The 144,179-nt window shown below is 43.0% G+C and overlaps 1 protein-coding gene across 1 annotated transcript; it reads left to right on the top strand.

Moving 5' to 3' along the window:
* The first annotated feature begins 29,780 nt into the window (after positions 1-29,780).
* Positions 29,781-137,605, top strand: MCUB (mitochondrial calcium uniporter dominant negative subunit beta). Its single transcript, XM_073655510.1, has 8 exons — positions 29,781-30,005; positions 127,257-127,326; positions 128,125-128,295; positions 130,660-130,764; positions 132,245-132,405; positions 134,448-134,651; positions 135,957-136,073; positions 137,418-137,605. The coding sequence occupies exons 1-8, from the start codon at positions 29,952-29,954 to the stop codon at positions 137,493-137,495; spliced, it is 960 nt and encodes a 319-aa protein (XP_073511611.1). The 5' UTR covers positions 29,781-29,951; the 3' UTR covers positions 137,496-137,605.
* Positions 137,606-144,179: the final 6,574 nt, after the last annotated feature.

The following is a 144,179-nucleotide window of genomic DNA, read 5'->3' as shown; positions in this document are numbered from 1 at the left end:
TCGGCTGCCCTGAGACCATACCCCTCCCGTTGGGGGTTATACTATCACGCTGCATAATCCTACCATCGGCCTCAGCGGTCTGCCCCGCAGCAGCAGCTCCCTGGCTGCACTCAACGGGTGGCGTAGTCATCAACTATTTACTACTAGTAGACTGCCGTCCAGTTTGACTCCCTGGGCACGGACCGGGTCACCGCCACGAGACTACAACCCTCCACGGATCCGGCTCCGGGTAAGCTCCCGCGTGCGCACCGCAGCGCGACACAGGCCCAGGGGCGCGTCAGAAGCACAGTATAGCATCTGATTTTTATCATAGGAAACTGTAAATGGTCTTGTAAATGATTAATAGCTGCTGCTGTAAACAAAAAAAAAACAGATTGCATATGAACTGCACAAATGAGAAAAAAATCGTCCCACCTCTCTGTATTAAATTCTGAACAATTTTTTTTATATGCTCTTGTGAACCTACCCTTAGAAGGAAACCTATAGCAGGCTAGTGGGTATGAAGAGCACTTCCAAACTATGCAAATAAACAAAAAAAAAGGAAGCAGTAATAGCCCAAATGATGAAAAGATAACAAACTTTAGTTAGAGAAACATAGTAAAAACAATTAAAAATATTTTTTTATAGAATACCCCCAGGTATAAGCTAATGTGAAACACACATTGGGGTCTCTTTCCCTCTCCACAGATCTCATACAGCTATTTTCTATTATACTCAAATTTCTGCTCCTTCCGCCACCATTTCCCTGTTCCCAGTTATTTGGGACGCCATCATACTATTAGGAAGGCTATTTATGGGGCCATCTTAATATTTGGAGGGCTATTTGTGCGGCCATCCTGCTATTTGGAGGGCTATTTATGGGGCCATCATGCTATTTGGAGGTCTATTTGTGGGGTCATCATACTATTTGAAGGGCTATGTGAGGGGCCCTCATACTATTTGGAGGACTATCATATTATTTGGAGTACTATTTAGTGGCCATCATGCTACCTGGGGGGGGCATCATACCATTTGGAGGGCTATTTTGGGGCCATCATACTATTTGGATAACTATTTGTGGAGGTATCATACTATTTGGAAAGCTATCATACACTTTGGAGTGCTAAGTGGGGACCATCATGCTACTTAGGGGGCCATCAAACTATTTGGAGGGTTATTTGGGAAGCCATCATACTACCAGAAGGCTATTTATGGGGCAATCTTAATATTTGGAGGGCTACTTGTGGGGCCATCATACTACTTGGAGGGCTATGTGGGGGCTATCATACTATGTGGGGCTATCATACTACCGTGTTTCTCTGAAAATAAGACTTGGTCTTATAATATTTTTTGCTCTGAAAGATGGATAAGGGCTTATTTTCAAAGGATGACTTATTTTTTTTTCCAATGAACAACAATCCACATTTATTATTGAACAAAAAATAAATAAACATTTATTCAAATATTATGTAATCAAAATCTGGAACATCAACATAACTCCACAAACCCTGAATTCCATCATGAATGTCTTTAGATCCTATTTCCTTTTTTCATGTACAACAATCTACTCTTTACACAGGCTGACGAAGAACGATGGGGTTAGAATGATCACTAGTAGATCATTCTGTCCTAGGGCTGCCACCAGGAATTTCGGGGCTCCATACTGGCAACATTTTTGGGCCCCCTTGAGACTCTGCCCAGGCTCCATCCAAGCTCCGCCTCCATCCCTCAAACCTTCCACAGTCCCACTGCCCACTATTGGAAAAACTCTACTTTCTGCACCTTGTCCTCACCAATCACACATTAACAGTTCCCATCTAACATTATATCACACACATAGCCAGCAGCTTTTGTTTTGGCCAAGAGAATTTTTAAGCCACCACGACAAGGTAGACTCTTCTGGCAGATCCCTACTCTACTCTAACCTATTAAACATTTCTTATAAAACCCAATATTCTTTTTATAGTGACCAAATAATACCACATACAAGGGAAAAATACTGCCACACCATAACCGGACCACATATTACCACCACATAGTGACTGAATAATACCACATACAGGGACAAATACCACCACACTGTGACCAGACCACATAGTGACCGAATAATACCACATGCAAGGGACAAATACCGTCACACCATGCATGACCAGACCACATATTACCGAATAGTACAATACTGAACATTAATAAAAAAACAATACTAATATTACCATAAGTACCATTATACACAGGAACCCTGTTTATAGTATGTAGTGCATAGTGTCAGTGTACAGGCTACACACTGACTCACCGGTGACATCTCTAGTTGAAGTCCTTCATCTTCGCTTTTCCTCTTCATCCAGCACAGACCGTCATCACTTCTTCTAGCCAGGACTCATCTCTGCATAAAATAACACAGTTATCTAGAGCATCGCTTCCAGAGCACATTCCCCAACTTTTACACTACATCAGATGAAGAAAAAAAAGTGACAGTGTCACCCTGCACACTAATAGGACCCCCCTCACTGAAAACAGTATCCTCAAAAATAAAATACACCACAGCAGTAGTAATATCCTTGAATTAGTCTGTTATAAAAAATATCCTAATCTCTGATGATCTCTCGGAGCACGATCAAATCCATTATCATCAAATGGAAAGAACATGGTACCACAACAAACCTGCCAAGAGAGGGCCGCCCACCAAAACTTTAAGTCTTGGCAAGGAGGGCATTAATCAGAGAGGCAGCACAGAGACCAAGGGTGTCCCTGAAGGAGCTGCAGAGTTCCCAAGCAGAGACTGGAGGATCTGTCCATACGACCACAATTAGCCATACACTCCATAGAAGTGGCCTTTATGGAAGAGTGGGCAGAAAAAAGCCTTTACTTACACACAAAAATTGTAAGGCTCGAGGAAGGTGCTGTGGTCAGATGAGACCAAAATGTAACTTTTTGGCCACCAAGGTAAACGCTTTGTCTGGCGTATAAGTTCACTGTGGATTTTTTTCTACATCAATTGAGTGCCAAGTTCTTCATAGGTAATACACTCTTATGTTTGGACCCCATCTTCTTCAAATTATTAAGAATCCCTTGTCACACAGATGTAACAGATGATGAAAAACGTTCCTCTATCGGTATTCCTGAAGAACGATTCCTATTAAACTAGCTGAACTGAGGATGAAACCTGTTACGCTCGCGCCCGGACTGACTGGCGTGAGCGTGATTAGTGATCCCACTGTACCATGAACCGAGGAGTGCCTGGAGGGGCGTAACTAAGTATCAACCCAATCCGACCAAGGTTGCACGGCGGCTTAGTCGACTCCGTGGACCAAGCAGGAACCGAGCAGAGGGACCAGGTGCGACTCCAGGTCAGACCCCGGTCTCAGTTGTTGACCCACACCGGGGAATGCAGGAACAGGCAGGTTAGACTGGCATACAGGCAGGTGGATATTGAGAAGTACGGCTGGTATGCAGACAGGTGGGTACTGGCAAGTACGGCTGGTATGCAGACAGGTGGGCACTGGCAAGCACGGCTGGCATGCAGGCAGGTGGGCACTGGCAAGCACGGCTAGTACACAGACAGGGAGGTACTAGCAGGTTGGAGCGCAGGCTGGATAGGGTCCAGTACAGACTGGGAGACAGGTACAGAGCCGCAGATGCGGTAGACAAGCAGAGTAAAGCGAAACCGCCGGAGCGGAGGGCAAGGCAGAGCAGAGAGAAGCCGCCGGAGCGGTGGGCAAGTCAGAGCAGAGAGAAACCGCTGGTGCGGTGAGCAAGGCAGAGCAGAGCGGAACCGCCGGAGCGGTGGACAAGGTAGAGCAGAGGGAAGCCGCCGGAGAGGTGGGCAAGTCAGAGCAGAGAGAAGCCGCCGGAGCGATGGGCAAGTCAGAGCAGAGAGAAGCCGCCGGAGCGGTGGGCAAGTCAGAGCAGAGAGAAGCTGTCGGAGAGGTGGGTAAGGCAGAGCAGAGGGAAGCCGCCGGAGAGGTGGGCAAGTCAGAGCAGAGAGAAACCGCTGGTGCAGTGAGCAAGGCAGAGCAGAGCGGAACCGCCGGAGCGGTGGACAAGGCAGAGCAGAGAGAAACCGCAGGTGCGGTGGACAAGGCAGAGCAGAGAGAAGCTGCCGGAGCGGTGGGCAAGGCAGAGCAGAGAGAAGCCGCCGGAGCGATGGGCAAGTCAGAGCAGAGAGAAGCCGCCGGAGCGGTGGGTAAGGCAGAGCAGAGGGAAGCCGCCGGAGCGGTGGGTAAGGCAGAGCAGAGGGAAGCCGCCGGAGAGGTGGGCAAGTCAGAGCAGAGAGAAACCGCTGGTGCGGTGAGCAAGGCAGAGCAGAACGGAACCGCCAGAGCGGTGGACAAGGCAGAGCAGAGAGAAACCGCAGGTGTGGTGGACAAGGCAGAGCAGAAAGGAACCGCCGGAGCGATAGGCAAGGCAGAGCAGAGAGAAGCCGCCGGAGCGGTGGGCAAGGCAGAGCAGAGAGAAGCCGCCGGAGCGGTGGGCAAGACAGAGCAGAGAGAAGCCGCCGGAGCGGTGGGCAAGGCAGAGCAGAGAGAAACTGCTGGTGCGGTGAGCAAGGCAGAGCAGAGAGAAGCCGCCGGAGCGGTGGGCAAGTCAGAGCAGAGAGAAGCCACCGGAGCGGTGAGCAAGTCAGAGCAGAGAGAAGCCGCCGGAGCGGTGAGCAAGTCAGAGCAGAGAGAAGCCGCCGGAGCGGTGGGTAAGGCAGAGCAGAGGGAAGCCGCCAGAGCGGTGGGCAAGTCAGAGCAGAGAGAAAATGCCGGAGCGGTGGGTAAGACAGAGCGGAGCGAAACCGCAGGTGCGGTGGACAAGGCAGAGAGGACAGGGCTCTGTTCACATAGAACAGACTGGAAAATACAGGAAGATGGCTAGAACACAGGAGGAAGATAGGGAGGAAGGGAAAAGGGACAAGCAGAACCAGATACACACAAGGTACTTCCTATGAAGTAGCGAGTGGACACAAAACTCACAAACAGAAGTACAGAGACAACGAGTTGGAGTTAGGTGCAGGTTCAGATACTGCAGGAAAAGGGAAGTTACGGACATAGAGACAAACAGGTAACAGGCTAGGATACAGTTCAGACAGGAACTGCTACTTCAATGAGATACAAGAACGAGCCTGGGTATAGAGATAACAGGTCTGGGTATGCAGCCCCCAGAATGGCAAAAACAGACAGAAACAGGACAGGACCTGGCAATTCAGTAGCAAAGACTAACTGAGTGAAGGAGTTGCTCAGGCACCTTCTACTGGGTGGAGGGGGTTTAAATATCCAGTGACTCACAGCAATAGGCTGGAGACGCATTAGGGGTATGCCCACAGCAGCTATAAGAATCAGGAAGTAACCGGGCCGCCGCCCTAAGCAGTTAGTCAAGAGACATGCACACAGCATGAACTGGAGCAAGGATTGCAAACTGGACTGACAGGTAAGATTTCGGTCTTGTATAGTGGGAGGTGGTGCACTATGCAAGCACGCCGCCAGGGATGTTACAAAACCCGTATGCCCTGAAGAATGGGGACTTACCAGTAGACTCATGACAATGGTTTTTGACTGCGAATTGAGCTACGGGTAGGTAAGTAACCCAACCCTCCTGATTCTCAGACACAAAACACCAAAGCTAAGTCTCAAGATTCTGGTTAACACGTTCAATTTGCCAATTAGACTGTGGATGAAAGGCTGAAGAAAATGACAGATGGATCCCCAAATGAACCCAAAATGCTCTACAAAATTAGGAAATAAATTGCACCTCCCGGTCAGAAACAACATTGGTAGGAATCCCATGTAGTTTCACGATTTCTTAGATGAAAATTTGCCTAAAGCTAATAGCGCAATAAATTGAGACATCTTGCTGAATCTGTCCACCACCACCAAAATAACAGTATTACCTGCAGATTTGGGTAGATACGTGATGAAATCTGCTGATAAGTCCAAAGTCTACTGGGTATTGCCAATGGTTGGAGAGACCCAGACGGATGAGTATGAGGGGTCTTACAATGCGCACAAATACTTCAAGCCGCTTCACACTCCCAAACATCCTGGTGTACCCCAGACCACCAAAAACGCTGAGTAAGGAGATCTATGGTGGCTTTACTACCAGAATGTCCATCCAATACTGAATCATGATGTTCACTTAGAACTCTAAGACAGAGATTCACAGGAACAAGCAATTTACCTAATGGACAGGCAGCAGATGCATTCCCCTGAGCCTCCACAACCTCCCTCTCAAGATCAGAACCTATAGTAGCAATAACTACCCATTTCTGCAGTATAGGTACCGCGTTCACAATTATCTCCACCCCCAGGAAAACAACGAGATAAGGCATCCGATTTAATACTCTTAGTCCCCGGCCTATACGTCAGAAAAAAGTTGAATCAGGTTAAGAACAATGACCTTCTTGCCTGTCTGGGCGTCAGATGCTTAGCAGATTCTAAATATAAAAGATTTTTATGATCAGTGATTGCCATGACTGGATGAACTACCCCCTCCAGAAAATGTCGCCACTCCTCAAAAGCCCACTTAATTGCCAAGAGTTCCTTATTGCCAATGTCATAGTTTTTCTCAGCGGATGACAGTTTCTTGGAAAAATATGCACACAAACGCCATTTACTAGGATACTAGGAGATGCACCCTGCATCAATACATCCCCCAACCCCACTTCACACACATCACGTTCTACAATAAATGGCTGAGTGACATGAGGCTGTATAAGAATCGGCGCAGATGCAAAACATTTCTTAAAAGTATCAAAAGCTTCACTGGCTGGACTGGATCATTTGGAAAAGTCTGTCCCTTTCCTGGTCATATCCGTCACAGGTTTGGCCACTACCGAAAAGTTTTTGATGACCTTACAGTAGTAGTTGGTGAAACCCAAAAACCTTTGTCATGCCTTTAAGTCCTCCTCAGGACGATCCCAATCCAGTACCGCCCAGACTTTCACCGGATCCCTACGAAAGCCGGTGGACAATAAGAAATAATCCAGAAAAGGGATCTCCTGAACCGAGAACATACATTTCTCTGGTTTGACAAATAATTTATTGTCACTGAGTATCTGTAAGACCTGCCTGATATGTACTTCAGGTCAGGCGAATAAATCAATATGCTACCAAGATAAATCACAACAAATCTACCTGCCAAGTGACTAAAAATGACATTAACAAAATCCTGGAAGATGGCGGGAGCATTAGTCAACCCAAATGGCATCACAAGGTTTTCATAGTGACCCTCAGGTGTATTGAAGGCTGTCTTCCACCCATCCCCAACCTTAGTGCGAATGATATTATATGCCCCCCTGAGATCCAGTTTAGGAAACCATTTGAAGATCGTAGGAGCCAAAGAGGTCCAGGATGAGAGGGAGAGCATAAGGATCCCGGACTGGATTTTGTTCCTGAAAATCTAGGCAAGGACATAACCCCCGTCTTTTTTATTGAAAAAATTAAACCCCTGCTGCAACAGGAGATGAAAATGGTCTGATATTGCCCGTTGTCAGACTTTCAGCGATATAGAACTTCATGTCCTGCCTTTCTGGACCAGAGATCTTATACAATCTGCTTTTCGGCAACTTGGCCCCAGGAATAAGATTAACGGTGCAATCATAAGGACGATGTGGAGGAAGTTCTTTATACCCTTGTTCTGAAAACACATCCCCAAAGTCAGACAGTTATTCAGGTTGAGACTGGGTACCCATGCTGGATAGCCGAGTGCCCAAACAGTGTCCATGGCAATACTCGTTCCATTTTACCATCTCCCGAGTCTGCAGTCTATCACAGGGTTGTGTAATGTAAGACAAGGTAACCCAAGGACCACAGGAGAGGGCAAGCCCCCCCTGACACATAACAGTCAATAAACTCTGAGTGCACGGCCCCTACCTGAAGATGTAACACACAAATGACCTGAGTAAAATACCCATAGCTCAAGGGCACAGTGTCAATGGCGGTTATGGGTGATGGTCTAGACAGTTTATGCGATTTGAGGCCTGGGATCTGGACAAACTTAGCTTCAATCAAATTAAACCCCACCCACTGTCCAGAAAAGCTGAAATAACCAAATTACTTTTGCCATCTTACTTACCACCTTACTTTTGATATCGGGCCGGTAGAAAAAATTGTGACCTACTCACAGAGGAAATATGTACACCCGGGTTGTACCTCCCTGATACCCGAGCTCCTTAGTTTTCCGGCGGCTGTTTACGGAGTGAAATGGATGGACAAGCACCCACAAAATTACCCTTTTCACCACAGAAGAAACACACTCCTCTTTCACGCCGAATTACAGATGGACCAATAGAGCGAATTGTCCCACCCAACTGCATGGGTTCCTCAGTTGACTCAGACCTAGGTTGCCTTGACCACAGGCACCCCACAAATTGGAGTGTCTCTGGCGAAGACGGTGGTCCACACAGATTGCCAGAGACATGGCTGCCTCAAGGGAAACCGGAGTCTCGTACAAGGCAAAGGCATCCTTCACCATTACAGATAGCCCTTGATGAAACTGGCTACAGAACGCGGGGTCATTCCACTTAGTGTGAGTGGACCACCTCCGAAACTCGGAGCAAATCTCCTCTGGTCGGTCTCCCTGCTGAAGCTGACGTAGTGTAGACTCGGCCAGGGAGACGCGGTTGGGGTTGTTGTATGTGGCCCAGCGCCTGAAAAAATTCCTCAACCGTCCAAAGCGACTGAGAGTCTGCTGGGAGGGAAAATGCCCAGGCTTGGGGGTCACCCTGAAGGAGCAAAATTACAATCCCCACCCGTTGTTCTTCGGTTCCTGAAGGGAATTATATACCCAGACCGCCCGTCAGCGATTCGTCCTGTGCCTCACAGTCCAGGAATATCCCTTCGCCTCCAGAGAAACTTGAAGATACACCTGATTCAGAAGATTCAGAACATGAAGAGTAGGATTCTGAAGAAGACTTTCACGCTAGTCCCAACGATCCACAGATTTTTTCACAGCTTGAATTAAAATGATTTAGTCAGGGATTTGGACCTTCCTCAACATTCTGCAGAACTTTTAGGCTCTGGATTAAAGGAAAAGAAACTGCTAGCTCCTGGTACCTGTTTTTCATGGTACAGAAGCAGAGAAAAGGAATTCCTTCCATAGTTTTCTCAAGACTGTCCTTTAGTGTATTGCACTGATGTTCCTAGACTGATTTAAAACTTTTTACATTGAGTACAATGTGAGCAAGTGGAGACTCTTTATTGATTCATCCCAAAAAAGTTTGAAAGCTGTGCTACTGCACAATGGCAGCAAGTATGCTTCAGTGCCTGTTGGGCATTCTGTGCACTTGAAGGGAAGCTATGAAAATTTAGGCTTTATTTTCAAGAAACTTAACTATGAGGATCAAAGATGGTCAAAATGTGGTGGTCTGAAAGTTCTCCCTTTGCTCTTTGGGCAGCAAGGAGGATACACAAAGTACCCATGCTTTTTGTGCGAATGGGACAGCCGGGATAGGACTCATCACTGGAGCCAAAAAAGTTGGCTAACGAGAACATCTTTGCAACTGTAACTTGCCCAGGGCGGTAGCCTTGGGCAAGCTGCTGCTTCTCCATGCCCTGGCACCCCACAAACAGTGTCCCCGTCCATATACAGGTGCTTCTCACAAATTAGAATATCATCAAAAAGTAAATTTATTTCAGTTCTTCAATACAAAAATTGAAACTAATATATTCTATAGAGTCATTACAAACAGATTGATCTATTTCAAGTGTTTATTTCTGTTAATGTTGATGATTATGACTTACAGCCAATGAAAACACAAAAGTCGTTATCTCAGTAAATTAGATTAATTAACAAAAAACACCTGCAAAAGCTTCCTAAGCATTTAAAAAGGTCCCTTAGTCTGTTTCAGCAGGCTCCACAATCATGGGATAATGACTTTTGTATTTCCATTGGCTGTAAGCCATAATCATCAACATTAACAGAAATAAACATTTGAAATAGATCACTCTGTTTGACTCTATATAATATTTGAGTTTCACTTTTTGTATTGAAGACTGAAATAAATTAACTTTTTGATCATATTCTAATTTTGTGAGAAGCACCTGTATGTTGTGCTGTGAAGTTTGCTTTGCATTTGTAAGCCAGAGGCCTCCGCTGCATCCACGTCCTTGGTTCCAGAATCAGCCGCATACACATCAGGGGACACCCAGTTAGTTTTAACATGTTCAACTTTACTGGACAGTTCAAGTACATCAGTCTTTAACACACACTATCAGGCACAGCACTCTCTGGTTCCAGTTCCAGCAACATAATTCATTTCAAGCTTACATTCAGCTTGGAGTGTCCCTACTTTAACAGCTTGTTAGCCCTATGGACTCCCAACACGGCACCACAACATTCTCGAGATCCGTTAGTTTCCCTCACTCGGTTTCCTGTCTGGCTTCTTCTATATGGAAGGGATTAAGGCACACTACTCAGTGCCATAAAGGCCAGATTTGTTGAGTATACGACTGAGTCTTTGGTTCGTTTTTTGCCTCGGTGTTTGTTGGCCAAAACCAGGAGTGGGTAAAAAATGCAGAAGTAATGTAAGTGCTTCTATTATACTTTTCCCTCTGACTGTTCCACTTCTGATTTTGGCTTGCAGGTGCTGAGGTGGAGGGCTCACCAGGTACTCAATGTGTGCACAGGGATTAATAGTTGTCCGGTGGACAGATTCTCGTACCTGAGCTGTGGATCTCTGCCAGGGTGACTATGAGCATCTCAGCTGCTTCTCTAATTAGTGCTCTCCTTGCTTGGGATGTCAGTTTAGGAGGATGGCCATATCTTGGTAGGTTTGCAGTTGTGCCATAAGCCTTCCAATTTTAGATAATGGATTGACCAGTGCTCCATGAGATGTTCAGAGCTTGGGTATTTTTTTTTAGAACCTAACCCTACTTTACTCTTTTTCACAATTTTATCCCTCACCTGTTTGATGTGTTGCTTGGTTTTCATGTTGCTGTTTGATTACTAATGTTCTCAAACAAACCCTTAAGTCATTCACACAACTGTAGTTTTTACTGAGAATAAATTACACACAAGTGAACTGAATTACTAATTATTTGACTTCTGAAGGCAACTGGTCACTCAGGACTTTATTTTGGGGTAGCAGACTACTGGGGGCTGAGTGCGGATGCACGTCACAATTTTCAGATTTATATTTTTAAAATAATTAGAAAAAAAAAGAATTTCCAATAAAGTTACAGAATGAATGTTCAATACATTTTTATATATAATACTGTGTACATTTTTGGCTACAATAAAGATTTTTCATTTTTCATTGTTCATCTCGCTTGTACGTAATTTCACACTCGTTTTGTGCAAAATCTATAAGTGATGCACAGCATATTGTTGAAATTGGGTTGGAGGGTGTTGCTTTAAAACCAGTCTCCTGTTGCCCCCGACTCTTGGGCCCCATAGAGGCCACATGGTCTGCTGCTATTAGCGGTATACCATAGAGTCTGTTGCCCCATTAAAAATCGTGTCTGTAACTTGTTTTCTCAAATATGTATAGAGGAGAACAGCTGCAGTCACAGGCCCTGCTCCTGCACTCTTCTCATGTGACTGCTATATACAAGAGACTGTGTGTACATTGTGAAGGATCTGCTCCCCCGACACTCATAATTGGGAGATCCATAATCCAAATAGTACGGATCTATGCATTTGATTTAGCCCGCTTAGCACCTATTTTCACTATGATGGCAGCAAAATAGCGTAATTACCCATAGTACATAATGTTTTCAAAAAATTCTAGCTTAAAAATAAAAGTAAAAGTTTAGTAAAGGTCAATTTACACTACATGATCATTGTGCACGGCACTCCTAAGCATGCTTGTCTCCCAATAATCTTGTAATGTAAACAGACTGCAGATCGTCCTCTGTAAACAGGACCTGTGCTACCGAGAATAGTGGCAGCCTATGTGCATTTAGCGATCTAGTACTGATGTATTACAGATCATTCAGTGCACGTATAGTGGTGGCCAAAAGTATTGGCACCCCTGCAATTCTGTCAGATAATACTCAGTTTCTTCCTGAAAATGATTGCAATCACAAATTTTTGGTATTATTATCTTCATTTAATTTGCTTGCAAGGAAAAAACACAAAAGAGAATGAAGCAAAAATCAAATCATTGATCATTTCACACAAAACTCCAAAAATGGGCCAGACAAAAGTATTGGCACCCTCAGCCTAATACTTGGTTGCACAACCTTTAGCTAAAATAACTGCGAACAACCGCTTCCGGTAACCATCAATGAGTTTCTTACAATGCTCTGCTGGAATTGTAGACCATTCTTCTTTGGCAAACTGCTCCAGGTCCCTGATATTTGAAGGGTGCCTTCTCCAAACTGCCATTTTGAGATCTCTCCACAGGTGTTCTATGGGATTCAGGTCTGGACTCATTGCTGGCCACCTTAGAAGTCTCCAGTGCTTTCTCTCAAACCATTTTATAGTGCTTTTGGAAGTGTGTTTTGGGTCATTGTCCTGCTGGAAGACCCATGACTAGTGTTGAGCGATACCTTCCGATATCAGGAAATATCGTATCGGATTGGATCGGGCCGATACCCAAAAAGTATCGGATATCGCCGATTCCGATACCGGAAACCAATGCAAATCAATGGGACACAAATATCGGAATGAAAATAAACCCTTTCTTTCCTTGTAGGTTAATTAATGTAGAATGACATGAAAAGCCGGCAATTCATCAGCGCATACACCGGTACCCGACAATTTACAACAGAAAGAATAGAGCTTCACACATAGATTAGATAGATAGAAACATGTCAGTCACATATATATGAAGTACAGTGACAGTGTTGCTTACTGTACTTGTCATTTAGTGTAAAGGATTTATTTTAAAAAATATTAGTGTTTTCATGCACCGTCTCTTTAAAAAAGCCGGCCGGCAATTCAGCATCTGTACCCGACAATTTAGAATAGAAAGAATAGAGAATCATACATAGATTAGATAGATAGAAACATGTCAGTCACATATATATGAAGTACAGTGACAGTGTTGATTACTGTACTTGTCATTTAGTGTTAAAATAAAGGATTCATTTAAAAAAAAAAAATTGGCGTGGGGTTCCCCTTAATTTTAGGCTCTAGCGGAGGTTAAGCAGACAGCTGGGGCAAATGTTTGAAGCCTGGGAAGGGGGTAATACCCACGGAGCTTCCCAGGCTACTAATATCAGCCCCCAGCTGAATACCTAGCCTTTACTAGCTATTAAAATGGGGGAACCCCCCCAAAAAAATAACGTGGGGTCGCCCCTAATTTAATAGCTAGCAAAGGCTAGGCAGACAGCTGGGGGCTGATTTTAATAGCCCAGGAAGGGTTCCACGAATATTGGCCCCCTCCCAGGCTAGAAACACCAGCCGTCAGCCGCCCCAGAAATGGCGCATCCATAGGATGCGCCAATTCTGGCACTTAGCCTCGCTCTTCCCACTGCCCTGTAGCGGTGGCAGTGGGGTAATAGGGTTGGGGTTGATGTCAGCTTATAATGCCAGCTGACATCAAGCCCAGGTTAGTAATGGAGAGGCGTCTATAAGACACCCCCATTACTAACCCCATAGTCAAAGTTAAAAAAAAAAACACAAACACCCAGAATAAAGTCCTTTAATTGAAATAAAGACACAATTCTTTATTGTTCTAAATTAAACCATACTTACCATCACGCCCATTCCAGCTGAAGCCAACGATCTCCTGCAATAAAAGAAAAATAATAAAGCAACCTCATCCTTACCTTTCCATGGTTCCCACGACAGCTTCAGCTCTGCTACATCGAGATGACAGGCTGGACCGCAGCAGAACGCTGCCATCCAGCCTGTCATCCCGCAGACACTGAGAAGCGCAGGCATGCTTGCGCTCCTCAGTGTCTCTCTGTGACGTCATCCAGATGAGCCGAGTACATGTCCAATGAACTCAGCTCACCTCATGCACGTCACTGACAGCGTGGGAAAATTCTCACGCTGAAGTGCTGAGTGCAGGAGAATTTTCCCACGCTGTCAGTGACGTGCATGAGGTGAGCTGAGTTCATTGGACATGACCTCGGCTCATCTGGATGCCGTCACAGCGAGACACTGAGGAGCACAAGCATGCCTGCGCTTCTCAGTGTCTGCGGGATGACAGGCTGGATGGCAGCGTTCTCCTGCGGTCCAGCCTGTCATCTCGATGTAGCAGAGCTGAAGCTGTCGTGGGAGCCATGGAAAGGTAAGGATGAGGTTGCTTTATTATTTTACTTTTATTGCAGGAGATCGTTGGCTTCAGCTGGAATGGGCGTGATGGTAAGTATGGTTTAATTTAGAACAATAAAGAATTGTGTGTTTATTTCAATTAAAGGACTTTATTCTGGGTGTTTGTGTTTTTTTAAATACTTTAATAGAAATTCATGGTGGTCATGTCTAATATTGGCGTGACCCCATGAATTTCGGGCTTAGGGCCAGCTGATAATGCCAAGCTGGCCTTAACCCCTTTATTACCCAGTGAGCCACCGCACCAGGGCCCTGGATGAGTTGGGTACAGCGCCAGAAGATGGCGCTTCTATGAACGCGCCATTTTCTGGGGCGGCTGCGGACTGCAATTTGCAGCGGGGGTGGCCCAGAAAGCTTGGGTCTCCCTGCGCTGCGGATTCCAGCCCCCAGCTGCCTAGTTGTACCTGGCTGGACACAAAAATAGGGCGAAGCCCCCCGCATTTTTTTTTTTAATTATTTCATGAAATTCATGGAATAATTAAGAAAAAAAGGGCTTCCCTATATTGTTGTGTCCAACCAGGTACAAAGAGGCAGCTGGTGGTTGGGGGCAGCCCGTTCCTGCCTGCTGTACCTGGCTGGACACAAATATAGTGCGAAGCCCCACGTCAATTTTTTTTTAATTATTTCATGAAATAATTTTTTTAAAAAAGGGCTTCCCTATATTGTTGTGTCCGGCCAGGTACAAATAGGCAGCTGGTGGTTGGGGGCAGCCTGTTCCTGCCTGCTGTACCTGGCTGGACACAAATATAGGGCGAAGCCCCACATCAATTTTTTTTAAAATAAATCCTTTATTTTAACACTAAATGACATTTGAGGAGTTAATAAAGATGCAGTCCCTAAATTATTATTTATTTTTTAATTAATTTTTCCCAAAACTTTTGACGTGGGCTTCGCCATATTTTTGTATGCCAGCCAGGTACAGCATCCAGCTTCTATGAACGCGCCATTTTCCGGGGTGGCTGCGGACTGCAATTTTCAGCGGGGGGGGGGGGGGGGGCAGAAAGCTTGGGCCTCCCTGCGCTGCAGATTCCATCCCCCAGCTGCCTAGTTGTACCTGGCTGGACACAAAAATAGAGAGAAGCTTCACGTATTTTTTTTTTTTAATTATTTCATGAAATTCATGAAATAATTAAGAAAAAAGGGCTTCCCTATATTGTTGTGTCCAACCAGGTACAAATAGGCAGCTGGTGGTTGGGGGCAGCCCGTTCCTGCCTGCTGTACCTGGCTGGACACAAATATAGGGCGAAGCCCCACGTCAATTTTTTTTAAATCATTTCAGGAAATTCATGAAATAATTAAAAAAAATTGATGTGGGGCTTCGCCCTATATTTGTGTCCAGTCAGGTACAGCAGGCAGGAACGGGCTGCCCCCAACCACCAGCTGCCTATTTGTACCTAGCCGGACACAACAATATAGGGAAGCCCTTTTTTAAAAAAATTATTTCATGAAATAATTAAAAAAAAATTGACGTGGGGCTTCGCTCTGTTTTTGTGTCCAGCCAGGTACAACTAGGCAGCTGGGGGCTGGAATCTGCAGCGCAGGGAGGCCCAAGCTTTCTGGGCCCCACCCGCTGCAAATTGCAGTCCGCAGCCGCCCCGGAAAATGGCGCGTTCATAGAAGCGCCATCTTCTGGCGCTGTACCCAACTCATCCAGGGCCCTGGTGCGGTGGCTCACTGGGTAATAAAGGGGTTAAGGCCAGCTTGGCATTATCAGCTGGCCCTAAGCCCGAAATTCATGGGGTCACGCCAATATTAGACATGACCACCATGAATTTCTAGTAAAGTATTTAAAAAAAACACAAACACCCAGAAAAAAGTCCTTTAATTGAAATAAACACACAATCCTTTATTGTTCTAAATTAAACCATACTTACAGTCACGCCCATTCCAGCTGAAGCCAACGATCTCCTGCAATAAAAGTAAAATAATAAAGCAACATCATCCTTACCTTTCCATGGCTCCCACGACGGCTCCAGCTCTGCTACATCGAGATGACTGGCTGGACCGCAGCAGAACGCTGCCATCCAGCCTATCATCCCGCAGACACTGATAAGCGCAGGCATGCTTGAGCTCCTCAGTGTCTGGCTGTGACGGCATCCAGATGAGCCGAGGTCATGTCCAATGAACTCGGCGCACCTCATGCACGTCACTGACAGCGTGGGAAAATTCTCACGCTGAAGCGCTGAGTGCAGGAGAATTTTCCCACGCTGTCAGTGACGTGCATGAGGTGAGCTGAGTTCATTGGACATGACCTCGGCTCATCTGGATGTCGTCACAGAGAGACAATGTGGAGCGCAAGAATGCCTGCGCTTCTCAGTGTCTGCGGGATGACAGGCTGGATGGCAGCGTTCTGCTACGGTCCAGCCTGTCATCTCGATGTAGCAGAGCTGAAGCTGTCGTGGGAACCATGGAAAGGTAAGGATGAGGTTGGTTTATTATTTTACTTTTATTGCAGGAGATCGTTGGCTTCAGCTGGAATGGGTGTGATGGTAAGTATGGTTTAATTTAGAACAATAAAGAATTGTGTGTTTATTTCAATTAAAGGACTTTTTTCTGGGTGTTTGTGTTTTTTTTAAATACTTTACTAGAAATTCATGGCGGTCATGTCTAATATTGGCGTGACCCCATGAATTTCGGGCTTAGGGCCAGCTGATAATGCCAAGCTGGCCTTAACCCCTTTATTACCCAGTGAGCCACCGCACCAGGGCCCTGGATGAGTTGGGTACAGCGCCAGAAGATGGCGCTTCTATGAACGCGCCATTTTCCGGGGCGGCTGCGGACTGCAATTTGCAGCGGGTGGGGCCCAGAAAGCTTGGGCCTCCCTGCGCTGCAGATTCCAGCCCCCAGCTGCCTAGTTGTACCTGGCTGGACACAAAAATAGGGCGAAGCGCCACACATTTTTTTTTTAATTATTTCATGAAATTCATGGAATAATTAAGAAAAAAAGGGCTTCCCTATATTGTTGTGTCCGGCTAGGTACAAATAGGCAGCTGGTGGTTGGGGGCAGCCCGTTCCTGCCTGCTGTACCTGGCTGGACACAAATATAGTGCGAAGCCCCACGTCAATTTTTTTTTAATTATTTCATGAAATAATTAAAAAAAAAAGGGCTTCCCTATATTGTTGTGTCCGGCCAGGTACAAATAGGCAGCTGGTGGTTGGGGGCAGCCCGTTCCTGCCTGCTGTACCTGACTGGACACAAATATAGGGCGAAGCCCCACATAATTTTTTTTTAATTATTTCATGAATTTCCTGAAATAATTAAAAAAAAATTGACGTGGGGCTTCACACTATATTTGTGTCCAGCCAGGTACAGCAGGCAGGAACGGGCTGCCCCCAACCACCAGCTGCCTATTTGTACCTGGCCAGACACAACAATATAGGGAAGCCCTTTTTTTTTAAATTATTTCATGAAATAATTAAAAAAAAATTGACGTGGAGCTTCTCCCTATTTTTGTGTCCAGCCAGGTACAACTAGGCAGCTGGGGGCTGGAATCTGCAGCGCAGGGAGGCCCAAGCTTTCTGCCCCCCCCCCCCCCCGCTGAAAATTGCAGTCCGCGGCCGCCCCGGAAAATGGCGCGTTCATAGAAGCTGGATGCTGTACCTGGTTGGCATACAAAAATATGGCGAAGCCCATGTCAAAAGTTTTGGGAAAAATTAATTAAAAAATAAATAATAATTTAGGGACTGCATCTTTATTAACTCCTCAAATGTCATTTAGTGTTAAAATAAAGGATTTATTTAAAAAAAAAATTGGCGTGGGATCCCCCATAATTTTAGTCTCTAGCGGAGGTTAAGCAGACGGCTGGGGCAGATGTTTGAAGCCTGGGAAGGGGGTAAAACCCACGGAGCTTCCCAGGCTACTAATATCAGCCCCCAGCTGAATACCTAGCCTTTACTAGCTATTAAAATGGGGGACCCCCCCAAAAAAAATGACGTGGGGTCCCCCCTATTTTAATAGCTAGCAAAGGCTAGGCAGACAGCTGGGGGCTGATATTAATAGCTCAGGAAGGGTGCCATGAATATTGGCCCCCTCCCAGGCTAGAAACACCAGCCGTCAGCCGCCCCAGAAATGGCGCATCCATAGGATGCGCCAATTCTGGCACTTAGCCTCGCTCTTCCACGCTGCCCTGGTGCGGTGGCAGGGGGTAATAGTGGTGGGGTTCATGTCAGCGCCAGCTGCCATGAAGCCCAGGTTAGTAATGATGGCCGTCTATATGACACCCCCATTTCTAACCTACAAAGTGTTAAAAAGAAAAAACACACTACACCCAGAAAAAAATAATTTATTTGAAATAAAACACACCATTTTATTTAATTCTTAGTTTACTAAAAAAAAATAGTTACCTGTCCACGTTCCTGCGCTGATCTCCCATGCACAGCTGTCACATCTGGAGATGGTGACAGCTGTGCATGGCTGCTGTAAGCTCACGCTGCCGGGAACACGTCCGCTCCCGGCAGCAGGAGCCACTGACTGAGGTCACCGGAGTGCATTCAGGCAGCGCAGCTCCGGAGACCTCCTTTACGGCACTGCTGTACCGTGGGAATTTCTCACGATACAGCAGTGCCGTAAAGGAGCTAACCGGAGCAGCGCTGCCTGAACTCCGGTGAACCCTTACGGCCCCGTCATTCTAGCGGCGGCAGCGGTTCAGAGCGGTCACATTCTGTGTGGCTGCTCTAAACTGGAGATCTTCGTGGGACACTCGCGGACTACTACGGAGGGGTAAGGATAAGGTTGTGGTTTATTATTTTATATTTTATTACAGGGGATCGATGGCTTCGGGGAATTAGGTGTCTAGGTGAGTATAGGTGTAGTTTTTTATTTTTTACTTTATTTTAGGTGGCGATCGGCGGGGACAGGTAATGTATGAACTAATTTCTTTTAGGTAACCACTGGCCACCAATGACATGTATCTAACATTTATTGGGGACACAGTAGGGCAATTTAAATAGCAGGATCAGGCTGATGGGAACTACTGCTCCCATCAAGCTGATCCTGCTGGCACGAGTGGACGGGGGACAGACATAGGCCGATGGGAGTAGTAGTGTCACATCGGCCTATGTCTGCCTGCACGCACAGACACATCGCACAGACACCCCGCACAGACACCCCGCACACAGACACCCCGCACACAGACACCCCGCACACACACACCCCGCACACACACACCCCGCACACACACACCCCGCACACACACCCCGCACACACACTAATCATGACGGGTCCGGGAGGTGAGGCTGACCTGTGCGGCCGTGGGAAAGTTCATGTGAGTTCATGCAATGCAGTCAAGCATGAACTCACATGAACCCTCTGAGGGCACCGCGGCGACTTCAAATGAACAGCTGATCGGCATCACCTGATACCTCAGCTGTTCATTTGAAATAACCGGCGGGAAAGCGCAGCACAGAACGGGAAAGCCGGCGGTGAAGTCTTTTCACTGCCGGCTTCCCCGCCCGGGTCCTTCACTCCTTGGTGCTGCGCTCCCCGCCCGGTCCTAATTTACGATTGGGATTGGAGGTGGTGAGGGGAGCGGAGGATCGGGGTGGGAGGTTGCGGGGAAGCGAGTATGGGGCTGAGTGATTGTTTAAAAGCCGGCGGCTTTTTACCGCCCGCCGGCTTTTAAACAATCAGGAGAATTCTCCCACGCTGGGATGGCATTCTGATGACAGGCTGGATCTCAGCTGAGCGCTGCCACCCAGCTTGTCATCCTTCAGAGACACTGCAGAGCGCAGGCATTATGGGAACTTCCGATTCCGGTATTCGATATTATAAAAGTATCGGAATTAAGTATCGGAATTTCGATACAGTGAATATCGGCCGATACCCGATATTTCAGTATCGGAATGCTCAACACTACCCATGACCTCTGACGGAGACCCAGCTTTCTCACACTGGGCCCTACATTATGCTGCAAAATTTGTTGGTAGTCTTCAGACTTCATAATGCCATGCACACGGTCAAGCAGTCCAGTGCCAGAGGCAGCAAAGCAACCCCAAAACATCAGGGAACCTCCGCCATGTTTGACTGTAGGGACCGTGTTCTTTTCTTTGAATGCCTCTTTTTTTTCCTGTACACTCTATGTTGATGCTTTTTCCCAAAAAGCTCTACTTTTGTCTCATCTGACCAGAGAACATTCTTCCAAAACGTTTTAGGCTTTCTCAGGTAAGTTTTGGCAAATTCCAGCCTGGCTTTTTTATGTATTGGGGTAAGAAGTGGGGTCTTCCTGGGTATCCTACCATACAGTCCCTTTTCATTGAGACGCCGACGGATAGTACGGGTTGACACTGTTGTACCCTCGGACTGCAGGGCAGCTTGAACTTGTTTGGATGTTAGTCGAGGTTCTTTATCCACCATCCGCACAATCCTGCGTTGAAATCTCTGGTCAATTTTTCTTTTCCGTCCACATCTAGGGAGGTTAGCCACAGTGCCATGGGCTTTAAACTTCTTGATGACACTGCGCACGGAAGACACAGGAACATTCAGGTCTTTGGAGATGGACTTGTAGCCTTGAAATTGGTCATGCTTCCTCACAATTTGGTTTCTCAAGTCCTCAGACAGTTCTTTGGTCTTCTTTCTTTTCTCCATGCTCAATGTGGTACACACAAGGACACAGGACAGAGGTTGAGTCAACTTTAATCCATGTTAACTGGCTGCAAGTGTGATTTACTTATTGCCAACACCTGTTAGGTGCCACAGGTAAGTTACAGGTGCTGTTAATTACACGAATTAGAGAAGCATCACATGATTTTTCAAACAGTGCCAATACTTTTGTCCACCCCCTTTTTTAAGTTTGGTGTGGAATTATATCCAATTTGGCTTTAGGACAATTCTTTTTGTGTTTTTTCATTGAAGACAAATTAAATGAAGATAAAATTGTGATTGCAATCATTTTCAGGAAGAAACTGAGTATTATCTGACAGAATTGCAGGGGTGCCAATACTTTTGGCCACCACTGTATGCCTGTGTAATCAGGTGCTAAAGAGGAGCTGCCACCTAGCAGTTTTGCCCAAATTTTATTCCTGCTCCTCCTGAGTAAGCCAGTTTTTGGTTTTCGATTTGCCATACAGTTCCACAGATATGGGCCCTTTTATTTAGTGTTAATTTTTATGGTTTTTACCAAGGAGGTGTTTCTCACAGCATAATAATACAGAGCAGTATAAAGCCACGCCCCAGGGAACCCAGAGAGCCCACCCCCAGGGAACCCAGAGCCACATGCCCCCCTGCAGAGGGGGCAGTGGCCCCAGGCCTAAAGCTCTGAGGGGGCCCACCCAGAGCTACACTAGTGTAACTATATTACGCTCCGGGACGGAGCAGGGTGACTATGTCCCTGCACTGCCCGGCGGCCACTATATGGCCCTTGAACAGGAGGGGGGGCCCCCCGGTGCCAGCATCTGTCCCCCCCCCGCGTCCATCACCGCATGTTCACTGATGAGAGAGGGAGCGTGACGCTCCTTCTCCCATCAGCCCCCCCTCTGCGTCTGACGTCAGTGATGTTCTGAAGATGTGCGGGCTGGGCGCGGCACTCAGAGCAGTGAGGGAACGAGGAGGAGAGGGGAGTATTGTGCTTATTCATTTTTTTGCCGAGGGCGGGGAGGGGTGACATTATATTACATACTCTGCCTATGGGGGGAGGGAACATTATACTACAGACTCTGCCTATGAGGGGGGAGGGACATTATACTACAGACTCTGCCTATGAGGGGGAGGGACATTATACTACATACTCTGCCTATGGGGGGGGACATTATACTTCAGACTCTGCCTATGAGGGGGGGTGCATTATACTACATAATCTGCCTATGGGGGGGACATTATACTACAGACTCTGCCAGGGGCGGACACAGACTGTAGTGGGCCCCTGTGCAAGAAATTTTTGGGGGCCCTCCCCCTGCGCTTCATAAGGCAACAAAGTTATATAAACATAACCCCCCCATGTGCATCTCTCGCCCCCCCATGTGCAGCTCTCATCCCCCCCATGTGCAGCTCACCCCCCGATGCATCTCTCACCCCCCCGATGCATCTCTCACCCCCCCCATGTGCATCTCTCACCCCCCCATGTGCATCTCTCACCCCCCCATGTGCATCTCTCACCCCCCATGTGCATCTCTCACCCCCCCATGTGCATCTCTCACCCCCCCTATGTGCATCTCTCATCCCCCCATGTGCATCTCTCATCCCCCCATGTGCATCTCTTATCCCCCCATGTGCATCTCTCATCCCCCCATGTGCATCTCTCATCCCCCCCATGTGCATCTCTCATCCCCCCCATGTGCATCTCTCATCCCCCCATGTGCATCTCTCATCCCCCCCATGTGCATCTCTCATCCCCCCCCATGTGCATCTCTCATCCCCCCCACTGCTAGTTAATTAATTGTATTTAAGAAAAATAAAACTTGTTATACTTACCCCCATGCGATCCCTGCAGAATCCTGGCGCTCGTCCACGTCGCTGCCACCAGGCTCTCCTGACGTTCGGCCATGTGACGGTGCCACATACATAGCCAACAGCTTTTGTTTTGGCCAAAAGATTTTTAAAGCCGCCACCACGATAAGGTAGACTCTTCTGGCCGGGCCCTACTCTAACCTATTAAAATTTTCTTAAAATATCCAATACTCTTTTTAGATATATGTTTATTTAGTTTTCTTTAAGGGAATGTGTCATATACATTTTTTTTTAAAATGACCAATAATACCACATACAGGGAATACCGCCACACCATCACCAGACCACATATTACCACAACATAGTGACCGAATAATACCACACAGAAGGGAGAAAAACTGCCACACCATGACCAGACCACATATTACCACCACATTACTAATATTACCACCACATTACTAATATTACCATAAGTGTCATTATACACGGGAGCTCTATACATGGTATGTATAATGTAAGTGTCCAGGTAATCTAGTGATCACCAGTGACATTATACACAGGAGCTCTGTATATAGTGTCAGTGTACAGGTAATACAGTGATCACCAGTGACATTATACACAGGAGCTCTGTATATAGTGTACAGGTAATACAGGGATCACCAGTGACATTATACACAGGAGCTCTGTATATAGTGTACAGGTAATACAGGGATCACCAGTGACATTATACACAGGAGCTCTGTATATATTGTCAGTGTACAGGTAATACAGTGATCACCAGTGACATTATACACAGGAGCTCTGTATATAGTGTCAGTGTACAGGTAATACAGTGATCACCAGTGACATTATACACAGGAGCTCTGTATATAGTGTACAGGTAATACAGTGATCACCAGTGACATTATACACAGGAGCCCGGTACATAGTATATAGTGTAAGTGTACATGTAATGCACTGACTCACTGGTGACGTCTCTAGGTGAAGTCCTTCAGCTACGCTTTTCTCCTTCATCCAGCACAGACCGCCATCACGTCTTCCAGCCAGGACTCGTCTCTGCATAAAATAACACAGTTATCTAGAGCACATTCCCCAACTTCTACATTACGCAGCTGAATACAGACGTGCATCCACCATCAATATATGGTTAGTTATTATGCAACCTACCATTCCAAATATAAATTGTAATCCACCACGGTGCCCCCATTAACTGTAAATAGGCACTTAATATATAATTTAATTATAACCTCTACTCTATACTTCCTGCTCCCCGCATTCATTATTTACATGCACCCCCTGCCCCAATTCATTATATCATGTCCGTGCTCTCCCCACCCCATCGTCATTTATCATTTACTCTCCCCCACCCCACATTCATTATGTGCAGCTCATTATCCCCCTACTCCTAATTCCCCCATGTGCAGCTCATTTTCTCCCAATTCCCCCATGTGCAGCTCTCACCCCCCCATGAGCAGCTCTCACCACCCCCCCATGTGCACATCTCTCATCCCCCTCCCCCACATGTGCCCCTCCCCCCCCCACATGTGCCCCTCTCTCATCCCCCTCCCCCACATGTGCCCCTCTCTCATCCCCCCCATGTGCACCTCTCTCACCCCCCCACATGTGCACCTCTCTCACCCCCCCACATGTGCACCTCTCTCACCCCCCCACATGTGCACATCTCTCATCCCCCTCCCCCACATGTGCCCCTCTCTCATCCCCCTCCCCCCCATGTGCATCTCTCATCCCCCCACATGTGCAGCTCTCACCACCCCCTCCATGTGCACCTCTCTCATCCCCCCCACATGTGCACATCTCTCATCCCCCTCCCCCACATGTGCACCTCTCTCACCCCCCCATGTGCATCTCTTATCCCCCTCCCCCATGTGCATCTCTTATCCCCCTCCCCCATGTGCATCTCTTATCCCCCTCCCCCATGTGCATCTCTTATCCCCCTCCCCCATGTGCATCTCTTATCTCCCCCCCATGTGCATCTCTTATCTCCCCCCCATGTGCATCTCTTATCTCCCCCCCACATGTGCACCTCTCTCATCCCCCTCCCCCCACATGTGCACCTCTCTCATCCCCCTCCCCCCACATGTGCACCTCTCTCATCCCCCCCACCCCATGTGCACCTCTCTCATCCCCCCCACCCCATGTGCATCTTTTATCATCTCCCCCCCCATGTGCATCTCTTATCTCCCCCCCATGTGCATCTCTTATCTCCCCCCCCACACACACACACACACACACATGTGCATCTCCCATTCCCCCCACTCCTAGTAAATTGTATTTTGAAAAAAACAAAACTTGTTATACTTACCCCCATGCGATCCCTGCAGAATCCTGGCGCTCGTCCAAATCGCTGACACCAGGTTCTCCTGACTTCCGGCCATGTGACGGCGCCGTCACATGACCGGAAGTCAGGGGAATCATGAAGGCGCTGCCACAGCAGCGCAGCGCAGCGCTGAGATGTCCCGGACCCGGCGCTTAGCATGGGGCCGGGGGCCCCATGAGGAGAGAGACTCACAAGAGGAGGGCCCCTACCGGCTGGGCCCCATACTGAAGTCAGGGCAGACATGCCCTGATGGCGGCCCTGCTTGAGGCTGGAGGGGTCCCCTCTCCCTCGGGGCCCCCGTTCAATGAACCGGCTGCACGGGCGGTAGTTCTGCCCCTGGACTCTGCCTATGGGGGGGACAACGACATTATACTACAGACTTTTCCTTTGAGGGGGGAGCATTATACTACATACTCTGCCTATGGGGGGAAACATTATACTAAAGACTCTGCCTGTGGGGGGGGTGCATTATACTACAGACTCTGGCTATGGGGGGGGGAGCATTATACTACAGACTCTGCCAATGGGGGGGATAATTATACTACAGACTCTGCCAATGGGGGGGATAATTATACTACAGACTTTGCCGATGGGAAGGGGGGTAGCATTATACTACAGACTCTGCCTATGGGAAGGGGGGGGAGCATTATACTACAGACTCTGCCTATGGGAAGGGGGGGAGCATTATACTACAGACCCTGCCTATGGGAAGGGGGGAGCATTATACTACAGACTCTGCCTATGGGGGGGCATTATACCACATACTTTGCCTATGGGGGGGACAACGACATTATACTACAGACTCTGCCTTTGAGGGGGGAGCATTATACTACATACTCTGCCTATGGGGGGGAACATTATACTAAAGACTCTGCCTGTGGGGTGGATGCATTATACTACAGACTCTGCCTATGGGGGGGATAATTATACTACAGACTCTGCCAATGGGGGGGATAATTATACTACAGACTTTGCCGATGGGAAGGGGGGAAGCATTATACTACAGACTCTGCCTATGGGAAGGGGGGGAGCATTATACTACAGACTCTGCCTATGGGGGGGCATTATACCACAGACTTTGCCTATGAGGGGGACGACAACATTATACTACAGACTCTGCCTATGAGGGGGACGACGACATTATACTACAGACTCTGCCTATGGGGGGGTGCATTATACTACAGACTCTGCCTATGGGGGGTGCATTATACTCCATACTCTGTGTGATGAAAGCCGGCCGGTGGGTGCAGCTCTCTGGCGCCCCCTTACCTCTCAGGTCAGTCAAGGTACTGCACCTAGAGAAAGTAGTGCCAGGTAGCTGCAACCAGCGCAGGGAACACGGTAGTGTGTTATCCCTTCAACGTCACTAAACCGTAACGTCACTACACAGCACAACTCGCTAGCGCCCTCTTAGCCTCAGGTCAGTCAAGGAACTGCACCTAGGATAAGCGGTCGCCAGGGAGGCTGTCCTGTAACCTACTGGGTATCGGGGCCCTCTGTAGTGAGGGCGGTATATATATCTTCCTTGGCCGCGCCAGGAATATATATATCTGAACCTCCGACCGTCACTACCAGCCTTCCCCAATCCCCAGTTGGTATGCTGCCACCAGTCCCTATTTTAGATATACGCCCAGTCCGTGAATGGGCCTATATCGGGTCAGGAACCAACCCTGGGTAGCGTTTTGGCTTGAGCCGAGCTCACACGGACGTGCGTTCGTTATGCAGAATAAAAGGCAGGCCCACAATTACTTGAGGTAATTGATTATAATAATACACTAGATACACGATATACAACTAAATATACACAGGTATAAGGTCAGGCTAAACTATACAACAATGGAATACAACACACAGAATCACCACAGCATATCAGTTACCGGTTTCTTGATTTTCTTGTGACGCAGGGAGAGGATTCTGCGGTCGCAGGCACGGTTCTTTGTTACAGGCTGAGGCCTACCACCGCATGGTCAAACTGCTCCTCCCCTTGGTGGCCTCAGCTGGTGCTCAGATGTTCAGCACACCACTCTTGGGTCAAGACTGACTTGTCTCTTGTCTGTCCTGCTATCTTACCTGCCCCGTCCCGCCCACTGCTGGTGAGGTCAGCTGGCTCAGTCTCCACCCTCAGGTCTAACTTCGATCAGAAGCCCAAATTCTATGGAACCCAATAACTTCTTCTGGGATGGTCTCATGATACCCCCAGGGGTTCCCATGGATTCGGGCCGCCGTAACCGACCTTTTGATATCAATTATGATACCATACGGTCCTCAGGAATGGCTCCGCGCTATATCTTGGCTTCCAGAGCACGTACAAACGTCTACCGCGGAGGCTTGTGTGCGCAATGGCTCCGGGACGCCGTGATATTTTTTTATTGGCCCATCCCACGCAACATGCGTGTACTATTCATGTTTCTATATCTTATGCCTCCATGCTTGTGACAGACAAAGAAACTAGTCCTATGGGACAAATGGTCAGGTACAGATAGACGAAGCACCCCCCCCTGCTGGCTGTGTTTCCTCTCGAAGTCTTTGAAGCTCCTAGCATTCAAGTGTTAAGTAGGCTTCTTATCTTACAGGAGCCTGGATGGGGGGAAACTATCTAGTTGACGTTTTAACAGAAGGTCCCAAGGGTGGGGGCTGCTGAAGTGTGGCCATCCCTGGATATGATTTATCATTACCAAGATGGCGGCTACAGGTTCATCACACTCTGCCTATGGGGGGGGACATTATACTACATACTCTGCCTATGGGGGGGACATTATACTACATACTCTGCCTATGGGGGGGACATTATACTACATACTCCGCCTATGGGGGGGGAGCATTATACTACAGACTCTGCCTATGGGGGGGACATTATACTACAGACTCTGCCTATGAGGGGGGTGCATTATACTACATACTCTGCCTATGGGGGGGACATTATACTACAGACTCTGCCTATGGGGGGGACATTATACTACAGACTCTGCCTATGGGGGGGCATTATACTACAGATTCTGCCTATGGGGGGAGGTAATTATACTACAGACTGCGCCTATGGCGGGGATAATTATACTACAGACTCTGCCTATGGGGGGGAACATTATACTATATACTCTGACTATGGGGGGGGGCATTATACTACAGACTTTGCCTATGGGGTGAAGCATTATACTACAGACTCTGCCTATGGGGGGGAGCATTATACTACAGACTCTGCCTATGGTGGTAGGGGAGCATTATACTACAGACTCTGCCTATGGGGGGCATTATACTACAGACTCTGCCTATGGTGGGGCATTATACTATATGTAGGCTATTTGTACAGTGTGGGGATTACAGTTAGGGTCATACAGTGTGGAAGATAATGTGGGGTCTTTGTATAGTGTGGGGGCCATCATACAGTGTGGGAGATAATGTGGGGTCTTTGTACAGTGTGGGGGCCATCATACAGTGTTGGAGACATCAGTTTTGAGGCTACTAAGGGGTCAGTATACTGCGTGTGGGGGGTACTATACAGTGAGGGGGCATTATACTGTGTATAGGAAAGCATCATACTGTGTAGAGAAGGGCAGTACATGGGGGGAGACTCAGGACATTATTAAATCTTAAGTGGGCACTTATCATTATAGGGGAACTCAGGTTATTGTGACTGTCAAAGGGGCACACAGAGGGCACTATTACTTTCTAGGGGGCACAATGTGGGCACTGTTTTCTAGGGCACTTGCACACTGCATTACCATATTCTAGAGGTTTGTTTTACCATCTAGAGGGCACACAGCAGGTGCAGTAATAGGGACACGTCAGCAGCGACTCAGTATTGGATTATCAGCAGGATGACGGGTTTGTGCAGGTTGGGAATAGATGGGGACGGTGCCTGAAATGTAAGGAGTCAAATGTGTCTTTGTTGTGATCTTTGCAGACCTGAGACTCTGAGTCCTGGATGGAGTTGTCGTGTCGGTCTGGGCCATATGGAAAAGACGGGAAAAGTGAACAATTTAATCAGAAAGAACGTCAGCTGTAAGTTACAATATATAACCGTGCTGTGATCTCTTATATGTTCTGCAGGACTGGCATCTACCAATATATGTTGCCATATGGCGGTAGTATCAGTGCTGGTCATTGTATAGAGATTATTTTCAGTAACAGCGCGGTCATCTGCTGAGGTTCTCCTACATCCACTATCTGGGTGCACAACCATAGGTGTAATCAGAGTTCCCGCTCAGAAGTTTAGCCCCCCCCTCCGAACCAAAACCCTAGCTATGCCTCTGGCCCCCAGGGATTCCTGAGAGCCACATTCCCAGGGAACCCAGAGTGCCACGCCCCCAGTGAGCCACGCCCCAGTGACCCCGAGAGCCACACCCCCAGGGAATACTGAGAGCCATGCCCCCTGGCTAGAGACCATAAAAACTAACACAGAAAAAGCCCAAATGTCTGGAACTTTATGGTGGATTTTTACAAAAAAAAAATATAGCAAAAACTGGGCTCTTGATCTGGTGACAGCTCCTCGTTAAGTGACAGATGTCTGGCAAACGAGCAGCTGACTGGCGATCATGTAACACTGCAAGTTGCCTTTTAATACTAGTTCACCAGACAAATGAGTGTTTGTTCGATCGTTAGGTGATTGGGAAACGCGCTTTGTAAACAGGAGCCAATCAGAGTATGTAATTCTGGAAGAGGGGACATGTTGCAGAAGGGTCGCATTCTGATTTTTGCTCTGGGGCTCTTCTTCTCTATGTGCGCCCCCTGGTGATTCCGTTGTCATTTTTGCATATGCAACCCTTCCTCGGGGTGTCCCAGGAAGGCGCCCTCCACATCGCCGGCAGACACTCAGCACGGAGCCCTGCGCTCACAGCACAGCCCTGATGTCACGTCCACAATATCCGCGCGGCTCCCCCTGGTGGCGGCGGAGGACGGTGCAGCTGTGAGGAGTGGAGGGAGGCGGCTCCGAGAAGTGGCAGGAGGAAGTGCAGCGCCTCGTACCCGCGGTCACGGCGGCGAGTTGGAGCTGGGAACTTGTGCTATGAGCGGCAGAGGACTGCTATGAGCCCGGTGCCCCCTGTCTGAACAATGCCATTACTCGCGGAGCTGTGCAGGAGACTTCCCCTGGCTGCTGGTTACCAGGTGAGACAGAAGTCCACTATGGCTGCGCTCACTTACTTTCCTTCTGCTCCATGACTACTTTGTGCATTCTCTGTATTCCTGCTGCCCTGTGGGCACAGTGCTTGCTCCCTGCCCGTATCCCTGGTGCCAGTCCAGGCTGGCATCCCTGTACACTGAGCTGTTTCCTCCCTGCAGCCCCATTACATGACTCATGCAGGAATTGCAGCATTACTACTGGGCTGTCACTGGGCTTTACTTCTGCTCATGGGCAGTCTGGTACATCCCGTAGTGTATAGTGTATACTGCTCCCCCAGCAGCCACCATCATGGACCTCAGCCTCTACAGGATGCACTTGGGAAAGGATGTAAAGGGTCAGGTCTGGAGCTGATGTGGGCATGACATAAATCACCCTCTCCCAGTGTTTGTGGGAGCCATCCAGTTATTTCTGAATTCCTTGTTATTACCCCCCTGTGCCGTATTTGTCAGGATCTGTCTGTTACCTCTGACATCTGCTCATCAGCAGATTGCCGGTATTCTGGGGGACATTCCTGTAATGGTTGGGGAGCAGTGGTAACAATAGATGGGAATTGCTATTTAATCATCAAAGGTGTTCTCCAGTGACAACACGTTATCACCCATCCACAGCACAGGTGATAAGTTACTGATCGGTGGGGGTCCAACCATTGGGACCTGCACCAGTCGGCAGAGCAGGACACTTATCCCAGTTACAGAATGGAGTGGTAGTGCACATGCTTGACCTGCGGTCCATTCATTGCCTATGGAGCTGCCGAGTGCTGTGCTCTGCTTTCTCCAGCAGCCCCATAGGCAATGGGCATCAGACATGCTGCTCAGTCTTGTAACTGGAATAAAAATTCCCCATTCTGCCGATCGTGCGGGTCCCAGCGGTCAGACCTCTCCCTCCCCCGACCAATAAGTTGTCACCTGTGCTAACCTGTTTTCACTGGACAACATCCCCTTTTTAAGGTTCCTTTTTATTTCCCCCCCCCTCTACTAAATAGACTTATCCACAGTAGCTGGAGGTCTGTCTTCTGGAACACTTACTTAAAACAAGATATTATAGTCTTCTTTATGAATGAAGTGGTAATATGCATGCATGACCATTGCTACATTAAAGGGGTTCTCCACTTCGGTCAACCCTTTATTAATAGTGCCACTGTGCAGCATAAAAAAATAAAAACTATTTACCTCCAGGACTGGCACTGTTTCTCCGTTCTCCGTACAGTTCTCTCTGGCGGACTTATAGGACGTAAATATACATTTTATTTTTTTATTTTACGCTGCACAGTGGAATTATTAAGAAGTTCAATAAAAACTTTTATTCTACACCCTACGTAATGATTTTAAAGTGCATTAAAATATTTACCGATCACCACTTTTCCAATTTCAAACACTGTTCTGGTCCCACGTGAGCGCTCCTCTTCTTTGCAGGCTCGTACAGTGACCGTTGTCTGGGGCAGAGCTACTTTCTTCAGTGTAAGCCTGTGGAGCCTCCAAACGAGGCTCCATAGACTTTAATAAAGTGACTTCCGGTTCACTCATAAACTCCTGTGTGATCCGGTTAGTCTGTTTGCTGGTCATTTGGTCCAGAAGCGGACTGAAGTGGCACTGGAAACCAGAGAAGATGGCTATCAAGAAGATTAAGTATTTTAATGCACTCACACATCATTTCGTAGGTAATTAGGATGAATTATTGAATACAAATGTTAATGGCACATCTTCTTAAGAAATTGTCAAGCAAAGGTGGACAAACCTTTTAAGTTCTATGGAGCTGACAGACAATGCAAAACCTTCAGGTCCGCAGATCTGAGCGGAAGTGGCACATACGTACTACTGCTCTATTCACATAAAAGGCTTTGGGGCTCCCTTCATGATTTTCGAGGGGCATAGTGATACTTTTATCACTTCTGACAAACTTGTTTAGTGGAAAAAAACTAATCAAGAAAGTTGAGAAATAAAAAGCAGTGCTTGTCTGATCAGTCCCCCATAGCCATTTTTGTAAAATCTAGGACAACTACTTTAAAATCGCCTAAAGGTTGAGCTTCACGATGACATTCTTCATATAGATGATGACATCAGTACTTTGTAACTGCAAGTAGGTAAAAAGTGTTCAATTGCACATGGATGAGAGAAAAAATATAGTTTTGTAACAATATATATTTGTAGTTTCTTCAGATTATGTACAATATGAACATCTGAAATTCAAGATATTCTGGCAGGGATTCTGACAATGCCATTATATTAAGTGGCTCTAAAATCTCTACTGCTATTATAGATAATGAAATATTTCATTATAGTGCCATTAAAGCACGCCAGTTTCACACGAGATGTAACAAAAGTATTGGGACACTGACACATTACACCTGTAGGAGCTTTTGATATCCCATTCTAAATCCATAGCCAATAATATGGGGTTAGCCTCCACTTTGCAGATAAAACAACTTCCACTATTCTTGGAAGGTTTTCTACAAGTATTTGGAGGGTGTCTGGAAATTTTTGCCCATTCATCCAGAAGAACATTTGTGTGGTCAGACATGATATTGGATGAGATGACCCAGCTCGCAATGTCTGTTCTAGTTCATCCCGGTGGTGTTTGATGGGGTTTCAGATCTGTCAAGTTCTTCCGCACCAGACTTGCCCACCATGCCTTTATGGACCTTACTTTATACAATTGGATACAGTTATGCTGGAACAGAAAAGGGCCTTTGCCAAACTGTTCCCACAAATTTGGAAGCATATAATTGTCCAAAATGTCTTGGTATGCTGAAAGGATCCTAGGACAACTCCTGAAAAACAACCACATAGCATTATCCCGACTCCACCAAACCTAAAGCGAGTCTGTCAGTGTATATTGACTGTTCAAACCAGAATAGGCGTTCGGTGCACCCTTGGTGTGGCCAAACTTTAAGTGCACTTTCCCATCTACTTGTCCATCTCCACCCCCTCTTCTTTGATTGACAGCTCTTTCTTTAGAGAGTCAGAAAAGGTTGGAGATAGTTGGAAAACCATTACGTCGGAAGGGGCACTGAACTGTTTGACCTTGCCAAGGGTACTCTGAGCACCTGTACATGGCTTGAACAGTCATTTTGTGCAGACTGATTCCCTTTTACAGTTTATATAATGCATTCAGGCAGGTAACCTTCTCCAAACATTCACCAAATATATATTATTTTTATATCATCTCTGTATGTTACATACAACTCTTTCGATATTGGGTACATTTGTGTCATACTTCCATACTTCTTTCTCCTTTGGACCCCTTCTATGAGCCAAAGCAAGTACATGCCCCCCCATGTATAACATAGATGGCGGCCCTGTAATACTGCGGTGACCACTGGAAAGTGTCAGACTGTCTATGGGGACACAGTCCCTTTAAACTGATTCTGTCACTACTTTCAGGACAATATAAGATAGTGACCGATGCGCTGATTACATGTTCCTGTGGTGCTGTCCTTGTTAATTTACCCTATTGATTTTTTATCAGACTACTGTCAAATGAAAGACGGCCCAAATGCCACTAGCCACAAACTGGCCTAACTGGATAAGTAATTCTCCTCCAGTGTACATGAATTTTGCTCGTATAGGTGTGACCATACTTCTGTTAATCCACAGACCAACACATACCCATCTTGTGCCTTTCTGTGTACATTGCCGATGTATTGCTTGAGCATATTCCATTTATTTGCTCTTATTATGTGTATATATTATGTTATGGGGTGCGGCAGCTTTTTCTAGCCGGCATTTGTATTCAGCACAGTCCAGACCACAGTGAGCTGCTGACAATCACTGAAGCTGAATAGAGGGAATTATGTGTGCAGTATTTCTTTTCAAGGCACTGTCGCCTGTGAGAGAACCATGCAAATCCAGTTTTATTCCCCGATCATCTTTTATATCTGTTACTCTAAACATTAAAGAGCATTTCCTCTAAAATCCAAAAAGAACCCAAAAATACACAGTACTGGAGCCTGCACCCCGTTATTTGTTAGAACGCTGCATTTCACTGGCGTTATTTCTGGTGTTCTGTGTTTGCTAAAAAAACACCCAGATCTTTGCTGAAAGTTAAAAGGGAAATACTAACTGTAAGACACACTGCTTTGGCTTTACTTGCGTTTGACATTGTGACGTTTTTCATTGCAGTATACTCAAGATATGTGGGTTTATTTGGCCATTTTGTGGTGGTTTTCTCCAATAAGCCACCATTGTGATTTTTCCACCACACCCCCTTCCCCATCTCACATATTTGTTTTTTTTTACCAAGGATATCGAAACAGATTCTGATCCAGAATCCAAATTAAACACAAATACAACATATTCCTTTCCATAAGCGTCCTATTGATTTCAATGAGAAATGCTAAAAAAAAAAAACAGCATGGGATAAAAAAGCACCATGTGCACTATGGTATATTTCCCCATTAAAAATGACAGAAAACATTAATATTTTCCGTCTGTTTATTTTAGAAGGGCAAATGTCAGTGGAATGTTATGTTAGCAAAATGGAAGAGATGAGATTTTTCAGATTTCATCCACACTTTGCTTTTGTTTTCAAGCAGAAAAGTAACTTGTTCTGCAAATTTTCCAAGTCACAGCATACTGTATCAATTTCTCCTTACTGACTGCATTTTTATTCTGTCCATATGCATGAATGAGGTGGCTTAGTTCAGCGATAATTACCATCTAATGCTAGACTGATGCACTGACTCTTAAAGGGAACATGTCACCAGAAATAATGCAGGTTAACAGCGTTATTATGCTGCCCGGTGCCAGCAAGCAGCCGAATGCAGCGAGGAGAAAATGAACTTTCTTCTCCCCACCAGCATTTGGTTTCAGTCATGGAAGGTTGAACTTGATGGACCTAGGTCTTTATTCAACCTACGTAACTATATACACACACATGTGGTCAAAATTGTTGGTACCCCTCATTTAATGAAATAAAAACCCGCAATGGTCACAGAAATAACTTGAATCTGACAAAAGTAATAATAAATTAAAAATCTTTGAAAATGAACAAATGAAAGTCAGACATTGCTTTTGAACCCTGCTTCCACAGAATTTAAAAAAAAATTAAACTCATGAAATAGGCCTGGACAGAAATGATGGTACCCTTAACTTAATATTTTGTTGAACAACCTTTTGAGGCAATCACTGCAATGAAACGATTCCTGTAACTGTCAGGGTCCGTGCCCACTATGCGTTTTTCAAGCATTTTTGCCGCGGAATTTCCGCAGCGAAAAGGCTTAAAAAACGCTTGGTAATATTTGGCCCATGCGGAAAAATACGCAGCATGTGCATTAATTTTGCGGACGCAGCATAATTGCCGCCATTGACTTGCATTGAAACGCTTGATATCCGCATCACTACATGTGCACACGTGGATATGAAGCGATTCAATGTGCAGATGGTACCCGGGTCTGGAGAAGAGGAGACTCTCATCCAGACCTGGGTACCATAGAACCTGTAAAAAAAAGAATTTAAAGTAAAAATTATACTTACCTTCTGATGTCCCCCGGCCTCCTCAGTGATGCGTGCGGTGTGTTGGGCGGCTCGTGGTGGTGTGAGGACCTAACATGATGTCATTGAGTCATGTGACGGGTCACGCGACTGCTGACGTCGGCGGTCCCGTGACCTGTCACATGACTCAATGACGTCATCGCAGGTCCTTCACACCACCGGGAAGACCGGACGCATCGGAGAAGGAGACCGCGGGCCATCGGAAGGTAAGTATAATCTTTATTTTTCACCATTCTAATTCTTTTTTTTTTTTAACTATTACTTAGTCACACTATATAAATCCATGCCGGTTGCATTCCTTGTTCAGGTGTTTATTTATATAGTGTGACCAAGTTGTCAAGCACTTCCCAAGTGATGCTAAAATCGCTTGGAAAAGCGCTTGATAACCCGCATGCAGAAATGCATGCAAAAACGCTTGACAAACGCTTCTTCCTGACTGGAAAAACGCATGTAAAATCCGCATGCGTTTTTCCTGCCAGGGAGAAGCGGAAAAAATATGCAGCATTTCTGCATCGTGGGCACATAGCCTAAACGCTTGTAAAACGCCTGGTAATCCTTCCCCCATAGTCCCCAATGTCAATCCGCACTTTCAATGCCCATGCTGTGGAATTTTTGGCAGCATTTTTGATGTGCGGAAAATTCCGCAGTATGTCCATTATTTGTGCACAGTGAGTATCTGTAGCCCTATACACAGGCCCACAGACTGATCACAAAGATAGAGATAGACACCCTGTGATGCTAATTAGTGGACACAACTTGATTTAACATGTCCCTTTTGTCACATTATTTTCAGGAGTACCACCATTTCTGTCCAGGCCGATTACATGAGTTTATTTATTTTTTTAATTCTGTGGAAGCAGGGTTGAAAAGCAATGTCTGACTTTCATTTGTTCATTTTCAAAGATTTTTAATTTATTACTTTTGTCTGATTCAGATTTCTGTGACCATTGTGGGTTTTTCTTTCATTAAACGAGGGGTACCAACAATTTTGACCACATGTGTATGTATATATGCAAGTAGGGGGGCCATAGCTTCTGTCATCGCTCCGAGCATACAGAATGCTTACAAGGAGAATAAAGTTCATTTTCTCCCCGCTGCATGCAGGTGCCGGGCAGCATAAATAAAGCTGTTAACCTGCAGATTAACTGCGTTACTTCTGGTGACAGGTTCCCTTTAAGCCTTCCTTCAGCTCATATATTTGCTGAATCATTGTAGAGCCCCCAATTCCAGTAAAAGTCCAGATGGATTTGCTAGTTGTGGATTCTTTATTAACAGTGTTTGCGACTCGGTTGTATGTGATCGTATTATTGAAAGCGCCTTGATGGTGTCTCTCTGCAGTTAAGGCTAGGTTTACATGACTATGTTTTAAGTCCGAGCACTGTCAGCGGTTCATTTTTATACAATGTGGCTATTCATTTTTTTTTTTTTTTTTTTCTTTCATAGACTGAATCTCCATGCGAAAAAAAATAAATAAATAAATAAATGGCAGCATGCATGCTCTAATATCTGTAATTTAGATAAGACTCGCCAATTCAAGCCTATGGGTGCAGAAAAAACATTGGATTACATATGGGTCAACAATATAGCATCCAATTTTTACGGATACATTGTAATTGTTAACTTAGGAAACTGTATTTGGTCTTGTAAGTCTTATTTATTGCTGATATATAACAAAAATAGTTTGATTTTCATCTAGAAAATCTGGCCAATATTTCATCTGTATGGTACAGGTGCATCTCACTAAATTAGAATATAATCAAAAGGTTAATTTATTTCAGTTCTTCAATACAAAAAGTGAAACTCATATAGTCATTAGAAACAGAGTGATCTATTTCAAGTGTTTATTTCTGTTAATGTTGATGATTATGGCTAAAGGCCCCGTCACACTTAGCGACGCTACAGCGATCCCGACAACGATACGACCTGTCAGGGATCGTTGCTGCGTCGCTATGTGGTCGCTGGTGAGCTGTCAAACAGGCAGGCTCACCAGCGATCAGGGGAGCAGCAACATCGTGGAAAGAATCTTTCCATGATGTCCTGATCCTGGTTACCAGCCTGCTGAAGCAGGAGCAGGCTGGTAACCATGATAAACATCGGGTTACTAGGGGCACACGTGCACCTAGTAACCCGCTGTTTATCATGGTTACCACTCTGCTACGGTGAGCGGGAGGTTACCGCTCACGTAGCAGAGTGGTAACCATGATAAACAGCGGGTTACTAGGTGCGCGTGTGCCCCTAGTAACCCGCTGTTTATCATGGTTACCAGCCTGATCGCTGCTCCCGCTGATCACACACAGCGATGTGTGCTGACCAGCGGGAGGGCAACGACCAAAAAATGGTCCAGGACACTTTGCAGCGATCAGCGACCTCACAGCAGGGGCCTGATCGCTGCAAAGTGTCACACATAGCGACATCGCTGGTGAGGTCGCTGTTGCGTCACCAAAACCGTGACTCAGCAGCGATCTTGCTAGCGATCTCGCTGTGTGAGACGGGGGCTTTACAGCCAATGAAAACACAAAAGTCATTATCTCAGTAAATTAGAATACTTTATAACAACAGCTTGAAAAATGTTTTTAAAATCCGAAATGTGGCCTACTGAAATGTATGTTCAGTAAATGCACTCAATACTTGGTCGGGGCTCCTTTTTCATCAATTACTGCATCAATGCGGCGTGGCATAGAGGCGATCAGCCTGTGACACTGCTGAGGTGTTATGGAAGCCCAGGTTGCTTTGATAGCACCTGTATGTTTTTATACGCTCTGCCTCACTGCTGAGCATGTACATAAAGTGCAGCACAGATTCATCTCCACTAAAAGCTGAGATCCTTAGATCAGGAAGAGAACAGACATTTATAGGACATTTCATAACTTTCCCAAATTCTTATGAAAACATTTACAGCACATCCTGCATTGTACTACTGAACCCAATTATATACATTATACCGACTCCACAGCCCTGGTGTCATCAGTATTTTTGATCAGTGTGTCTTCCATGTATGGTTATTGTGTCCGTTTTTACCATCAGATGGATAAATACATAAATTACAAAGTTGCTCCTATCCTTTGCCATGTTAAAGAAGCACTCCCGTTAAGTTTTTGTTTATTTTAGTTAAACGTGTGTGTATATGTGCATGTAATGTAGTGTCAGTGTATTAATATACTCCCTACTGCTGCTGTCTCTGATGTCCAGCGCTGTTCTTCTCTACTGAGTGACTAGCCAGCTCTACCTGTGATCCGGAGGTCTCTTTTACAATGTAAATCTATGAAGTTTTGTTCGGACTCTCCATAGGCTTACATTGTAAAAGCTGGTCAGTCTGCAGAGCGGTGAGGTCACTGAGAAGAACGGCGCTGTACACCAGAGACCGCATAATAATACACTCACACTACGTTACATACATACATACATACATACATACATACATTTAATGAATAAAAAACATAATGGGAGTTCTTCTTTAAATACGGACAACACATGGATGCCATCCATGCAGGGTTTCCAACTTGAATTATTTTTTTTCTGAACTGCTTATCAAAAAATCTGACAATATTTTTTAGGGACACCTTAATAAACCATTATGATAAGTTGTACATGTCTACTGCCCATAATTCTGATATGAAGACATCAGCTGCTTTCACTGTAATTTGTAAAGATATGATAATTACAGTAAATTATCTGTATAAGCTTGTTCAGCCTCATTAAAAAAAAAAAATTACGGATGCCTCCTTTTTTTTTTTTTTATGGACAGGACAAAAAAGTGCCCTATTATTATGGACTGTCCAGGAATTTCTGGACCTTTGGCAACCCAGAATGGGTGTACTGTACCTTGCATTTGGAAAGCAGTTTTGTTTTGTCAGAGATAACTACAACGTGCAGCAATTAGTACCTCTATGTTCACCAGGCAGCTTTCTATTGACCCTCATTGGTATATGAATCTTCTTAGTTACATTGTAAAGCCCAACTACCTTCCACTAATACTCGGCCTGCGTGATTGGCAGTCCCCACTGCTCATAAACAAGGAGGATTAATGGGGCCATTGTTTTTGCTTTCTCTCCTAAGGTTTTCTTATGTAGTGTTCTGGAGACCATAACAGTCTGGAGTTGAGGAGCACGGAAGGATGTGAACTGGGGCAACGGGGGTGGGAAGGGGGTCTCTCAAAGTGACAGGGTTGAAAAACCAATCACTTTTGGGAAATCTTGTTGACTTTTTTTTTCTAGGCTAAATTTGCTATGGTCTTTCAGTATGTTGTTCATGTGTGACAGCTTTTAACAGTGATAATAGGCTACTGCTAAAGGCCAGAGAAGCCAGACCTTCTGGGATCTTCCGACTATCAGGCCAGCTGCTACTTACAAATTGCTTTTCTTGCTGAAAACTTTTTTTTAAAGGGGCCTCTCCTTACACACATTTACACTAGAGTTGAGGAAAATTATCCACAGGATAGTCCATGGTTGCAGAATTAAAGCCCTGCGAACCTCCTCCTACCTGATTAACATGCCGGCGCAGCACCATGCGTGCATCGCACTGCGACAATGACTTCACTCCTGACCAACTAATCAAAAAATGCTAGGGACGCCAGCAGGGCTCTGGCCTGTCTACCACAGATTACCAACATATCCACTGGACCAGGAGTCTGCAAATGTTTTTTGCTCAACTCTATTTGACACTGGTCAGCCATAAGAAAGACACTGGAATGAGGTGTCCAATATTGTAGTGGGGCCTAGAGCGGGGTGCCACACGGCCTCTGAGGCTCTTCTGTGGTATCCACCATTAAGATGTTAGCAACAGATCCATTTAAGTGGGTTATCTCATCACAAACCTCTTCTTTAATTCTGCCTAATACTTTGCCGGACATACACTTAGGTCCTAGGACATATTTGGACAGACAACATTTTTCTAATTTTGGTTCTAGACATTATCACAATGAATTTTAATCAAAACAATCCAGATGCAGTTGAAGTTCAGACTTTCAGCTTTCATTTGAGGGTATCCACATTAAAATTGGATGAAGGGTTTAGGAGTTTCAGCTCCTTAACATGTGCCACCCTGTTTTTAAAGGGACCAAAAGTAATTGGACAATTGACTCAAAGGCTATTTCATGGACAGGTGTGGGCAATCCCTTTGTTATGTCATTCTCAATTAAGCAGATAAAAGGCCTGGAGTTGATTTGAGGTGTGGTGCTTGCATTTGGAAGGTTTTGCTGTGAAGTAAACATGCGGTCAAAGGAGCTCTCCATGCAGGTGAAACAAGCCATCCTTAAGCTGCAAAAACAGAAAAAACCCATCCGAGAAATTGCTACAATATTAGGAGTGACAAAATCTACAGTTTGGTACATCCTGAAAAAGAAAGAAAGCACTGGTGAACTCATCAATGCAAAAAGACCTGGGCGCCCACGGAAGACAACAGTGGTGGATGATCGCAGAATAATCTCCATGGTGAAGAGAAACCCCATCACAACAGCCAACCAAGTGAACAGCACTCTGCAGGAGGTAGGCATGTCAATATCCAAATCTACTATAAAGAGAAGACTGCATGAAAGTAAATACAGAGGGTTCACTGCACGAGGCAAGCCACTCATAAGCATCAAGAATAAAAAGGCTAGACTGGGCTTTGCTAAAAAAACATCTAAAAAGCCAGCACAGTTCTGGAAGAACATTCTTTGGACAGATGAAACCAAGATCAACCTCTACCAGAATGATGGAAAGAGAAAAGTATGGCGAAGGCGTGGTACAGCTCATGATCCAAAGCATACCACATCATCTGTAAAACACGGCGGAGGCAGTGTGATGGCTTGGGCATGCATGGCTGCCAGTGGCACTGGGTCACTAGTGTTTATTGATGATGTGACACAGGACAGAAGCAGCCGAATTAATTCTGATGTATTTAGAGCCATACTGTGTGCTCAGATCCAGCCAAATGCAGCCAAACTGATTGGACTTCGTTTCATACTACAGATGGACAATGACCCAAAACATAAAGCCAAAGCAACCCAGGAGTTTATTAAAGCAAAGAAGTGGAATATTCTTGAATGGCCAAGTCAGTCACCAGATCTCAACCCAATTGAGCATGCATTTCTCTTGTTAAAGACTAAACTTCAGACAGAAAGGCCCACAAACAAACAGCAACTGAAAACCACCGCAGTGAAGGCCTGGCAGAGCATCAAAAAGGAGGAAACACAGCATTTTCTTTGCCAACAAAGGGTTTTCAACCAAGTACTAGAAATGAACATTTTATTTACAATTATTTAATCTGTCCAATTACTTTTGGTCCCTTTAAAAACAGGGTGGCACATGTTAAGGAGCTGAAACTCCTAAACCCTTCATCTAATTTTAATGTGGATACCCTCAAATGAAAGCTGAAAGTCTGAACTTCAAATGCATCTGAATTGTTTTGTTTAAAATTCATTGTGGTAATGTCTAGAACCAAAATTAGAAAAATGTTGTCTCTGTCCAAATATATATGGACCTAACTGTACCTATTCACAGAAAAATGCATGTACAAGAGGTTTTGTGGAAAAGACGCATCCATTGGGCACTCACTATTGGATAATGTTGTCATTTTTCCACCGGCTCTCTTGTTCTTAAGAGGATGCGGAGGCCATATACCGCCACATCCTCTCTATAAAAGCCGTGTAGAGTGATTTCCTGGAGTGCGGATCTCAGGCCCGCTTATTCCTGCACCGCCAGGACGGCTCTGGGCAGCCAGGAACCCCCTGCTGTACTAAACAGACACCATGAGCCGCAGGATGCACCAGCATCTCTTATCTAACTCTCAGCAATTACCTTTTCTTTTGAAAACATCTCTACACAAAAGTATATAAAAAAAAATTCTCATCCTTTGTTTCTGGCTATATAGAGAGGAAGAATCTATAGGCTCAGGGCTAAAGTACAAGCTAGTGCTGCAGGACAGCTGCTACAGGTACAGGCAAATGCTGGTGAGATAGTTAAGATCATTCCTAAGCTTATAGATGTTTTCTGGGTTATTTTAAGGCCACGTGCACACGTTCAGTATATCCGTATTTGTAAGCCAAAACCAGGAGAGGAACAATCAGAGGAAAAGTATAATAGAAACATGTACGACTTCTGTATTTATCACCCACTCCTGTACAGTGTCCATTTTAGGACATGATCAGATATCAAAATCAAACATCAGAATGATGTCAGTTTGAGGCTAAATACCCTGTCTGACGAGTGAGTCTGACGAGTGAGTCTGACGAGTGAGTCTGACGAGTGAGTCTGACGACTGTAATAATAATTATAAAAAAAAAAAAAAGTAACTGTTCGCTGATAGGACTTGAACCCAAAATTCTGTGTCCCAAAGCCAGTGCACTAACCACTGAGTGATAAACTCAGGTGTAAAAACCCAGGAGTTCTATTTGGTTATATGATTTTCAGTGCAAACTTGTCTAAAACTCATTGGGACTTATGCACAGACTGCAAGCAAGCCAAATTCAAATGATGTTTGATTTTGATGTGCGAGTCTGATGTGTGACTTTCTTCAAACATCAGAATCAGAATGACTTTTAGTCACCCTGAGTATTTTCATGGTTGATCTCATAAGACAAGAAAAGCTATCAGTTAGTATCACTTGACCTGATAGCGCAATGGTAAGGCATCAGCCTCTGAAACTACAGTGTTAGAGTTAAAATCCTGATAGGAATAAGAATTATTATTTTTTTTTAATTATGTCTATTTAGCACACAAACTACAGGGGTGTTTTACTTTTAATATCTGACTCTGTCATCCTGATGTGTTAAGAGTTTCAATCAGAGTGTCAGATATTAAAAGTAAAACACCCCTGTAGTTTGTGTGCTATATAGGCATAATTAAAAAAAATAAATTCTTATTCCTATCAGGATTTGAACTCTAACACTGTAGTTTCATAGGCTGATGCTTTACCATTAAGCTATCCAGTCAAGTGATACTAACTGATAGCTTTACTTGTCTTATGAGATCAACCATGAAAATACTCAGGGTGACTAAAAGTCATTGTGATTCTGATTCTGATGTTTGAAGAAAGTCACACATCAGACTCACACATCAAACTCAAACATCATTTGAATTTGGCTTGCTTGCAGTCTGTGCATAAGTCCCAATGAGTTATAGACAAGTTTGCACTGAAAATCATGTAACCAAATAGAACTCCTGGGTTTTAACAACTGAGTTTATAGCTTTGTGGTTAGTGCATGGGCTTTGGGACACAGAATTTTGGGTTCAAGTCCCATCAGCGAACCGTTACTTTTTTTTTTATTATTATTATTACAGTTGTCAGAATCAGTTCTCAGACAGGGTATTTAGCCTCAAACTGACATCATTCTGATGTTTGATTTTGATATCTGATCAAGTCCTAAAATGGACACTGTACTCCTGGTTTTGGCATAGAAATACTGATCAAATTCTGAATGTGGCCTAAGGCTGTGCTCATATATAGTGGGCACTTTGTGGCTGAAAACTGCAGTACACCTGTGCCGTCAGAATACTTTTGCTGCTCTCCTGTAGAGAAACATGATGGCCATGGAGTACTGCAGGTGAAACTGATCGTGCTGGGGAGCAGCAAAAATACCCCAGTGTCACAGGGCTGCTGCAGTTTTCCACCACTGCCTGTAAACGCAGCCTATTTAAACTTTAATTCCTGGGATACTGACCCAAACACACTGTGATTTGGATAAAATGTCTACAGGAACCTTTTCTTAAATGGATTGTCTACTATTGAACAACCCCAAGGTGCTGTATAAATAAAAAGCTCTATACTTTCCTCCTGGACCGGTGTGATTTTGCGGACCTCACTACTGTGTCCACTGCTGGTTACAGACAAACAATATCATGTCACCTTGATGGTCTGCCACCGTCTTTACTTCTCCACAATGGAAGTAAACTGCGGAGGTCACAGGAATGGCACCAGTCTGAAAGGGAAGTACAGATTTTTTTATTTTGTACTGTGCCCTGGTGATAATAAGGAGCTGTCCATTTATATCAGATATAACAATATAAGAATTAAAGCCAGTTGAATAAGTCTTTGAAGATCTTTAACTGAATTTACTTGCAGCTCTGGCTGCACCTACTGATTCGGGGACATTACTCACTGATAAGTGTAGTGTCTTCCTGAGACAACGCCTTCAAGCCTTGTAAGCTACAAGATACAACCTTGAATCTTGATTTGTTTAACCTTTGTCTAGTCATTTAGATCCAAACTGAGTCTGTCAAACGTAGTACAGGCACTTAGTGCACCTTTGGTGTAGCCAAGGATTTAAGTGGACTTTCCCACTTCTTTTCTATCTATCTTGCCTATATAAAGCCAAAGAGGGGGGTGAAGATGGTGGGAAGGTGCACTTAAGTGCTTGGCCACACCAAGGGAGCCCTGAGCACCTGTACTTAGTTTGAACAGTCATCTTGTGCTGACAGACTCTGCCCCACCTTTAATTTATACAATTTCTAGAGAAAAGGATTTGGGACACCTCTTAATCATTGAATTTAAGTTTTTCATTCAGTACCAATGCCACAGGTGTATAAAGTCCATCCCCCTAGCCATGTAGTCTGCCTCTAACATTTGTGAAAGAATGTGTCAGTCTACAGAGCGCATTGAATTCTAGTATTGCACTGTGATAGGATGAGACCATTGTAATGAGACAACTTGTGAAATTTTTTCTCTCCTAAATATTCCACAATCAATTCTCAGTGGTTTTATTGAAAAGTGGACGTACGTAAATTACCAATGCTCTGCTGACTCAACTACAACGTTCCAAATATCGCTCGGCATGAACATCAGTACAAAAATTGTGTACCTTGAGCTTCATGGCATGGGTGTCTATGACCAAGCAGCTGCATGCAAGCCCTAGGGTATGTTCACATGGTCCTTTTTTTTTTATAATTTTTTGCTGCTTTTTTATGCAAATTAAAAGCTGCTTTTTACAGTACCAGCAAAAGCTATGAGATTTCAGAAATCTCATCCACACGCTTGTTTTTTTTTTCCCCTGACTGAATTGGAAAACTGCTGCTTTTTTTTGAATCTGCAGCATGTCAATTCTTTCAGTGTTTTTTTCACCCATAGAAAGCAATGAATAAGTGCAAAAACACAGAAAAAAACATCGCCATCAGTTTTTGCAGCGTTTTTAGTGATAAAGAAGCAGGTACAGCAGGGTGTAAAACCCATTTATTTTTGTGATTTATCCCCCCCAAGTTTAAACCAAAATGTCTTGGTGTCCTCACCTGAGAATGGCTGTTAGGATTAGGTAAAGTTTAATTAAATTAGTGATATGTGTGAAGGTAAAAAGTTGTGCTGACACACAGTCCGTTATTCACTATCTGATAAAAACGTATGTAAAAAAAATGCACTCAAAAACGCAATGAACAAAACCACAAGTAACCTAATTTATATAATTTGGGCAGAAAATCTGCAACATTAAAAGCTCCTTGTGGTGTGTGCTCTCTGTTTTTTCAGAGACTGCATTTGGACAGAAAATAGGCTTGTGTAAACCTACCTTAAGGGAGATGAATCTGTGTTGAATTTTGTGTTATCCAGCTCTCAAGGTAATTGGGATGTGTACACAGGAGTGTTTTTTTTCAGTCATCAGCACAAAAATGAATGACATCCGGTGTGAACGGAAATGATGTTCTAAATAAATCCTTCCCATCTCGTGAGCATCATTATAGTAATCAGATCTCAAGCTGAGCCGTTACAGTAACCCAGCATGTGCACCTTAAGCTACACAAACAGGTTGCATATTTGGTGTGGATTTGTCGCTGCAGATTTTCAGATTCAAATCCATAATGTAGCGTTCTAGCAGCATTGTAGATGAGTATTTAAGAAACCCCCAGCTTATTATGCTTCGGATTTCACCATTTACAGTGTAAAATGCTAAAGCAACAGCAAACCTGTAGCATTTCCAGAACATGAGGCCCGATTCATCAAGACTGATGCTTTGTACTCCAGTCTTGCCTCATTGTGCCCTGCAGAAAGCTGCATGTGCCTCTTAATCAATTTAGCGCATTCTTCAACTGCCAAGCGTCACACGCAGAAATGTTACTCCAGTCATGGACTGGAGTACACTTCTACTGTAATTCCCTCCACTTTTTCGTGAATTGCTTTGATGCACTTGGCCCCTTCCCATTCTGCTGGGAGTGATGTAAAAATGGCAAATGTAGAGTTTTCAATGCAGGAAACTTTTTTTTTTAAAACAAACAAAGGAACTACATTAAAAAACAACCTCCAAAAAAGCATTGATTCCAATTTTGAGTCACAAAACGAGGGAATACATCACAATTCACTTCCTTCAACCAGTACTTAGAAACACGTATGACATCAATTCCATTCTTGAGCCTCTGGAGTCTGGTCTCTCAGCATTTATTACATAGATATGAACTGTAGTTTCCTGCTTTCCAATCTGTTCAGATGCTATCAAGTTTCTTAGAGCAAGGGCTCATTCACACGACTGTATTTTTGGTACAAGTGCTGTCCATAAAAAAACAAAAACCTGACCTCTCTTGGACCGATGTTATTCAATGGGGCAGAGCAGACAAGCAGTTTTTTTTCACTACCCCAATTTGTGTATAAAAAAAAAAGGGGGTCTACTCAAGTCTATAGGTGCATAAAAAGGAAAATCAGATCCCACACAACATCCGCGTGGCATCTGAGTTTTATGAATACATATCTCTTATAAACCTGGGAAACTGTATTTGATCATGAAGATTTTGTAATGTAGAAGTATGAAAACAGATTGGACAGGGATGTCACAGGGACATTAAAAACAGACCTACACAGATGAAAAGTGTCCGAGCTTTCTGGAGGAAACTCAGAGGACTTTTTCTTGCGTCTCGCCTGCAGCCGGCCTAAAGTGAAGAGCTGTTTGGATCTCTATCCCCATATTCCTAATCCTAGTCGGGACTCTGGGACGTTAAGCCGGTCTGCCATAACAATATGGTGTCCTGTTTTAGAGCAGCGAATTCTAATGACCCTAGTGCCCGCCCCTATATCAAAAGGCACAAATATATTGTTCTGTTTGGTTAATTGCAACCAAGACTGCAGATGACGGACTCCTAATTATGAGGATCCTGCGGTCCTTGAGAAAGTACAAAGGGTATGTGCGCACTTTGAGGATTTGATGCAGAAGTTTTTGCATCTCTTTGCAGCAAAAATGCAGCTGAAAATCCGCTGCATTTTTGTTGTGTTTTTTTTTCCCAGTGCATTCAATGGCTGAAAAACACGCAAAGAATTGACATGCTGCGAATTTAAAAGCACAGCAATCCTGAAAGGTAAAATACTGATCATGTTCACAGCACTTCAGGATTCTCATTGACTTTGCTGACGTTTTTGGGCCAACTCCACTCAGAAAAGAATGCATCAAAAACGCACCGTGTGCACACAGCTTGCTACTTAGCATCTGGTGGGAGGAGGCCATAATATTATTATTATTATTATTATTATTATTACTCCATTTATTCTATGGCGCTTTACATGTGAAAAAACATAGCAGAAACACTTACAATAATCTTGAACAAAACAAGTCAGCGACTGGTACAGGAGGAGAGAGGACCATGTCCGCCAGGGCTGTGCTTGAGACCATCATTTTATCTTATTTTTTCCCCGTGATGACCTATTGTCAGTGGTTTACTTCCATCTAGGGGAACGTTTTCTGCTTTTCTGACCTGCACATTTTCTAAAGTGAATGGAGCATTGATCTCTATGATCACCTGCTATTAATAAGAAATGCAATTGCTACTTTCAGATCTCACCCATGTAAAGAACAGGCCCATGACCCATCTGGTGAGGCAGTTAAAAATAGAGACCCCCAACACTCTTTTGTCTATTTTTCTATTTATTAATAACATTTAATGCTTGAGTAGATAACTTACGAATTCAGCATGTGACCCAGATCGCTCCGTCTGTCAGAAATGTAAGTGACATTCTGCGTGGTCCTGCAGGCCTAGTTCCAGTCGTCGTAGTGTTGGCTTTGTTTCCACATAAAGCCGACCACAAAGCGTAGCTGGATCTGTCAGTGCCTGGCGGACTTTATTGACTGCACTGCTAGTTTTCCTGTCACATTTGATAGATTCAGTGACAGCAGCTCCAAAACCCTCCACCACGCGAAGCAGAAGTGAACAGAGTGTAAGAAATCAAGTTCACAGGAGATTATTTTTTAGTTCTCTCATGTAATTGAGTTGTGAATTGTTTTTTACCTTTTGTGATGTAAAGCCAATGTACATCATACAGTGGGAAACAATCTTCACTGCACTTTCAGACTATTTGATAGATAATTTTGTCTTTGTCCACCACCCCAAAAATATAACTCAAAAGCACCATCCATTAGTTGTCTTCTTACTGTCTAATTTACTGTCTGCTGCTTGTTGTCAAGTGTAATCGTCTCTAGGAGCAGAAACACCAAGACAGATTACAATAAGTAGAGTTGGGTCTTCTTTATCTCTCTGCTTCCTTTCTTCTGTTTAAATTTCAAATCATTATGACATAAAGGTGGCCTTTCAGGTCAAGCCAGGCATTGGAGGAGCATTGCATGTTGAGAAAGGATGCTCCAGCACTTAATGTGCTGGCAGAATGCTGATATCCTTCATTGGGATAACCCACTGAAAAAAAAGAATCAATGGCAGGTTACAGAGCATGAGAATAGGGACAGTTCCAGGATATAATAAACGGGTATTTACACCAACTTGTAGTGGTGGATGAGGGCAGCAAGACCATGCTTGTGAAAGGACATGGATACCGTATTTGATATTAAATTGAATAGCAGCCTGTGCTTTTTCAATAACTAAAAAACAAAGTGTCTTAACAAACACTTCTCAGTTGTATGTCAACGGCATATGTTTGGCATTATTCGTGTACATTATAGTATAAGCATAAAACATGTCTATGGCTGATGTACGGCATAAACATGGGTGAACATAGCCTAGGTGTGTGTTGAATATTTAGTCCTGAATAAGTCATAGTATAGCAATTTTACAGAGTTGTATAACAAGGTTTGTAAGAATATAAACTCCTTGTGACGACACAGCTTATCTTAATCAACCAGATGATTCGATTTGTTAAGCCAAGAGAAATACACTATTGTGTTTTGTGTTGACTTGTAAATGTATGTGTGTTTCTGTGGCTGGTCAAGAAGGATAGACCAGTATTTGTATAACCTTGAATGTTGTCTTCTATTGGTGTGTGAACAATGATGTTTGTTACTATCCTAATTGCATATTATACTAAGCTAGCTAGTTTATTTACGAGAGCCCCCTTCTATACCAACTATGTAAATTGATTAAATGCACAAACAGTGAGACCTGAGCTCTGTGGAATAATATCATTCCTAACCCTTGACCTGTGGATGTGTACTTAAAAGGACATGTGCCTCTGTAGCAGGCAGACTTTACAAGGAAAATCAAAGATCAGAGACTCTCTCATACCATCAGCTTGGAAGCATGGCTTTAACCAAAGAGACACAGATTTGGATTCTACATGATTCCAGCCTAAGGGTATATGGCCCTGACTGGAAAGAAACGGATCTGCTCCCTTGACCATCAGAGAGCCCATGTATATATTTGAGGAGACCAGGTTGGGACGATGAAGTCACCAGGTCCCATGGATATGTTGTTTGGGGTTGCCAGGTGGGACCCTCCGGTCGCATAGTACCAATGGAGACATTCAGAGAAGCCAGATTGGGACCAGCCAGTCATCTGGCCCCATGGAAACTCTCAGAGAGGCCAGGGTGGGACCCTCGGATCTCCTGGCCTTGTACCTCGATGGACTGCTAGCTTCCTGAGCTTGCCACTATCTTCTCTCTGTGGGGGCCCACCAGGAGCAGGGGGGGGGGTACTGGTTGAGGTAGTTGGTCCTGGAAGTCCCAAAGTTGCAGCTGTTCTGTCCCAGGAGGGCCAGCGGAAGGGTGAGACTGTGTAATGTTGTACCACCTTGGGTATTTGCGGGGACTGTTCTATGTGTTTATTGTTCGCTTTGTGGTTCAATAAAGTATTACCATGCTGTTTTATCCTCACCCTGTGTTGTCTGAGTAGTGTTACGCCCACAGAAGACCCAGTGTCTTCACACTCCTCATTATTGAAATTGCAAAACTAAGAAGGAAAACTCATTGTTCTGAAAATGTTATGTTATGGTAGATGGTGGCATGTTTAGGCCACGTGGCCTAGTGTTATTGTGTTCAGGTATGGCTCCTGGGAAACTTTTGCGGTCCCTTATGAAATCCTCTAGAAAGAGTTGCCCACATGGTCTTCAGACAATCTCCCGCTATCGTTGCGTCCAAGACAAAAGCGGGACTCCTCACTGAAGAGGATAGATTTCCATTCCAGCCTCCATTGCCATCTTGATAGCTTTTGAGAGCGGCGACATGAAGGCAATGGAACACCTGTAGCTGGACATCTGGCTCGTAGTTAAACACCTTCTGATGGTTTGTGTAGACAATGTTTGACGCTTGGCTACTAATGGCTTATTTAAACTGATGAGACCACGTTGGACACGCCATGAGCAGACATTCATGAGGGAACTGCACACTGGTCCTACTCTAGGGATAATGGTATTTACACTAACAGCTTGGAGTTACATTGGAGAAATTGTCGTAAAACTGGTTCCACGACCAAATCAAAGTGTCTCAAAACCTGATTTTCAACTTGACAACACCAGGCTGCATGTTTGTGCTACTGTGAGCAGCCTGCATGGCCTAGACGTGCTACTATGTCCTGAAACGTCTCCAGATTTGTATCTCATTGAGCACATCTGGGATGTCATTGGTCAGCAATTAGAAAGGGAGCTGCCAGCAGCGGATCTTGATGATTTGTGTGCCTAAGTGCATTCAGAGCGGCAGAATATTCTTCAGACAACCATGACTAATCTCACTGATGGCATGCTAAGGCGTGTAAGTTCATGTATTTGTGCATATGGCACTCATACTTTAAACTAGAAAAATCTGAATGTTTTGAAAATGTTTGCTCTTTTTCATAAATTGCATATGATTACCATGTCTATAAATTCTGTATATTTCAGAATTCCATGACTTTTCCTTCTTATTTGCTATTTCAGTGTTGAGTGTATTGAATATATCTGCTAAAAGAAATTTTTGAATGTGCTTAATTGTCTAGTCGGCAAAGATTAATTTAGTCACCGCATGTGGCTGGGGTGGACGCATATGAAATGCAAGACCATTTTATGAGCCCCCTCTTATCAAGTAGTCACCCAACAAGTTTAGTTTCTTATGTATATAATCTTTTAAAAAGTTGTCATCTCTTATCTACTGGGCACCTCTGTTGTGGCACATATTGCAAATATGTTGTGTGCCTCTGACATATGAGTAGAATTATTATGAAATAATGGTACATTTTTTTGGGGGTCTTTTCTTAGTAAAAAAAAAAAAAGAGTCCATGATACCTAAATGCTCTGAGATGTATTATACTAAGGCTACGTTCACACATCCATGTCTGTTTTTACATCTGTGTAGAAAAGACTGTTTCCGCTTATGTGTCATCCATATTGCCTCCATTTTTAAAAACTGAAGCCGGTAAACTGTCTAATCTTTTATTTATCTATTGACTCTTAAGAGTTGTCCACTGCTTGGACAACTTCTCAATCCCTATGTTCACTTCCCCCAGTAAAATAACACCTATACTCACCTCCGGTGCCATTCAAGTGGTGTCGGCACTGGTTCTCCCTGGGCTCACGTGACATTATGTTAAGCGATCCCTGTGGCCAATCAGCGGCCGCTTCACTCTCCCGCCTTTGGACTAATTGCATACATCCAGAGGATAATTGCATACATCCAGAGGATGTTAGAGCTGCTGCTCTTTAACCGCTTCGCGACGCCCCACTGTAGATAAACGTCGGCGCTTGCTGGGCTCTGTGCAGCGCCGACGTTTAAAAGCGGTGGGTGGTCCCGCAGCGCTCAGGACCCTCAGGGTCCTGCAAGTGCTGCGGTACTGGTTCAGAGCGATAGCTCTGACATGTGGCATCATGGGGACCTGATTGGATCAGGTCCCCATGATGTTAACCTGTTCCTATCTTCTAGATGCCGCGATCCATAGCGATCGCGGCATTTAAAAGATAGTGACAGCCGGTGGTCGGCGATCGGGACCCCCCACATACCTTAGCAGCGGCGGGGATCCCGGTGCTGTGACCTCTGACATCATGGAGACCTGATTGGCTCAGGTCTCTATGATGTCAGCGTCACACCAGCCAATCAGAGAGATCACTAGGGAAGTTTGTTTTAGCAACAAACTTTCCCGGGCGATCTGGCTGATAAATACATTGTTTCTCCTCCGATCTCAGTGAGAGAGCAGAGGAGAAACAGTGTGACAAGAGCTGTCACCCTTGCCACTGTAAAAGTGAAAAAAAAAATAAAAAAAGAAAGTAAGGTTAGGGTTAGTCAGTCCTGTCAGATCAGTCAGTCCTGTCAGATCAGTCAGTCCTGTCAGTCCTGTCAGATCAGGACCGGTTCGGTTCGGTCCAGTCCGTTCAGTCCGGTCCAAAAATATAAAAATAAAATGGCCCGTCAGACTTATACCGCAGAGGAGGTGTATGCCCTGCTATGTTCTGACACTGATGACAGTGCAGTCTCAAATGGAGATACGGATTTTGAGGGCTTTAGTAGCGGCGACACTGAGAGCTCAGAAATGAGCAGTGATTCTGGTCCATCCTCAAGCCCAAGGACCAGTACAGCAATAGGGGCAAATAGCGCTACTGGAGAAATTTCTCCAAATCAGGGAACACTGCCCAGTACAAAGCGCTGTCCCTGCTACTAGTGAATTGGCGCACGCCAGTGTACAAGGGGCTTTGCCACATGATCTAGCATTTCCCAGATGGGAGGCTTCGGATTCGGCTGCTCCATTCAGCCCTGATTTCAACGCCATTCCTGGTATAAATGTGGAGGTGGAAGATTTTGGACCAATTCATTTTTTTAATTTGTTTTTTACGACCGCTTGCTAGAGCATATTGTCGTGCAAGCAAATTTATACGCATCCCAATTCATAAGCCAGAATCCCCGATGTTACTATGCTAGGGCAAATTTATGGACACCAACTAATGTCCCGGAAATAAAAAATTTTTTAGGACTTACATTTGCCATGGGGCTTGTTAAAAAAACGAGCATTCGATCCTACTGGTCCAACCACCCTGTTCAAGCCACCCCTATGTTTTCAGTCGTTCTTACTAGGACCAGTTATGAAATGCTCATGCGGTTTTGGCATTTTAACGACAATAGTCAATGCCTGCCCAGAAATGCCCCAGAACATGACAGGTTATATAAAATTAGACCCATCATTGAAAATTTGTCAGAAAAATTCTTAAGGCTCTACACCCCAACACAAAATATTTCTATAGATGAGTCCCTTCTAAAATTCAAAGGAAGACTGCACCTCAAGCAATTTATCCCATCTAAAAGGGCAAGGTTTGGAATAAAGATCTATAAAATGTGCGAAAGTTCAACCGGATACACATGCGCTTTTCGCATATATGAGGGGAAAGATAGCCAGCTAAACCCACCAGGGTGCCCTACTTATCTGGGGACATCTGGAAAAATTGTTTGGGAGCTGATAAGTCCATTTTTTCAAAAAGGCTACAATCTATATGTGGACAATTATTACACAAGCATACCCCTATTTAAAAGTCTGGTTGAACACAACATCGGGGCTTGTGGGACCATCCGTAAAAACTGTCAGGGGTTTCCACAACCATTGGTCAACCAAAAGTTTCAAAAGGGGCAGTCGGGCTGTACGCAACGGAGAGCTGCTTGCCCTGAAATATAGGGATAAGAGGGATATTTTTGTCCTCAGCTCGATCCACACAGATGCCACAAGGGCCACTGTAGAACTAGGATCGACCACTCCGAAGCAAAAACCTGTGTCCGTCATTGACTACAACAAACACATGGGGGGTGTGGACCTTGCAGACCAGGTTCTACAGCCATACCAGGTATCAAGAAAGTCCTATACCTGGTATAAAAAGTTGATTATCAAGAAAAGGTAATTGAAAATCTTGTTTTTCAAAGTGTTAGCCCCGCCCATCCATTAGAATCTGAGGATGTGAAAAGACTCACTGAGCGACATTTTATTGCACTTATTCCAGCAACGGAAACAAGAAGGAACCCCCAGAAAAGATGTCGTGTATGTACTAAGAGAGGAATGAGGCGTGATACACGCTACTATTGCCCACAATGCCCATCATTGCCAGCCTTATGCGTCACTGACTGCTTTAAAATCTTCCACACAGAACCACGTTTTTAAACTGTAAAAATGTATCCCAATTTGTCATGCAAACTTTTGGTTCATTTAGTGAATGACACATTCGAGTAGAGCTCACTTAATTTCCAGGGGGTTGCTTCTGGAAATCATCCATTGAGTTAAAATGGTCACTAAACCCATAGATGAATTCCCAGAGGGGTGTCCTTTCCAAAATGGGGTCACTTCAGGGGGGATTCTTTAGTTCTGGTACTTAGCGCCTCTGAAAAGTGCCAAAACAGCAGAATCCCCCCTGAAGTGACCCCATTTTGGAAATGACACCTCTCTGGGAATTCATCTATGGGTTTAGTGACCATTTACCTATCTACTTATTTTCCCACCACTAGATTAATTTATACAGAGGAGTAGATTGTAAAATTCGGTCACTTGTTGGGGGTTTCCTCTGTTTAGGCACCTCAGGGGCTCTCCAAATGCAACATGGCGTCCGCTATCGATTCCAGTCAAATTTCCATTCCAAAAGTCAAATGGCTTTCCTTACCTTCCGAGCCATGCCGTGCGCCCAAACAGTGGCTTTGCACCACATATGGGGTATCAGCGTGCTCAGGAGAAATTGCACAACACATTTTGGGGTCCATTTTTTCTGGCTGCCCTTGTGAAAATTAAAAATTTGAGGCTAAAGTAGCAGTTTTGTGTTAAAAATGTGTTTTTTTATTTTCACACTTCAGCCTTAGAAAATTCTGTGAAGCCCCTGGGGGTTCAAGGTGCTCACCACACATCTAGATAAGTTCCTTGAGGGGTCTAGTTTACAAAATGGGGTCACTTGTTGGGGGTTTCCTCTGTTTAGGCACCTCAGGGGCTCTCCAAATGCAACATGGCGTCTATCGATTCCAGTCAAATTTCCATTCCAAAAGTCAAATGGCGCTCCTTACCTTCCGAGTCATGCCGTGCGCCCAAACAGTGGCTTTGCACCACATATGGGGTATCAGCGTGCTCAGGAGAAATTGCACAACACATTTTGGAGTCCATTTTTTCTGGCTGCCCTTGTGAAAATTAAAAATTTGAGGTTAAAGTATCAGTTTTGTGAAAAAAAGATAAATGTTCATTGTTTTCTTCCACATTCCAAAAATTCCTGTGAAGCACCTGAAGGGTTAAAAAACTTCTTGAATATGGTTTTGAGCACCTTGAGGGGTGCAGTTTTTAGAATGGTATCACTTTTGGGTATTTTCTGTCATAAAGGCCCCTCAAAGTCACTTCAAATAAGATGTGGTCCCTAAAAAAATGTTTTTGTAAATTTTGTTGTAAAAATGAGAAATCGCTGGTCAACTTTTAACCCTTATAGCTTCCTAACAAAAAAAATTTTGGTTCCAAAATTGTGCTGATGTGAAATAGACATGTGGGAAATGTTATTTATTAACTATTTTGTGTGACATATCTCTCTGATTTAAGGGCATGAAAATTCAAAGTTTGAAAATTGCAAAATTTTCAAAATTTTCGCCAAATTTCCGATTTTTTTCACAAATAAACGCAAGTGATATCGAAGAAATTTTACCACTATCATGAAGTACAATATGTCACGAAAAAACAATCTCAGAATCTGGGGGATCCATTGAAGCGTTCCAGAGTAATTGCTTCATAAAGTGACAGTGGTCAGAATTGTAAAAATTGGCCCGGTCACGAAGGCAAAAACAGGCTCTGGTGTGAAGTGGTTAACTTCCTCAGATATATGCAATTTGTTACAAGAAGGAGAGGAAAGAGTGAAGTGGCCGCTGAGATTGTGGGACATAACAATGTCAGGCGAGCCCCGGGATAGCCAGTGTCATCAACACCGCAGGAGGTGAGTTTTGGTGTTATTATTTTACTGGGGAGAAACGTAGGGATTGTCTGAGTAGTGGACAACTCTTTAAACAGAGAGTCAGTGAAAAAATGGATGAAACCCATATGGAACTTTGAAGGTACAAGGTAAGTCTTCTGTGTTTTTTATGCGGCTCCCCATAAACCCTAATGGCCAAGTCTGATCTAAAAAACGGATCAGAATAGAACCTGCACTGAGTCTCATGCATGATACACACGGATCTGTTTTTAAAATGGAAATGTGCATGGATCACAGAAATGTTATAACACATTGTGCTGTCCGAGATAAAAATGGACAGCACATTGTTGTGTGAATGTAGCCTAAGGCTTATGTTTCTGTCATGGCGTTACGGTCAGATGTTCGTGATGGTACTGAGAATCTTCAGCTATTTAATACTAAACAGTTTAATGGTTAGTTTCATTACAGAAATAATATTGCACAGTGTGATGTTTACGGGTTACTATTGGTTTTTATAATTAGTTTCACTTCTGCAGTCATGGTTTTTTTCCAGCTTTATGAACATTCCTATACAAGCCCTTTGAATTATGTCCCCAGGCCTCCGCTCTCAAGTCACATGTGTCCTCTGTGAAATGACAGCTGCGTCTTAAGGCAGAGAGGCCTAAAGGCCTAGGAAAAGAATGTAGGCTAACAGATCCTAATTAGATTTTCCTCCGATGCGTTGATGAATCATCATGTGATGGAAATGCTCTGAGTAATACGACTTTGATCTGCAAATTCTAAGCCAACGACTAAATAGAATCACACAGAGACTGTTACCAAAGCTCAGCGGTCTAGAAATCATTCTAATATCTATGAGCCTCGATTTATGAATTAATAAACACCATTGATTGAATTACAAAATACTATATGGTTTCACCGACATTTAAAAAATGTAAAAAAAAATCTAGGAGGCGAAGGAGCACCAAAAGAATGGAATATTGAAGGCCATAAAGATGTAAGATAAGCCATATATCAGCATATAACTAGGTAGAAGATGATTGTATATTACACTTATGAATATGAAATTTGAATTAAAATTATGTTTATTGAACACAACCCGTTTATTTAAGGGATCAGAAATATCACTAGTGTATGGCAAGTGATAAGAGTAGAACCAGACCTTTCTAATAAGGGATTATACATAAAGATTGTATCGAGGATGAAACCCTCCTAATAAGGGATTGTAAATAAATATATACTGTATATATATTATATTATATATAGCGTGTACGGTTTATTAATCATTGGGATTAGTAGCGGCCACTGATGGGTTGCAGCCTCCCACCAGATGGAATTCTGGTTGACGGAACCTTGAACCTCTGATAGGCTGCAATGCTCACATGACAAAACAACCTCACATGAGCTATGGGCAACGTATTTGTTGCTTTTTAATTTTTCGGGGGCACTGTACCATTTAAGAAAGGGCTGTCCAATGGTGGACAACTCCTTTTTAAGATTAGATTTTGGTGTTCACATTAAATCTGGTTGAGCTAATATTTGCTTATGGATGTCAAAACTGTTTCCTTATTGTGAGTGAGGAATAAGGAGAAGTTACTGACTTATAAGCAGTTTTTTTTTCCCTTGACATGAAATATTACTCATCAGTTTAGTTTCTTTTCATGGGATTTTGCATTGTATATGCCATTTTTCTTATGTTAATGATGAATGCACAAACTATTTTCATTGTTCTAGTTTATATTGTTTCTAGCATTGTCTCATATATGATTTCAGCAAGTCCATTACATTCTTTCTCATACATTCACATTGTGTGACTTACCCACTTTACTGAACTGTTACAATGAAAGGGTTACATCAGGTAGAACATGATCAGGGATGATGCAGAACTCCTGGTATAATTGGGATGAGGTGTGACTTCTTCTGAATGTGTGGTCGTAATCAAATCAATTAGGCTAAATAACCTTTTGGCCATGATCTCAGAGAGCACAATGTGTTCTGTTAAAGGGAATCTGTCACTCCCTGGGACGTAACTAACCTATTAATATGGGCATACAGGTGATTGAAATGTAAATATATTCCTACCTGTATACCTCATATTAGAGGTCTAGTTGCTGTGAAATTTCTTTTTATTCCTACAGGTTTCTGCTGCTTTGGTGGCCCATAAGAAATCCCCCTCCTCCTGTATTAATTATAATGTTTTCCCCCTCCCCTGCATGTCACAGTGCCTGTGCCGCGGGCAAATCCCCCACCAGCGCACTTCTTCCTCCCTTCTATACTCATTGTACAGGAGGGATCTCCTGCGCAGGCTAGTCACTGTGACTTCTGCTCCAGTGACCTCAGGCGTGTGAAACACAAAGGTGCCCTCCCCACTTCCTCCCTGAATCGTTATCATTAGGAACCATATGTATATACAACAAGACCTCTAATATGAGGCATACAGGTATGTATAGATTAACATTTCTATCACATGTATGCCCATATTAGAGGTCAGATAAGTCCCAGGGGGTGACAGATTCCCTTTAAGTATGAGAATGGGATGTACCTCTATATGCATCTACTTCCCCTTGTCCGTGGCCTTCTGTGCATTGGTTTATGTGTCCCTCTTGCTGATTAATAAAATCAAATACGGAGATGTCCTGAGATCCTATTAATGACCGCAGTGTTTGTTTCAACATCTGCTCAGGCACCAACCTTCCTTAAAGGGGTTGTCCAGTACTTTTTTTTTAAGTTGCCCAATGTATTCAGCACGTGGGCATAAGTATCTCTGTAAATACCTTGTGTTGCAGATAATGTCTGTGAGTGGCGCTATCACTGGCCGCTCACAGGCATCACGTGACCCCTGGCTACAGCCGGCTCTGACATCCGCTGACGTCACGACAAGTCCAGGCTGTCGCCGAGGGTCTCTCTTCCGCGTTCCACCGGTGGCTGCTGGGTTGTGGGCAGGGTTATTCCCCTGCGTCACACCGCGCGCTCTCCCTGTCCTCATTAACCCCACCCACAAGCCAGCAGCCACCGTGGGGGCCCCAGCGCTGAGTCATTCCTCACTTGTCGTGACGTCAGCGCGGGGTCACATGATGCCTGTGAGCACCCACCGATAGCGCCGCTCACAGGCATTATCAGCAACACAAGGTATTTACAGAGATGCTTATGCCCACATGCTGAGTACATTAAGCAATTTAAAAAAAGTACTGGACAACTTCTTTAAGAAAAGCAATATCAGAGATGCTGTCTTTGGCATTGCAATGTATGTTAATTGGGGAATGGAAGTAATCCCTCCCAGCTACTATGTGGTTAATATTATTCAAAGAGGATTGTCATGAGGCAGACTTCTTTAATAGATCTCTACAGATTCATGCTAGAACACCTTTTGTACACCCCTTTAATTCCCCTGTTGTGGGCACACAGTGCTGCCAGTTCTACCTGTCAGTCTACCTGACTAACTTCTCTTGCACAGTAGTCAGTAAGTAATAATAACTTTATTTATATAGCGCCAACATATTCCGCAGCCCCCCAAACAGTGTGGTCTCCTCTTTTTACTCCCACAAGGAACTGACAATAATCCAAAAAATACTACTCATCTTGTCCCTATTACCCCAGTGCACTGCTCTGGCTTTTGCTGTGTGCAAACTGAGGCTCTGAGCAGCAGGCGCAATTTAGTAGCGTCATCGGGCTGCTGCTCAGAAGGGGTGAAGATCGAATTCTCCTCATATCCTCCAAGAAAAGTGAGGATAACTCGTCTAACCTCCCCGAGATTAAAAGCCGCACTGATGTACGGCCTAAGAGACCTACTATCCTTGGAGGCTATTTCACCGGTCCCAAAAACAGAAAGAGACACACAGACCACTATTCACGCCTGTTTATGATTAGAAAACCAAACGGCACTTACAGAATAATAATAAATCTGAAACCCTTAAACCAAAACATCATCTACCGAAGATTCAAAATGGAGTCAATCAGATCAGCAGTTCCCTTGATAGGACAAGGATATGTGATGGCAACCATCGACTTACATGACGCATACTATCACGTCCCTATACATCCAACATATCGAAAATTTCTAAGGTTTGCGGTGGTTCAAGAGGATCAAACGTTACATTTTCAATTCAACATATGGCCGTTCGGGATATCCTCCGCACCAAGAATATTTACCAAAATTATGTCAGAGGTAGCGGCTTCTATCAGAAAGGAGAAAATCTGCATCATTCCCTACCTCAACGACTTCTTACTAGCAGGTCCCTCGGTGGCATCACTCCAGGAAGATCTGCAAAGAACTATCCAAATCCTGACCACCCTAGGGTGGTTGATAAATCATCAAAAGTCAGACCTGGTCCCTGCCACAGAAAAAACGTTCCTGGGTGTTCTACTAGACTCCGCCAGATAAACCTCCTTCCTACCAAACAGACAGATACTTTTGAGATCCAAGATATCGAATCTGAAGACCCTGAACAGGGTGTCCATAAGATTTGCCATGTCAGCCCTCGGCTCCATGACAGCCTGCATTCAATCCGTAGCCTGGGCTCAGGCTCACACCAGGGTATTGCAAACCCATATTCTCGCACAGTGGGACGGATCCCCAGACTCCCTAAACAGGAAGATCATGAATCCCTCATTATGTAAAGACATCGCTGTCGTGGTGGCTCAGCCCAAGAAACCTAAGAACAGGGGTTCCATGGTCTCAGTTCCCGCTGATAACAGTCACGGTAGACGCCAGAAAGACAGGATGGGGAGCCGTCATCGCTCAAACCCCCTTCCAAGGGGTCTGGACAGAAGAGACCAGCAGGAGATCCTCCAACTTCCGCGAGTTAAAGGCAGTGGAGGAGGCACTCAAAATATCGGCTCCAATCATTCCGGCAAACACATAAAACTCTATTCAGACAACATGACTACCGTAGCTCACCTGTCCCTTCAAGGGAGTACAAGGTATGAGAATCTAAAAAGTATCTCAGCAAGAATATTCTTCTGGGCAGAAGGACATCTTCGTTCCTTATCAGGTCTGCACATAAAAGGCTCAGACAACATCCAGGCCGATTTTCTGAACAGAAGGAATATCCATCCGGGGGAATGGGAGCTGGACTCAGACATTTTCCACATGCTGACCAGACAATGGGGTCGTCCGGAGGTGGACCTCTTTGCAAGACGCCAGAATACCAAGGCAGAAAAATACTTCTCCCTAGATCCAGATGACGTATGCCTGGGGATAGATGCATTCGCTCACCCGTGGCATTTCCATCTAGCTTACGCTTTTCGCCCAATTCCATTGCTACCCAAGACCTTACAGAAAGTAAGGACCGAGGAGGTCAAGATAATCTTGATAGCCCCACTTTGGCCCAAAAGGAGCTGGTTCTGTGCACTAAACAGTTTAAGCATAGAAGGACCCCTCATTCTGCCATAAATCAAAAACCTTCTCCATCAGGGTCCAATACTCCATCCAGATCCAGAGAACCTCCATCTAGCGGCCTGGCTTCTGAGTTCACAATCCTGGAAGCCAAGGGACTCTCAGACCGAGTAATTCATACCCTACAAAAAAGTAGGAAACAAATCACAAACTCCATTTACAGCAAGATATGGAAGACCTTCCTAACATGGTCTAAACCAAATATACCAGATCTTCGGCATCCTGACATGACTCAGATCTTGGATTTTCTACAAGAGGGGCTGGAGAAAGGCCTTAGACCCAGCACCCTCAAGGTACAGATCGCGGCGCTGAGTGCCTATTTCGACCAGAGTCTAGCCGAACACCGATGGGTAAAAAGGTTCATGACCGCAGCTACTCGTCTGCGTCCCAGAATAATCAACCATGTTCCCTCCTGGGACCTTAATATCGTCCTTTAAAGGTCTGACACTACCACCGTTTGAACCTTTGGCCTCAATAGAGCTGGATAAATTAGCCTGGAAAACAACTTTTCTAGTAGCGATTACCACGGCCAGGAGAGTGGGAGAAATCCAGGCCTTCTCAGTGAATGACCCATATTTGAGAATCCTGGATGATAGGATTATTCTACAACTGGACCCATCTTTCTTGCCAAAGGTGGTCTCAGACTTTCATAGATCACAGGAGATAATTCTGCCTTCCTTCTGTCAGGACCCAAAAAATAAAAGGGAAGAAGAATTCCATACTTTGGATGTGAGGCGGGTCGTTCTTCACTACCTCCAAAAGACAGAGGCCTGGAGGAAGGATCAGAACCTCTTTATTCAGCCATCTGGTCAGAACAGAGGAAAAAAAGTCTCAAAAGTTACCATCGCTACTTGGATCAAGAAAGCAATTGTGGAATCATATCAGATCCAAAATCTCTCACCACCAGAAAAACTGAAGGCACACTCTACTAGAGCCATGTCCGTCTCCTGGGCAGAAAAGGCTAGCGCTTCCCTCGAGCAGATATGTAGAGCAGCTACATGGTCCTCGGTTCATACCTTCACCAAGAATTACAAACTTAATTTAATGTCCGTTAAAGACTTGGCCTTTTGGCGGAAAGTGCTTCAGGCCATTGTCCCTACCTAAACATGAGTCTTTGGTACTCCTCCTTTGGTGCTGTCGTGGGGGGTTATTGGAGAAAATAGAATTACACTTACCGGTAATTCGGTTTCTAATAACCCTCCACGACTGCACTGGTAATTCCCTCCCAGGCTTGGTTAGCCAAAAAATTCATCTAATTTGAATAAGAATAAATATAATTTGAAGCATCCATACTTGTGTGGTCCCTTATAAAACACTGGAGGGAGGATGAGGGAGGGGCTATTTGACCTCTTTGTGTTTCCTGTCCCTATTAGGGTGGGGTGACATCCTCCTTTGGTGCTGTCGTGGAGGGTTATTAGAAACCGAATTACCGGTAAGTCTAATTCTATTTTTATGCAGCACATTGATCAATGTTATGGGACTATATAGCTGTCTCATTTAATAGATTCCCTTTAAGCAGTTTATCATCAGAAAATGACCTATCCTTTATAACAGGTTTTGTGATATATATGTGTGTGTATATATATATATATATATATATATATATAATATATATATATTAGAGACCAAAAGTTTGGACACACCTTCTCATTTAAAGATTTTTCTGTATTTTCATGATTTTGAAAATTGTACATTCACACTGAAGGCATCAAAACTATGAATTAACACGTGGAATTATAAACTTAACAAAAAAGTGTGAAACAACTGAAAATATGTCTTATATTCTAGGTTCTTCAAAGTAGCCACCTTTTGCTTTGATGACTGCTTTGCACACTCTTGGCATTCTCTTGATGAGCTTCAAGAGGTAGTCACCAGAAATGGTCTTCCAACCATCTTGAATGAGTTCCCAGAGATGCTTAGCACTTGTTGGCCCTTTTGCCTTCGCTCTGCGGTCCAGCTCACCCCAAACCATCTCGATTGGGTTCAGGTCGGGTGACTGTGGAGGCCAGGTCATCTGACGTAGCACCCCATAACTCTCCTTCTTGGTCAAATAGCCCTTACACAGCCTGGAGGTGTGTTTGGGGTCATTGTCCTGTTGAAAAATAAATGATGGTCCAACTAAACGCAGACCGGATGGAATAGCATGGCGCTGCAAGATGCTGTGGTAGCCATGCTGGTTCAGTATGCCTTCAAATTTGAAAAAATCCCCAACCGTGTCACCAGCAAAGCACCCCCACACCATCACACCTCCTCCTCCATGCTTCACGATGGGAACCAGGCATGTAGAGTCCATCCGTTCACCTTTTCTGCGTCGCACAAAGACACGGTGGTTGGAACAAAAGATCTCAAATTTGGACTCATCAGACCAAAGCACAGATTTCCACTGGTCTAATGTCCATTCCTTGTGTTCTTTAGCCCAAACAAGTCTCTTCTGCTTGTTGCCTGTCCTTAGCAGTCGTTTCCTAGCAGCTATTTTACCATGAAGGCCTGCTGTACAAAGTCTCCTCTTAACAGATGTTGTAGAGATGTGTCTGCTGCTAGAACTCTGTGTGGCATTGACCTGGTCTCTAATCTGAGCTGCTGTTAACCTGCGATTTCTGAGGCTGGTGACTCGGATAAACTTATCCTCAGAAGCAGAGGTGACTCTTGGTCTTCCTTTCCTGGGGCGGTCCTCATGTGAGCCAGTTTTTTTGTAGTGCTTGATGGTTTTTGCAACTGCACTTGGGGACACATTCAAAGTTTGTCCAATTTTTCGGACTGACTGACCTTCATTTCTGAAAGTAATGATGGCCACTCGTTTTTCTTTACTTAGCTGCTTTTTTCTTGCCATAATACAAATTCTAACAGTCTATTCAGTAGGACTATGAGCTGTGTATCCACCTGACTTCTGCACAACCCAACTGATGGTCCCAACCCCATTTATAAGGCCAGAAATCCCACTTATTAAACCTGACAGGGCACACCTGTGAAGTGAAAACCATTTCCGGTGACTACCTCTTGAAGCTCATCAAGAGAATGCCAAGAGTGTGCAAAGCAGTCATCAAAGCAAAAGGTGGCTACTTTGAAGAACCTAGAATATAAGACATATTTTCAGTTGTTTCACACTTTTTTGTTAAGTATATAGTTCCACATGTTTTAATTCATAGTTTTGATGCCTTCAGTGTGAATGTACAATTTTCAAAGTCATGAAAATACAGAAAAATCTTTAAATGAGAAGGTGTGTCCAAACTTTTGGTCTGTCCTGTATGTGTATATGTATGTATGTGTATATATGTATGTATATATATATATATATATATATATATATATAATATATTATATATATATATATGGTATTTATTTTTTTAATTTGGCAATTTTATTTTCACATCATGGTTTTTATTAAAAATACAAAATTAGTGATCTTGACATTTTAACACTTTCCATTAGGGCTTTTTTAGATGCATAGGGCCCGATTCATCAGGACCGGCGTTGTTCATGCCAGTCTTGATGAGGTGCACGCCTCTTCATGAATCTGGTGCGTCTGACGAGTGGTGTGCGGTTCTGTGCTCTATGCACAAAATATTGCATTAAATAGGTAAGGGTCCGACACCTGGCAAAGCCACTGATCAGCCAAACTCTGCCACGGTAACAACTACATGTGTGCAATGTACAAAGCACCATGTCACAAGGCAAAAGTGATAACTAAGTGGTTCGCTGAAAAAAGTTGACATTTTGGGTCCATGGTCTGGAAACTCCCCCGATCTCAATCCCATTGGGATCCTGTAGTCAATCCTCAAATAGTTGGGTGGGCAAACTAAAATACAGAAATTGTAATAAATTCCAATCACTGATTAGACAAGAATGTGTTACCATCAGTCAGGATTTGGCACGAAGCTGATACACAGCTGCCAGGGCGAATTTAAGAAGCTTTGAAAAATAAGGGTTAGCTCTGTAAATATTACGTTTGTGCATAAATTTCATGTATTTGTCATTAAAAGTTTAACTACTTCTGGACTTCCCATAGGCTATAAACATGTGGGCAGCCCATAATTTACTCTGCAGTTCTAAAAGGTCATACAAAGTAAGTAGATTGTAGGATATTGGGGAGCTGGCTGTCAGACACAGCCAGACTCCCTACAGATAAGGTAACATGATTTGTTATGTTTGCCTTTCTGATTGCTTTGTACACAATGCTGAACCAGTACTTGTGTATACAAATAAGGAAGAGCTGATAGTGCTTCCCCCTTTGAGCCCAGTGATCATGTAATTGCTGGATGTAGGGAGGGAGCTGGAGCTGCTGGGTCAGGAACTTTTTATAAAATGATAGGGTTTGTTCACATTTTCGGTGGCATCCCCACAACCCCACCCATATTTTTTCCCTGGAAAAAAGACGTTTTAACTCCTTCACAACTTTTGACATACATGTACGTCAGAAGTCGGGTCCCGCATCTTTCTCTGCACATGATGGCTGATTAAATGTGCCTTTAACAGCTGCGTGTGGAGCGGCTCTTGACCCGCTGCTGTTAAATCCCGCTGTCAATCTCTGACAGCGGCATTTAACACGCGTCAGCAGGGGGGCGCATCATTCCATGCTCCCATCGGTGTGACCGCTGGGCGCTGATGGTTTGTCATGAGTATTGATAGCTGGGGGTCTGCTGATGGCCTGTCATTACGATCCTCCTGTGAAAGCTGGCGTTCATAGATCATGATTTTTCCATACATAGCAGTGCTGATGCACTGCCTTGTATAGCACAAGTGATAGAATGATTGCAGCTTCAGGTCCCCTAAGGGAAATATTAAATACAATAAAAAAAAACAAGTTCAGATTACCCCTCTTTTGCCCTATTTAAAAGTAAAACAAATAAATTAAAAAAATAGACATATTTGGTATCGCTGCTTTCGTAAAAGATAGATTAATCAAAATATAAAGTAAACTAATCCGATCAGTAAATAGCGTAACAAAAAAAAACAGAACTTCAGAATTATCATTTTTTGGCCGCTGCAACATTGCAATAAAAGGCGATCGAAACATCACCAAAATGGTATCGGTAAAAATGTCATCTTGGGGCCCAAAAAATAATATCTAGAAAAATGTAAACTTTGCAGGTCTTGGAAAATGGCGACAAAAGCAGCATTTATTTTTCTTTCAAATTTTTTTTTCACCACTTAAATAAAAAAAAAAACCTATACATGTTTGGTATCTGCATACTGACCTGGAGACTCGTATTGCCAGGTTTTTACCATATAGTGAATATATTTATCAAAAGTACAGCATGTCCCCCCAACAAACAAGCCCTCATATGGCTATATTGACAGAAAAATAAAAAAAAGTTATGGCTCTTGGAAGAAGGAGAGGAAAAAAAACGTAAAATCCCTCGGAGGTGAAGGAGTTAAAGTCCCAGCAAAGTGAATGCGATTTCTGAAATCTCATGTACATTCTGCTTATTTTTTCCTTGCTGATTTTGTATTTTCATAGCGTGTTTACAAATCATCAGCATGTCAATTCCTTCATTGTTTTTGCAGCATTTTTCAACCATTGAAATGAGTGGGAGGTGAAGAAGCATAAAAAACGCCTGTATTTTATGCCGCTTTTTCCTGCCAATACTCTGCTGCAAATACTAAACATGTGCACATACCCATAATTGCACTTCAGAATTTCATAGAAACATCTGACTAAAAGATCTAAAAACCACAAAGCAGCATAGTTTCTGAAATCCAAAATTTGTGTCAGTCTCCAAACTTTTGGCCACACTGATCACCAAATGGTTCTAAGCCTTTTGGCCTCTGACTGGCTGGCACTTATTTTAGTAGTGATTATTGAATCGAAGACTTCTGAGCACGGGATAGAAGAAGACCTTCTCTTGGCTGTCATTTGGGTCTAGTTGACACGGTACACTATTTTATTAAAACCAAACATAACTGATGTATTTCATATACTTGTAATACGTTACACTCCCTAGTGAGAATATTGTAAAAATTCTGTCGCGGCAAGTGCTTGATATTGTAACAGTGAAGTATGTTTTATGGCCATCCGTCTATTGTGTGAAAACATGTAAATGTGTAACATGAAGTGTAATAACAACATTACCGGTGGTGGCACAAATGGACGGACAATTGAATGCTTGTTAAGAAGTGATTAACATTTCTATTTTTCCATCAACAAATCTACCGCATATAAAACTTGGCAATGCAGGTACACTTTTTTTTTGTTTCATTATAATAACCTTTACTTTGATAATTACATTCTTTGTGTGTGCCCCGAGGGGGACTAGAAGCTCTGATCACTTACATAATTTTTTGGAATACATTGTATGCCTTAGCACACCCTGATATGACCTAATATTCAGATGCCTCTAGAAGACCTGGGGGCTCTGGCTGCCCTGGAAATCCATCTATACCCAGCAAACCGCTTCCCTATGTTAAACTCTTTGAGGGTATGTGCACACGGCGACTAATAAACCACATGTACACGTTCAGTATCTGAAATCCAAAACCAGGATAAATACAGAAGTGGTGACGTGTTTCTATTATACTTTTCCTCTGATTGTTCCTCACTTGGTTTTGGCTTACAAATACTGATGTAAAATACTGACCAAATACTGAACGTGTGAACATGGCCTTAGAATCCAGCGCAAACACTGAGTTTTCCCAGACAAAGCCGCTTCAGGTAAAAGCCGGCGGTCATTTTCCTACAGCGGCTTCACCGTCGTTCCTTCAGCGGCTCTGCTGCCGGCTTTCGCTCTATACTCTGTGTAGAGAGTGGGCGACTTCCCAGCAGAAGCTGTCCTAAGAACGAGGATGTTCCTTCTTTTCACTTCAGGGTTTCTGTACCTTTGCTCTATTGTCATTACTGTCAGAGGCCACAGGCTCAAAGAGGCTGCCTCAGACTTGGCACAAGTCACTCCATCTGGCAGAGTCCAGAGGAACCCCGACCTTCACACTTTAACCCCTGTACAGAAATAAGGTCTTACAATGGGGTCTAGTGGATTGCTTCCACAGAAGGGCTGCTGTTCGGCGGAGCGAGCCAGAGGCAGGAAGAGTTGCCAAGCGGGTTCAGAGCCAAGAGGTCACATCAGGCACAGAATCCTAAGACAAGAGGATGGTTAAAATTCATGCTGAGATCAGAAAACCTGAGGAATCAGGAAAAAGCCACAATCAAGGACAAGAGCACAAGTCAGGTAGCAAAAACGAATTGAGTGGCAGTGCAAGTTAGAGACCCAGGGGTTTAAATAGCAGGTAACCCTGCCCAAGGCTCTCAGAAAGGTGTAATCAAAACCCAGACAATTAACCTCATAGCTACCTGAACTAATGGCGCCAAAAGTTCCAGTAATTTAACAGGACTGATGCTGTCATGCATCAGCTGCATTTTCAGGCAGATTCTGGGCAAAATCCGTCTTAAAAAAACGCTGTATGCACATACCCTAGATCAGAGGTCTCAAACACGTGGCCCGCGGGCAGCATGCGGCCCCTGAGGCTGGTTTATACGGCCCGCACTCTCAGACCCCTTGACGACCCCGACCTGGTCCAGGAGGAGCCGCCGACAGCAGCGCTGCATTTTCGCGCAGAGACAGTCTCCCAGCACAGCATTACCAATGCCAGCCGCCGGCGAATCAGAAGCTGATATCTGCGTCCCAGTGCAGCGGCGTATGACGTCACTGCCATGCGCAGATGTCAGCTGCTGGCCTCTGATTGGCTGGCAGCTGGCATTGGTAATGCTGTGCTGGGAGACTGTCTCTGCGCGAAAATGCAGCGCTGCTGTCGGTGGCTCCTCCTGGACCAGGTCGGGATTGTCAAGGGGTCTGTGCCTGCGGGCCGCATGTGCACAAAGGACGTCGAGGGAATGGAGGACAGGTGAGAAGAATCCTTTTTTTTTTTTTCTTTTTTATGTGTGTGAAGAACAGCGAAAGGGATAATTCTACCAGAAGGAGACCTGGATGGGGCACATTACTCCAAGACGATCACCAGGATGGGGCACATTACTTCAAGATGGGGAAAACTAGGATGGGGCACATTACTACAAGATGGGGACCAACAGGATGGGGGGATGAGGCACATTACTGCAAGATGGGGACCACCAGGATGGGGCACATTACTGCAAGATGGGGACCACCAGGATGGGGCACATTACTGCAAGATGGGGACCACCAGGATGGGGCACATTACTGTAAGATGGGGACCACCAGGATGGGGCACATTACTAGAGGTTTGCCAGAATTACTATATGGTGCCAATTGTAAAACAATATTACTGTATGTGGCCAATTGGAGGAAACAAAATTGTAAAACGTAACAAAAAAAAATTAAAAATAAAGCATGAAAAAATATTTTGCCACTAAAAATGCTGTTTTATATATAAACTAAAGTAAACACGAAAAGTGCACGTTTATTATCGCCACATCCGTAACGACTCAAGCTATAAAGAAAATAAACACCGCAAAAATGTTCAGACGGTGTATACAAAAAAAATGGTATCACTAAAAATGTCACTTTGACCTGCAAAGAATGCGTCCCCCCAAATTCAAATTTTTTCCATGTGCTTCCCATATACCCAGTCGAGTTTGAGACCCTTGCCCTAGAGGGAATCCATGACCTGGTTTTTGCTATCCCAACTGAGAGCAGCATGATATAGGGGCAGAAACCCTGATTTCTGAAATGTATCACTTATCTGCTGTGGATCTTCCAATTCTCTGAATGCTGAGCGAAGTATAACCCCCACCCCCCTTCTACTACTGATTGGTAGCTTTCTGACTATAGACAGTGTACACAGAAAGCTGTCAATCAGTGGTGGGGATGGGGTTGGACTACATGGCAAAAGGGTTACTAGTCCTCTAGTGATAATCTTCTGCTGATTAAAACTGATTTTATCAAACGTATAGCAGGTAGCCCAGTAAGTGATACATCACTGGAATCTGGGTTTCCGCCACCTAATCTGAGAGCAGCAAGATGTAGAGACCAACACCTGGTGAAAGATTCGCTAGAAATGCTACAGTCGATATCGATTGCATCATTTAAGGTGGTATGAAGGTAACACTGCTATCTATTTTATAGCTGGTAGTCCAGCTGGTAAGCCAAACCTCCGACTCCAACTCAGACTCCACAGTTTCCATGACACCGACTCCACGACTCCGACTCTCTCATCATACATGGCTCATGTTTAAGTGATAAATTTACTGTAGCACAGATTCATCTCAGCTAAAAGTCTAGACCCTTAGATCAGGAATAGGACAGACATTTATAGGACATTTCATAACTTTCCCAAATTCTTATGAAAAAATATTCCCCACAAACTGCATTGAACTACTGTACCCAATTTATTATATATTTTTGGATTTGGTCCATTTTATACCGACTCCGACTCTCCGACTCCACAGACCTGGCTGGTGCCCACTGCTGATGGAACAAGCACAGCTTCTGTACCATCTACTGGACATACTATAACGTCCATTATGGTTAAGAACACCGCAATTTGGATGAAGTGATGCGCACATCTTTGGGAACAGGTTAAGGAAATGTTATCATATCTTGGTCACTTTTGACTAACTCCGCCTAATACACTTGCAATGCTAGCAGTATTAAAATACATTGCCATTTGCTCCTTAGATCACCCTTCTGCATGGCTTGTATCCCATCTTTCAATGACTACCTGTACTAGTGACAACATTGTCTAATAATGTAATAGCCTTAGTAGAGGTGGCTTATTAATGTTCTAAGAATACGGAGGATTAACTTAGAGCCCCATTAAAATGTCCGTTTTTCACGCACATGTGGTTTTCATGGACCAATCGATGGACTTTTTCACTTATCACGGCGATCTACACTGCTCAAAAAAAATAAAGGGAACACTCAAATAACACATCCTAGATCTGAATGAATGAAATATTCTCATTGAATACTTTGTTCTGTACAAAGTTGAATGTGCTGACAACAAAATCACACAAAAATCATCAATGGAAATCAAATTTATTAACCAATGGAGGCCTGGATTTGGAGTCACCCCCAAAATGAAAGTGGAAAACACACTACAGGCTGATCCAGCTTTGATGTAATGTCCTTAAAACAAGTCAAAATGAGGCTCAGTATTGTGTGTGGCCTCCACGTGCCTGTATGACCTCCCTACAATGCCTGGGCATGCTCCTGATGAGGTTGCGGATGGTCTCCTGTAGGATCTCCTCCCAGACCTGGACTAAAGCATCCGCCAACTCCTGGACAGTCTGTGGTGCAACGTGACGTTGGTGGATGGAGCGAGACATGATGTCCCAGATGTGCTCAGTCGGATTCAGGTCTGGGGAACGGGCGGCTCAGTCCATAGCTTCAATGCCTTCATCTTGCAGGAACTGCTGACACACTCCAGCTACATGAGGTCTGGCATTGTCCTGCATTAGGAGGAACTCCGGTTCAACCGCACCAGCATATGGTCTCACAAGGGGTCTGAGGATCTAATCTCGGTACCTAATGGCAGTCAGGCTACCTTTGGTGAGTGCATGGAGGGCTGTGCGGCCCTCCAAAGAAATGCCACCCCAGACCATTACTGACCCACTGCCAAACCGGTCATGCTGAAGGATGTTGCAGGCAGCAGATTGCTCTCCACGGCGTCTCCAGACTCTGTCACGTCTGTCACAGTGTGAACCTGCTTTCATCTGTGAAGAGCACAGGGCACCAGTGGCGACTTTGCCAATCCTGGTGTTCTGTGGCAAATGCCAAGCGTCCTGCACGGTGTTGGGCTGTGAGCACAACCCCCATCAGTGGACGCTGGGCCCTCATACCACCCTCACCCTCATACCACCCTCATGGAATCGGTTTCTAACCATTTGTGCAGACACATGCACATTTGTGGCCTGCTGGAGGTCATTTTGCAGGGCTCTGGCAGTGCTCCTCCTGTTCCTCCTTTAACAAAGGCGGAGGTAGTGGTCCTGCTGCTGGGTTGTTGCCCTCCTACGGCCCCTCCACGTCTCCTGGTGTACTGGCCTGTCTCCTGGTAGCACCTCCAGCCTCTGGACACTACGCTGACAGACTCTGCAAACCTTCTTGCCACAGCTCGCATTGATGTGCCATCCTGGATGAGCTGCACTACCTGAGCAACTTCTGTGGGTTGTAGAGTCTGTCTCATGCTACCACGAGTGTGAAAGCACAACCAACATTCAAAAGTGACCAAAACATCAGCCAGAAAGGATTGGTACTGAGATGTGGTCTGTGGTCCCCACCTGCAGAACCACTCCTTTATTGAGGGTGTCTTGATAATTGCCAATAATTTCCATCTATTGTCTATTCCATTTGCACAACAGCATGGGAAATTGATTGTCAATCAGTGTTGCTTCCTAAGTGGACCGTTTGACTTCACAGAAGTTTGATTTACTTGAAGTTATATTCTGTTGTTTAAGTGTTCCCTTTATTTTTTTGAGCAGTGTATATACACTGTTTGAATTTCAGAGTAAAACGTACACGGCTGCAATGGCTCCAATGTCTGATTCATGCGGTTTGGGGGTCTTGCAGTAAAAATCCGCTGTCAGGTTCCTTATTGTGTGACAAAATAATATTGGAAGCCTCAGCGTCCAAGCTTACATACTGCTATATCCAGATCACCATATGGTGGTTCAATGTTTAATTCAACGATAACAACTTAGATGTATTATGAGGTTCTGCAGCAGCTGAGATGTGTATTATAAGGATCTGTAGCAGCTGAGGTATGTATTATGCTATTCTGCAGCAGCTGAGGTTTGATTTATGATGTTCGGTAGTAGTTACGGTTTTTATTATGAGGTCCGGCAGCAGCTGAAGGTCATTATGAGGTGTAATGTGTATATATAATATCTATTTATACACGCACACCTGACGATAGACTTTTCAGGTCACAGTATTCCTATGTCAATATGTCAGGGGTAATGTGGGGAACATGTGACAGCTTTATCACCACTGTGAATGTGATGTGCGGTGTATATGATTAGAGAAGTACACACCCCCAGTAAAACCTCTGATAACACCCACTTGTATTTAACAAAAAATAACTCATTAGGTGACAAATACTTTGATAACCATATCCTCTTCATATATTGCAATCATATTATATCTCCCTTTGTACTTACAATTGCTCATTTTGCTTTTCTACCCAGTAAATTCTTCTCTTTGCTCTATGTAGAAACAGGAAGTCTCTTGTTCCTGCATTTATCATCCTCCTCTTCAACTCCTGACCCAGCTGCTCTGCTCCCCCCCCCCCCCCTTCCCCTGCCAGGGACTGTTGCAGTGACTTATGACTCACAGGGAAAACTGACCTCGTTTCTACATAGAGCTTAGAAGGATTCAGCTTGTCAGTTTTTAATCACGTGATGTCATAGATCTAATGGAAAAGAGAAGAATTAGCTGGGTAGAAGGGGAAAATGAGCAATTGTAAGTACACAGTGCTATGTAATATGATTGAAAAATATTGAGGATAAAAAAAGTGACGGGAGGAGTGGTTCTTTAAGTGAAACTGTGAGGCAAATGCAGCTCTTTACATGTGGAAATATTATAGCCATGCAAAGTTAATTTTCTACGGAGAAAATGTATTGTGTAAGTGTTCTTTCATATGTACCTTACACGACTACCATCCTAGCAGCAACTAAGATCTACATAAGATATATTGCTGTAGTTAACTTCTAATGAACCGGAGTTACATTCTGTCCAGAGCTCGTGTCAGAATGAAGTGTTAGTCACTGTGTCCTTCGTCAGATTGCTGTACAGTGCCTGGTGTACTGACTCCCTCCCAGAAATCAATTCACAAAGAACTACTATATGCAGTGTGCCGGAAGGTTTACGTCCTAAAACTCGAAATACAAGATGGAACTTGGGATAAGTATAAGATAAGTAATGTATTTAAAAGGTAATTGTTTTTTTGTGTGTAGAACTGTTCGATATGTAGGATGGTGTTATAGGGGTTGTAAAAGATTGAAAAAAACAAGATTTCTTTATTTCAGAAACCACTCCACCCCTGACCCTGGATTGTGCATAACATTGCAGCTTCTCTCCATTCACTTTCATGGGGCTGAGATGCAATAACAGACACAGCCCATCACCAGTGGTGCCGCTGTTTCTCAAAGAAAGCAACCATGTTTTTCTAATCCTGGTCAAGCCCTTGATGTTCAATCTCTGCATGTGTCACAGCTGTCTAACAGCCGTGACACTTGCAGGCGCAGCGACAGTGAATGAAACGCCGAGCACGCCAAAATACTCGGCGAACACCCGGGCGTGTTAAGGGTTAATGATACATACTCGATCAACACTACTGTGCACGGCTTTTTAAAGGGACTGTTTCACCTCATCAAACCTGGATTCTCACTGCGAAAGTTATATCTGGTTACTAATTTTGCCTGAAGCACTTAGGCTATGTTCACACTTTGCATTTTTACCGCTTTTTTTTTTGTTTCTTTTTTTGATGCAAACTTTCAGCTGCATTTTATAGTACGAGCAAAGTCTGAGATTTCAGAAATCCCATGCACACACACAGTTTTCTTTTTTCCTGACTATTTTGTCAAAGAGCTACAATTGTGCAAAATGCAGTGCATCACTTATTTCAGCGTTTTTTTTTTTTTTCTTTTTTAGCGTTTTTCACCCATAGAAAGCAATTGGTAGTGCAAAAACGCAGCAAAAAAATGCTGGTATCAGCTTTTGCTGCGTTTTTGGTGCCAAAACCTGCGGAAGTAGAATCGGGTTATTTTTTTCTGCACTAAACTTTATCATCATGCACAAGAGACAAATGAACACTGACAAAACTGCCGCAAGAAGACCTGCTTTCTTGACGTTGTTTCTCTAATGCCAAGAGAGCAGGTTTTGCCTACAGAAAAAAAAACGCAACATGTGAACATAGCCTCACTGTAAAGAAATGTAGCATTGTAATTCAACATAGTTTATGTACTGTGTCATCTATGTAATGCATCTGGCTAATAGAGATCTTGAATAAGGGCCCTTCTTATGACAACCATATGGGCAGCAGTTGTCTCTGAGACAACTTCTATAAAGTGCAGTACTATGTACTCGTAAGTCAGAGCTCAAATCACCATCTTAAAGGGCTTTTCCCATGAACAAAGTTAATTTTATTTAGTATTTTAATCTGTGTAATGGCTGTGTCTGACTGTGCAGGAACATGGTCTGATCATACCACATCTCCTGGGCGGAGGGGAAGCAAAAGAGTATACAGACATTACAGCAGGGGATCACAGTTGATTCTTTCTGTGATGTAAAACATTTCCCTGTCTGTTTTTAACAAATGTTTTATCTCTCAAAAAAAAGCTGTGATCCCATGCTGTAATGTCTGTATACTCTTTTGCGTCCTCCCCTGCCCAGGAGATGTAGTATGATCAGACCATGTTCCTGCACGATCAGACACAGACATTACACAGTACACAGCAGGGGCACGTGTATAAGATCATCTCAGCACAGGGACATTTTTTTTAACACATCTAATTGTGGAACTTATTTTTTTGTCCAGGATGTATTGATTAAAATGTACTTTGTTCATGGGAAAATCCCTTTAATTCCCTTGGGGTTTTTATCTGGATCCTCAAGAAAAAACAAACAAAAAAAAAAACAGGGTTCAAATGTGCCCGCTATGAAGCCATGGACTTCAATTCTCAAATATGCTAATTTGGACTCCGCTTGAGCTTTTTTCCCATCCAAATCCAACTTTGATGAAACAATAGTGTAGTTTACTTTTTTCAGGGGTTTAGAGGGGAACCTGAAGGAGTCACGAACGTGTAGACGAAATGTGATTTCAAGATGTGTTCATTGATAGATGATATAAACTTGCAGATAGAAATTGGCCATGAGTCCTGCACGCCATAGTTTTCCTGAGTATGGAGGAATGTCAAAACTCCCGTTCTTGGATTTCAGCACTCCCAATTCTATGTTCCCACAGGGAATAAAATGTTGTCTGACACATGCATACTTAGCCTCCCTGATAATGTCACATGGCTTATTTTTAGCCTGTGATTTGTAGTGGACTTCAAACAATATGAGGATTATTTAATACTGACACATTCACAATCTTAGGCCCTGATTCATTGAAGGGACGCACCCACTGCGGGGATTCGTCGGTTTCTGAGTTAGGACCAGAGGGTATGTATAAGTTACTCACGGGCCGTGGGCTCGGCCTCGCTCACCATACACTTGTATGGAGCGAGGCTGCGCCCACTGGTCGGCTGCTTCACTAGCCGGCCCACTGGCCGGAAGTACGTATAACTCGTACATACCCTCCGGTCCTGACCCAGAAACTGGCAAATCCCTGCAGTGCACAGTGCATGCGCTGGGGGGATTCATAAGTCTGCTGTCACACACAGTGACTACAGACTTATCGGTTTGGACCAGACAAACCCTTTAAATAGAGTCTGTCACCCCCAGCATGCATTTTAAATGGGCTATACAGTGCTGTAGGGGGCTTAGCCCCTATAAAAACCATACCAGCACTGTACCTGTTATTGGTATAGTGCCTGAGAAAATAACTTTTAATTTTATTCAAATTAGGGGGCTACGGCGCGCTTTTAGATTTTGGTGCACTGTTACGCCTCATCATTTGTATATATTCCTGCAAACCTTTCTATGTAGCCGCTTGCTACACTGAATGAATATATTAGTGCAGTGAACATCATCAGCAGAAAAAAGAAGGGGATGAGAACGCGCCTGGGCACTGTGTGCGCGGCCGGGGACAGGCAGTGCACAAGCACACACATGCAGGCAACATTCAGACACTGCTCGCTCTCAGAAGTGGGGGGAAGACCCCTGGGATGTAAATGATGAGATATTACGGCGCACCAAACTTTTGGCCATGCCAAGGGTACACTTAACTTTTAATTTGTATCCAAGTAAGGGGGCTTTTTTCTCTGGCACTGTACCAGTAACCGGTACATTGCTAGTGTGTTTTTTTTTTTAGGGGCTAAGTTCCCTTTAACATTATATACTAGCCTTTTAAAAATACATTTTGGAGGTGATTAACTCCCTTTAAGAAGCGCACGCCTCTTAATTAATCAGGAGCGTCTGACAAGTGAGCCTCACCACAAATCTTACTTGAGTCACTGACTGGAGTAAGAAAGATTTCTGGCCTTAGGAACGCCAAACTTGTGACATTTCAAAGCGATTTTATGTCAAAACGTAATTGCTTTGATGAACCGGTGCCTTAATTTCCATTAACAGTATATAACTATATTAAAACAGGCTAATCAAGCAGCATAATAAGACAATGAACCCAACAATGCTGAACAAAAAAGGAAGCCCTCATTGTGTTGGTAATCAATACATGGCTAGGAGTTATAATGCAGCGTGTCCAGTTAAATTCACAGCGGCATAGCTGCACATTTCATCATGTTTATGTGCTTTTCATCCACTGAAAATACAAGGGCAGAACATTAAAGAGAACATAAACTCTGCTCTGAAATAAATTGAACAGCTGCATGGGGAGGAGGCATCTACACAGGGTATGGAGATGCTGTGTATTGGAGCTGGCGACAAACCTGTCATGCTGGCAAGAGTTACTATATATATTTTAACTCTGTATTTTGTTGAAACTATATGCAGTATATAATTTTCCAATCTTTGTGCAGGCAGTGTAGGCTCTGTGCATATCACATATCCTATCAACTACATATGGTATATACAGTGCGAGTTCCTGTAGCATGCAGTACCAGTCAAAGGTTTGGACACACCTGTTCATTCAATGGTATTCCTTGTTCTTGAAACACATATTAAACAAACCAGAAGATGTGTTAAACCTCAGATTGCTCATAGTACCCCTCTTTTCGAGCAGGTTCACATGACCCTATATGGACAACAATCTACGGACTGACTGCATGTTTCCGACCCGATCTAACAGCCTCATATGTAAAAAAAAAACCTAAAGAAATAAACTGGTGTGCATGCAGCATGTAAGTGCATGTTCACACATGGCCACTAAACAGAAAAAAAACAAAGACGGAAACCTAATATGCAAATACCCTGCAATAAATGAACAGCAATAGTGCATGAAAATAATATAGGGTACTTAGTTAACAAAGTACCTTATATTATTTCCATGCACTATTGCTGTTTATTTATTGCAGGGTATTTGCATATTATGTTTGTCTTTGTTTTTTTCTGGCAGCCTGGATTGCAAGGGCCAATTTAAGTCTACGGGTCTGTAAAAACACATACAGCTCTTGGATGGCATCCGTGTGCCATTCGTGTTTAACATTGCTAAGTATTGGAGAAGCTTTGTAATTTATTTCTTTATCCATCCATGAAAAATACTAATGGTAAAAACAACACAACAGTGATGACACTGCCCTCATAGGGGTTCACAATCTAAATTCCCTATCAGTGTGTCATTGGAGTGTGGGAGGAAACTGGAGAACCTGGAGAAAACACAGTAGAACATACAAATTCCCTGCAGATGTTGTCCTTGATGGGATTTGAACCCAGGACCCCAGCGCTGCAAAGCAACAGTGCTAACCACTGAGCCAACACAAATGATAGTCCCACTAAGTGCAAATCAGATGGGATGGCATGTCGCTGCAGAATGCTGTGGTAGCCATGCTGGGTAAGTGTGCCTTGAATTTGGAATATATTACCAATAATCTCACCAACAAAGCACCCCCATACCATCACATCTGCAAAAATCTAAAATTTTGACTCATCGGATCACAGTACAGATTTCCAGTGATCTATTGAGTCCTTGTGTTGCTTGACCCAAACAAGTCTCTTAGACCACGTTCAGTATTTGGTGAGTTTTTTATATCCATATTTGTAAGCCAAAACCAGGAGTGGGTGATAAATAGAGATGAGCGGTGTTCGACTAGAACTGTTCGCCAATCTCAAATTTGAGCTGTTTTGGGCGGTGTTCGAGTCGTTCGACGAACGCAAACGATTTGCAAAAAATTCGGCTGTTCGAGGTTTTGTTTGATAACTGTTCGTGCACCAAAAGCGTAACTGGATTTTTTCACATCATGCAGGGATTGTCTGCCACTCACTGTAATTCCATAGCCATGGTGGTTGTGACATTACAGTGATTGCCCAAATCGATGGGAACAGTGCTCACAGTGAAACATGAAAAGCCGGCAATTCAGCAGCGGCATACACCGGTACCCGACAATTTAGAACCGAAAATATAGAGCATCACACATAGATTAGATAGATAGAAACATGTCAGTCACATATATAATAAGTACAGTGATGGTGTTGATTACTGTACTTGTCATTTAGTGTTAAAATAAAGGATTTATTAAAAAAAAAAATTGGCGTGGGTTTCCCCTTAATTTTAGTCTCTAGCGGAGGTTAAGCAGACGGCTGGGGCAGATGTTTGAAGCCTGGGAAGGGGGTAATACCCACGGAGCTTCCCAGGCTACTAATATCAGCCCCCAGCTGAATACCTAGCCTTTACTAGCTATTAAAATGGGGGACCCCAAAAAAAAATGACGTGCTGTCCCCCCTATTTTAATAGCTAGCAAAGGCTAGGCAGACAGCTGGGGGCTGATATTAATAGCCCAGGAAGGGTGCCATGAATATTGGCCCCCTCCCAGGCTAGAAACACCAGCCGTCAGCCGCCCCAGAAATGGCGCATCCACAGGATGTGCCAATTCTGGCACTTAGCCTCGCTCTTCCCACTGCCCTGTAGCGGTGGCAGTGGGGTAATAGGGTTGGGGTTCATGTCAGCTTATAATGCCAGCTGACATCAAGCCCAGGTTAGTAATGGAGAGGCGTCTATAAGACACCCCCATTACTAACCCCATAGTGAAAGTTAAAAAAAACAACACAAACACCCAGAATAAAGTCCTTTAATTGAAATAAACACAATTCTTTAATGTTCTAAATTAAACCATACTTACCATCACGCCCATTCCAGCTGAAGCCAATGTCTTCTGCAATAAAATTAAAATAATAAACCAACCTCATCCTTACCTTTCCATGGTTCCCAGGACGGCTCCAGCTCTGCTGCATTCACTGTACTTATTATATATGTGACTAACATGTTTCTATCTATCTAATCTATGTGTGATGCTCTATTCTTTCTGTTCTAAATTGTCGGGTACCGGTGTATGCCGCTGCTGAATTGCCGGCCGGCTTTTTTAAAGAGAGTGTCTTCTGAGCAGTTTGTCAGCTTTTGGACACCTTTTGAAGGTGTTTTCTATGTGTTTTTGTTTACCTGCCATTGGTTTTAACGGTGTTCGACGGTGTTCGACAGTGTTCTAAGGTGTTCGACGAACAGTTCCACGAACACCCCGGTGTTTGACAAACCGAACCCGAACACTACGGGGGTGGCTCAACACTAGTGATAAATACAGAAGTGGTGACTTGTTTCTATTATAAATTTCAAAGAGAACTTCGGCACTCCATGCATGAATATATAAGAAATATTATATCTAGACTGATGTCACTTTACAAAATGAAGGTTTTTTCCGCATAATTTGGCCAATTTATGTGTGCCCATCAACCACGACAAGGTCACCTTCGTATGATGGGTAACCACGTTACGCTACCACTGGATATGCCACTCTTGGGCTGTAAGCCTGCATGGACAATATGTGTTTCTATTATACTTTCCTCTGATTGTTCCACTCCTGGTTTTGCCTTTCAAGTACTGGTGTAAAATATTGAACGTGTGAAAGTGGCCTCATTGTTTGCAGTCCTCAATAGTGTCTTCTAGGCAGTCACTTTATGTCTGTGCATCTTTTATGAGGGCTGTTATCTGCTGACAATTTGCTGATGAAGCTGCTTGAGAGAATGCCAAGGAGGTGTTAAGCGGTCATCAGAGTAAACTGGGAGGAGGGGGAATACTTTGAAAAATCTAAGGTCTAAAATATATTCTGGGTTGTTTCACACGTGTTTCTTTACTCCTTGTTTCCATGTGTCCTGTTGTGGTTTTGCTTCCTTCAGTCTTAATCTACAATGTGCAGATTCCAAACAGCAAAAAAAAAAATTGCATGAACATGTCTGTTCAAACGTTTGACTGCTACTGAACATCAAACCTATGCATGGTTAGGACCCCTTTCACGTGGTGTATGTCAATGGGAGTCCTGGACTGGTATGCATTGACTTTTTAACTATGTTTAGGTCATTTTTCTAATTGAAAATTATGTTTCTTGTTTTCTGACCTGCTGAGTCCAACTGCAACAAGCAGTTTAGACTAAACGTTGATCCCAGCTGTTTAATCTGAGATGCTGTGATCACCAGCTATAGCAAAATGGACCAAAATACTGCTTATAAGGCTAAAGTCAGACGTCCATGTGTGAGACGCATTGCCTGTCCCCAACTGGTCTCCTGACTCGAACTAGCAACCTCCTATTGTGTATGCCTATGAGACTGTGTGAGTCAGGAGGTCCAAGGTTGATCCATGTAATCGGTCATTCCCCCTTCCTTTATTATCGGCAGCACATCCATGTTTACAATAATGAATGTGCTGCCAGCCCATAATAACTTTTACGCAAACATAAACATGAGTTCCACCCTCATCAGCTCGTTTGTTAGCTAATCGTTGGCCATGTTTACACCCCGCTGCTTGGTGTCCATTAGTCGGGGCTTTGGTTCTTCACTGCCCTTATTCACACTTGCGTCATTAGACACATGGTAAGGTTTTGATACTAGAGGTTAGGACCGTCGCGAATAGGGTCACCGTGACGTGGTGGGATGGCTTTTAAGCTTTTTTGATCAAAATTATGTTTACCAAGCAGCCTATATTATTTTCATGCACTATTGCTATTTATTTTTTCACTGCAGGGTATTTGCTCATTTTGTTTTTGTCTTGGGTTTTGTCTGTATAGTGGCCAGTGTAAACATGCGCCTAAACGCTGCCTGCATACCAACTTCTAGTCCAGTTCAGTGCTGTTGGTTCATGTTTACATTGGGCAGTAATTGGGAATGAGTGTTCCTATAAATGTCTGTCGTTCGATAGCTGATCATTGTCGTGTGCTTGACTTTACCCAAACGGCTGCCTCTGCATGTTCTTCTCACAATGTATAATGAATAGTAAGTCACAGGTATTTTGAGGAATTGTAATAGCAAGATTATAGTGGCATAAAAATATACATAAAGTGATAAGTAAACAGATGACAAAAACCTATACATACCGGAACCTATCTATGCTGTATAATTTAGACTGTCGTGTGCCGTACAGGATAAGCAATAATTAGCTGCTGGAATTGCTAGTGATTGTCAAGCTAGCATTGCACATTTACCCCAAGTCGTACCGCTAAATGAGCTGGTGCCTTTCTAAGTATTCTGTTATTTATGAGTCATTATGAATGTCATTTGCATCAATATTCTCTGTAGCAGATGTTCTCCGGCTTCCAGGGTAATGTAAAATGCCCCGGCATGTCCAGTCTGCAGACTAATGCTCATGTATAAGTAAACAATTTATCTATTTCTATCCACGTCGCTGCTAAGTACATTTTGCTAATTGATATCTTGAAGTGCACTCAGAATAAAACATGTGGGCAGCGCATTATGGACATATTTTTTAGGCTCTGCTCACACCTGCATTTTCAGTTGCGTTTTAGGAACAGAGACAAATAAGTCATATAGAATAAGGATCCGTTACTGAGCAAATGGACACTGTTGACTGTAATGGGGCCTGTCCGGTTTTGGCTTGGTGCACTTTTCGCTTGTCTTTGATCTCATTGAATTAGTCACTAAGCTTGACCCATTTTGGAAATTGAGGGAAGTAGAGGTAATCTCCACAAACTGGATACTTCTTGTCTGGACACATGGATGCAATGATTGGCTGCAGCAGTTGCACAGATCTGTCCGGATGTTAAAGGAAATACAAAGACGTAGATGGCGTTAGGACAGGAGCAGCGGTGGCTTTCTTATTCTGGAGACTGCAGAATAGTCATTTTCATTATTCTATATCAATGTCATTTATTAATTGATCATTTAGCTAAGTGCTACAGAAGGCATGATCGTATTTCTTCCCTTTACTCTCCTCCGGCCAGCAGATTCTGCTTACTTCTCAGGTTTGTTGCCTGTGTAAGCGCTCCCGTCCTGGAGGCAGGGAGATGTATTCATCACGGAGAGCAATCTCCTTCATGTCTGTGCGCTGCAGTTCCTTCTGTGGGTGTACCAGTTAATGCACATCTGGCAAGATGTTCAAGATTGTGATGAAAAAAAATACTTGAGCGGATGAAATTGTTCAGTTTGCCTGTTCCCAGGGTAGGAAGCCGAGTGTTAAGATGATTTGTCTTCAAAGTTCCAACAGTATTGATTATGGCCTTGATCCCTGGAATCAAATGTGCCAACTGCTGATATCTTGAAATATGCATTACCCCTGGGCACGCATCCTTTACAGTGGCAAGCCAATGCTGGAGAGCACCAACCGAAATATCAATCTGCCAAAGCATCTGGGAAACCTTATCTTCTGAGAGGGCTGTAAGTTGGTAGCTATGTTTTCTTTGTGAAAATGGAGAATGTTTGAAAAGGGAAAATTTAGAAATGACTGAATTTTCTGTAAAATAAATAATACAGAAAATCTAAGCTTAACGGCTCTTTCAGGATAGTATATTATATGGACGTGTTCTGTAAAAATTGGACAGCACAATGATCAATGTTATTCCCTAGGTCCGTTCTGATTTACAGTTTTTCACGCGGACTGAATGGATGTGTGAGAAAAATTGTAGCATTCATTATCCTCTTTCATATCTTGGATTGACTCGTCTGTACAAATCTATGGGGGTGAAGATAAAAACAGATCCCATATGGAACATCTGTGTAGCATCTGATTTTTACAGATACATTGCATTTAGTTTTTTATTGGAAATTTTTATTGAAAAAATTTCCAAGTTTTACTAAATATAAAATTGAAGGGAAATAAAAAGATTGGTATCAAGACCTATAACATGTTTCAATGAAGACAATTTAAACCAGTTATATAACAATGAAGCATTGAATTATGAAAAGGGGGCGGACATACAAGACTTACAAGAGTAGGAATTGAGGTGTAGAGATGAGAAGAGGATTGAGTGAGTCAGAAGGGGTGCCTTCCAATATTCAGGGGTATCCAAAAAATACCCCAAGGAGATCAGATGAGAGAGAATTTTTTGTTTTATATCAATACGATATTCATAATTTCTAATATCTTTAATTCTAGTGTATAGGTGTAATAAAGAAGGGGCAAGGATTGCTTCCAATGTGATGCTATGATTAGTGTTGAGCGATACCTTCCGATATCAGGAAATATCGTATCGGATTGGATCGGGCCGATACCCAAAAAGTATCGGATATCGCCGATTCCGATACCGGAAACCAATGCAAGTCAATGGGACACAAATATCGGAATGAAAATAAACCCTTTCTTTCCTTGTAGGTTAATTCTACATGAAGTAAAACAACTAAGAATAATGTAGAATGACATGAAAAGCCGGCAATTCATCAGCGGCATTCACCGGTACCCGACAATTTACAACAGAAAGAATAGAGCTTCACACATAGATTAGATAGATAGAAACATGTCAGTCACATATATATGAAGTACAGTGGCAGTGTTGCTTACTGTACTTGTCATTTAGTGTAAAGGATTTATTAAAAAAAATATTAGTGTTTTCGTGCACCGTCTCTTTAAAAAAGCCGGCCGGCAATTCAGCATCTGTACCCGACAATTTATAACAGACAGAATAGAGCTTCACACATAGATTAGATAGATAGAAACATGTCAGTCACATATATAAGAAGTACAGTGACAGTGTTGCTTACAGAACTTGTCATTTAGTGTAAAGGATTTATTTAAAAAAATAATAGTGTTTTCATGCACCGTCTCTTTAAGAAAGCCGGCCGGCAATTCAGCATCTGTACCCGACAATTTAGAATAGAAGGAATAGAGAATCACACATAGATTAGATAGATAGAAACATGTCAGCCACATATATAAGAAGTACAGTGACAGTGTTGCTTACTGTACTTGTCATTTAGTGTAAAGGATTTATTAAAAAAAATATTAGTGTTTTCGTGCACCGTCTCTTTAAAAAAGCCGGCCGGCAATTCAGCATCTGTACCCGACAATTTATAACAGACAGAATAGAGCTTCACACATAGATTAGATAGATAGAAACATGTCAGTCACATATATAAGAAGTACAGTGACAGTGTTGCTTACAGAACTTGTCATTTAGTGTAAAGGATTTATTTAAAAAAATAATAGTGTTTTCATGCACCGTCTCTTTAAGAAAGCCGGCCGGCAATTCAGCATCTGTACCCGACAATTTAGAATAGAAGGAATAGAGAATCACACATAGATTAGATAGATAGAAACATGTCAGTCACATATATATGAAGTACAGTGACAGTGTTGATTACTGTACTTGTCATTTAGTGTTAAAATAAAGGATTTATTTAAAAAAAAATTGGCGTGGGGTTCCCCTTAATTTTAGGCTCTAGCGGAGGTTAAGCAGACAGCTGGGGCAAATGTTTGAAGCCTGGGAAGGGGGTAATACCCACGGAGCTTCCCAGGCTACTAATATCAGCCCCCAGCTGAATACCTAGCCTTTACTAGCTATTAAAATGGGGGACCCCCCCAAAAAAATGACGTGGGGTCCCCCCTAATTTAATAGCTAGCACAGGCTAGGCAGACAGCTGGGGGCTGATATTAATAGCCCAGGAAGGGTGCCATGAATATTGGCCCCCTCCCAGGCTAGAAACACCAGCCGTCAGCCGCCCCAGAAATGGCGCATCCATAGGATGCGCCAATTCTGGCACTTAGCCTCGCTCTTCCACGCTGCCCTGGTGCGGTGGCAGGGGGTAATAGGGTTGGGGTTGATGTCAGCTTATAATGCCAGCTGACATCAAGCCCAGGTTAGTAATGGAGAGGCGTCTATAAGACACCCCCATTACTAACCCCATAGTCAAAGTTAAAAGAAAACACAAACACCCAGAATAAAGTCCTTTAATTGAAATAAAGACACAATTCTTTATTGTTCTAAATTAAACCATACTTACCATCACGCCCATTCCAGCTGAAGCCAACGATCTCCTGCAATAAAAGAAAAATAATAAAGCAACCTCATCCTTACCTTTCGATGGTTCCCAGGACAGCTCCAGCTCTGCTACATCGAGATGACAGGCTGGACCGCAGCAGAAAGCTGCCATCCAGCCTGTCATCCCGCAGACACTGAGAAGCGCAGGCATGCTTGCGCTCCTCAGTGTCTCTCTGTGACGTCATCCAGATGAGCCGAGTTCATGTCCAATGAACTCAGCTCACCTCATGCACGTCACTGACAGCGTGGGAAAATTCTCCTGCACTCAGCGCTTCAGCGTGAGAATTCTCCCACGCTGTCAGTGACATACATGAGGTGAGGTCATGTCCAATGAACTCAGCTCACCTCATGCACGTCACTGACAGCGTGGGAAAATTCTCACGCTGAAGTGCTGAGTGCAGGAGAATTTTCCCACGCTGTCAGTGACGTACATGAAGTGAGCGGAGTTCATTGGACATGACCTCGGCTCATCTGGATGCCGTCACAGCCAGACACTGAGGAGTGGAAGTATGCCTGCGCTTCTCAGTGTCTGCGGGATGACAGGATGGATGGCAGCGTTCTGCTGCGGTCCAGCCTGTCATCTCGATGTAGCAGAGCTGAAGCTGTCCTGGGAACCATGGAAAGGTAAGGATGAGGTTGCTTTATTATTTTACTTTTATTGCAGGAGATCGTTGGCTTCAGCTGGAATGGGCGTGGTGGTAAGTATGGTTTAATTTAGAACAATAAAGAATTGTGTGTTTATTTCAATTAAAGGACTTTTTTCTGGGTGTTGTGTTTTTTTAAATACTTTACTAGAAATTCATGGTGGTCATGTCTAATATTGGCGTGACCCCATGAATTTTGGGCTTAGGGCCAGCTGATAATGCCAAGCTGGCCTTAACCCCTTTATTACCCAGTGAGCCACCGCACCAGGGCCCTGGATGAGTTGGGTACAGCGCCAGAAGATGGCGCTTCTATGAACGCGCCATTTTCTGGGGCGGCTGCGGACTGCAATTTGCAGCGGGGGTGGCCCAGAAAGCTTGGGTCTCCCTGCGCTGCGGATTCCAGCCCCCAGCTGCCTAGTTGTATCTGGCTGGGCACAAAAATAGGGCGAAGCCCCACGCATTTTTTTTTAAAATTATTTCATGAAATTCATGGAATAATTAAGAAAAAAAGGGCTTCCCTATATTGTTGTGTCCAACCAGGTACAAATAGGCAGCTGGTGGTTGGGGGCAGCCTGTTCCTGCCTGCTGTACCTGGCTGGACACAAATATAGGGCGAAGCCCCACGTCAATTTTTTTTAAAATAAGTCCTTTATTTTAACACTAAATGACATTTGAGGAGTTAATAAAGATGCAGTCCCTAAATTATTATTTATTTTTTAATTAATTTTTCCCAAAACTTTTGACGTGGGCTTCGCCATATTTTTGTATGCCAGCCAGGTACAGCATCCAGCTTCTATGAACGCGCCATTTTCCGGGGTGGCTGCGCACTGCAATTTTCAGCGGGGGGAGGGGGGGGGCAGAAAGCTTGGGCCTCCCTGCGCTGCAGATTCCATCCCCCAGCTGCCTAGTTGTACCTGGCTGGACACAAAAATAGGGAGAAGCTTCACGTATTTTTTTTTTTTAATTATTTCATGAAATTCATGAAATAATTAAGAAAAAAAGGGCTTCCCTATATTGTTGTGTCCAACCAGGTACAAATAGGCAGCTGGTGGTTGGGGGCAGCCCGTTCCTGCCTGCTGTACCTGGCTGGACACAAATATAGTGCGAAGCCCCACGTCAATTTTTTTTAAATCATTTCAGGAAATTCATGAAATAATTTAAAAAAATTGGTGTGGGGCTTCGCCCTATATTTGTGTCCAGTCAGGTACAGCAGGCAGGAACGGGCTGCCCCCAACCACCAGCTGCCTATTTGTACCTAGCCGGACACAACAATATAGGGAAGCCCTTTTTTTCTGAATTATTCCATGAATTTCATGAATTTAAAAAAAAAAAAACGTGGAGCTTCGCCCTATTTTTGTGTCCAGCCAGGTACAACTAGGCAGCTGGGGGCTGGAATCTGCAGCGCAGGGAGGCCCAAGCTTTCTGGGCCCTACCCGCTGCAAATTGCAGTCCGCAGCCGCCCCGGAAAATGGCGCGTTCATAGAAGCGCCATCTTCTGGCGCTGTACCCAACTCATCCAGGGCCCTGATGCGGTGGCTCACTGGGTAATAAAGGGGTTAAGGCCAGCTTGGCATTATCAGCTGGCCCTAAGCCCGAAATTCATGGGGTCACGCCAATATTAGACATGACCACCATGAATTTCTAGTAAAGTATTTAAAAAAAACACAAACACCCAGAAAAAAGTCCTTTAATTGAAATAAACACACAATTCTTTATTGTTCTAAATTAAACCATACTTACCATCACGCCCATTCCAGCTGAAGCCAACGATCTCCTGCAATAAAAGAAAAATAATAAAGCAACCTCATCCTTACCTTTCCATGGCTCCCACGACGGCTCCAGCTCTGCTACATCGAGATGACAGGCTGGACCGCAGCAGAACGCTGCCATCCAGCCTGTCATCCCGCAGACACTGAGAAGCGCAGGCATACTTCCACTCCTCAGTGTCTGGCTGTGACGGCATCCAGATGAGCCGACAATGAACTCGGCTCACCTCATGTACGTCACTGACAGCGTGGGAGAATTCTCCTGCACTCAGCGCTTCAGCGTGAGAATTTTCCCACGCTGTCAGTGACGTGCATGAGGTGAGGTCATGTCCCATGAACTCGGCGCACCTCATGCACGTCACTGACAGCGTGGGAGAATTCTCACGCTGAAGCGCTGAGTGCAGGAGAATTTTCCCACGCTGTCAGTGACGTGCATGAGGTGAGCTGAGTTCATTGGACATGACCTCGGCTCATCTGGATGACGTCACAGAAAGACACTGAGGAGCGCAAGCATGCCTGCGCTTCTCAGTGTCCGCGGGATGACAGGCTGGATGGCAGCGTTCTGCTGCGGTCCAGCCTGTCATCTCGATGTAGCAGAGCTGAAGCTGTCCTGGGAACCATGGAAAGGTAAGGATGAGGTTGCTTTATTATTTTACTTTTATTGCAGGAGATCGTTGGCTTCAGCTGGAATGGGTGTGGCGGTAAGTATGGTTTAATTTAGAACAATAAAGAATTGTGTCTTTATTTCAATTAAAGGACTTTTTTCTGGGTGTTTGTGTTTTTTTTAAATACTTTACTAGAAATTCATGGCGGTCATGTCTAATATTGGCGTGACCCCATGAATTTCGGGCTTAGGGCCAGCTGATGCCAAGCTGGCCTTAACCCCTTTATTACCCAGTGAGCCACCGCACCAGGGCCCTGGATGAGTTGGGTACAGCGCCAGAAGATGGCGCTTCTATGAACGCGCCATTTTCCGGGGCGGCTGCGGACTGCAATTTGCAGCGGGTGGGACCCAGAAAGCTTGGGTCTCCCTGCGCTGCAGATTCCAGCCCCCAGCTGCCTAGTTGTACCTGGCTGGACACAAAAATAGGGCGAAGCGCCACACATTTTTTTTTTTAATTATTTCATGAAATTCATGGAATAATTAAGAAAAAAAGGGCTTCCCTATATTGTTGTGTCCGGCTAGGTACAAATAGGCAGCTGGTGGTTGGGGGCAGCCCGTTCCTGCCTGCTGTACCTGGCTGGACACAATTATAGGGCGAAGCCCCACATAATTTTTTTTTAATTATTTCATGAATTTCCTGAAATAATTAAAAAAAAATTGACGTGGGGCTTCACACTATATTTGTGTCCAGCCAGGTACAGCAGGCAGGAACGGGCTGCCCCCAACCACCAGCTGCCTATTTGTACCTAGCCGGACACAACAATATAGGGAAGCCCTTTTTTTCTTAATTATTCCATGAATTTCATGAAATAATTAAAAAAAAAAAAACGTGGAGCTTCTCCCTATTTTTGTGTCCAGCCAGGTACAACTAGGCAGCTGGGGGATGGAATCTGCAGCGCAGGGAGGCCCAAGCTTTTTGCCCTCCCCCCCCCCGCTGAAAATTGCAGTCCGCGGCCGCCCCGGAAAATGGCGCGTTCATAGAAGCTGGATGCTGTACCTGGCTGGCATACAAAAATATGGCGAAGCCCACGTCAAAAGTTTTGGGAAAAATTTATTAAAAAATAAATAATAATTTAGGGACTGCATCTTTATTAAGTCCTCAAATGTCATTTAGTGTTAAAATAAAGGATTTATTTAAAAAAAAAATGGCGTGGGATCCCCCATAATTTTAGTCTCTAGCGGAGGTTAAGCAGACGGCTGGGGCAGATGTTTGAAGCCTGGGAAGGGGGTAAAACCCACGGAGCTTCCCAGGCTACTAATATCAGCCCCCAGCTGAATACCTAGCCTTTACTAGCTATTAAAATGGGGGACCCCCCAAAAAAAAATGACGTGGGGTCCCCTCTATTTTAATAGCTAGCAAAGGCTAGGCAGACAGCTGGGGGCTGATATTAATAGCTCAGGAAGGGTGCCATGAATATTGGCCCCGCCCAGGCTAGAAACACCAGCCGTCAGCCGCCCCAGAAATGGCGCATCCATAGGATGCGCCAATTCTGGCACTTAGCCTCGCTCTTCCACGCTGCCCTGGTGCGGTGGCAGGGGGTAATAGTGGTGGGGTTCATGTCAGCGCCAGCTGCCATGAAGCCCAGGTTAGTAATGATGGCCGTCTATATGACACCCCCATTACTAACCTACAAAGTGTTAAAAAGAAAAAACACACTACACCCAGAAAAAAATAATTTATTTGAAATAAAACACCATTTTATTTAATTCTTAGTTTACTAAAAAAAAAATAGTTACCTGTCCACGTTCCTGCGCTGATCTCCCATGCACAGCTGTCACATCTGGAGATGGTGACAGCTGTGCATGGCTGCTGTAAGCTCACGCTGCCGGGAACACGTCCGCTCCCGGCAGCGGGAGCCACTGACTGAGGTCACCGGAGTGCATTCAGGCAGCGCAGCTCCGGAGACCTCCTTTACGGCAGTGCTGTACCGTGGGAATTTCTCACGATACAGCAGTGCCGTAAAGGAGCTAACCGGAGCAGCGCTGCCTGAACTCCGGTGAACCCTTACGGCCCCGTCATTCTAGCGGCGGCAGCGGTTCAGAGCGGTCACATTCTATGTGGCTGCTCTGAACTGGAGATCTTCGTGGGACACTCGTGGACTGCTACGGAGGGGTAAGGATAAGGTTGTGGTTTATTATTTTATATTTTATTACAGGAGATCGATGGCTTCGGGGAATTAGGTGTCTTGGTGAGTATAGGTGTAGTTTTTTATTTTTTACTTTATTTTAGGTGGCGATCGGCGGGGACAGGTAATGTATGAACTAATTTCTTTTAGGTAACCACTGGCCACCAATGACATGTATCTAACATTTATTGGGGACACAGTAGGGCAATTTAAATAGCAGGATCAGGCTGATGGGAACTACTGCTCCCATCGAGCTGATCCTGCTGGCACGAGTGGACGGGGGACAGACATAGGCCGATGGGAGTAGTAGTGTCACATCGGCCTATGTCTGCCCGCACACACACCCGCACACACACACACCCCGCACACACTAATCATGACGGGTCCGGGAGGTGAGGCTGACCTGTGCGGCCGTGGGAAAGTTGATGTGAGTTCATGCAGTCAAGCATGAACTCACATGAACCCTCTGAGGGCACCGCGGCTACTTCAAATGAACAGCTGATCGGCATCACCTGATACCTCAGCTGTTCATTTGAAATAACCGGCGGGAAAGCGCAGCACAGAACGGGAAAGCCGGCGGTGAAGTCTTTTCACTGCCGGCTTCCCCGCCCGGGTCCTTCGCTCCTTGGTGCTGCGCTCCCCGCCCGGTCCTAATTTACGATCGGGATGGGAGGTGGCGAGGGGAGCGGAGGATCGGGGTGGGAGGCTGCGGGGAAGCAGTATGGGGCTGCGTGATTGTTTAAAAGCCGGCGGCTTTTTACCGCGCGCCGGCTTTTAAACAATCAGGAGAATTCTCCCACGCTGGGATGGCATTCTGATGACAAGCTGGATCGCAGCTGAGCGCTGCCATCCAGCTTGTCATCCTTCAGAGACACTGCAGAGCGCAGGCATTATGGGAACTTCCGATTCCGGTATTCGATATTATAAAAGTATCGGAATTAAGTATCGGAATTCCGATACAGTGAATATCGGCCGATACCCGATATTTCAGTATCGGAATGCTCAACACTAGCTATGATACATTGCATTTTTAACATAGGAAACTATATTTGATCATGTAAATTTTAAAATGTTGCGGTATAAATACGGATATCACACGGATGTAAAATATGGACACACAGATGGCATTCAGATGACCATGTGGATACTGTCTGAGTTTTCTGGATGAAAATCAACGAGCGCATGAGAATTCATCCAGAAAACTTGAACAATTGTCATTTGTATGCATCTCTCTCTCTGTATTTTACTTCCGCATGGCATCTGTATTTCTACATCAACAGTATAAAATAAACATGATCATATACAGTTTCCTAGGTTAATAATGTCAATATATCAATAAACATCAAATGCTATATGAAATAATTTTTATAGGATCAGATTTTTTTTTTTTTTTTTTTACTTATACAGCCATAGATTTGCATTGGCGCGTTTGATTCGCGAGTCGAGTCGAAATCAGACAGGTCTCCGTGATTTTGTGTGGACAACCCAGTCTGCAAGAACACACGGACATTTTAAACAGTTCCAAAGCCTATAATAGGTATGAGTTCTATCGTACGGATAATACTCGTACAAAATAAGCTGACGTCTTCATGAACCCTAAGGCTGTTCCGCAGTGGTTTAATGACGGTCAACTGGCTCTTACGTCTGAATCCTGATTTACCAAACGTTTAGACTTGCCCCTTGCAGAGACAAACCAAGTTCAAATGGACTTCATTTGTGGTCCTTTGTGGCCATGTCCTTCTTTATAAGAGGGCACAAGACTATAGCTGAAATAGTTTTTCATGTATTTGGATGGAGGTATGAAGGTACTGCTGAACACAGAGTGTACTGAGCCTAAGACTATTGATTGTGGTGTTCTACTGTAGAATAGTTATAACTAGTTTAGACTAAATGCGCTAGAACTGTGTAGAGACTGCAGCTACTTCCTGCATCTGACTATGGAAATTGGCTAAATAACTAAGCTACATTCACCAGAAATGTGGCTTAACATGGACCAGTTTATACTTTGTGCCATATTTGTTTTGCTGTTTTTCAACATGTGCACCAGGGTGGCTCAAGAATGGGATGTGGGTTAAATTGTGATTCCATATGCCAAAATTGTTTTAACTGTGGATCAAAGTAAGTCCACTCGCAAATGGTATAAACTTAGACTAGACAGTCTGAGTATGAGCCAGATTTATTATACAACATGAGACACCTTTGAAAAATTTGACACATTTTTCCGGTTTTCTTTAAGTTTTCAATGTCTCGAAGGTGGTCCACTGTTGTAAATCAGCCCCACTGTTTGGAGATGTATTTGTAAATTTGTACAATGTGCAAGAGGACATCTACACTAACGTGTGTCGAGTACTTGCATATTGACAGTCCCCAAGTCCCAATTGCTCAGGCTTGTCGCTGCAGCGCACACTCGTGTAGGTCTTTATTGCAGTGTCTTTGAAACCACATTTATATTCCATTTGTATCGTGCCCGTTGGTCTGACTTTGATGTATGAGTGCTTGAAGTGTATTTAGTAGAATGTCATATCCAAGTTTCTGTGCCATCTGGTAGTTTGATAACGGCACAAAGCAGCAGGAACGTTCTTGTTTTTATAGAGTAATAATTCTGTATAAAGCTTCGTGTGCCAATAAAGGCAGAAGTGCCGGAGAGTTCAGATGTCATTTGCTAAGTTCATATGCTTCCGTAACCAGATGAAATATTTGCTTACATCCTGTCGTGTTCAGTTTACCTTTATACTCTTAAATTAATAGGACGGTTATTGTGTAATATCATTTGATGATGATTTTGTTTGAATGTATTGTCGTTGTACTTTTTCTCTTTTAAATAATGTGCACATTCTGTAACAGAATTACCAAGTGTCTACTTACTACGAGATTTCATTGATTCGATGCTTGTTCGTTTCCTAACTTTTACCGCTGTCTTATGCTTTTCGCTGTTTCACATTCATCAGATGTAAAGTGAATTTAGATCAAGTCAGATAAAAGAGACATGACTACAGCGCTATGAAAAAGTATTTCCTGATCTGCTTATTTTTCACATTTTTCAATTTAACCGTTCCCGCACCTTGTTGTACACAGTTAGGTCCTGAAATATTTGGACAGTGACACAAGTTTTGGCATTTTAGCTGTTTACCAAAACATATTCAACATACAGTTATATAATCAATATGGGATTTAAGGGCAGACTTTCCGCTTTAATTTAAGGGTATTCAAATCCTAATTGGAGTAAGGGTTAAGGAATTACAGCTCTTTAATATGTAGCTGCCTCTTTTAAAGGGACCAAAAGTAATTGGACAATTGCCTCAAACTCTGGTGTGCTTTGGAACTCAAAAAGGCCTAAACGTTCATGGAAAGCAACAGTGGTGGATGATCGTAATATCCTTTCCATAGTGAAGAAAAACCCCTTCACAACATCCACTCAAGTGAAGAACACTCTACAGAAAGTCCAGGTGTTTCAGTACCAGTATCGAAGTCTTCCATAAAGAGAAGACTTCATGAGAGCAAATTCAGAAGGGTTCACCACAAGGTGCAAACCATTAATTAGCCTTAAATGGGTACTCTAGGGAAATAAAAATTATTCTAATGGCCATACCTTCATAAACTATTGGGATAACATAAATAGTGCTGTTTTCCATCCTCACAATACCTGTAATTGTGTGTGATACTGCAGCTGCTCCTCACTGCTCCCCCACCCTTATGGGACGTTATGTCACACATCAGGAAGCGTGGTCTGCTCCCTGCTGGTAACAGCAGCCAGCCCTCTGATACTATCTGCCTGTATGCAGTCCGATATTGGGGGCATGGCGTGGACGTGGCCTGCTCCCGGTTGCTAGGAGTGGCCTGCATCCTGATACTATCTGCTTGTATGTGGTCAGATATTATGAGGGGGCTAGCTGCCATGCCCCTTGATGTGTGACGTTACATCCCATAAGGGAGGGGGAGCAGTGAGGAGCCAGATTAGGTTTTGCCAAAAAAACATCTAAAGAAGCCAGCCCAGTTCTGGAAAAGCATTCTTTGAACCAGAATGATGGGAAAAAGAAAGTATGGAGAAGGCTTGGGATGGCTCATGATCCAAAGCACACAACATCCTCTGTAAAACATGGTGGAGTCAGTGTGATGGCATGGGCATGCATGGCTTCCAATGGCGCTGGGTCACTAGTATTTATTGATGATGTGACTGAAGAAAGAAGTAGCCTAATGAATTGTGAAGTGTATAGAGTGAGATTTTCTGCTCAGATTTAACCAAATGCAGCAATTTTGATGGACAGTGCTTCAGAGTACAGATGGGCAATGAACCAAAACATACTGAAAAAGCAACCCAGGAGTTTAAGTCAAAGAAATGGAGTATTGAACTGCAATGTCCAAGTCAATCACCAGATCTCAACCACATTGAGCTTTATTTCACATACTTAAGACAAAACTGAAGACAGGCCCACAAACGAGCAACAACTGAAGTCAGCTGCAATAAAAGTCGGCCAAGCATCGCAAAGTAGGAAACCCAGACTTCAGGCAGTTATTGCCTGAAAAGGATTCTCTACAAAGTATTAAACAACATTTTATTTATTGTAAAGTTAATTTGTCCAGTTACTTTTGAGCCCCTGAAACAGGAATGCTTTGTAGAAAATATGGTTGCAATTCCTAAACGTTTCACAGGATATTTTTGTTCAACCCCTTTAATTAGACCTGAGAGTCTGCACTTCAATTGCATCTCAGTTGTTCCATTTTAAATGAAAAATCATGAAGATTTGGTCACTGTCCAAATATTTCTGCACCTAACTGTACGTTATGATGAAGTGTTAGTTACCGCACAACATCTTAGATCAAACGCAAAACACACAGGGGGCCAAAATGAAAAACTTGGACAAAGTCACGGGCCAACCAGTATACAGAATAATGGGCCCCACACAGTCCTCCATACAGAATAATGGGCCCCACATAGTCCTCCATACAGTATAATGGGCCCCACATAGTCCTCCATACAGTATAATGACACCCATATATTCCTCCATACACAATAATGGCACACACATAGTGCTCCATACAGTATAATGGCACCCACATAGTCCTCCATACAGTATAATGGCACCCACATAGTCCTCCATACAGTATAATGGCACCCACATAGTCCTCCATACAGTATAATGGCACCCACATAGTCCTCCATACAGTATAATGGCACCCACATAGTCCTCCATACAGTATAATGGCACCCACATAGTCCTCCATACAGTATAATGGGCCCCACATAGTCCTCCATACAGTATAATGGGCCCCACATAGTCCTCCATACAGTATAAGGGCCCCACATAGTGCTCCATACAGTATAATGGCACCCACATAGTCCTCCATACAGAATAATGGGCCCCACATAGTCCAACATACAGTATAAGGGCCCCACATAGTCCTCCATACAGTATAATGGCACCCACATAGTCCTCAATACAGTATAATGGCACCCACATAGTCCTCCATACAGTATAATGGCACCCACATAGTCCTCCATACAGTATAATGGCACCCACATAGGGGTGGTGGTTCTGGTGTCGGGGGCCAAATAAAACCACTCTGCGTGCCAGATATGGGCCGGAGTTTGACCCATGTGACTTAGATGTACGGTGCGAAGATGGAGCCGGAGCCAGCTGTTACATACAACTGGGATCTCTTTGCAACAGCCAGGATCGCAGCTTTGTGTAATCTTGGCTGTTTAACCCTTTATATGCCACAGTCCCTACTGACAGCGCATGTAAACAGTTTGATAGAAGGAAAGTGCTCCCTATGTCACCCCATCGGCACACTCACACCATAATTACGGGGTGCTGATGGATTGCCGTTAAAAGCCAGAGGCCTAACAAAGGCCTCAGAGTCTTATAAAGCTCAAATGTAGTCGGCGTCTAATAGGTGTCTTCTCAAATTAGGGCTCATGCATAGGTCCATGGATCTTGGTCCGATTTTTGCACCACAACCCACAGACCGGGCGTGCCGCTCCTGACCCCAGCTTGACAGCTTCATATATTTCTAGGAGGCTGTCACACTCGGTCGGGAGAGCCGCGGCCAGTCCGTGCACTAGTGGTCATTGCTCTGATTGATTTGCACAGACACCTGCATGAGGCTTTAGATAATTCACTGTGCTACATACGTAGAACAGCGTATTCTCAATATGTATTTTTACGTATCAAAGTAACTATATTGTACAGCAGAATAAATGTAACTTGTTATTTATACTGCTTGGTGAACATTGCAAAATAAATATATACGGTAATTGCTATTGCCAAAATAGGGATGTTAAGGTGGCACTCCCAGTCCCACTTGGCAATGCCTCTAAGCTGGGTGGGGACTTGAGGTTTACATAGACTACACCCATTTTCACCCTGGAAATGATGTGACTGTTGACAAATATGGTAATCAAACCACAACACCTAGATGTGATCAGACCGTGAATGACCATAAAGGAAAGGTTTGGGGGTCCATTTTACCAAGTGGCAGCTCTTCAGGCTGTTCTGCTGTGACGAAGCTGTGTCTCATGTGTAGCGCTAGAGCCTCCATTCCTCCTTGGCATCCCTGCTGTAGGGCACATGCTATTCATGCTTTGCCTCCATATGTTTTTTTTTTCCTCCATCAACAGTGATATTTGAAGACTTGTACAAGAAAAAAACAATGTATATAATATTTTCTACAGCTTTTATTCCTCTAAATATAACCTCTACATTTTCCTCGGACAGCAGTTTCATGGCCTTGCAATGAAATCAAATAATCTGCTAAATAGAAGCCAAGCTACTATATGGCAGACACAGCTGTGCATGCAAAATCACCCAGGAACTATTTGTCATTCTGTGGATTTAATAGTCAAAGCATTTCATAGCACAAAAGGACCATTGGCAAAATGTTTTTAATGTCTTCTGATTTCGTTGTCACATTGGATTAGATCTAGAGGTACAAGTCAAGTCTGTAAGTGCACGGCCAACCCTTCAAGTAAGAGCAGTGACTAAGGGGGGCAATCATTCTGGGTAATGGTGGGAGGTCTAGCATGACTTAGGCTGGTATGTCGATGTCACATAGCTAAGTCTGATTTGTTGAATAGTTTAGTTATTACTCAGGAGTGGTTATTGCCTTATTTATAAAAACTGTCATAATGAAGCACAGATTACTACTAAACTTGCTCCTTTTTTATCTGCCTATTAGATTTATTGTCATTTTTTCAGTCTAATAAATGGTGTTGTTTTTAACATATAAGTATAATCAGATGAACTATTATCCAGTACCTATTCTTCTCTCCACAATCACTAATGTATGGCTAGCTTAAAATTAATTTCCACCACCTAGTATCATTTTTAACCCCTTCACGCCATGACCATTTTCTTTCTTTTCTTTTTTTTTTTTCGATTTGGTTTTTACTCCCCTTACATAGTTACATAGTTTATAAGGCCGAAAAAAGACAAGCGTCCATCCAGTTCAGCCTATTTCTTGTGCACTGCAGCTATTCCGCAGCGTTGATCCAGGGGAAGGCAAAAAAAAACCATGCGGTATAGGCCAATTTACATCATTGAGGAAAAATTCACTTCCCGACTCCAATCTGGCAGTCAGATTAAATCCCTGGATTAATTAACTATCACTAAGCATAAGATGTAATTTTATTGTTCTCAAGAAAGGCGTCCAGGCCTCTCTTGAACTCATTAAGTGAGTTGGACATCACCACTTCCTCTCCCAGAGAGTTCCAGAGTCTCACGGCTCTGACCGTAAAGAATCCCCTTCTATGCTGGTGCAGGAACCTCCTTTCCTCCAGACACATAGTGTGCCCCCTCGTCTTTGTCACCATCCTTGGTATAAACAGGTCATGGGAGAGATCTCTGTACTGCCCCCTGATGTATTTATACATGTTTATGAGGTCTCCCCTAAGCCTTCTCTTTTCCAACGTAAATAGGCCTAATTTTGACAACCTCTCTGGGTATTCTAGTCCCTCCATTCCCTTTATTACCTTAGTCGCCCTCCTTTGTACCCTCTCTAGCTCCAATATGTCTTTCCTGAGCACCGGAGCCCAGAACTGTGCACAATATTCTAAGTGCGGCCCAAGTGCGGCCCCTTCTTCCAAAAACATAACTTTTTTTATTTTTCTGCCAATATAGTCTGCCAATATATATATATATATATATATATATATATATATATATATATATATATATATATATATATATATATATATATATATATATATATTATATAATATGAATGTAAATATATACACACCCACACAAAAAGATTGGAGGCAGCATGCAAACAAATGAAAAATTATCTTTTAATAGCCCATGTGGCTGCAGCAACATTTCGGTCCAAAATTGTGGACCTTTCTCAAGGCTTGAGAAAGGTCCACAATTTTGGACCGAAACGTTGCTGCAGCCACATGAGCTGTTAAAAGATAATTTTTCATCATTTGTTTGTGTGCTGCCTCCAATCTTTTTGTGGATATACAGTACAGACCAAAAGTTTGGACACACCTTCTCATTTAAATATTTCTCTGTATTTTCATGACTATGAAAATTGTACATTCACACTGAAGGCATCAAAACTATGAATTAACACATGTGGAATTATATACTTAACAAAAAAGTGTGAAACAACTGAAAATATGTCTTATATTCTAGGTTCTTCAAAGTAGCCACCTTTTGCTTTGGTGACTGCTTTGCACACTCTTGGCATTCTCTTGATGAGCTTCAAGAGGTAGTCACCGGAAATGGTTTTCACTTCACAGGTGTGCCCTATCAGGTTTAATAAGTGGTATTTCTTGCCTTATAAATGGGGTTGGGACCATCAGTTGTGTTGTGCAGAAGTCTGGTGGATACACAGCTGATAGTCCTACTGAATAGACTGTTAGAATTTGTATTATGGCAAGAAAAAAGCAGTTAAGAAATGAAGGTCAGTCAGTCCGAAAAATTGGGCAAACTTTGAATGTGTCCCCAAGTGCAGTTGCAAAAAACATCAAGCGCTACAAAGAAACTGGCTCACATGAGGACCGCCCCAGGAAAGGAAGACCAAGAGTCACCTCTGCTTCTGAGGATTAGTTTATCCGAGTCACCAGCCTCAGAAATCGCAGGTTAACAGCAGCTCAGATTAGAGACCAGGTCAATGCCACACAGAATTCTAGCAGCAGACACATCTCTACAACAAATGTTAAGAGGAGACTTTGTGCAGCAGGCCTTCATGGTAAAATAGCTTCTAGGAAACCACTGCTAAGGACAGGCAACAAGCAGAAAAGACTTGTTTGGGCTAAAGAACACAAGGAATGGACATTAGACCAGTGAAAATCTGTGCTTTGGTCTGATGAGTCCAAATTTGAGATCTTTGGTTCCAACCACTGTGTGTGCGACGCAGAAAAGGTGAACGGATGGACTCTACATGCCTGGTTCCCACCATGAAGCATGAAGGAGGAGGTGTGATGGTGTGGGGGTGCTTTGCTGGTGACACTGTTGGGGATTTATTCAAAATTTAAGGCATACTGAACCAGCATGGCTACCACAGCATCTTGCAGCGGCATGCTATTCCATCCGGTTTACGTTTAGTTGGACCATCATTTATTTTTCAACAGGACAATGACCCCAAACACACCTCCAGGCTGTGTAAGGGCTATTTGACCAAGAAGGAGAGTGATGGGGTGCTACACCAGATGACCTGGCCTCCACAGTCACCAGACCTGAACCCAATCGAGATGGTTTGGGGTGAGCTGGACCGCAGAGCGAAGGCAAAAGGGCCAACAAGTGCTAAGCATCTCTGGGAACTCCTTCAAGATTGTTGGAAGACCATTTCCGGTGACTACCTCTTGAAGCTCATCAAGAGAATGCCAAGAGTGTGCAAAGCAGTCATCAAAGCAAAAGGTGGCTACTTTGAAGAACCTAGAATATAAGACATATTTTCAGTTGTTTCACACTTTTTTGTTAAGTATATAATTCCACATGTGTTAATTCATAGTTTTGATGCCTTCAGTGTGAATGTACAATTTTCATAGTCATGAAAATACAGAACAATCTTTAAATGAGAAGGTGTGTCCAAACTTTTGGTCTGTACTGTACATAGGACTGGTGTGTACCTGGGTACCTTTTTCATTTTTGTGCTGCTTTGATCTTTTCCTTTTTATATATATTGAATGATTGGGTTGTTCAGCGGGCCATTTAAGTAATTGTTGGCAGTACGTGGTCATATGCTGCCGACAAGATGCATCCTGTATGGGGACTGAATGATCGTATTAACACATTGATAGTCATCTCGTCTCTCTAAAACATCCAGGTCCTGATTCATCAAGACCTGTGATTTTCACACCAGTCTTGATAATAGGCCGTGGTGGAGTCAGAATCTCCTGATTCAGTAAAAGGCGCACATGTCTGACAAGTGGCATGCACCTCGCCACAAATCTTACTCCAGTCAATGAGTGTGGATTTGGGGGAAATGGGCATGAAACTTACTCAACTCCTAGTTTTCTGGCGTAAAAGATGTGATAAATCGGGGCCCTAATGTATGTGGCTGAGCTCACTGTGTGCGATCTAAACATTGAATTAATCTTTGATGCCTTATCAAACTCACCCCAGCTACTATTAATAGCATAATTAACTCCTTAACCTGATTTATATTGCAATAAAATTATTTCAGACTTTAATCTGACTATACAGTAATTGCAGGATGACCTATTTGGTCCTTGCAGCTAAATATCTATCTTTTGAATTGTTATTCCTCATATGAATTTTATCTCTATTCCTTCCATCCTCTTATCACATATTGGAAATCACATCAGGGACTGGGAACAAATCATATCCGCTCTATTGTATAGAATGGCTTCGAGGGAGCTTTATCTAGAATTTTGTGAAAAAGATTTTGTGTGCTTATCCTTTTTATGTGACAGATTGGGACTTTATGTCCTGTGCTTTGTGTGCTGCACATTTATTGTATTCGCCTGTGACTATGTTACCTCCATACAAATAGGCCTTCTCTTTAACCGTGACATGTCTGAAATTAGGGCAAGATTATGTTTTGATGCTATATTAAGTGCAAAAATAAATTCTGGAAGTTTTGAAATTTTTTTTTTGTCTGTCGCAAAATTGGCCTAAAAATTGTACTGTATATCTTTACACAGTAAACCTTCTTTATTTTCTTAGAAATTAGAGCCTTTCATTACCACCCTGTCTCCACTGGTCCCAGCACTGTTGTGGGTTAGCGAACCGAACAGTCCTCAATCCCGTTGTACCATATAGGCTCAGGCCTGCAATGTTGGCTAAAAACAGCTGATACCTCTTTAGGATGTGACTCTAGTCTTTGCTGGACTTTTTTGGGTGCTCTGACTCTTTCTTCACAGCAATTGAACCTTCCTGCTTTTGAGGTTCTTGATCATGGTTGATTTAGGAGCAATTTTACAAGCAGCAATGATCTTGCCTGTAAAGCCTTCTTGTTGCAAAGCAATGATTATTGCATGCATTTTCTTAGGGGTAACCATGGTTAACAGAATAGACAATGATTTTAAGCACCAGCCCACTTTTGAAGCAACCAGTCTGCTTTTATAATTCAATCAGCATGGCAGTGATATCAGCTGCTTTATCCTTGCTAAAACTTTTTCCTAAGCTAATGAAAAGATCACTGAAATAATGTAATTTTGTATCACTAGAAATGTTTTAGATATTTTTTTGTGATTAAGCAATTTTTTTTGGCAAGTAATGACCTTGCAATTTTTTGCAATACATCTTATATGTCTTCATAACATACAAATACACACAAATTGCCACTATAGTGTCATATAATGACCATATAGAGTTCATACAAATTGCCACTATAAAGACCAAAGCAGTACATTTTGTGCAAACAAAAATTTGTCAGTCGACTGTAACAATTCTAATCTACTGTTTGCATGAAGACTTTGTAGGAGTAAGCAGGATGGCTATATTTGTAAACGTTGTTTTATTAAAGGCCATAAATTCTGTATCAACCATTGCTTGAACTTTAGACTTAAGTTCCCCTAATACTTGCATGTTTGTAAAGGTGATTTTACACCACTTGGCTTGCGGCATTTGTTTGCTGATCAGTGGTCATTTACTAGGCTGCTTAGTTAGGGCAGACCGCTGAAGCGCTGATCGCAGCGCCGGCAGGGAACCATGATGAGGGCAGTGTTCAGCACCTGGCGCTTGGGAACAGCGCTAACTGTAGCGCTAATACTCAGGCGCCGGTCCGTGTGATCCTGGCGGGCACACAGTTGCCACACGTGTGACACACACGGGACACGGATATCTCCGGTTCTGGTTTTTCCTTTCTTAGGACTCACTCTCTAAGCTCAGTTTCTTTGTTTATTTAAATGCCAATTTATTATGCCATTCTTTTTTTGGCTTGTGCATATATTTGTGTTTCTTCATATATCTTGTCATACCATGGCTGAGGAAGGGACCTAAGTTGGCTCGAAAGCTTGCCTTGTAACATCATTTATTTTATTTTTCTTAGCCATTAAAAGGTATCATAACTACAAGATTATCTTGTTTTTCGCCATGTGACAAGGCTCGTTAGAGAGTCTATATTAACTTTTAGGATTGCTACTTCCTGTAGGTGGCACTAGAGTTCTAGTACTCTTTGCTCTGAAGAGACAATTTGTGCATTCACAGGAACGGGTGCACTGAAGTTCCCTCAACACAATATTACTGATATGCATTCTATATGGGCTAAGTCCCCTATATAAATGGTTAAGCTGTTCTGTTTGCACATAGCGGTTGGCGAAGTGCAAATAGACCTGACACTTGGTCAAAAGTTGCGAGTTTTTGAAAATTACTCCCGCTGCTCCTGAATACTCATTTCGTTGGGTGAGGAACCTTTTTTTCTGCCAAGGGCAATTTGGATATCACAGGTCTACAAAAATATATTTTTTTTTCAGGTGCCAAGGCTTTTTGAATGGATTTAGGGTATTTTGAGGGTGCTGAATTCAAAAATCCCATTACGTGTTCTGAATTGGATCTAGTTTTTAAGATAATTCATCCACAAAAATAATGCATTCCCCCAATGTGACTTGTGTGTGATAATAAATGCAATAGCTTTTGGTCTGTCTTTGACTCTTTAAGGCTGTGTGCCCACGGTGCGTTTTTTAAGCATTTCCGCAGCGGCAAAAACGCTGCAGAAACGCTTAAAAAATGCATGGTAGAAGGTCTGCCATGTTCCCCAATGATAATCCGCATCTGCTGTGCACATGCTGCGGAAATTTCCGCTGCGGATTATCATTGCGGAAAAATATGCAGCACTACCAATTATTTTGCGGAAGTGCTGCGTTTTTGCCGCCATTGACTTGCATTAGATCGCATGGATTACGCATCACTGTATATGTAGATGCTCATTCCATGCATTCTAATGTGCGGATGGCACCCAGGTCTAGAGAAGAGGAGACTCTCCTCCGGACCTGGGTAAAATAGAAAACTGTAAAAAAAAGAATAAAATAAAAAATAAATATGTACTTACCTTCTGGCGGCCCCCGGTGCGCTCCTCTTCGCATGCCGGCAGTTCGCGATGGACTGAAGGACCTGCGCTGACGTCATAGTCATGTGGCAGGTCCTTCAGTGTACCGCTGCCGGCAAGGGAGAACGGAGGGAAGCAAGACACCGGGGGCCATCAGAGGGTAAGTATAGATTTATTTTTTGACACTCTCTCGGGTCACACTATATAAATCCATGCTGGTTGCATGGATTTATACAGTGTGACCAAGTTGTCAAGCACTTTCCAAGTGATGCTAAAATCGCTTGGAAAGCGCTTGTCAACCCGCATGCGGAAATGCAAGTGAAGAACGCTTCACATCCGCTTGTCCCTGGCAGGAAAACGCATGTACAATCCGCATGCGTTTTTTTCTGCCAGGGAGATGCAGAAACGCTCAGGAAAAAATCCTCAGCATTTCTGCATCGTGGGCACATAGCCTAACAGTGTTTGTCTTAGGTAATGAAATATCCCATATAATTATTTTGTTTTACAATTTGTAGGCCTACAATTCTATAAAAGCGACTTTTTGAAGCCAGAATTCTACTGTAGTTAATTAAGTATTAAATATCGTATAAACTAGAGCCAATCTGGCAAAACCGAAGTCCTATTCTTAATCAGCACCATAAACTTAATATAAAACTGTTCAGAAATCGTTAGCATTAAAATCACTGTATACCAGTGTATTTATACCATCATTCATGGGCCATAAAAACTTAAAAATTATCCAGCTACATTTGGTCCAACATTTTATTAACTAACTAATAATATGTGATGGCTGGAACTGCTTCTCTTTGGTGATACGTGTGATGTTGGGTGTAAATTGTAAAGTCCTGCGGAATATGTTGGCGCTATAAAACTAAAAATTATTATTATTATTATTATTATACTCAAACTGCTTTTCCAGGTTTGTGTCGATTTGGAGCGCAGTCGACTCTTTGCAATAACTTTTGTAAAGAATGTCTCATAGTAAGTTGTACTGAACACAAATATACAGTGGGTACGGAAAGTATTCAGACCCCTTTAAATTTTTCACTCTTTGTTTCATTGCAGCCATTTGGTAAATTCTAAAAAGTTCATTATTTTTCTCTTTAAAGTACACTCTGCATCCCATCTTGACTGAAAAAAAAGCAGAAATGTAGAAATTGTTGCACATTTATTAAAAAGAAAAACTGAAATATCACATGGTCATAACCTACCCTTAAAATTATAGACTGTTCATGTCTTTGTCAGGGGCAAACTTACAAAAACAGCAAGGGATCAAATAATTATTTCCTTCACTGTATTATAATACAAGTCTCCTCAAAGTGGGAAATTCATCATTGCACACATAATATTTCTAGAACTCAAGTAGTGGGACATCTGCTGTATAGGTCACATAAGAATCACAGAAACTGCTGTATACATCACATAGGAGACATCAAAACTGTTGTATATACATCACATAGGAGACACAGAGACTGCTGCCTTCATCATGAGGAATTGGACGGGAGTGCAGAGAAGGCTAACTCCACCCACAAAGTACATGCTGGCACTGGCAAATGTCAGGACGTATGCTTTTATTCTATGTGCTGCAGTGTGAAGTAGTGAATGCTATGTGCACGTGCTCGCTTGCAGTCCAAAGAAGAATTAAAGAGCTGGTGGCCCAAGCACTGCGGACCCCGGGATTCTGCCCGAGGCTGGAAGAAAATACATTGCTAACAGTAAACTGCCCTTGTGCTGGAGGTTCCCCACCCCTGCCCTAGGTGAAAATACTGCTGTACATTAAGTATTGCATAGTGACTACACTTATTTTGTCTAATTGGCATGGAATAAGAATTCCTCAATTAGAGTTATAGTAAAGACCCAATGTGCTTGAATATGAGCCCCTTTATGGCTTAGCAATGAATACACCTTTATTGTGGTCATGTGCATGGGCATAACCAAGTAGTAATAGGACTACAAAAATTTGTTTGTTCTAAAGAGTTAACATTGTCTTCTTGTTCAGTATATTGTTGTGTTTTATATATCACACACAGCTGATGACCTCTGCAAAGTCTCAAGGTTTTGAAGAAACCCTAAACTTCATCTACAATGATGAACATAAAAAATACAGGTAGAATAAACTTTAAAAAAGACTCAAAAGAAGAATTAGGCGCAAATGCAAAACATCAAGGGGCGAATTCATTAAGACTGGCGAAGCTGCGCTGCACCGGTATTTCTGGAGTACAAGGTGCCGAACACATTAAGAGACGCATGCCACCTAATGAATTTGGTGCATCTTATAAGTTTCGTGCCCCTCCGTATTCCCCTGACTCCGGACCGAAGTAATATTTATTGTGTACAAAACACCATCAATTTTAATGAATTGGATAGGTGGGTGAGCCCACACCCTGCCCCGGCTCCTCCCCACTCCGCCTATTTTGGTGGAGGTGATTTAGACTGACGTGACATTGCCAAAAGTTGAAACAATAAATTGGGCCCATCATTTTGGACAACTTTCTAACAGACTAATTTAATGTGCATGTGCTATCCTTTTCCCTTTCAAGGTAATACTATGTAATGCTGCAAAAATGAGGGACCACATAAGAAATGCTCAGTGAGGCCTCTGTGCACCAGGCACAGTTATAAGTCTTGCTATACGACACTTCTAATATCTCCTAATTAATCCAAATGCTTAAACATTTATATTCATTTTCTTTGAATTAATGTACTTTGCAGTCAGAAAATAGGACACATAAAATAGTTTTTTTTTTATGTCCCTAGCATTTTGATTTAGTAAACCACAACTTACACGTTAAGAAAGTGTTTAGCATTTACTATGTATAGTTATAGGAAAAATGTTTTGCTGTTATGGATGGAGCATCATTTTTTAGAACAGAAACCAAAACACATTTGCAGCGTAAATCTGAAAAATTGTGAAGGCATCATTACATTTTTATCAGCTTCATCCAACAAGTGAGAACATTACGTTCTTTATATGCTTTAATTAAAACAGCATGAAAACCATTCCTCAGCACAGGAAAAAATGAGGCTGGCTTCTATTTCAGTACAACATGCAGTGCTGGTCTTCCTCTGCGTTACTTGTTAAGTGCCTATTATCTCCCAGCACTGCATATGCTCCACAACGTAAATATGGGTTGTTGGGGAGGAAAGAGGACCCTTGTAAAAAGCAGATGTGCTTTTAGTATTGAGACTCCCCTACGTTATTTGAACATTGAGATCATGTTGGAAGTAAAATTTGTAGAAAAAACTACTATGAGCATGGCGAGTGAATATACCCTTGAGTGTTATTTATCCACCCCCGAAAACTAGCTACATGCATCTGAAACCTCACCAAGTGGTATCACAATAGTTGTTCACTTATGTTAATTATATTGCCCCGCTTTAGTAAAGCACCTTTGTTTCAATGCTCACTGTGGGCAGGATTGAAAGTAGTTTTATGTGCTTATGAAAAACAAAGAAATGTAACTACATTTGTGTCCGACTGTTAAGTGACACCACTGTAGCTTAGAAAATCTTACGCAATGTTCTTATTATGTTACCCAGCTCTATAGAGCACATCTGTTTTGATGCTGCCAGAGATTGATGTGGGCAGGATTACTGTAACGCTAGTCACTTCTCAGACAAGCCGTGATACTGGATAGTCAAGAGGTCCGGGGTCACATACCAAGAGGGATTGTCATAAACAAAGGGATAAGGCAAAGGTGTAGTCAGGTCACAGTCCAAGGTCAGCATTCCGGGAAGGTAACGGATCAAGACCAAAGGTTAAGGCAGTCCATAGGTAGTCCATGTCCATAGAAACGGGACTATGAGGTATATAGGTTTATAAACTAACTAAATAAAGAGACATTTTTAAGGGTAAGCTGTACCCTCACCTACTGTATCCTTGCCCATCCCTTGTAGACTGTGAGCCCTCGCGGGCAGGGTCCTCTCTCCTCCTGTACCAGTTGCTGACTCGTTTTTGTTCAAATTATTGCACTTGTTTGCTATGTATACCCCTTTTAAACATGTAAAGCGCCATGGAATCAATGGCTCTATAATAGTACATAATAATAAAGGTATTTTTTGTTATTGTTTACATATATAATGGCCACATAGGTTGATTTTGCTTTGGTTGCTGATTGAGGGGGCTATGTGGGGACTCATATTGTATATAGGGGGATGTCAGCATACATAATTCTGCTCAATATTAAGTCATAGAATTAATATAAAAAATAATTATACTTAATATTAATATTGAGCAGAATTAATTTCAACCTATTGGTTCGGCCTCCACAACAGTCTTGGTCTCTCATTTGGCCTCTTGGGAAAATTAATCTCCCACCCCTACTCTCTTATTTTTAGTGGTGTACATAAGGTAAAAATTTGCACGGTATCTGGCATATTCCATCTACTGATGTTCACCAGAGCACCTGTTTGTTACTCACATGATCCATCAAAAAGGAGTCATGTGACCTGTCACGTGATACATCAGGTACCTAGAGAGCCCGCACCTTCTAAACTGCCTGGGGCCCTGGCTTCTCTTAATCCTCCCCTAGTAGAGGTGTTACCTGTCATTGTAATCCTGATTGTGACATAGGAGTCTAAAATAGCACCAGTGGCCAGTATGAACATTGCAAGATCACTCATTTTGCTATTTAATACAGATCATGACATGGGAAAAAAATGTCAAAAATATATTTACACAAAAACCTGATTTATAAATGGGTCATTTTATGATGATACATTCCCTTTAAAGAGGTATTCCAGACACTACATTAGTAAATTACTATTCTCTAACAATAGATCCAAGAGTAAGTAGATGACAACATTGGTCTCCTTATCGTGTGTGTCTGGTATAGTGGTTCACGTTCTATAGACCTGTAAACTGTGCATTCATGATTGTCGAAGAGAAAATGCTCAATAATCTTAAAAGGGTATTCTCAAGTAGTTTCTTGAGCAACTCACAGGTCTGCAGCCTCCTTATTTCCTTGTTTCTGGGGGCAGGGGTGATTAGAGGGGCACTCCTACTTGAGTGACAGTTGTCATCAGTAGCAGTGCTGTAGCACTAGCATGACTTGTGCTGAGCCTTATAGTTCTGCTGTAGCACATTCCGCTATCAGTGGTTTGTTCTGGAGTATATACTGCTATCACTTTATTTACATATAGAGACAACAGGGACTTTGAACAATCCCCCAGCTCAGGAAAGTCAGAGCTATGATTAGGAGAACTGCTCTGGAAGCTGCTGATGTGGGTTTGGTGATTTTGCAAGATTTGCAATAGCAGATTATCAGGATCTGAGAGGGAGGGGGGGAGGTAAGCAATGGGTTGGTGAGAGCAGACTGGCATGTTAGGAGTTAATTGCTCTCTTAGAATGTAACTACTGCAGACACTGGGCCAGGCACTGGCGGCCTAGCTCCATAAAACAAGTTGTGCACTATGTTAGATAAAAGCTCTCACAGCAAGTCAATTTCAAACCTGCTTATTTTCATTCTGGCTAATTAACTAAAGCAATTTAACATAAGAATACACCTTTAAATTATTTGAAGTAATTGATTAAGCATTTTTACTTTATTTTTCTTAAATAATGAGAACTTTTGTTCATCATCTGCAGTTACCCCAGTTTATGATTTCTTTACAGACTAGTAGTGTATTTCATGGACTGCCCAAGGTTAAACTGTTCACACTGTACATGAAATGTTGCCGATGTCTTTGGAATTGCATGTCACTATTGTAATCGTCCAGGAGCGCAGTACTGTGTGAGCCTCTGCTGATTTATTGTAGCTAGACAAAGTATATAATTAACCTTATCGATTGTCAGGTTCATTCAGGCTCTGTCAGGAGTGAACTACAGCCTTCATGCCTGCCAGCAGCACGCTCCCAAGTATTGACCTGACTGCCTTGTTTTATTTCCTCCACACCCAGTTGCAACCGCTGTTTTGTGCAATACCATTGATCTAATCTTGACCGAGGTTAATGGCTGTACAGTTAATATGAGTAAATTATCGCTGTTAACTTGAAAACTATTAACTAAAGAAAAATAATTAGTCAGTAGCCCCCAATGTGATCTAAACAGTAATGAGACTAGCGATGAGCAGATGCTGGATGGTACCGACCCATAGCTAATACACACAAATGTCAGGACATTATGTCATGAACAGAAAACAGTCCACGAGCAGAACCATCATTTGGACTGGAGCAGAACTCTGTGTATACTCTTAATAAGACTGAGTTCACATATATCTGTTTAGTTGGCCAGTTTCATGCTTAATCCAGGAACAATGAATTCCATTTTACTGCACCGATCCAGTGTGTATTACCGGACAGAAACGCTCTGCATGTAGTTTTTCTTTTCTTTCTTTTTGTCAATGCCAAAACTGCTCACATAGGAAATTGTTTGTGCTGGAGGTAAACAACTGAACTCTGTAAGAACTAAAAGGGGTTGTCCAGGTTTATGATATTGATTACTTAGCCTTAGAATAGGTGATCTACAGTACATCCTAATATTGGGGCTCCAGCACGCCCACCGATCAGCTGTAAATGGAGAACAGACTGTGAAGTGGCCAATCCCAGGCGCTGTAGCTCAGCTTCTATCTCTTCTATTTTCACACAGGTATAACATCTCTGCTTGCTGTATCTATGTCATCTGCTGCATTCTCATCTTTATACCATAAAATTGTTTAATGTCTCTGCTTTGCTGTATTTGTGCTGTTATCTGTTGCATTTTATTCAATATTTACTGATATATGTCTGTCCTTCCATCATTGTAGACTTTATCTGATGGAAGGTGTTATACTGTGTCAGGCATAGTGTGTTAGGCCTGTGTTTGGCATAGTGTGTCAGGCCTGTGTCAGGCATAGTGTGTCAGGCCTGTGTCAGGCATAGTGTGTCAGGCATAGTGTGTCAGGCATAGTGTGTCAGGCCTGTGTCAGGCATAGTGTGTCAGGCCTGTGTCAGGCATAGTGTGTCAGGCATAGTGTGTCAGGCATAGTGTGTCAGGCATAGTGTGTCAGGCATAGTGTGTCAGGCATAGTGTGTCAGGCATAGTGTGTCTGGCATAGTGTGTCTGGCATAGTGTGTCTGGCATAGTGTGTCTGGCATAGTGTGTCTGGCATAGTGTGTCTGGCATAGTGTGTCTGGCATAGTGTGTCTGGCATAGTGTGTCTGGCATAGTGTGTCTGGCATAGTGTGTCAGGCCTGTGTCTGGCATAGTGTGTCAGGCCTGTGTCTGGCATAGTGTGTCAGGCCTGTGTCTGGCATAGTGTGTCAGGCCTGTGTCTGGCATAGTGTGTCAGGCCTGTGTCTTAGATCAGCTCTCCACCCCCAGGTGTGGTGACCAGCTGTTAATTTATCCACAAGCAGCTCCCACAATCCCTCTCACCTGATGCTATAATCCTCCCTATAAATCTAGATGCATCATAAGGGGTGTACGTTGTGTGGGGTGCATGCATGTGTCCTCTTCAGCAAAGTGTCCTATTCGACAAGTGTCTCTGACAGTCATTTCAGTGTCAGTCATTCAGGGCAGGAGTCAGGTAACCCACACTTTGTACTCTGTTCTAACTATGTACTTTATTTCTGCGTCCATATTCCTGTGTGCTTTTTTTCATCCACATTCACCGTCCCATCTGCCCTCCGTCACCACTCATCCACATCTGCCCCTCTCTCTGTCCTTCTCCCATGTACAGCTCCCATGCTCTTTTTAATTTCCTGAAAAATCTCACTCCATCTTATCCAAAGATATTGCATAATAAACCATGTCACAAATCCAAAAACTATCTGCTCTTTCTCTTTTTACTGCTACTACTTATTTCAGAGGATATCTTTCTTAACCCCGGTCCACTCTCTGCCACCTCAACCCCTCCCCCACCTCACATCAAAACCCTGCTAACCTTATTAACATCAGTTGTACTCCTTCATCTCCCTCTTTCAATTGTGCACTGTGGAATCCACGGTCTGTATGCAACAAGCTTTCTTTCCTGCACATCTATTTTCTGACCAACTCTCTCAATCTGCTGGCCCTCACTGAAACCTGGATTCAGGATTCTGAAATTGTCTCCCCTGCTGCTATTTCTCATGGCGGCTTGCATTTTTCCCATTTCCCAAGACCTGCGAACAGACTTGGTGGTGGAGTCGTCTTACTCCTGTCCCCACAATGCTCTTTCCAGGTCATCCCCCCCCAATTCCATCACTCTCATTCCCTTCTTTTGAGGTCCACACCATCAGGCTCTTCCATCCCCTCTCCCTCAGAGTAGCGGTTGTATACCATCCCCCAGGATCACCCACCCAGTTCCTTGACCATTTTTCTGCCTGGCTGCCGCACTTCATGTCCTTAGATTTACCAACCCTTATCCTGGGAGACTTCAACATCCCCATAAACAGGCCCACCTCCCCATCCGCATCCCAGCTTCTATCTTTAACCACTTCTCTTGGCCTCTCACAGCTTTCAACCTCTGAGACACACAAAGATGGAAACACCCTTGATCTGGTCTTTGTCTGGCTTTGTTCAATCCCCTACCTAGATAGCTCACCTCTTCCCCTCTCTGACCACAACATCCTCTCCTTCACGCTCACAAATCCTCGCCCACCCCAGCACACTCCTACCTATCACACATTCAGAAATCTACAAGCCATTAACCCTCATACACTTACGACTCCCTTCACTCATCACTGTCCCTAATCTCTTTTTCCTGTCCTGATGTGGCTGTAAATCACTACAATGACACTCACAGAAGCACCCTGGACCAAGTAGCACCCCTCACCCTCAGAACCTCTAAACGCAGAGTAAAACAGCCCTGGCTCACACCGCAAACCCGATTTCTCCAGCGATGATCTTGGAGTGCCGAACGCCTATGGAGGAAAACTCACACGCTAGAAAACTTTATCCACTACCTTGACATGCCAGAGCCAGTATGTCTCTCTCCACAAGGAGAAACATTACCCCTCAGACCTCAGTCCAGAGCCTCTCATCTACCCAAATCAGTTCTCATACTTTGCACTGACGAGGGCCAACAGCCTGAAACACTGTCTACAAATTGAGATCTTGATTTGGCTTTTATCCTAAGTCATATTGCACGACTCGTTAAAGCGTTGACTGACTTGTAGGATTGCTGCTTCCAATAGGTGGCGCTATATAGTTCAAGTCCTCTTTTTCTCTGAAGAGGCAATTTGCATGTTAAAAATCTATAACTCTGCCCTTCGCCTCCCAAACAGCCCTACTTCACCACCCTGATTTCCTCACTATCCAACAACGCAAAAAAACTCTTCGACACCTTTCACTCCCTCCTCAGTCCTAAAGCACAGGCCCCTGTCACGGACATTTGTGCTGAGGACCTGGCCTCCTACTTCACAGAGAAAATAGAGAACATCCGTTAGGAAGTCAGCTCCCAGCCAACAAGTGCCGTGACTCCCATCCCTCCCCACATCTCCTCTGGATCACACTCCACATTTGACCCAGTCAAAGAAGAAGTCTCCAGGCTCCTCTCTTCTTCTTCTCATACCACTACATGCACCACTGACCCCCTCCCTCACACCTACTCCAGTCTCTCTCTTCAGTTGTCACTACTCACCTAACTAAACTCTTCAACCTCTCCCTCTCTTCTAGTATGTTCCTCTCCTCCTTCAAATACTCCATCATTACTCCATTATTAAAAAAAGCCTTGACCCTTCCTGCACAAACTACTACAGACCAGTCTCCAATCTCACCTTCATCTTTAAACTCTTGGTGCGCCTGGTCTACTCCCGCCTTAGCCGTTACCTCTCCATCCACTTTCTTCTAGACCCATCACAGTCCGGCTTCCGCCCCCTACGTTCTACAGAAACTGCACTCATCAAAGTAACCAATGACCTTCTGACAGCAAAACGTAATGGTGACTACTCTCTGCTCATTCTTCTTGACCTCTCTGCAGCTTTCGACACCGTTGACCACCACCACCTTCTCTCTATGCCCCACTTAATCTGCATAAATTTCTCTCCTGGTTCTTCTCCTACCTATCTGACCGCTCTTTCAGTGTATTGTTTGCTGGCTCCACTTCTTCCCCCCTTCCTCTCACTATTGGGGTTCCTCAGGGTTCAGTCCTTGGCCCTCTTCCCTTCTCTATACACGGCCCCAATTGGACAGACCATCAGCAAATTTGGCTTTCTTTATGCTGATAACACACAACTGTACACTTCATCCCCTGACCTTACCCCCACTGTACTACAGAACACCAGTGACTGTCTGGCCACATTTTCCAACATCATGTCCGCTCTCTATCTGAAACTCAACCTTTTACAAAACAGAACAACTTCTGCTCCCGCCAACTACTCCCCTCCCTAAATCCGACATCCCCCTCTCTGTGTGTGGCACCTCAATAACGCCGAGCCAGCGTTGTGTGGGCGTTGTTTGATACCAATCTTTCCTTCACCTTCCATATACAATCTCTTGCCCGCTCTTGTTGCTTGCACCTGAAGAACATCTCTAGAATCTGCCCCTTTCTCACCTTGGAAACAACAAAAACACTCACTGTTGCCCTGATCCACTCCCGCCTGAACTACTGTAACTCTCTATTAATTGGCCTCCCCCTCACTCTACTTTCCCCTCTCCAGTCCATCCTTAATGTACAGCCACGGTCATCTATCTGGTTAATCGTTACTCGGACGCTTCCGCGCTATGCCAGTCATTGTACTGGCTGCCTACACATTATAGGATCCAATTTAAATTGCTTGTTCTCACCCACAAAGCTCTCCACAGCACGGCACCCCCCTACATCTCCTCCCTCGTTTCTGTTTATTGGCCTACCCGTTCTCTATGCTCTGCAAGCGACTTTTAACTAACATCCGCACTAACCTGTACCTTCTTCTCCCGGCTCCAAGACTTCTCCGGAGCTGGACCTATTCTTTGGAATGCGCTACCCCAAGAAATTAGGACGAACCACAACTTACATAGTTTTAGGCGCTCCCTAAAATCACACCTGTTTAGGGTGGCCTTTCACGTTCCCTAATCAAAGTCCTTTTATATTTTTATAGCCCATTCATTATTTCTCCAAACATAAGTCTCCACCAAACTCCACCGCACCCAAAAGCACTACAAATACGGGCTGGTGACGAGCTCATGCAGCCATTATTTATCCCTCATCCCCTCAAGATGGCTGGACCTTCATTGTAAATAAGCCCCTTTACTTTGTGTCACCCCCACCTCATTGTAGATTGTAAGCTCTTACAAGCAGGGTCGTCATTATTTTTGCTTTAATTATTGTATTATCTTTAGCTATGTTACTTATGACTGTTGTATATGAACCTCTGAGTTGTAAAGCGCTACAGAATATGTTGCGATATATATATAAATAAAAATTATTATTATTCTATTCACTTCAACGTTTCCGTTCTTTGCTTATATTTCTCTGATCTTCATTCCCAGTTCATCTAGAATGTCGACGGAGTAGCATGTGGTATCAGGACAGCAGTGGCCGCTTGCCCAGGCTTCGCCTTTCCAGGGGGGTTATGAAAATGGCATGATATTATTGTTTCTATTATTATCTTGGGTAATATGAAAAAAATAACCAAAAATGTAAAAATAAGTATGCAGTTATAACAGTGCACATCCCCCTTTACTGCAGTTTTACTTATTGTTACTTCTTACCTTCTGGTTTTGACAACATAAGAAATATGTGTCCTCTAAGACGTTATGCATGAGAGTATGATAAATGAACTGACAATGGAAAAAGGGCAGGATTAGAGAAACAACACAAAAAATGAATATTACCTGCATGTTGGAGAAGCATGCCGATAAGTAAAATAATTGCCACCCATTATTTGTACTAAATTCCCAGTTAAAGAGATTGTTCAAGACTTTTACATTGATAGCCTATCTTTAGGATAGGTCATCAATATGTGATTGGTAGGGGTACAACGCCCAGAACCCCGCCAATCTGCTATCCAGTGTGCTCAGTTGCAGAAATGCACAGCTTCATCAACTGTGATGGTGGCCAAGGCAAGGTACTGCACATCTGCCCTCTATTCCAATTAATAGCGGTGGATACGCTGTAGCCAGCCATGGCCACTATGCAGTGGATGAAGCTGTGTAGTTCCGCTTTGCAACTGAGCACTTCCGGCCACTGCCGTCACCAAGAACTGCAGATTTCTGGAGCTGCCAGGTGTCACACCCCCTGAGGAAGCCACCTCCTGTTCCGATACGCGTGGGGTCCTCTTTCCCAAATGTTTTTTTCTATGAGCTAGTTTACTTAGGTGACTATGCACGTGGTACTTTATTGCACATAGTTGTTTCTTATTTTATTTGATTTATTCTTTTGAAACTTTATTATTGTCTGTACGTGTGCATTGAACCTTTCTTTACTGAATACTCCTTGACATCACTTTAGGAGTAGTGTCCATTCATACTTATCTCGGATAGCAATATTTACATGGCTTTTCTGGTTATCATACTGGTCACATGGGTTGTATCACAGTGCCCATTTTTGGCCAAGGAAACAGACAAGATGAATAAAAACATTGCGCCAGAACCTAAGTTTTTGTTTTTTGTTAAAGGGAATCTGTCAGGTCAAATGTTATATCTATTATTATGGACATACAGGTTATAGACTGCTGAGGAGAGTTATACCTCTATGCATCATATCAGATGCCTTATTGAGAAATCATCTTTTATCACTTTATATAAATGACTTCTTCCAGGCTATGGGGAGGATGATGCCTGGAAGATAATTCTGCCTCCAGAGCTTATATTACATGATGAGGAGTTACCAGTGTGATATGTAATGGCCGCTCTCTGCTCTCCTGATCTGCCTGATGAGCTGTGTGTGATTATACCTGACACATCTGCAGCTTCCTCTCAGCTCCAGCTTCCATCTCACAGGCAGACAGGGCTGTAATATTGTTGTAATACAGCAGAGCTCAAGAGCTGCAAAAATGTGTTTGTAAGAAGGCAAAGTTATTTTCTCCAGTTCTGTGTTAGTTACTTGCCTCACACTGGTAACTGCCCCTTCATGTAAAATAAGCTCTGGAGGCAGAATTCTCTTCCAGGCACCATCCTCCCCATAGCCTGGAATAGCTCATTTACATATAAGAAAAATGTGGATTACTCTGCAATAACACATTAGGTCGCAGACACCAAGGTATCATTTTATTCAGCTTCCTATAACCTACACGCCCATATAGACAGCTTAGGAGGGTTGATCCTACTGACAAAGTCCCTTTAATAAATATTTATATTGTTTACATTTAGGAAGTGCAACCGATCTTTTGAACGTTGCTTCCCTCTTTTTTTTTTTTTATTGGATTTGTCTTACACATACTTAGGTTAGCACTCCATTAATGTAGGATGGTGTTTGCTCCGTTGTTATATTTTGGTTTGCAGTTTTGGAATATGACAGCACTGGAGGATAATGGGCTCCTGGCCTGCAACAAAACTTGTACTGGTTCTGTGATCACGCCCCAATATCTTAGCATTTGTTAGGCTGCGTGCCCACTATGCGTTTTTCAAGCGTTTTTGCAGCGGAATTTCCGCAGCGAAAACGCTTAAAAAACACTTGGTAATACGTGCCCCATGGTCCCCAATGATAATCCGCATGTGCTGTGCGGAAATTTCCGCTGCGGATTATCATTGTGGAAAAATACGCAGCATGTCCATTAATTTTGCAGACACGCAGCGTAATCACCGCCATTGACTTGCATTGGACTCCATGACATCCGCATCACTGCATCTGCACATGCTTATATCACACGGTTCAATGTGCGGATGGTACCCAGGTCTGGAGAAGATGAGACTCTCATCCAGACCTGGGTACCATAGAAACTGTAAAAAAAAAAAAAAAATTTAAATAAAAAATAAAGATTATGCTTGCCTTCCGATGTCCTCCCGGTGTTTTTTTCAGCTCCGTCTGGTCTGCTGTATGGGTCGCGGTGTTGTGAAGGACCTGCCATGATGTCATCGAGTCATATGACCTGTCACATGACTCAATGATGTCACCGCAGGTCCTTCACACCACCGCGAGCCGCCCAAGACACCGGACGCAGCGGAGAAAACACCGGGAGGACATCAGAAGGTGAGTATAATCTTTATTTTTTACCATTCTTATTCTTTTTTTTTTTTAACTATTACTTGGTCACACTAGATAAATCCATGCCTTTTGCATGGACTTATATAGTGTGAACAAGTTGTCAAGCACTTTCCAAGTGATGCTAAAATCGCTTGGAAAGCGCTTGATAACCCGCATGCAGAAATGCATGCAAAAACGCTTGACAAACGCTTCTACCTGGCGGGAAAAACGCATATAAAATCCGTATGCGTTTTTCCTGCCAGGGAGAAGCGGAAAAAATATGCAGCATTTCTGCATCGTGGTCACATAGCCTAAGAGTGCTGCATCCTTCTGTAAGACTTGTAACAATTTTTGTCTTTTTTTATAGTCAGTTATATCTCTTTTTTGGCCCATTCGACTGAGGAAAAGAAGCTGCTTAATAATTCTACACACCTTGATAAAAGAGGTGATAGCCTTAGGCTACAACCTCCCTAATCATACAAATACACTTCATCTGATCTGCTTCATCCAATAAGCATTTAAGCTTACACAGCTTGGAATTGGGAAAATCTGCATGAAAATGACGATGTAGTCACTTCAATTAGTAGCTGATCATTATCGCCATCCTCATGTATATTTACCACCTCCCCCCCATGTTGTCATTTAGCACGGGTCTTAAGTTGCATTTAATGAAATTCCATCCCTCCCTCCTTTTTTTTGTCTTTTCTGTCCTTTCTAAATCTCCATTTGTCATCCAGTCATGGTTCTCGGCCACCCAGGTTTCCTTAATGCCCACCACATCGTAATCTGTAGCCGACATAAGAGTCTCCAATTTATGCATTTTGTTTTTGCGATTTCTTGCATTCGCTGTTTGGAAGGCAAAGGGCGATCACTCCGAATATTGATTAATTCATTCACTGCATTTTGCTAATTGATGAAAATAAACTAACATTAGTAATTCTTACTTTTCAGCAATTTTCCACACCTGTCTTAAAATGTGCTCAGTTCTGTATATTTGCATAGGTGTACTTCCTACCCCCCGGTAACGTTATATGGTTGTGTGATCTCCACCTATAATGTCGGGCATCTTTCCATATAGTCCTAGCTCTTATCTGAACACATGAAGAACACGGTAATCTAGTAAAGGATATTTCTTGTTTCAGTTGAATGTGTGAGTATCTATAAGGGACAGTGAATGGTACTCTCTCCTGTGTACAGTGCGCTGTATGGTAGAAGACATCATACATCTGCTTGATATTCCTTCACCGTAATCACAATCACCAGAACCTCATGTATTATACCTGTCATAAAGAAGAAGTGGCCTTGTCACCCAAAATCCGCCAGTCATAATTCAGATTTCATTAATTTTACACAACACTGAAAAATGAAACATGGACCCTTTTTTTTGGTGCTCTAATGTATGATGTTCAATCTTCATCAATCAAAGGTGATGAGTTACATTTTCTTTAACCTTCACTGTCATCAAACTAATAGCAGCCTCTATACTCAAAAAGTACTTTAATAGTATATAATATAACATCTACTAAATGGGGTCTGTGCTCTACTAACAAAACTTACAATAAGGCCACGGCCCCACTGTCAGTATTCGGTCAGTATTTTTTCTCAGGAGTGGGAGCCAAAACCAGGAGTGGGTGATAAATGCAGAATTGGTGACTTGTTTCTATTAGACCTTTTCTCTGATTGTTCCTCACCTGGTTTTGGCTCCCACTCCTGAGATAAAATACTGACCGAATACTGATAGTGGGGCCGTGGCCTAAGGCTATAGGTTGAACTCGATGGACTTAAAGGGGTATTCCCATCTCCAAAATCCTATCCCAATAGGTAGTAGGTGTAACAATATTAGCAAATACCTCCAATTAGAAATGTAGCATAGTTCTTCTGATTTTACTATGTCGCTTACCCCATGTGCTGGGCATTGCATTAGCTTAGATATCCATGGTTACAACCACTCATATAGTGACAGTTAGTGGAAACCTAAGCTACTGCACATGGGGTAAGTGACATAGCGAATCAGAAGAACTATATTACATTTCTAATGGGGGTATTTGCTAATATTATTGTTACACATTCTAAATATTGGAATAGTATTTTTGAGATGGGAATACCCCCTTTTAAGTCTACCTTCAACCTTACAAAGTATGAAATTGTTTACATATTTTTTTGTAATTGTTTTTTTTTTTCAGATCGCTATCTTTATTTAAAAAAAAATAAATAAATTAGAAACGTTACAATTTTCATACTAGTCACTCATACTTCCTGTTCTTTTAGGAAGTCCACATGTACATTAGCAGCAATAGATAGACTCAGGCTGAGTGCCCATGTAGCGTTTTTCAAGCGTTTATGCTGCGGAATTTCCGCAGCGGAAACGCTTGTGAAATGCTAGGTAATCCGCACCCCATGGTCCCCAAGGGGATTCCGCATGTTCTATGCACATGCTGCGGATTTTTCTGCAGCGTTTATGCTGCGTACAAAAATCCGCAGCATGTCATTTAATTTTGCGGAAGCGCAGCGGAATGGCCGCCATTGACTTGCATTGAGACGTATAGAAACCGCGACTGTACATTTGTACAAGCGGCTTCTATGCGTCTCTATGTGCGGATGGTACCCAGTTCTGGAGGAGAGGAGACTCTCATCCAGACCTGGGTACCATTGTACCTGTAAAAAAAAGAATAAAATAACAAAGTTTATATTCACCTGTCCGGCGGCTTCTCTCTGAATGCCGGCATCGCTTGAGGACCTGCGGTGACGTCACAGTCATGTGACCGCAGGCCCTTCACCGCTCTGTCTCGCGATATGCCGGCATCCAGGAACCAGACAGGAACGAGCGCTGCAGCCACGCCGGGGCCTCGGGGGTGAGCATAGCTTGATTTGTTTTAATTTTTACGGTTCACACTGTATAAATCCATGCTGTTTGCATGGATTTATACAGTGTGACCTAGTTGTCAAGCACTTTCCAAGTGATGCTATCGCCTGGAAAGCGCTTGTCAATCTGCATGCGGAAACGCATGTGAACCCGCATGTATTCTGCAGGAAAAACGCATGCACAATCTGCATGCGTTTTTTCTGCCAGGGAGATGCAGAAATGCTGCAGAAATTTTCTGCTTCATTTCTGCATCTTGGGCACATAGCCTTAGACTCTATGTTATGTATTGCAGAAAAGAAGACGACGGGAACTCTGGTGCCACCTAATGGAAGTAGCAATCCTAAAAGTCAGTATCGACCATTTAAAGAGCCTTCAAGAAAAGAAACCAAAACTCTATCTGAAGTCATATGGCTTTTTAAAGGTTCAGTATTGACTTTTAGGACTACTACTTCCAATAGGTGGCACTAGTATTCCTGCTGTCTTCCTCTTTGAAGAGGCTGCTTGTATATTCACATTCACAGAGGAGCATTGCATGGCCTCCCTATGCCAACTTGCCCCTCCACAAGTAGAAGCGTTAACCCTTACACCCCATATTTTATATATTCAAATCTAGTGAGCTGATGCAAAGGTGATTGTGAAGGTTAGGGCCAGTTGTGATTATCTTCTATTGCGAATGGTGAATCCTTTGTTATTAGTTGTGTATAGAGGTGTTGCCTGTTACTGTAATCCTGCCTATGATGATAATGAGACTGCTGAAATGTCATCTGTAAAGAACATGTAGTAAAAGTTTTAAAATAGCCGCTGTGACCAGTATATATGCATGTGTGGATTGTGATCTAAAAAAAATATCCATTTACAAATGTGTGTATCTGTATGTATGTGTACATATATATATACATACATATATACATACATACATACATACATACATACACACATATATATATATATATATATATATATATATATATATATATATATATATATATATATAGTACAGACCAAAACTTTGGACACACCTTCTCATTTGAAGATTTTTCTGTATTTTCATGACTATGAAAATTGTACATTCACACTGATGGCATCAAAACTATGAATTAACACATGTGGAATTATATACTTAACAAAAAAGTGTGAAACAACTGAAAATATGTCTTATATTCTAGGTTCTTCAAAGTAGCCACCTTTTACTTTGATGACTGCTTTGCACACTCTTGGCATTCTCTTGATGAGCTTCAAGAGGTAGTCACCGGAAATGGTCTTCCAACAATCTTGAAGGAGTTCCCAGAGATGCTTAGCACTTGTTGGCCCTTTTGCCTTCACTCTGCGGTCCAGCTCACCCCAAACCATCTCGATTGGGTTCAGGTCTGGTGACTGTGGAGGCCAGGTCATCTGGCGTAGCACCCCATCACTCTCCCTCTTGGTCAAATAGCCCTTACACTGCCTGGAGGTGTGTTTGGGGTCATTGTCCTGTTGAAAAATAAATGATGGTCCAACTAAACGCAAACCGGATGGAATAGCATGCTGCTGCAAGATGCTGTGGTAGCCATGCTGGTTCAGTATGCCTTCAATTTTGAATAAATCCCCAACAGTGTCAACAGAAAAGCACCCCACACCATCACACCTCCTCCTCCATGCTTCACGGTGGGATCCAGGCATGTAGAGTCCATCCGTTCACCTTTTCTGCATCGCACAAAGACACGGTGGTTGGAACCAAAGATCTCAAATTTGGACTCATCAGACCAAAGCACAGATTTCCACTGGTCTAATGCCCATTCCTTGTGTTCTTTAGCCCAAACAAGTCTCTTCTGCTTGTTGCCTGTCCTTAGCAGTGGTTTCCTAGCAGCTATTTTACCATGAAGGCCTGCTGTACAAAGTCTCCTCTTAACTGATGTTGTAGAGATGTGTCTGCTGCTAGAACTCTGTGTGGCATTGAACTGGTCTCTAATCTGAGCTGCTGTTAACCTGCGATTTCTGAGGCTGGTGACTCGGATAAACTTATCCTCAGAAGCAGAGGTGACTCTTGGTCTTCCTTTCCTGGGGCGGTCCTCATGTGAGCCAGTTCCTTTGTAGCGCTTGATGGTTTTTGCAACTGCACTTGGGGACACTTTCAAAGTTTGCCCAATTTTTCGGACTGACTGACCTTCATTTCTTAAAGTAATGATGGCCACTCGTTTTTCTTTACTTAGCTGCTTTTTTCTTGCCATAATACCAATTCTAACAGTCTATTCAGTATGACTATCAGCTGTGTATCCACCAGACTTCTGCACAACACAACTGATGGTCCCAACCCCATTTATAAGGCAAGAAATCCCACTTATTAAACCTGACAGGGCACACCTGTGAAGTGAAAACCATTTCCGGTGACTACCTCTTGAAGCTCATCAAGAGAATGCCAAGAGTGTGCAAAGCAGTCACCAAAGCAAAAGGTGGCTACTTTAAAGAACCTAGAATATAAGACATATTTTCAGTTGTTTCACACTTTTTTGTTAAGTATATAATTCCACATGTGTTAATTCATAGTTTTGATGCCTTCAGTGTGAATGTACAATTTTCATAGTCCTGAAAATACAGAAAAATCTTTAAATGAGAAGGTGTGTCCAAACTTTTGGTCTGTACTGTGTATATGTATATATGTGTGTATATACATACATACATACATACATACATACATACATACAGTCAGTGCCGGCAAAAAAAATCTTTACAAGTTCAATGAAACCACAAAAGCTTAATATTCAAGTGGATTCAAGTGTTTTATTGTGGATATTTTATTACAATTAGTATTTTGTCATGTCACCCTTACATTTTATCACCATCTGCAGTCGTTTAGGCATGGATTAATCAAGGATGGCTAAGTATGTGGAGTCCATGTTTACCCACAGTGTCTTCAGCACCTCCTTTAGATTTTTGATGTTGCTGGGTCATGTCTCTTGAACCTTGTTTTTCATTAAATTCCAGGCATTTTCTATGGGGTTAAGGTCAGGGGAATTACCTGTCCACTCTAAAATGTTAATGTTATGGTCACTGAGAAACTTTCTCACGCCCTTGGCTTTGTGGACAGGGGCTCCATCATGCATAAAGTAATCACACTGATGTATGACCCCAAAAGTAAGCATGTGTTCTTCCAAAACAGTAATATAGTTGCTTGCTTTCATAGTTACATTCTTGGGAAGGAAGTACAAACCTGCCCTGCCCATGCTTCCAGTTAATGCACCCCATACCATCACACTGTCAGGGTGTTTAACAGTCTTAACTGTATATTTTGGGTCATACCGTGACACGGTACTCGGACGACGCACAACCTTTGAGCCTCCTCTGACCAGCCTGAAAGTGCTCTCATCACTAAACATCACTTTCTTCCACTCTTCAGATGTCCAATCTTGATATTTCTTACAAAAGGCAAGCCTTTTCTTCTTCATTGCTGCTGTGAGCAGGGGCGTCTTTGCTGCACAGCAACTTGGTAGACCCAGGTCCTTCTGCAGGCGGTGACGAATAGTCCTAGTTGCGATGTTCTGGAGGAGCATAGGGTACTTGTTTTTTCGTTCAACGGCAGTTATAGAAGGATGTGACATCACTTCACGCTTCAGAAGTTTATCAGTCCTTGGTGAAGTCTTCTTAGGTGCGCCAGAGCCTGACTTCCACTGCGGTACCATCCCAGGAGGTAATGATGCTGCCGACCGCTTCAGTTGATAAATTGCTTCTCTTGATACTCCCAGATCTCTAGCTACAGCAATCACCGAATCCCCCTTCTCGAGCAGAGTCAAGGCACGGGATTTCTCTTCCATTTTAAGCTTCTTTCGACCCATTGTGGGAGATAATAAAAAACTGAGGGAGATAATAAAAGACTGCCTAATAGCAAAACTGGCTGAGCTGCACATAACCAATCAGAGTTCAGCTTTCGCTTTATCAGAGAAGTGAAAATTGAGCGTTGATTGGTTGATATTTGCAACAAAGCCAGCTTTAATATTAGACAGTTTTTTATTATCTCTCCCATTGTGTACACTTTTAAAAAGTGAAATTATGATGTGGATTTTATATGTAAAGTTTTTTTTTGCCGGCACTGTATGTATGTGTGTGTGTGTGTATATATATGTATAATATTATATGTAATATTTTAATAGAAACACCTAACTTAAACAATGGGTCATTTCTTTCATACACAGCCAGTTTTTGTCATTGAGTTTTCATTTTTCCTCCCCTTTCTTTCACCCAGCGGTGCCTGCCCTGTGTGGAGTTGGCTCGGCACATCCTGACCCGCTGGGTCACCATGGGGTGGTTGGGTTTGACAATGTAAACAAAGATTTGACAGTTCCATAGCTGCCTGGTCTGCTGGTTGACTGGCAGCAGCAGAAAGTAGCTTTGAATGAGATGGACCTACCACTGCAGGCGTCTTTTCTTCTTTTTTTTTTGAGTCATTTGACTGTTTTGGATTTATTTTTTGAAAAAAAAAGGATTTGGTAACCCCCTTTAAAACCATCTGCCTAATATGTATCGTGCTAACAAAACAGCTCTGACCTGTTATATGTGGGCTCCATTAAAAACCCATGGTGGTAAACTGATGACAGTAGTTTCCTATGCGGACAGTTTTTGTGGCCTTTTTGGCATCCAATGCAATAGCAGATGTCTCTGAAATAGCTGCTGGACTTACAATGTTGTATGCGGCCGTGTAGTGCTTGGCTATGTCGCTGGATCAGTGCACAACTTTGTCATCAGTTATGGCATGCTAGACTATAAAACATCTGACATAGGCGAACCTACTCAGAACTGTTTTCTGCAACCTACACTTCATATGCTGCTCCCAGCTTCATCAAACATTGCAGTGCTATGTGAAGACGGTCTGATAAATTCTCATAATTTTCTTTGCTTGAAAAGTGATGCCGGTTGTATTTTCTAGTAAGTAATTTCCTCTTTCTTATTGTTTTGTAGGCTAGACATGTGAGACATAGGTTGCCTCTGTTCACTGGGATTTTATACAGCACACAATCGCCCTCTAGTGGTAAGTTACTTATACTGCACAAGATAGGTCGTAATGTTTAGTGGGCTGGAACTGCACAAAAATGTATTATAAACGGCATTGCTTGCTTATCATAGCATATCTCATCCCTTCCAGCATTTTAGAAGATATTTCTATCAATAAATTGTAAGATTTATGAATGCACTTTTATGAGATTAAAAAATAATTTGTCTGTAAAAGAAGGCTTGCTTTTTCTATTAAGTTATTTTTTATTTCTGTTTGTTTCATGATCTGTTGTCTGCCACCCTGCCTTCTGCAGGTATGCATCATGCCCCTTTAATACAGGATAAGTGGGCATAATTGCCAGTCTTAAGGCCGGGATGACGGTGACAACTTTTTTTGTACAATGGTGCCATACCGTTCTCCCTTTCTCGAATATAGTACCTGAATACTTCTGTAATAGTGAGAGACATGATTATGTATACTTGAGCACTATGTCTAGCCATTTAATCAAGAATTGTCAAATTTAAAGGGGTTGCCCACTACATTGAATATCGATGATCTTACTAAAGGAAAGGTTATCCGTATCTGAACTGTGGACTGTGGGTGTCTGACACCCAGGACCCCCCCATTGATTAGCTATTATCAGTGTATGGATTGGAGCACAGCAGCTCCATACACTGATCAGTGGCTGCTCCTGGGTACTGCACAACAGTTCCTATAGTATTGCAGTATCAGACCACCACTGATGTGATATTCATCACAAATGTAATGATAAGTCATCAGTATCAATCTAATGGACAACCCCTTTTAGATTTTCTTATTTTATTTTACTTTTAGATGTGACCGTTCAATACAATCATGGCCTCCCTGTTGTCACTCTCACACTACCATCTCGAAATGAACGCTGCCAGTTTACCATCAAGCCCATGACCACAACCGTGGGACAGTTTTTAAAGGACATCCAAAAGGAGGACCAAGGAATCGACAAGCTAGCTGCCATATCAACAGGTCACCACTTTTTATTGAGTTGTTTGTTATAATAATGTTATTTCCCATGAAATAAAATATAGAGGTCTTTCGCTTTATTAACTTGATGTTATGTTAATTGTGGGATTCAAAATGGGTTGTGTTATAAACCTCTAGAACGGGAGTGGGGAACCGTTTTTCTGCCTAGGGTCATTTGGATATTTATTAAGTTATTTATTTTCCATTTATTCAGATTGGAGCTAGGACTATATGAAGAACAGAGTATTGATCATAATCTAGTAAAGCATACTTCCTGTTTGTTATAAGTTGAATATGGTCTTTTTACATCTGTGACCCTATATCAGGGGTGGGGGACTCTTTTTTTTTTTTTTTTTTTTTTCCTTCCTGCCATGGTCCATTTGGATATTATACCATCACTCGCAGACCAATAAAAATGATCAACTTAAAATTTGCCCTGCTATATTTGGTCAAACAATTAATTAGCTCACGTCTAATCTGATGGCAGAACTGCTTCTCTTTGGTGAGGCTTGGGATGTTAGCAGTATCGGACTGGGGTGCTAAGGGCCCACCACTAACCAACTATAGGGCCCCACGTTTCTGCTACATGGAAATATGACATTATCCTCAATCACAGATTTATATAACAATGAACTGGGTAGATTGGTAAATGAATAAGCTGCTGCCTACGTCTATGTACATAGTGAATCAAGTGTATTGTGCCAATTACTGATCATATAAGAGGTTGGTGGCCCACTCCTGCACAGGGGCCCACCGGGGGATTCTCCTGTGGGCCAGTCCAAGCCTGGATGTTAAGTGGCATTGATGTTTTTGCTACTCGCAACTGCTTGTCTAGATTTGCTCCACTCATGCTGGAGCGCAGTCAGCGCATTGCGGTGGTAAGCTTTGTAAGGAACTGCTCACAACACTTAAGCTCTTCCGAACTCTGGTGCATATTTCAATGCCTGTCTCCTCAAAGTGGGAAATTCATCATTGCTTGCATGATATTTATAGAATTAAAGCAGTGGCCAACTAAAACTGCCATGCACCTTAGATCGTTGTGGAATAGCTAATCCCCTCGACTATCCCCCATACACATGCATGCTTGTCTGAGTCGAGTGTGCATGTGCTCTTGATAGAGGCAAGGGGGGGTGGGTAGTTTAAAGCCCATCTATATATTTTAGATTAATTAATGTCGGCCAAACCCGCTGATAATGACATGTTCAAATGACAGTTTAATATGTATAGGGGCACCATTCCGATGATAGAGGAGATAAGGATCTGGCATGTGAGATAAGCTGCTTCCAGACATGTCTGGCAGTGGCTCCCCCATAGAGAACACATAAACGTTCTGCTGGAGAAGCGCTCCTGTTTACGAGAAAGACAGCCAAGATGTCCATTGGCCAAACTATCTTTGGCCTACAGCCATGTAATGTGTATGAGGGTGAATAAGGGTTGGGGAGGGCTTTACATGCTAGATCCTCTTTTCCCCAGAAATCTGAAAAGTCGGAGCACCTCCATAAATATTAATTGGTCAACCAGTCTCCGTTATGGTTGACATTGGTCTGATTCATATTGCCACCTCTTAGAGCACATCATATGAATAGAGCAATCACTGGAGAAGGACATCATGGTTGGAAGAATAGAAGGAAGAAGGTGAAGAGGAAGAACAGCAACCCGATGGCTTGATACTATCAAGATAATGGTGGAGAAGACCCTTGTGAAGCTATGTAGGCTTGCATAAGATCAATTTTCCTACAGAGCGTTCATCCAGCAAGATGCCATGGCTCGAGATGAGCCGAAGGCCGTTGAATAAATAAATAATAGTGTAGTTACCAGTAAAGTTGTAGTCTTAGGAGAAAATCCACATTCCAGTCCAATATGTCAATTCAAACAGTATTGTATGTGTTAATAAGTGGGCTCCACCAGACAGTGGTTGTATATTCTGGTATCTCTGAGACCTGCTGGGCTTGTCCAGCCGATGTTGTTTCTCCATGTCTGCTTTCCATGCATTCTAGCAGAAACCTGCCCTGCTCATAGGTATTGGCTTACTGATAACACCTGTTTTCATGAGATACAATATATACGTGCCGACACATATATTCTAGGAACGTTTATGAAGTATCTGCTTGTCTAAAAATTAGATTGAAGCTTCTTTTATCTATTTTTGGTTTATCCAAATTTGGCTGATTTATTGCAAACTTTTGCTGCAGATTTCACCCTTTGTATAACATAAGTGGATTTTGCAGTGGATTTTCTGTAATTTCTCTTGTGAATCCCCTTCTGGAATATATGTGCCATCTGAGTATACCCTTAAGTGGTGTCTTTAATATATTATGTTTTTTTTGTGTTACTACTCCTAAATATTGCATCAACCTTCTTCAATAGATGGAACAAAGTTCTCCTCTTCAACACTGATGAATGTCTTACTAAAGAATGACTTCCAGCTAGTTCTAAACAAATCAACACATCACGTCAGTCCACCTCCCATGGGTAAGTGATGCAGTAACTAAACATTTAGTACACATTTCTTAATATATACTTGCCGCTCTATTCAGTATCCATAGAGAAAAGCAAATGGAGCATTCCCATAGACTTTTAATATAGCTTCACTACTCCTGCTCAATCACTGCTCCATTCAAGCTCCTCTTTACTGCAATCATGCAATGAGGGCTTGGGGCCCCCATTCTAGTGATTATTGGGGTCCCTGTGTGGAGGCATCCAGTATAGCATTTCCTAGCTATATACTGTGGATAGTTCATAAATATCCATTGTGGAATAAACTCTTAATGCAATATCATGTACGTGATCCCATGTGGAGGGCCTCAGGAGTTGAGCTCTCTCCATACGTGGCAGATACCAGTTAGATTAAATAGTTGGCATCTGTCTCTAACTATGGCAGCTGGGCCTTCTGAAGTCCCCTGTTGCCACCATCTTGGTACTCCTCTGAAGTTCAGCTACGTGCTGAGCTTCAAAAGACACCGAGATTTACACTTATACTGCAGTACTGTGGTATTACAGTATGTAGTATAAGCAATCGGGCGATCACAGGTTCTAGTACCCTATATGGTCTAAAACAATAAAGTAAGAATTAAAAAAAAGTTGTTAAAAATATAAATATATAAAAGTTCAAATTACCCCCATTCAAAATAAAAAACTGAAAAAATCACAAAAAAAATACATATTTGATATCACCGCATTCATAAAAGTCTGATCTATCAAAATATAAAATTAATTAAACCCATCTGCAATGAGAAAAAAAAAGAAGCCAGAAATCCTTTTTTGGTCACAAAGAAAAATGCAAGAAAAATAGATCAAAATCATAAATTATAAAAAGCAAAAAAAAGGTTTAAAAATGCTATCAATAAACCAGTTCATCACACAAAAAAACAAGCTCAATCAATGGAAAAATACAATGTGACAGGAAAATTAGCAACACAAACCTATTTTTTTTTTACTTTTTTTTTTCCACTTAAATAATAAAAAGTTTTGGTTCGTCATGATCGTTCCGACCTGGAGAATCATAATTCAGGATAACTTTTACCACAGACTGTGCGTACGCTGTAAAAACAAAACCCCTCAAAAAATGGCAGAATTACATTATTTTCTCACATTTGGAATTGTTTACCAATTTTTCTGTACATTAAATCATACAGTCAATGGCGTCATTCAAAATTACAACTCATCCTGCATGAAATAAGCCATCATATGGCTATGTGGATGAGAAAATAAAAGTTATGGCTCAAGAAAGAAGTGGAGGAAAAAATGAAAGCATAAAAACTAAAATTGGCTGCGGAGGGAATCCTTACAACTGTTTTTCATTCCAAATGTGTTGTAGCTGTTGTGTATCATCTTGAGACACTAGAAGAAAAAAAGATATATGTTGATACACAACAGCTACAAGACATATAGATAATATTACTTATTAATATATTTTTATTTTACAAAATCGTTTTTGCCCTTGTCCTTTTAGAAAATCTTCAGACTGAGTGCTCTGAACAACTGGATGCAACTAAATGCATGGTTCATGACTTGCATACTGTTTTCTGTTATGATGAATATCTGCTCCGGAAAGAGCAAAAGTTCATCCAGAAGTTGGAGGACTTGAAGGAAGAGCTGCAGCCACTAGAGGAGGTCAGTAAATGTCTCCAACCTAAACGTAACAGTTTTCCGATGGTCATAAAGCAACATGTTTTAAGGGAATATATTGTAAGATAATAATGGTAAATATTTTTGTGCTGTTTTTTTAATATTCTTTTAACTTTCTATTTCTGGAAAAAAAAAAAAAAAGCATCCTGAAAGCACTCCGTTTTCACTCAATCCACTAAGACCCCTATGCAGTAAGACTGGTGTTTTGTATGCCAGTCTTAATAAGGGGTGTGTGAGAAGATGATGAGCCGAATTCATTAAGAAGCGCTCACTGCTTATTGAATTCGGTGCATCTTATCAGTGGCTTTCACCTCCCGGTGTCAAGGACTGTAATATCATTTCTAGCGTTAGTAATGCCACCACTTTTGTGGAGTTTGATGGGCGGGCAAGGCCCAACTCATCCTTCCCCAGCTCCTCCCCAGCTCTACTTATTTTGGCATAAAAACGCTAAGAGTCTAAATTTTTATGTGCAACTCTGCGCTGTGCAAAATTTTAGAGACTTTTCACATGACTTTAACACTAGTTCTCTGGCATAAACACCAGAATTCGAATCAGGCCTATGTCTCTTAATAAGCTGACATTTCCTGTTCTGTACAGATCACTTTTCAGTATTTCAGTGTTAGGCCACGGCCCCACTATCAGTATTTGGTCAGTATTCGGTCAGTATTTTTTCTCAGGAGTGGGAGCCAAAACCAGGTGAGGAACAATCAGAGAAAATGTATAATAGCAACAAGTCACCAATTCTGCATTTATCACCCACTCCTGGTTTTGGCTCCCACTCCTGAGAAAAAATACTGACCAGATACTGATAGTGGGGCCGTGGCCTTACAATGGAAGTCTATAGATAACACAGGATCCTTCATTCTCAATAGATGATTATTACAGCTCGCCTCTCCCCCTTACTATAGAGTGACCTCTGCAGAAGCCACATGGCATTCCTTGAAAACTTTCAATAAGTGCTCTCTAGTTTATTGCTTGTAAAGAAAATATGGATGCTTTTAAAGGGAATCTGTCAGCAGGTTTTTGCTATCTCATCTGAGAGCAGCATGAACTAGACAAAGAGAAGCTGAACCCATTGATGTATCACTTAGTTTACTGGGTGCAGCCGTTCTGACACAATCAGAGCTCTTAGGTGTAGAGTGAAGCTGAGCTGAGAAAGCTAGCCCCGCCCACACCAGGTTCTGTATATACAATGTCCATAGACAGTGAGCTGCTTATCACAGAAGGGGGCATTGCCGGACTAGTGTAGTCAGGCAATGTTAATCTTTTAGTGATAAATCCTTCATAGTTAGTAAACAGCAGGCAGACATCCCTGAATTCTGTGTTTCAGCCTCTATCTCCTGCTGTCTTCAGATTATGTAGCAAAAACCTGCTGACAGATTCCCTTTAACAGCAACTCAGGCAATATAGACTCCCTTTATACTCAAGTGCAGAAAATCGAAAATTACTTTCTTCAGAAAATTAAACATCTATTTTTTTGTGATTTGTATCTTTATCTGGTCTTTATTAATAAAACAAAAAAATCTATGCTTAGCAGTATGATATTATTTCATCTTAAAAGACCATACAATTCACTACTCCTTATCAATGAAATACATCCTAGCATAAAACCAATGAATAGAAGATAATTAGTAGTAATGCATGTAAAAAACAGGGTACTTATCAATCTTTTCTTTAAAATTTTTTACAATACAATGTAAACAATACAATTCTTTTTTATTGGCCTTTTCGGTCATGTTAGTGCAAATATAAAGTCTTACTGCTATTGTAAAGGATCAATAAACATCAGACATGCTAAACCACTGTATTCCCGGTGAATTCATCTGAGCATACTTCTAAGAACAGTACTCTAAATGTTTGTTCTCATACTTGTGACTTCAGGAACCTGCACTAATTTTACCAATTTCTGATTTTTCTGCTGTGTAGCTGAAAAAGAAAAAAACTAGCCTAATCGTATCGAAACCACAGACCCCTGTATGAGTTATGTTATCAACCACTGATCCTTGTTTCAATCGACTTTCTTCTAGATGAAAAAGAATATAATGGCTTTAGCGGAGGCCAGAACTACACGTCTCAAGTGGGTTGGGTTAGCATTGCTATCTACGCAGGGTGGGGCTCTGGCCTGGTTGACCTGGTGGGTCTACTCTTGGGATATCATGGAACCTGTTACTTACTTCATCACGTATGGAAGTGCCATTTCTTTCTACGCCTACTTCCTTCTAACCAAACTGGTGAGTCAAGTATATTTTACTTTTGAATATGACCCTATTCACATGTCAGTATTTCATTAGTTTTTGTAATTTGGAGTGGCCTCAAATCTGTTATTCTTTCCATTGTACTATTTATCTCTGTAGGTTCCCCTCCTGATTTTGGTTTACATATAGTATCCTGACCCAAAGTACAAGCCAAATATTAAGGCCTATAGTATATCCCTTTTATAGTGCTACCTAATGAATAATTATTTATTTGAAAAGTTCTTCCTAAAATAATTTCTTCGTTGTAATACTAGTATTGAAAACCTTCCTGTAACAGTACTGCTAATATCTCATTAGTTATATGCGATAATATTATTCTCTTCTGACTTTGTGATGTTTTATTTCCATTAAACCTGCCAATTTTTGAGCAGGGACAGCAGGAAGAATTCGAAAGTGGCGCAAAATGTTTATTTTTTTTCGGCATTTGAATTACTATAGTACACGTTCTTCCAAGTCCCATAGGCTAATGGAGAACCCAGGCCATGTCCCCTAAATACAGACACCCCTAGCTTAAAGGGGTTGTCCACTACTTTATATGATCCCCCAATGTATTCCCCTAGGTCCCATAAGTGTTTCTCTAAATACCTTGTGGCGCCTTTTCTGCCTGTGAGCTGCGCTATCACTGGCCGGTCACAGGCATCATGTGACCCCCCCCGGCTGCAGCCGGCTCTGACGTCACGACAAGTCAGGCTGCAACCAAGGGTCCCACCCCTCTTCCGCGTTCCACCGGTGGCTGCTGGGTTGTGGGCGGGGTTACCCAGCATCCACCGCGCGCTCTCCTTCTCCTCATTCACTGGGAAAACGCGCGGTGGATGCTGGTGTGACGCACGGGGTAACCCCGCCCACAACCCAGCGTCCACCGCGGGGAGCGCGTCACTGATGTCACTCCTCACTTGACGTGACATCAGTGACGGGTCACATGATGCCTCTGAGCGGCCAGCGATAGCGCCTCTCAGAGGCAGAAAAGGTACCGCAAGGTATTTACAAAAACACTTCTGAGCCCCGGGGGGATACATTAGGGGGTTCATATAAAGTAGTGGACAACTTCTTTAATGCACACCCCTGACCCTTCTAAATAAATCTAGAAGGGAGTTCAGTGAGAAGCATAAGAAGGCAAAAGACACCTTGTAAGAAGTTCCATTCCAATCTACAGTGTACGAGGCTGTGTACTGTCATCTAAATATGAGGGAATGTGGGAAAACTTTCCAACTTGTGACTTTCCAATTACCAGAGAATTAGTGTCATGATTGACTGTGTCCTTAATATACGTCTCTGTTGCAGGACTATGTTTATCCAGAAGTCAGTGACCGGCAATTCCTGCATGTCTTCTACAAAAAAGCCAAAGTGCAGAAATTTGATATTGAGAAGTACAACAAGTTGAAACATGAGTTTGCAGAGGTTTGTATTATATTTATGTAACAAATATTATTTTATGTTCTGGATCAGTAACGTTTTACTGCAGGTTTCACATCTATTTTATACCCTGCCAGAATCATTGCAGAGGGAGGCGCAGCCAATAAAATCCAGGCCACTTTTCAGTTACATTCGGTATTTTCTTAGAAACGTTGGTGCTGGTTGCTATTGCCTTTTAATCCATTCTATTAGCTAAACATACTGTAAGGATTCATATGTGTATAACCCATAAGCCTAAGTTATGCTATGACTTTTTGTAACGCTACTGATTGATTTGAAAGGGAATCCATCAGCAGGTTTTTGCTACGTAATCGGACAGAAGCATGAGGTAGGGACAGAGACCCTGATTCCAGCAATGTATCACATCATTTACTGGGTACAGCAGTTATGATAGTCTGTTTTCTCGGCTGCAGTTCCAGCACAGTTGAGAAGTTGAGCTGTGTATAACCTGCCCACAACACCGCTCTCTGTGTACATTGTATATTGACTGAGTACTGGGGTGTGATTGGACTAGGAGGCACCAGGCAGCTTGTCCTGGACTTGGACTGATAATTTTCTGCTGGTTAAAACATTGATTGTATTGATTGTATTGAAACCGCAAAACACACCCTGATTACAGTGATGTGTCACTTACTAGGCTCTCTGTTCCCACATTATGGTTCTATCAGATTACATAGCAAAAACCTGCAGGCAGATTACCATTTACTATTCAGCAACAGCTGTAGTCCAAAGCAATACATTGTGTTATATGCAATTGGGTGGACTGCAGCTGCCACTTAATAGTTAAAATCAATCAGTGGCACTAATTTTAACCCTGGCCTAAATCTCCGCCAGAAAGCAAGATTAATATGGATCCTGGCTATAGAAATGAATGTGAATGGTAACGACGGTAAGAGCTGAACCTGACAATCATTTTCAATGGCCCAATTGAATGGAAACAACAAGGACAGCCGAGTGAGTGCACTTGTTTCCCGCATCGCCATTGATTTCACTGGTTCTCAGTCGTAACCTTAGATTTTTGACTCCGTTTCTTACTCATCAAACATTTTTTCTGTCTTGACGGACATAAGAATGGTGGTGATCAGGGCTTATCACATTTCCTACCATATTTTAACGACATTGACGTTGTGGTTTAATATAAGGAAGCCTTTGTGTGCTCGATTCTATAGTATGATTAGGACTGTCCTAGGGCTGTCCTCCGCACTCTGCTGTACTCCGCACTCTGCTGTACTCCGCACTGTCCCCCGGCAGCTTCAGGTTATGCTCAGATCAGCCACATTTTAGGTGATACAGTAAGTGTCTAACAAGACCCTTTCCCTTTTCTTCTAGACTGAGGAAAGCCTAAGGCGGCTGAGAAGTCCAATACAGCTGAAATTACCCATTGAAGAACTACGTGAGAAAGAATAAATATTCATTTTTTATGCAGTAGAGATCATTTTTCATGCTTGAAATTTTTTAAAATAAACTGGATTCTTTTGTTAACTTCTTGAGGTTACAATAAAACATACATGACTGACTGTATTGGTTCATTTACATTTCTTTTTTTTAATAATTTTGAGTATAAGTGTATAATGGAAGACTACACCTAAAAACGTACATGGGGAATCTCCATGTTGTTAGGTCTGGTGCTCTGAATGATACTACAAGATGCTATAGGGGTGGTCCGGTTTACAAAATCCAGTTTCAAAAACCTTTTTTTAAGGAATTGTGAGTTAATTGAAAAGCTCCCTCATTCCTTTTACCCCATCCATTAGCCAGCGCTAAAAGCTGCTACAAAGCGTGTCTGTCTCCTGAGGACCCAGCATGTTCAGTACTCAGGCAGCCCATTGAATTTAATAAGAACCCTATAATACTTTATTGTCCATGTGGTGGTGTTAAAAGGGAATTGGACACTTATAGACGCTCCCACAGTTTACATATCGGGGCCTTGGCTGGCCGTAAGATACCCAGCGATCTTACAGTGTGCCATTTGTTGTCTACACATGGACTATCCCTTTAATATCTATAATTTAGGGAGACAACATTTTTCAGTTACCAGCAGAAATTTCAATATTCCATTTTCATTTTGATCTTAACCCTTTCTTGACATGGCTATTTTCTGTTTGTTTTGTTTTTTACATTTTCATCCTTTCCTCTCCTTCTTCCAAGAGCCATACCTTTTGTCATTTTTCCATCGTAGGCATACGAGGGCTTGTTTTTTGTGAGATCAGTTGTTTTTTTTTTTTTGAATGACACTATTCATTTTATCATGTTTTTTTTTTTATTTACAATGCTCACTATATGGTAAAAATTACCCAGCGATATAATTTTCCAGGTCCGTGCAATTGCGACGATGCCAAACATGCATAATAATTTTTTTTCTATTCAAGAGGTGAAAAAAAAATTCAGAAATTTGTAAAAAAGAAATAAAAACAAAAATCGCTTTTGTCACCAATTTTTGAGACCCATAATGTTTTCAATTGTCTGCACCTGTATTATGGCGCCATGAGCCTCCGTTTTTGTTGCTAACCATAGTATGATGCGCCCCCCCTGTAAATGCCGCTGTGAGAGATTGACAGCATTTAAAAGGTTAAAAGCCGCGCACGGAGCTCCACGTGAGGCTGTTAGTGGCAGATGATGTCTGAATATCACAGCCTTCATCTGCCTGCAAAAATGTGGGCTCCATTCCATATCAAAGTCAGGGAGCTGACATATGACGTATGTGTATGTCATATATCTGTAAGGGGTGGAGAGTGGGGTATAATTATATAATATCCCACCCAACTAGATAACCCACTTGGTTTTATGTCCAATTAAATAAAATGTTACATATTTGGATCCATCTGTATTATGTGACACTTGCAGTTTGGGAAGTGGTTGAGGGTAGATGAAAGAAAAAGAAGTGTTAAACCTGGAAAATCCCTGCTGTATTATCGCTACTGTATAGCAGTGCACCACTGTGACCAGCAGGTGGAGACATGCTATAGTATCAGTGACAGAACGGACTCATTCTAATGAAACCATACTTATAGGACCATTATTACCTTAAATCTATAATGCATATTATTTCAGACTAATATGCACTAATTTAAAAAAAAAAGTGTTTTTTTTTTTATATATTTTATCATTTTTTAATCCCATAAAGGAACTTTCATTTAACATTTAGTTTTTTTTTTTCTAGTTCGCTGGCATAGTTATGTTCACCAGTGTAGCACCGGCACCTGCTAGGATATTCTGCTGGTAAGGACAAGAGAGACAACTCTGGGAATCTAGCCTGCCTCTATAGTAATGTCAGCCCTGGGAATCATGGCTACCATAGTGTCACCACATATACAGTGGCCAATCAGGCCTGATGGCTGCATAGAGCACATTATCAAAATCCTATCAGTTGTAGTAAGAGCGCGACTGTCCATTACATCTGTCCTCACGTTGGTAATTCCAGGCCCATAATGGCTGTGCCTTTACTCACCTTGACATAATAGTATGTAATGGGGCACCAACTATCTGAGGTCCTTGACTTATTGTTATGTGTAGCTTCAGGTAGGGGTTAAAACCACAGAAATGTGAAGTGAATAGTGCCAGGCTGGTGGGCGTCAGAGACTCATTTATTTGTAAAAGTGGGAAGATTGTGAATAAAATGTAACTTTTATTAATTGTAACTATTAAAATAATGAAAATTGACATACAACCAAGTAAGGATGATTATTGAGTCATAGTTAAGGTCATTGTATATTATATAACTGTGACCCACTAAGGTCCAGATAAGAGACTAGATAATAAAGATGTTATAAATTATGGATCCCTAACCAATGTCCCTTTTTAATTAATGGTTGGGTTTTATATCCATTTAATAAGACTCAGATTTAATGCCCACTAGGTCAAATGCGTGCTTGTAACCTGAGTTGTTCAAAAGAATATTTATGTATACTAGAAGATGTAGAACATATAGCTATAGTCCATGTATGGCCATAGTGTCATGCAGAATTAATCAAATTAATGAGAGGGTGTTAATGTTCGTTATGCCTCTTGACCGGTCTAACAACCAAGGTCTCCTATGTGTATTTATTATCTGCAGTGATGGAGTATAGGCACTGTAATAGGCACATTACTAGCTACTTGTATATCAGGTCTGCAAGTAACCGCAGCGCAATGTGTCGCGCAGCCCTGTATACAGAGCCGCCGACACCTATTTGCGCTGCCTGTGCCAGTGTATGTGCGATATGCCTGAGAGACACCACAGACACCTGCTGCTTTGAAAAAGCCAGTATCCCCGGCGAAACGCGCGTCAGGGACGTTTGTCCAGATAATCTGACAGATTAACACAATTATAAGACCAGAGGGCCAGGTTCAAATATTGCCGTGTGCTGATACTACCTGCTGTGTATGGATAACACCGAGCTTGACACTGAGAACAGCGAATGCCACGTGTTGGGTCTCTCACTCCACTAGAGAGACTGTGAGCTCAGCTGACTTATCAGCACACGGTCTCTCAGGCTGACCGTGCATACACATATGCGGTTGGCGAGTGCAGGTGTCTGTGATGAAAGGCCGTGAGTGCAGCTGATTCACCAGCACACGGTCTCTCAGGCATATCGCACATACACTGGTACAGGCAGCGCAAATAGGTGTCGGTGGCTCCGTATACGGGGCTGCGTGACACATTGCGCTGCGGTTACTTGCAGACCTGATATACAAGTAGTTAGTAATGTGCCTGTTACAGTGCCTATACTCCATCACTGCAGATAATAAATACACATAAGAGACCTTGGTTGTTAGACCAGTCAGGTGGCAAAATGAACATTAACGCCCTCTCATAATTTTGATTAATTCTGCATGACACTATGGCCATACGTGGACTACAGCTATGTTATACATCTTATAATATACATAAATATTCTTTTGAACAACTCGGGTTACAAGCACGGATTTGACCTAGTGGCCATTAAATCGGAGTCTTATTAAATGGATATAAAACACAACCATTAATTAAAAAGGGACATTGGTTAGGGATCCATAATTTATAACCTACAATGGCACAAATTGCTGAAATTTATCTCTGCTGTGGAATTAGACCAGAGTTCCCATCCTGACCCACATTCACTGCCAAAAGCACCGTAACAATGTGCATTGAGGCATTAGAACTGGACCATGGCATAATGGAAGGAAGTAACCTGATCTGATGATTTTTTTTTTCTCCTAGGCAATAAATACCCTATATAGGAAGAAGGTGAGTTGGTAGAGTGAGTGTGATGCTATGAGTATTGTTCAGCAATGATTTGCAAGCGTTCAAGACCTTAATGCACCACTCCAGCAGGTTTTTTTTATTTCAGCGCTGGAGTGGTGCTACTAATCTAATGTTCCTACACCCCTAGTCTTATACTTACCCGTCAAAGTCTTCAGCGCTTCCTGGCGCTGATATCTTGTGACCACAACTTCTGACCGACTGGAAGTCAGCGATAAGGGTCATAAGCTCTTAATGTAAGTTCTGGACTCATTCTGGCTCTCATAGACTTACAATGAGTTGTGACTTCTGGATCGCTAAAGCCAACACTGCAGCAATCTGGCAGATCACAACCTACTGGAGAGAGCGCTAATAAAAGATGAAGAATGCAGTTGGTGAGTATAAGACTAGATGCAGGGACCTTAGGAGAATAGCACCACTGCAGGGCTGCAATAACAAAAACTGCTGGAGTGGTGCTATAACTTGGCTTCCCAATTCCCCAATGCTCAAGTCTGATCAATGGAAGTCTCAGCTTGCAGCTTACAGGACTTGAATGATCGGTTGCTAATGTATTGGCGCCAGATACCATAGAACATCTTCAAAAGTGCAGTCCATGTCTCGACAGTTCAGAGCAGAAGCCTCCACAATATTAGGTTTAATTGTTATGGCTAGTTGATGAAAACAGGTATAATATGTCCATTGTATTGAGACTTTCTCAGTCCAATCTTGTTACTATGCTGCAGCTCCTGCTGACACAGATGACACACTGTTAGACTCCTATTTATTTTCACAGGAGTAATGACCTGTGGCCTGTCAATATTCTGACCCCAATTATTCCAGGGTTTCACTTCTCTATCTTACCATCTTCTAAATTGTGTCTAAATGATATTCGTCATCCACAGCTCTGGTGCCCTCAGTCAGGTCCTATCCTGATTGCATCAAGGGTCTTCCATCATGTAAATGTCCAATTATGTGTAACTTGTACACTAAAATTACATTTACCTTCACTTCAGTGATTTTGAAGAAGAGCTGAAAATTATTTGTGTTTTCTTTCTCTTAATTGCTGCACTCTGAGATCTTCACTTTTCACAAAGCATCTTTCAGTCCTGCAACGCTTTAATTTTCTGCTCCAGTAATCCCACTGATTCTCATCCTGACCTCTGGTAGTACGTATGGTAGCCGCCAAAATATGTTGTATAACACAGTTAGAACTTACAACCTAGGTTGTTCTGCCCTATAGAGATACTGCCTATAAGTATAAATGTGGCAGTTACCTTACTACTGCAGATTTCATTCCTGGAGTGGTTATCCATGATTTATTTAGTAGCTGACAAAATGAGAGAATGAAATGTATTATTCACTAAGTTCAATCAATTCTCTCTACGTAACCCTCATCTAAAGATATTCATAACTAAATCGCCTAAAGTTAATATAATGACAAACATATAATATTAAATGGGCTAAAGTAGAATCGCATACCAAATTAATTACTTAATATCAACCACCCATAATGGGATAAATGGTAAGAACACCAGCCTCAACATCCAGCCACAGAGGTTGAGTCTGGTGTACTTACCCCTGAGATGGAGGCTAGTGTAACTGCCATTAATCCAATTAAGGGTGGTTGGTATTAAGTAATAGATTTTGTATGATATTATACTTTGGCCCATTTATTTAATACCAAGAAATGTTTTTTTTAATACACAGACCAAAAATAAAATCGCAAAAAACACTTTATTAAATATCCGTAAAATCAAGATAACAACATGTTTAAAAATAGAGAAACACCACAGATAAAAAAGGTGGGTAAACCTGGACAGAAAACCAGAGCAAATGTGCATATAGGACTACTAGACACACACATGATGTAAAGACCTCAATTGTCAGAAGGTAATGTACGGTGACAAAGTCACTGGTAAAGTGCTGGAGGGGAGATATGTTTCCCTGAGGCTATTAGCTTCAGTGAATTAAAACTGTTGTTTCCTCCAGCATGTTATTTGCTGAGAGGGGTTAAGCACCATTTGTAAAAGGGCGTGTTTTTATTAGAACAATCAAGAGCGGGCAGGAGGTTGTTCTCCATATCTCCACCTCAGGGTGTGGACTGGGGTTTAAATACTCAGCCTGCGGAGGCATTCAGTGTTTAGTAGGTCTGGAGAGAGGAACTCCAGATCTGTTTGTGTGGAGCTATCTTGAACCATGTGGAGTTGCTGAACTCTGAGCAGGCGGATCCCTGCTACCACAAAGACTATGCTTTTGTGTTACCATTTTGTTTTGTTTTTTACTGTTTTGCCCAGCGGGCTGTGTTTTCTTTTATGGACTCTGTGTTGGGTCTATGCTGCATTTTAATAAACCAACCAGAAGTTTTAAAGAGACAGCGTACCTGTGTCCACCTCCGTGTGCAGCTGAGTGAGTGATCTACCACAGTACCTATATATATTATATATATATATATATATATATATATATATATATATATATATATATATATAATCTTTTTTAATTTTTTTTTTTCCATGAAGGAGCTCCGGGACTCTCCAAATGCAACATGGCGTCCGCTAACAAATTGAATGGAAAATCGGCTCAATTTGTTAGCGGACACCATGTTGCATTTGGAGAGTCCCTGTGTGCCCAAACATTGGAGCTCCCCCACAAGTGACCCCATTTTGGAAACTAGACCCCCCCAAGGCACCTATCTAGATGCATAGTGAGCAGTTGGAACCCCCAGGTGCTTCACAAATTGATTCATAAAAATGAAAAAGTGGAAAAAAAATACTTTCCCATTTTTACAAATCAATTTGTGAAGCACCTAAGGGTTCCAAGTGCTCACTATGCATCTAGATAGGTGCCTTGGGGGGTCTAGTTTCCAAAATGGGGTCACTTGTGGGGGAGCT

Source organism: Phyllobates terribilis, unplaced genomic scaffold (genome assembly GCF_046119375.1).
Source record: "Phyllobates terribilis strain yellow unplaced genomic scaffold, ASM4611937v1 Scaffold_1__5_contigs__length_1240528914, whole genome shotgun sequence".
NCBI classification, from domain to species: Eukaryota; Metazoa; Chordata; class Amphibia; order Anura; family Dendrobatidae; genus Phyllobates; species Phyllobates terribilis.
Note: the sequence above shows the minus strand (reverse complement) of the source record. Positions and strands in the feature narration are given on the sequence as shown.

Excerpts from the sequence above, each read along its gene's own strand:
- MCUB (XM_073655510.1), top strand. The coding sequence starts at position 29,952 with ATGCCATTACTCGCGGAGCTGTGCAGGAGACTTCCCCTGGCTGCTGGT. Across the intron at positions 127,327-128,124 it reads CACACAATCGCCCTCTAGTG|ATGTGACCGTTCAATACAAT; the intron begins GTAAGTTACTTA and ends TTTTACTTTTAG. Across the intron at positions 136,074-137,417 it reads TGAAACATGAGTTTGCAGAG|ACTGAGGAAAGCCTAAGGCG; the intron begins GTTTGTATTATA and ends CTTTTCTTCTAG.